Source organism: Apodemus sylvaticus, chromosome 8 (genome assembly GCF_947179515.1).
Source record: "Apodemus sylvaticus chromosome 8, mApoSyl1.1, whole genome shotgun sequence".
Lineage (NCBI taxonomy): Eukaryota > Metazoa > Chordata > Mammalia > Rodentia > Muridae > Apodemus > Apodemus sylvaticus.
The window spans coordinates 64594482-64738660 of NC_067479.1; the positions used below are offsets into that span (position 1 = coordinate 64594482).

Here is a 144179-nt window from a genome sequence, read left to right on the forward strand (position 1 = left end):
CACCTCCATAATAACCTTAGATTGGCAACCTGCTAACACTCAAGTCGGGGAAGAACTGCCATGATTCAACTGGAAAATGATCTCAGTAACTGTAAAAGGTGCAGTGATCAAGGGAGTATGCTATATCAGCAGACTCATTTGATTTCCTTCAAACATGGTTTTGGTTTAGCCTCCCTCCCCACCATCGGAACTGACCTAATATGGAGGAGGAAATTTCTTTCTCTAGACTAAAGGTGGCCTGCTATGTGGGCCTGATGACCTTGCTGGCTGGTGCCAGTCTAGCTGTGACTATCAGCAAAGCTAGTCTACCTTTCTTCACATTTTTAGTGCCCTGCTTTCTTTCTTCCCTTCTTTCTTTTCACTAGCAACTGCTGATTCTTAACTCATACTGGACTCATACTATTCCACAATACACAGGACATTATTATGGCCTGTTTCAGATAGGCAGGACTCACACACACCTGAGAGGCCATGGTAAACAATGTGACTAATTCACTGAAAATTATGCACTAACATGGAAAGAAAAACGTCAGAGCTGTGAAAACAACTTTTGTATTGTCATTGAACTGATTAGGATCATCTTGAGGTCAGAAGTCTTAAGCAGTAAACACAAACCTTGGAAACTATTCCTATCACCCTCAATTTAAGGGATTATTTTTTTCTTCTCTTTACAGTATTTTCTGATTTTCAACGTATATATATATATATATATATATATATATATATATATATATAATACTGCAAATTCTTTGAAGACAGGGACCACACTTCATATATTAATTTCTACCAGCCCTAGGCATAACTAGCCTGCAGCATATACTGGTTGTTATTTAATCAGTTATAGTCTTACTAATAAATTCATGCCTCTACTATGGTTCATTCCCATAGAACAGTATGCGACTATTTATTGTTAATAAGTTAAAAAACGTTCAGAGGCTTTTTTTGTTTTTGAAATATTAGGAAAAGCCCAAACAACAAAGCCTGATTTTAAAAAAAGTGGCACAAGCATGTCACTACAGATGCCCAGCAGGCCAGAATTTCAGCATAGAGAAAATCCGGAAATGCAGGGCCAGTGGGAGAGGCCTTACAAATACCTAGTCTTAAAAGGTCTCAGTGTTCCAAATTCAACTCATATTTCAGGCAGTGAGTCTTGCAGTTTCCTAACTACACTTAAGAACAATTCTCTGGACTTGCAGGTGCAGCTTGAAGACTTCAGGTAAATGTGACGGGCTGAGAATGTTTTCCGACACAATACTGGCAAAGACTGTGAGGCGGGTTTCCCGGGAACCTATCTATTTTCTGGGTCACCTGCGCAACGTGGTCATCCCTTTTCACTTTTCAAACGAGGGCAGTGGAGAAAGATTTGGAAAGCTCCTTTCATTTCTTAATTTATTCTAGTGCCTTAACACGATTTGAAGAGGGAACTAGGTTGGAGAGGACAGTCTACATTGAGTTCCGCTTCGTGTTTGCAGGGTTGGGTGAGGCACTCCAGGGCTGGCTTCCTTTTCGGTGGATCCTCTCTGACCGGCTACAGCGGGAGACGAAAGACTGGCCGGGATTAATACCAGGTCATAAACAACCTCTCACTTCCCCTCCCCCCCGGGCCGCCCCAAGGCCGGGCCTGCCGCCGCGTGAGCCTGTGCGGGCCCGTGTTCTTCGTCAGTTCACCCTTCTCGGACCAGCATTCTCAATCACGACGCAGAGCCCTCACCCTCAGGTTGGGGGCGGCTTCCACTTCCCTTCTCCCGACCCTGTCACCGTGCACAGCCAAAAGGCCGGCCGCCCTGACACACACGCCTACAGCCACTGCCGCCCTACGCGCGCCGACGCAGTCCCCGCCCCAATCCGCGGTGCTTCCGCGGCCTGTCCCCGCCCCTTCCCGGAGCCCGCCTCCCAGCTGCGGGCCTCGGGCCGCCCGCCGCCCCTTGCGCTGACTCTAGCGTGCATCCGCTGCCCCGCCTCCGCGCGTGCTCAATAACTGTCCTCTCAGTCGGCCTGCAGGCTTCCCCCGCCCCTGAGCTGTTTGAATATGCTAATGAGGCTGTAAGGACCAGCCAATAGGGCAGTGGGTCTGTGGATCACATGACCCGAGTACGTGTCAGGGGTGGAGCCTACGTAGCCCCTGCCCGAGTTAAAACCGGAGTGTGAGAGAGAAAAGCGCTTCAGTAGCGAGAGGGGCTGAGAAAGTGGTGACACCGCTGGGGTGCGGAGGGAGTCTCTCAAACTTCTCTCAACAGCCCCAGGGCCAATCTCCCCTCAGCCCACTCCCCTCTTCGCCAGATCCCTGGTCCCCACTCCCTGCACTGGGGGTGGGGTGGGGAACTGGGCCCGTCTCCCGCGGGGACACACACAGGGTCCGGGAGTGGGGACGGGACCCCCAGGCCAGGGGGGGGTACGGACGGACAGACGGCCGCGCGGCCGCCCCAGCGGGCAGGCAGGCCGGAGGCGGGGGTACGGCCGGGAGGACCTGGGCTGGGGAGTTTCCTCTCAACTATCGGGGGAGAAACTCCCCATAGCCGGTGTTTTCCTCCCGGGGGCCGCGTTCCCCGCCCCGCGTATCGGCGGTTCCCACCGCCACCGCCACCGGTGCCTCCACCTCTGCCATCTCTTCACCACCTCGGGCCCCGGTGTCCCCGGCCAGCACTATGCCCATCTTACTGTTCCTGATAGACACGTCTGCCTCTATGAACCAGCGCAGCCATCTGGGCACCACCTACCTGGACACGGCCAAAGGCGCGGTAGAGACCTTCATGAAGGTACCGACTGACCGAGCCCCGGGGGCGACCCGGACCCGGTGGCCCGCGGGGGGCAGGGCGGGGGGCATCGGGTTTACTGCGGGCTCCGCGGGCGCGGGGACCCCTCCCCCACCGCGCGGGCGGGCGGGCGGGCGCTGGGAGCGGGCTCTCTGCTGGGCCTGGCCCATGTGGGGCTGCTGTGGGTGCGGGGGGCGGCGGAGGGACGGCCCTGCGTGTGCGGTACTGTGGGGGCGACCAGCGACCCTTGTGCGACTGGTAACCTCGCCTCTGTGCTTCCCTCTCTCTTGCCCGTCCCCACCCTGGCTCGCAGCTCCGTGCCCGGGACCCTGCCAGCAGAGGAGACAGGTATATGCTGGTCACTTTCGAAGAGCCGCCCTATGCTATCAAGGTAACAGCCCTCGCCCTCCCCCTCCCTTCCTGCTCCTTCCTAGCTCGCCCTCCCCGCCCCCTCTTCATTATGTTCCCCTCCCCCACTGCTGCTCCCGCCTCCAGGTCCCTTCCCCGGGGCCTCCCACCCCTCCCCAGCTCGGGAGCGCCAGCGCGGTGGCAGTTTCTGGCCCACCGCCGTCCCCTCCGGGTCCTGCTCGGCCTGGCGGCGGAGGCGCTACGATCAACATGGCCGACATTTCCCCTCCGCGGCGTGAGCGGCAGCAATGAACTGTGGGGGATATTTATTCAAGTTAGCCCGAGTGACAGCGGGGCCCAGCCTTGCCTAGCCCGGGTTTGCATTAAAAGGGAATCAGCCAAGCTGGCAGGGAATCCAGGAGGGGGGCTTCGAGACTTGGTCATCACAGAGTGGAACTAGGAAAGCCACCGATCGGTGGGACGGCTGTGGTCAACTTAAGAAGTCCTGCTGCCATCTGCCTTCCACTAGCACTGTCGCAACACCCACCCCTTGCACACAATTTGGAGGATGTTATGTTAGCAAATTTCCTAGTGAAGTTATTAAAGTATTAAAACGTTTGTTACTTAACAAAAGGTGTAGGGCAAGCAGGTTCATTCTTGGCCTCCTTTGGAAGAGTTTCCTCACCAGAGACAACAGTTATAACACATTCCCCAAGCCCTATCAAGCAAAAGTGAAGTAAAATATACAAACCCGAAATGGAACACCTACTTGGTGGACATCCTGTTATAATCAGTGTCCATATGTGTACATGACTTCAAATGATTAAAAAAAAATTTACATCTTTTTTTCAGGCTGGATGGAAAGAAAACCATGCAACGTTTATGAATGAACTGAAAAACCTTCAGGCAGAAGGACTTACGACTCTTGGCCAATCCCTAAGGACAGCTTTTGATTTGTTAAATTTAAATAGATTAGTAACTGGCATAGACAACTATGGGCAGGTAGGTTGAATACTAAGGTAGAAAAGAGTTGTTTTTATTTTTGTGTACAAAACCACAATCCAGTCCAAAAGTATGTAACATGGAATGCAAGTATAAAACATTCAATGTTGAAAAACAGTGCACACAGTTCAAAACACCGAAGGTGTGTGGTCCTATAGTCCCCCATTCCCCCTTTGAATGTGTTTGCATTCAGAATTCAAATCTGAATTCTTGGTTAGAAAGTTGACACAAATTTGGTTTCAGTCCCCCAAAGTTCATAAGAAAGACATAAAAGGGAAGATATCCTGTCTCAGTATACCTGTCTGAAATTTCATGTAGGCACATATACAACTGCTGAATGGGTCACAGCCATTAGTTGTTTGTATATTATAAAGATACTGGAAGAAATGATTGTTAGGCAAGGATTTAGCTTCACCTAGATTATATACTCAGAAAGGCAAGAGTTTTTAGTAGCATGCAGTAACTGGTTGACTACAATCAGCATGAAGCTTGAAATACATGGCAAACTCAGAGTTCCTAAAGTTTAAAAATTCCAAACCCTTGGGAAGATGTTTTCTGGAAAACATGAAAGCTTGCCTGTCTTCCTGAAGCTCCCCCAAATTCCTTATTTCATCTGTGAGAATGTGACAAGAGCTTTAAGTCACAACAGTCATTGACCACAATGTTGATAACTTTTATGATATTGTTATCCTAGAAATACAAGATGCCAAAGAATATGCAGTGGTATACACAAAGAATATTATCACACCCAAGGATTTCAGTATGCAAAGCACTATCACTATAATGCTATATTTAGGAATATATGTTATACACTTTTCCCAAGTTCCATAATACACAGTTCTCATGAATTTTGAACATTTTAAGGAAAGTTTCCTGTGACTTTAAGCTATATGCCTCAATTGGGGATAATTCTTAAACATCTTTAGAAATGGTTGAATTTAGTTCTTACAGCATTTAAAATCTGCATTACAAATCAGACTTCTCTGAAAATCATTTCCATCATTTAAGTAGGTAACTATCTTAACACTTTTTTGTTGTTTTATATCATAACTGCCACTTGTTGGTCAGTTTTTGTAACAGTGGTTTTTTCCCTCCCTTTGTTATATGTAGTGCTATTGTCTTTTATCATTTAAAATTTTAATCCAAGCTTGACTGAATCCAAAGACTTTGAAACTTGCTATATAGTTCCTTTATTTCATTGTCAGATTGTGTGTTGTAGAACTATTAATTTCCTCTTTTTCTGTGTCATATTTCATAAGAGGGAAGGACATTTGGATACATCTACCTTACATTTTAAAACGTGGCATAAAGTCCTTTAGGAGAATTGTTTACCTCGGTGAGATCGAGGGCATTTGTATACTTGTTCTTGTAGGAAGTTTAAGGCTGGAGGGAGAACTGTGCTTTATCACTCTGACCAATAGAAAGAAAGACCTGGAGATGGTGATGTTCTTCCTAGCCAGATAGCAAGGAAGGGTGATGCCTCCTACTTATTTCAGTGCATCAGCTAGGATTGAAGAAGTGGTAGTAATGCTTTTTGCTTTTATCCTGAACTTCTATACAATGAAACTAGCATTAAAATAATTTAAGAAGCTAAAATTTCTAAATAAATAGAAATTTTTGAGTAAAGTTGACATAGAAGAAAACATGCTTCTGGATTTATTTCATCATAGAACCATTTTTTATTTAAATATTTGGTATTTCCTATTTTTACAAAGGTTAGAATTTTGGATGATTGAAAATATTTAATACTAGATATTGTTTGGATATTTGGAAAAGAACTTGTGCGGTGGGTTTATTCTATAACCTTAGTATTTTTTTATATAAGCATTTCATGCCCTTTTTCATAGACATGCAGACACAGGTGATTTCATATAATCAATTGCAAGAACAGATTTCTGTAATGCATTTATTAACTTAGTACTCTTTTTAAAAAAAAATATTTATTTTCTGTATTTGAGTGCTCTGTTGCATGTACACTTGCATGCCAGAAGAGAGTATCAAATCCCTTTATTAGATGGTCATGAGCCACCATGTGGGTGCTGGAAACTGAACTCAGGACCTCTGGACAAACAGCCAGTGTTCCATAACTGCTGAGCCGTCTCTCTGGCTCCCGTCTTACTTCGTATACTTAATTAGGATCCTCGGAATTGTAAGGTTAAAAATAGCTGAGTAAAAGGGATTCCTGAATAGTTTTCTCAAACACCTTAAATAGTCCCTAACAATTGTTCTACCTATATAGAAGTCCTTTTAAATACTTGTAATTAGTGCCATTTGCTGGTATTTGCTATGATACCTATAGCCATAGATCAGTGTTAGCCTCTAGTAAGTAATCCCTTCCCTAAAGCAATACATGTTAGCAGCTTCTGATGATGTTGAGTCTGAAAATATGCTCAAGTTGATAAGATTAAGAATGCAAACAGATTGAACAGTTTTATTACATAAATTGTTGTTTCTGTGATTTTTTTTTTTTAAGATTTATGTATATGAGTGCACCATTGCTCTCTTCAGACACACCAGAAGAGGGCATCTTTTGCCTTAGATTATCAACAAGTTTCTTACTTATTAAGCTATTGATATTACATTATATATATATATATATATATATATATATTAAGGTATAGATAACCCTTTCAAGTGGAAATAGATTATTATGCTTGCATGTATACTGTCTTTACTACTGAAATGTAACCTGAAATAATAGTGAAGAGTTAATTTTTGTGTGGTATTGAGTAGAAACCTACAACCTTGTACTGTTAGGCAAAGATTCTACCACAGAGCTATACTGTTTCCTATTTTAAAAAAAAGTAAGCCCTTAATTTAACAAAATAAGTTTTGTTTTAAAAATTCAATGACATTTGTGTGTGGTGAGGGATAGTATGCCATTGTGCATATGTGAAGTAAGGGGATAACCTGTGGCACTTGGTTTTGTTTTTTCCATGCTTGTCCTAGGCTCAAGCACAGGTCTAAGGTTTGGTGGTGGGTACCTTTTTCTGCTGAGTCATCTTGCTATCCCCGAATTCCTTTTTTTTTTTAAAAGATGTTCAAAACAAAATTTCCTACCTTCTTCATTTCGAAGTATACAGTTCTATGGTTCGAGGTATACTTAGTGTTGTGTAAGCAATGCCTAGAACTTTTTCATCTTACAAAATTAAAATTTATTAATAACCTTCATTGCTTATACTCTCTTCCGGATCCTTTTTCTATTTTGTGTGGTTTTGTTTTTGTATTTGCTAGACTACTGTGTATACCTCTTATAAGTATTATCACATAAATATAGTTGGACCCTACATCTATAGGTTTGCTAATCCAGACAACCACAGATTAGAAATATCCGAACAAACCCTGCATCTGTACTGAACATGCTTCCGTGGTGCTATTCACTAAATACAGCTCTTTACATAGCAGTAAGATTGCATTAGGTTTTTAAAATAACATAGAAATGATGTAAAAAGTACATAAGATATGTGTAGGTTATAGATAAGTATCCTATTTTATATAAAGTACTTGAGAATCTGAATTTTGATATCTTTGCGGAAGATTAGAAACCAGCTGTTTGTGGATGCTCATGGTATAAGAGTGTTTGTCTTATTATGACTAAGAATTATGTGCCCAATCTTTAAGGTTCATCCACACTGTAGATCCACACTGTAGCCAAAAATATAGAATTTTTGTCAGAATTTTGTTGACTGTTAGGAATAATACTGTAATTAATGTACATAGGTAACTATCTCTTTAAGACTTTGCTTTCAGTTCTTTTGAATATACACATTGAAAGAGAACAGTAAATCTAGCCAGGAGTGGTAGTACATAGCTTTAATCCTAGTACTCAAGAGGTATTATCTGTGAGTTTGAGGCCAGCCTGGTCTACAGAGCAAGTTACAGGTCAGCCAGGGCTCTTACATGCAGAAACTCTGTCTTAAAAAACCCAAAAGAGAGGGCTGGAGAGATGGTTCAGAGGTTAAGAGTACTGACTGCTCTTCCAAAGGTCCTGAGTTCAAATCCCAGCAACCACATGGTGGTTTACAACCATCTGTAATGAGATCTGATGCCCTCTTCTGGTGTGTCTGAAGACAGCTACAGTTTACTTACATATAAAAAATAAATAAATCTTTAAAAAAAAAACAAAAGAGGAGAAAAAGAATAGTAAGTCTTAATTTTTTGAGATCTTCATACTTTTCCATAGTAATTGCACCATTTTACACTTGTCACTATGTACACAAACGGTTACTCTGTCTGGATCTTGCTGACCCACCCAAACTCCAGTAGCCTTGCTTAGCCATCTTTTTTTTTTTTCCTCTGTTTGGTTTTTTTGAGACGGGGTTTCTCTGTGTAGCCCTGGCTGTCCTGGAACTCAGAAATCCGCCTGTCTCTGCCTCCCACGTGCTGGGATTAAAGGTGTGGGCCACCACCTCCTGGCTTTCCTTAGCCATCTTAATGGATGTGAGAAGATGCTATTGTTTTGATTTGCATTTTTGATCATTATCTTGAGCATCTTTTCATGTGCTGGTTAGCCGCTTTAGATACAGTCTTTAGAGATGTATTTAAAGTTATGTTAAACACATATTCGACACAAACATATGAGTTTTTGTTTTGTTTTTGTGTTCAAAATATTGGGTGTTGAATTATGCTCACACACCCTATACAAATACTCTGCCAGTGAGTTACATTCCTGCTCGTTGGGATTTTGTTTTTGTTTTTTATGTTTTGGTTATTAACTCCTTTATCAGATAACTCACATATCTGTCATTGTGTAGGTTATGCTTTTACATTGTTGATTGTATCCTTTTCTGTATAGAACTTGCTTTTTATGTAGTTGAGTTTATTAACTTTCCCTGTGTTTTCATGTCTATAAAGATTTGGTTACTCTAGCATTATTGAAGCATTCCTTTTATAGTTTTAGAACACATTTAGGCCTTTTATCTATTTTGAGCTGATTTTTATATACAGCGTACATAAAAGATCCAACTTTTCTTTTGTATGTGGCTGTCCAGTTTCTTTAGCACTATTGGGTAGTCTTGGCAAGTCTTTTTCAAAAGCATTTTTAAATACTAATGAGAGAGAACTTTACGCCTAATGTGTTGTTTTCATAGAAGAACAATGACTGGCAATAGAATGCCCAATCTTGACTTTGTTATTAAGTCACTGTGTAAGACTAAGCGATGACATTGTTACCCTGTTTCTGCTGCTTATTCTGAACAAGCAGCTATGGATTCATCGTACCCATGTTGTTAAAGAATGAATGAGAGGCTTAAATCTGATACAGGTCTAAAATGTCTATGGGGTGTTTAGGGACAACACCAACTTTAAAAATATGCAGTAAAATGGGCTTGGTAGCACAAGCCAGACTTAAATTCCAGCAGAGGTGAGAAGGCTAGTCCGGTCTGCCCAGTGAGACACACTGTCCTAGAAGCAAGAACAAAACCCAAAGTAAAGATGTGCAATAGTTCACCTCTAGTTTCCTGTTTTGTTTTGTTTTCCTTTGTTTGGAATTAAAATTATGAAAATCTAGTTAGCTTTAATGTTGGGTTCTATTATTACATGGTTTGAAACCTAATAGCATGCTGAGATTTTTTTCCCTTGAATTTTCTAGTTCATCCTAGAAAAGCAGGTGTGAGAGAAAAACTAATATAACTTTTGTCAAAGTTGTCTAAATGGTAGTTGGTTACTTTGAGATTGTATTTTTAAAGAAATACATTGAATGGACACTGGGTTAAGTATTGGGAAGACATTTTAACAGCAGTATATTGAATAAAAACTGGGTATGAGTTTAGCTGTTTTCTACAGGTCTGATTTATAAAGAGATTTTTAGGAGATATGTTTTCTTCCCCAAAAACTTGTTATAGTATTTTTTTAATACTATAAGTCTGTTTTTTAAACACTCAAAAAAATTGCATGAATTTGGAATTTCAGAAGAAAAATGACAAAATGGTACCCAAAGAACATCATTTGTGTTTTAAATGTCTTCAATGTCTTAAATACAAGAGGCAAGAAATTATATACAAATGAGGCTTCTACTGATCCAGTGTGTTGAGTTGCTGTAAGGTAATTTATGGTCAGAAACTACTAAAAATTGTTTAGTCTTGTTTATGTTATAGATTCTTTAAAAAATTGTGCCATTATTATTGCCATCGTTTATAATTTGAAATTTAAAATTACTTTTCAGCCATGATAATCTGACATTTATGGCTAAAATGATTTAATAGGTTTTTCTTTTAATTTTAGGTGTTTTCTTTAGATGACAAACGCTCATACAATGATCCCATTTCTTTCATTTTTAAAAACTGACTTCCTTATATGAGCTATTTTTCTTAACTGAATTTATGTAATTATGCATGTTTTACTGATTATAAACCTAATACAGAAGAATTTTTGGTTTTGTTTTGCTTTTCTTTGTTACTATAACTTTTAAAATTACATTTACCTATTCATTGGGGAACAACCTTTGGAGGTTAGAGAGAAAATTTGCAGGAGTCAGTTTTATTCTTCTACCATGAAGTCCCAATTGATTGAACTCAATTCAGTTGGCTTGCTAGCGTGTATATGCTGAGTCATCTTCCCTCCCCCACTCCCCATTTTGGAGTCAAAGTCTTAATTATCTCAGGCTGGCCATAATTCACTGTGCAGCCAAGGATGATCTTGAACTTCCTTAACGAAAGAATTACTTCTCTCCTACATGTTTGCTCGTGCCTGTATATGTGTATGTGTACAGCATTTGTGCCTGGTACCTTGGCTTTGGTTCCTCTAGAAGTGAAGGACAGTTGTACATCCATGGGCCTCTTAACTACTGATTCATCTCAGCCCTGCCCTTGAACTCTTTATCCTCCTGCCTCCACCTCCTGAGCGCTGTATTCCGTCATGAAGGTTTGTGGTCCCGGGGATTGAACACAAGCTTTTTGCATGCTAGGAAAGCCCTCTACTAAGCTATATCCTCCACCTCTGCTTTGTTTCTTTATATTTTCTATTCGAAGTTTTTTTAATGAAGGTTACTGAATTTTTATATACTCGGGCAGAATTATGGGGACTTTTCATTTTTGTGGTTTATCTTAAATTTGTAGAAGGAAAGGCCCTGAAAAGTAAAAATGCTTATTACCATTTTTGAAACATTGGAACATTTCAAAAGATCACAATTGATTTGAAATAGTCATATATCTTATAGTAACTGGTAATTTAAAGTATTATTTAAAAGAGTAAAAATATAACAGCAGGTTTTCTGTATTTTTGTTTTTATGTCTGTAAATAATACAGTGTGAAGTCTTAAGAATTCCTGTTTGAAAATAGCATTTCATTTAGCTGTTTCATTTAACCTTTTGTGTTACATTTCATCTAAATATTACTTGTTACCTTATTAATTAGCTTCAATTAAATTTCCTCTAGTTTGGAAAAAAGGATATGGATAAATAAAGGTCAGTTGATAGGATATTTTGACATTTTAAGGACAAGGCTATATTAATATAAATTTTACAATTTTGTATGTGTGGTGTGTATGTGTGTTTATCTTCTGAGCCATCTGCCTAGCACCAAGGTCAAGGTTTATTTTATATATATATATATATATATATATATGGTTTTTATTTCCACATTTTAACACTTTACTTTCCGATTTAGGTAGTTAATATATGGCTAATAACTTGTCAGTTAATTAGCTGATCTTTGCGTGTGAGCCAGACAGTAATAGGGCTTTCAATAGTAACTTCTGTGGAAGCTTTGTAGTTAGGTAACTTTTTGTCTAAGATGGTTTTGAAAATACTTAAGCCTCTTGTCTTGAGTCAGAAAAATGTGACTAAAGGCTTGCCTATGTATATCTACCACACTGGGGAGTCCCTGGCAGGTCTTGTAGCCTCAAGTCTTATCTGTCTACCAGGAAAATTTAATAGAAGAACTCACCATAGATGACTGCTGTGAATGTAGAGTAATGTGCAACCTACTTTATTACTGTAAAATAATCTATTTTGTAAATTTTCTTTTGGATTTTAAAAACTGAAATAATGGGAATGGGAAGCTAGGTTTGCGTTAATCCTGCTTTTATCTCTAGAACCTTGTGGCAATACAGAAAACCAAAACCAAAAATAAACCACACATTTCCACCTTCCCTTGTAAAGCTTATGTTTTGACTAGTACTTTAATCTCTCTGATCTTGAAATTTCTCATCCACAAAGTAATGAAAGTACCAATCTTGAAAGGTTTGTAAGGATTAGAAATAATGTTTGTTAATCAACCTAGCAAAATACCTGGCATATGGTAGGAACTAGTTGATAAGGATCATTATCATTGTTAAGGAAAACATTTAGCAGGATAAAAGCTTTCTGTTGAAACTGACCTTACCTAGAATCCCTGTATACTGTTTGCCCCCACCACAGGAAGCTGTCCATTACTTCTGCTGAAGTCATAGATTTTGCTGTAGGGAACATGTTTCTTGGTTGTAATTTTTAGTCTCTTTGAGTTATAAAAATATATTTTAAAAATTTTACTGAAGTCTTTCACAAAATTTATCTTTTCAAAAAGTTCCATACCAACAGACATGCAAACAAAACACACTTGTGAATTTCAAAATAAGAAAGATCTTCATTTGAGGAATCTCGCGTCAGTCTTTTTCTGGGATTGTATATTTTAGAATTCATGTTGGTGATGGTTAGCTTGGGTAGATTAGAAAGAAGACAGCTTTGGTCAGGGAGTTCAAGGGTAATATCCCCTTTTTTTTAGCTTTGTGGAGAAAGAACTATTAAGAGCATAAATGTATGCTTTTTTCATATGAAATTTGATTACTTATATATTGAGATACTGTTATGTGGAAAAGACTTCTTAATTTGGTCAGCTTAATAACTTCATAACAAAACAATTTTTTTTTCTAATCCTTATACACTTTAATGTGTACCTTTAAAAACTATGGAATCTTTCCTGTCTGATTTGCCCAAATATAGTATGTGCTTAACAAGGATCTTAGAAGGGCTATATTTTCTATAAAATTTGATGACTAGTTTCAATTATGTGAGCAAAGATTGTGATATTTGTTAGCTAATACAGTTTGATTGATGAATGACAAAACCCATGTTGGTTTGTTAAAACATTTTCTTAGTCTTAGAGCTGTTGAACCTTGTTAGATTTTAGAAAACATAAAATATTCCTAGGTGTATTTTGGAACTTCAAGACTAAAAACTCCATTAAAAAAAAAAAGGTTTAAAAAGCTTTGAAACTAACCTTGTCTTTCCTAGTTAAGATTTACTCTTAAGCCCTAGCATATGAGAAATAATACCTATGTTGTGAATTTTTTCCTTCCAAAATGTAAAGCTTTAGTATTGATTTTTGTGATCTGTAACTTATTGACTAGTTTCTTATTTTATATATATATATATATATATATATATATATATATAGAGAGAGAGAGAGAGAGAGAGAGAGAGAGCGCTATTGTAGGATTCCATGTTCTTATTTTTAAATTTTTATTTTAAAAAGTAAAAATTATTTTATGTGTATAGGTGTTTGGGGTGTGTGTGTTTGCATTACATGTGTCCCTGGTGCCTTTGTTGGCCAGAAGAGTGTTGAGTTCCCTGAAATGAGTTATGGCTGTCAGCCTCCATGTGGGTTCTGGGAGTTAACCAAGGTCCACTGAAAGATTGGCCAGTTCTCCTAATTGTGAGTTGTCTCTCCAGACTCCTGTGTTTTTGTTTTTAAAGACAGTAATGTGTGTAAATTTATTCTTTAGAGGGACTGATTGTGGCATGGATGTTTTAAAGAGAAGTAACCAGAATCTTCCTATTTTGACATATAATCAACAAGGTCTGCTTGTTAGAGTATTTAAAATTGAATTTGACTGCTGAGTTCAAGAAGTGTTTTATGAAGCTGGAGATAGATAGATAGATAGATAGATAGATAGATAGATAGATAGATAGATAGATAGATAGAGTGTGTGTGTGTGTGTGTGTGTGTGTGTGTGTGTCTGAGTCTGATGAGAGCACTGTCCTTTCAGAGGACCTGGTCAGTTCCCTGCACCTACATGGCAGCTCACGGCCATCTGTATGTAACTTTAGTCTTAGGGTATCTGGTACCAGGCACACATGTGGTATACAGAAGTATGTGCAGGCAAAACACTCATAAACACAGAGTGAACTGAAAGTTAGAAAGAAACAAACAACTGGCCAGGCTCTTACCAAGGTAGTGTATGACTTTGATTGAGAGAACCCAAGGAGATCATTAAACTTGACAGGCTAGACAGATCTGGGTGAGGCAAATTGAATTTTGTCCTATCTTCATTTACCTGACTTTAAAAATATGTTTATATCTTTGCATTTATTTTACTTTTCTGTCATCAAACATGTTGCTGAATTAATTTTCCCACATTAATTTTACTAGTCTCTGTAATAAAATTGATAGATTAGGGTTTTGTTTTTTTTCCCATACTACTAGTATTTCTTCAGTAGGATTATCCTCATATCTTCCCTCATATCTTCATTTCTCTTCCTGCACTAATATAAGTTCTGTTTGCCTGCTACTACCTTTCAGGAATTGCCACAACCAATTTTTTAATCTTTTTTCAAACTTTAGAATACAATTTAAATGTCAAACCTGAATTCTTTTTAAATTATTACATTAGACTTACCATTTGTTCCTTAAATTAACTTTTCACAAAGTCAAGAATTAGTAACTCTTTTTTTGTTTTGTTTTGTTTTGTTTTTTTGAGACAGGGTTTCTCTATGTAGCCTTGGCTGTCCTGGAACTCATTCTGTAGACCAGGTTGGCCTCGAACTCAGAAATCCACCTGCCTCTGCCTCCCAAGTGCTGGGATTACAGGCATGTGTCACCATGCCTGGCTTAGTAGTTGTTATTATTATTATTATTATTATTATTATTATTATTATTAAATTCTTTTATTTATTTACATTCCAAAAGTTGCCCCCTTCCTACCCCTCAGGTGTTCTTTCCCTTTCCCACAGAGGGTGCTGCCCCACCCAGCGACCCACCCCCACATCACCCTTACTAGCTAGCTTCCCTCTTCCCTGAGGCATCAAGTTTCCACAGGATTAAGCGCCTCCTCTCTCATTCTGAGACAGCTTCTTAGGTTGTTGAGGCTACCCCTGATAACATTATGTGGGCTCAAAGCTGCTACCTCAGGGGTTCCACAGTTACATAATTGACAGACTTGAAATATGTTCTACAAAACCACTGAAAAACCCCATTTTTATTTGAAGGAATGTTTTTATAAAGCTTGAAAAGTTTTACTTTTAGAGTTTGTAGAAATGAGAGGTTTGGCTACTGAAGGCCTTAGTAGGAAGGCATAAGTAGATTTAAACTGGGCTCTTGGAATGAGTAGGAATTGAATAGGTTTTACACAAGGAATATAACAAGTATTTTACTAGAGAGAAACAAAACTTAGGTGGAAATGGACATTTCCAATATGTGACTTCTTGAGATCTGAACTTTTTAGGGTTGAGGTTCTGACTTTCCCATGTAACTGGTATAAGAAGCTGTGTAGTGAAATGGTTCCCAAAATGTGTTCTGTCTAATGTGAAGAGGAACGCTGGTGATTGTTTCCATTCTGTAGGGATCTTGAGACATTTTAATGCTCTTGTATATTTAGAGTCAGTCTCTCTCTCTCTCTGTGTGTGTGTGTGTGTGTGTGTGTGTGTATGTTTCTCTTTCTCAGTTTTTCTTCATGTCTGTCTGCATGTGTATGAAATTTGGGGTGTGGCTGTGGAGACCAGAGGTCAGTGTCATTCCTGGGTTGCATCTCCAGCTTATTTGTTTGGAACAGTCTCCCAGTACTCTCCGCGCTCACCTATTCCACTGGATTATCTGCCCAGATGGCTCAAGGGATCATCTTATTTTTGTCTCCTCAGTGTTGGAATTACAGGTGTGAACACTACTTACTAGCTTTTTTAATGTACTTACAAGAACTCTGCAAAGGTGTAGTGTTCTAACCAACAAGATTTCACTTTTTAGAACTATTTTTTCCTTTGGTATCAATTTGAGAAACATGTGCTACTTACAAGTTTTCATGACTTGATCAAAATGCTTAACCTAGCAGATTTCCCTCTTATGATGATTAGATTCTAATCATAGTACTGTAATTGTAAATTTTGTTCAGTAGATAGTATAAATATGACAGGAATTGAGAGTAGTATATTAAAAAGGGAAGACAACTGCAGATAATATATGCATATAACCTTTTACCTTACTATTCGAGGCGTGGTCTGTGGACATTATTATCTCTCAGACTTGTTGAAAACATTGAATGAACAACTATACTTTACCAAGATCTCCAAGTGATATTTATAATCATTAAACTTTGTCATATGCTGTTATATGTCACATCTAATAAACTTCAGTTTTTGCTGCTGTCTTTGAATTTTCCTCCTTTTTTGAGATGGAGATCTTACTATGTTGCTAGGCTAGCCTTGAATTCAGTCTCTTGAGTTTTGGAGACTGTATGTATATGCTATGTGTAAGCATCTTCAGTTTCAGACAAGTTTTACCTCCTTTAAATTTCTGCATTTTATCTTCCTGTTTATTCTTCATTGTATGCGTGTGGGGTATGCACATGTGCATGTGTGGAAGGCCATTGGTTATTGTTAGGTGTTCCCTAATTTTTTGAGACATGGTTTCATTGAAGCTGGAGCACAATGATTCAGCTAGTGAATTCAATGACTACCTCAAGTGAACGCTTAAGAGCTTTAGAAGTCTGGCCAGTGAGTTTTAAAGATTTGCTTGTCTTCAGTCCCAACTGTCCTGGCTGGGTTTATAACTGCATCATTGTGTCTGGGATTTTATTTGGGTACTGAGATCGTTATATCTTAGAGCTAAGCACAATTGGTATATTCTAAAAAGTGTGTTTTAAAATGTACAACAGATAATAATATTATGTAAATTTTACTAACAGCAGAGATTGGGTTAGTGAGCTGGCATAGTGGGTCATAAAAAGGTATTTGACAGCCGGGCAGTGGCGGCGCATGCCTGTAATCCCAGCACTCTGGGAGGCAGAGGCAGGTGGATTTCTGAGTTCGAGGCCAGCCTGGTCTACAGAGTAAGTTCCAGGACAGCCAGGGCTATACAGAGAAACCCTGTCTCGAAAAAACCAAATCCAAAAAAACCAAAAAAAAAAAAAAAAAAAAAGGTATTTGACTACTGAGCCTGACAAACTGAGTTTGATTCTCAGGACCCACATGGTAGAAAAGAACAGACTTCCCTGCAAGTTGTCTTCCAACCTCCACACATACCTATGACATTTGAGTATACACATACACAAGTTAAGTGCAATAAAAATGTTTTAAAAAAAATGAGAAGGGAGATGGTATACATTCCAGAGGGATTGTGGACATTCTTTTCTCAGAATTGGTTTTGTTAGTAAAGGTTAAGCCAGAATTTAAGCCTTGATATCCTTTTGTTTTGTTTTGACTTTAGGGAAGAAACCCCTTTTTCTTGGAGCCAGCAATAATTATTACAATCACTGATGGGAGCAAGTTGACTACTACTAGTGGTGTCCAGGATGAGGTAAGTCATGTGAGGTGTGTCACATGGATCATATAGATGAAATTGAGACCTATTTATGTATGTGTGTAATAGGGTATTGGATACTTTGTAGTACATTTACTCTTTAGTAATTGGTGTAGTTTATAATAACTCATCTCCGGGGTCCTCTATCTTTGTTCATAGCAGTTGTTATTATAATATATTCTTGAATAGAAATCCTTTCTGTGCAGAATTTGTAAGCATATTTCCTGCTTCCATTAAAAACATCAGTTGATAGTGAGGACACTGTCTATACAATAGTAAAATTCTTATTTTCAGGTTTAAAAAACCAAAAAAGCAGAATTCTAATGATTTTCTTATTTTAGCTAATTATGATAGCTTTTAATTACAGACAGAACGACTGAAGTGAATAGACTTCTAACAAGGAAATGTTCATTTTAACCTCAGAGAGGTTTCAGTGTATAATCAGTAGACCTGAGAACTTGGGCACTTTGGTGAGTCAACAATGGCGGGACAGTGGGAAGGAATAAGCTGCTGGCTTCATGTGGCCATTAAGTGAAGAGACAGGAAGAGACTACAGTCAGATGACACTTTGAAGAGTCTGCTCCCAGTGACCTAACTTTCTCCGACTAGACCCCATCTCCCAATGTAGCCAGCATCTCCCAGAGCTTGGGACCAACACTTAATACAAAGGCCTTTCATAGACATTTCATCCTGAATCATGTCAGTCATGGTTTTTAGTAGAGTTCAGACAGGAACACAACACCAAAAGTTCATTAAAACTAGAAAGAGTAAAGATTTTTCAACAATTATGTTTTCTCCTAAGTCATATGTAGTATAAATAATTCAGAGCCAATGTTATTTGCTCTGTTAGTGAGTTATGTATGCTGTAGTATGATGAATCCATTTGATTAAAGAAAGCAAGTTTTAATAGTGTTTTTACTGTATTTGAACTGTTGGTAAATTTTTTTTTCTTAACATGCTAATATACAGGTGATCTTTTAAAGACTCATTACTGTTTTCATTTGTTCTTAGTTTCTATGATTAGAGTTTGAAATGGCAAAGGTACAGATTTAGAATTAAAATTATAATTTAATCAAAGATTTGGAATTCATTTTCATTCCTGTGACACTGTTGAATATAAATTATGTGGAGTCAGAGCATGTGGGTTTTATTGTTAATTCAAGTACTTTTAGCAGTGAACTTTCTACCAGTTGACCTAATTTTCCTAAAGCTGTACCTTATCAATGAAATACTGACAATAATTCTTGCTTTCCTTCATAGGGTTGTTGAAATGTGTAAAATAATGAATGTGAAAATGTAAGGTGGGCTATAAAGACAAAGTAGTGCATTGTGTCGTTCCATCATTAGATAATAGAACCAGTGCAGAACATGGATTACCTAATTTGACTTAAGGGGGAAATGCTAGAATTGATTTGTTTCAGCAGTTAATATTTAAAAGATTTTAGGAATAATTATTAAGGTAGCACTGAAAAAAATGTAGCCTACTTGATTGATATAGCCTTCTTGAAAGTGAAATTTGATGGTTGCTGGACTTTCTTAGACTTGGATGATGTGTATAGTCACTTATGGTCCTGACACTCATAGGAGTAGACAAGATACTATGTCTATAATCAGTTAGTCACAAGCAATAGCAGTGTTACTTAGCTTGAAGTTAGAAACTGTCAAATTGATTTTTCTTTCTTAACCATACTAATTTTAGTATTTGTATTCATGTTCATTTTATAGAAATTCCATGTCTTTTGATAGTTGTTTTTTTACCTTAATGATTTTGATATTATTTCTGTTTTCTCTTATAAAATATGCCTACCTGTAAGGTTATCCATTCAAGGCACTTTTTCTCATGTCTTTTGTAAAAATGCCTTCAGTGATGAAGTTCATTCCAATATATCTGGATCTGATTTATTTATAAAATCTGTTTATAGGACTTCTAGCTTCAAAATTTCTTGAAATGTACATAGGGGTTAGAATTGGTGAACTTGCTTTCAGATTTCTTCCTTAGGAAACATATTAGAGAAATGTTACTATATTTTTATATTTTATTATTAAATTGCAAATAAGATTGAGAAGATTTTCCTGTGGGCAGAGATCTCAACCTTTCTGTTTTTTTTTTTTTTTTTAATCTGTGAAATATTTAACATAGTTCTAAGAAGAGAATTTACATTAAAAATATTACAGATATTGATATATTGAATCTGATAGGAGGCTTAAAATTGATTCCTTTTGTTGCTTCTTACCTAAAGCAGAAAGTTGATTTATTTTTAAGGCAAACATTTTTGATTATAAAGTTGGCGCATAGATAGGCCTGTGAGTTATTTTCGTATGAGGAAAGTTCTACACGTTTCTTTCTCTCTCTACAGCTCCAGGTGGGGCCTGGGCTAGCGCTCTAGCATTGTACTGCATCACACTCCTCCCTCTCCCTTTCCTCCTCCCTCTCCCCTCTGCAGCTCTCCTCCCCCATCCTTTCCCTCCCCCCTTCTCTTCCTCCTCTCTCCTTTCTCTCTCTCGTGGAGGTGTGTATGTGCATTTATATTCATGCTCCATAGACGATCAGATTGTTTTTTCTACTAGGGGATATCAGTTTTGCCTTTATGTCTTATTATGTTTATCTTTGCCAAAACTGAATTCTCTTTTTGTATTTTTAATGAGTAAATGTGTGATTAATTTTCATTTAAGGAATTTTACGGAATATTGTGTATGTAATTTTTGGTGGTTTATGACTGCTATTTTTTTTAATAGACTCTAGCACTGGCCTCATACTCCGATCCTTTTGCCTCTACCTCCCAAGTAGTTAGATTACAGGCATGCAACACCACATTTGGCCAGCAGTGATTACTGTGATTAACCTATTTCCATTTGTATGTTTCACTCTCATGATACTTTTTGCATGAGCAGTATGATATCTACTGTGGTAAACATATCTGTTCTGTTAATACAGAATGAGTGCCTCTGCTGCTTTCACATAAACCATTGCATATCATATATGAAGTTCATTTAGTCTTATCTTACAGTTTACAGCTAAGGAAAATGAGATTAAAAAAAAACCAAAATGATTTGCTTGGGTTATGGTTTTTGTCGTTGCCAAATCTATATTAGAATTAATCTAAATTATAATATTATACCAGCCTAATGGTGCTCTCCCCTCTCCTATATCTATCCAACACCTCTTTGATTTTGTTGTTGAGTGTGTTTATATTTACCTTCTATATATATGTTTCTGTATGTGCAGGTATGTATGTAATTCAGAAATCGGTGCGGGATATCTTTCTCTATTGTTCACTAACCTTATTATTAGGGACAGGGTTTCTTCCTGAGCTTGTAGCTCACTAACTGAGCAAGATGGTCAGCAAATCTCAGGAATGCTTCTGTCTCCACCTCTCTCCCTTTGGTGCTAGATTTGCAGGTACTCACTGTACCCAGCTTTTTACGTGGATGCAGGGAATCTGAGCTCAAGTCCTTGTGCTTGTGGGACAAGTACTTGGCACATAGCCTAATTTACCTTCTTTTTGAATTATATTTCCATTTTAGGTTTCTATGCCAGTGCGATATAGATAATTCAGTTCTTAATTTGTTTGATCTCTCGTGACTAACTACTGAGCTAAGCATTTCTAGGCAATGAGTATGTAACAGGATACATTTTTGGTGTTCTGTTTCATGACAGTCAGTGTTTAAGTCATGTTTTTCGAGTGAGAAATGGTGATTTCTAAGTATGCATAAGTACTGAAAGGGTAAACTCATTCCATCTCATAAACACTGCTTCCTCTTAAGCAATAGGCAAATTCTTTGTAACATATACAATCTAGTTTGGGCTAAAGATCTTAGGATAATCAGGGACTATGTATGACTTACTAATTTGTGAAATTTATAAAGGCCCAGTATTCAATTATTTTGCATGTAGAAAAGTAGTTGAAATATTTAAAGCCATATTAAACCTTGGCCTGAGTATCTTCAGGCCCAATTTTTTTTTTCAAACAGTGTGTTTGTCAGAGGGATAATCAAACTGCTCTGCACTCTGCACTTAGCACACTGCAGTCTGCACTCTGTGCACTTAGTGTTAAGTTAGGAGAGAAGACTGTTTTGTACTGTGGATGAAAATCTTGAGCTAGATGTGATCATTTTACATTAATTAAATGAAACTTACAGAACTTGAGTTATTGAGGTGACATGAGTATTGTCTTAGACTTTTGGTGACTGTTTAGATTGGAAGTTTAAGTATATTGTTTTGGCCTGTTTGTGTGTGTATGTTTTGTAACCATTTAGTAAAACTGATAGTCTTCAGTATTTTCACTTATGGGCAATGGGCTATTTATAGATTTGAATTCTGAAATACAAAGGACACTGTTTCTCTTGATTCCACAGTTCTTATTTTATGGTATTGATAACTATTCCTGTGGCCAGATACTTATAATGCTAACTATATCAGCATTCTTGGTGTCTCAGATGTTTTGATAAAATTACCAAATTATAATTGCGTTGTTTTATTTACTTAAGTTTTTGAGACAGTGTCTCCCTTTGAAGCCAAAGACAAGTTTTACCTTGAACGTATAGAGCCTAGGCTGGCTTCAAATTTAGGGCAGCTCTTCTCAGTCTCCGCTTCCGTGAACTGAAGTGAAAGAGAGCCATCACCGTGCTTTGCTGTAAACTTGTTTCTTTTTATTTTTTACAAAGATCCTCTGGAGTCCAGAGCTGCAGTGGGAATGTGTTCTGAACTGCTTTCAGAAGTATATTACCAAGTACCTTGTTCAGTAAGGTAGCAGAAAAAGTCCTGCTGAAACACTTCACCATAGTGAAACCATCATTTGTCTGATTTTCAAAGGTGCTAACACTAGTATTCTATTTCAAATATTGATATTTCTATGTACAGATGAATCTGTTGGCATTTTTGTATTATGATTGCTTTTGATTGTAATGTTTTTGAGAAGGTATTTGTTGTCAAAATTAACTGTTGGTTCTGCAATACTAACTAGATTTTAAGAACAAGCTGGACAACTACTTTTTTTTTTTTAAGATTTATTTGTTTATTTATGCAGTATATAGTATTCTGCCTGCATGTATGCCTACAAGGCAGAAGAGGGTATGATTATACTGTCACTGTTTTCAGATACACCAGAAGAGGGCATCAGATCCTATTATAGATGATTGTGAGCCACCATGTGGTTGCTGGGAATTGAATTCAGTACTTCTGGAAGAGCAGACAGTGCTCCTAACCACTGAGCCCATCTCTCCAGCCCCTAACAACTACTTTTATAACTTTCTGGAGAGATGTTCACTTAAGACACTTGTATAGAAGAGTGTCAGCTGTCTCAGCTTATGCGTTCAGTTGCTTTTATTCTGATTGATCAGTTCTGAAAGTTGGTACCAAAAGCCATCCAGCTTTGAGTTACTGAATTTGATACCAGCAATTTGTTTTGTTCTGGATCATTCTATGCACTACACATTGAAAATAGTTTTACTTTATCTGCCAGTGGTATATCATTATACATTTGCCTTCTTAATGATTCAAAAGTAATATAGATTATCTTGTCTGAAGTGATTGAAAAACTGTCTTACCTCCCCAAAATATTCTTATTCACTGAAATCACAAAATGTTTTGTCAAAGGTTATTATAACTGTTTTATAGATAAAGATTTAAAAATACATTTAGAGTGGGTTCCCCACTCTCTGGGATGCTTAGAACAGATAACATTCTTTGTTTTAAAAAAAGAATGAAAGAAATCTTGAGGAATTTCCTGGTGTGATAGGTTTCTGAGTTTTGTGTTATTCTGTATGCAGTAGCCTCTTCATATTGGCATTATTGGAATCTCGTAACTCTTAAGGAGTCATATCTTTTTTGTGATGAAATATTTAGACTTATACTTTGTATGTTACCTCTACCAAGTCAGTTTTGTAAGAACACCTGAAAGGATTTGTTGGATATAGATCATTTATATTTTGTTTTTCTATCTATATTTTTTCCTCCATTTTCTTTATTCCTGGATTTACCACTCTTGGTGTGGTTTAGAAATGTTTGTATAGTTAATAGTTTCTTAAAAATGTATACTTACAAAGTTTGACATAATTTCTTACAGTGCATATTCAGCAGTTCAGGTCTATATTATTAATACTGAAAATAGTAAACTATTTTCAATAAGTAATAAGAATAACCCCCTAAGAGAAGCTTCTAGACAAACAGAATAATTAAAAAGAATGCTTCTTAGCCTAATGAAAGTGGTATGGCAGCAGTAACCTAAAATTTTGTGGTAAGGTACATCAAAATAGTTTTTATTTAGAGGATGTGCTGTGTTTGTCTTGTCAGGAAGGTCTCATTTGGAGACATCTCTATCACAGCTTGTCACCTTTCATACATACACTGCTGTGCTACTTACAATGTTAGCTTGTACATAGCTGTATTAGAACCACCAAGTAAGCTTATGAAATATACAGGCCTAGGGTCTTACTGTGGGTCTGTTACTTTAGGCTGGAAATGGAGAAGTCTGTATTTTTTAAACATGTTTCAGTTGATTTTGATGAGATAAAAACAGTCTATTGCAAAACACAAAATAATTGTAGATACTTCTTTCCACATAAAAGCATGTAAAAAATACCTAAATAAACAGAATACATGTTTTTAACTTAAGCTAGCATAGATACAAGTAATTCTTGATCTTTTCAGTTGTCATACTTGGGATTCTGTGCAAGATTTGGAATTCTGCTTATGTGAATATAACGGTATTGTTTTTCTAATCTGTTAATATGGTTTAGAATAGATTATTAGATAGTCTTAAAACACTGACTTCTTGTCAGTGTAAAGTTACTGCTTACAGTGTGCTGTTCCAGTTGAAGGTAGAGAGGTGAGCTGCCTGGAAGAGGTGACTGACTGATTAATGTTGTCTGCCTTTGTTTTCCCTGCCTTAGAGTGTGATTACATCCAAAGGATATTAAAATTCTACTATTTTTACAATGCTGTAATTACTGGTTTTTGAATGGCTTTGTAACTAGCATCATTTAAAAAACATGATCTATGACCCTGATGGTACACTATTTATCAAAAATTGATGACAATTAATGATCAACTTTCTGAAGTTGCTACTTGATTACCTCCCAGAATGGATTCTGCAAATCTGAGCTTTAAATGTGCTTTAGTTTAACATTTTCTTCCTGTGATATGTTTGGCTGTCTACTAGAACTGTAGCATTCACTGTACTTATTGGTCTCTCTATATTCTAGCTACTTCAGGAGCAAAGATAGATGTAAATAAGACTCTTACTTAGAAAACATACTATTTTGGAAGTAGGCAACAAAGTTAGCATTTGTAGTATAGTGAGAAGTATCATGGCAGAAATAAAATGAAGTTTTTCAGAGATTATAAACAAAGGAACTTTAAATTTTGAGTAAGGTATTGAGTTGCGATGTTCCAAGAGAAAATAGTATGCCAAATTATAAATACATGGATACCATTTAATAGGTGATTACAAATTAGAAAATATCAGATCCATAAAATATATATAGAATGCAGATGACAGTGCTCTAAGAATATAGCATTTTATTATGCTAACATTGGCAGGCGAAGGTGCTAAGTTTGGAGTTGACCAGTCACATTAAATTTGCATTTTTTAGCAAAATTGTCCAGCCAGCTGGATGAGTAAAAATGGAATAAAGACTAAAGGTGGGCACTGTATAGAAGAATGAGTAAGCAACACGTGACAACTCAAGAAAAATAATTGTGCCAAAATTATGCCTGTGTTTGACAGGCTGGTAGAAACTGGAAGAGAGTTCATAGTATCTGAGGCAGGTTTTTCAAAGATATGCTAGGTAGAGGGAAAAGGGATATTTTATAGTATAATGCACCTAGAATCTTGGCCTTATAGATAAATTTCTTAAAGTAATATCTAAGCATTGTGTTTGTGTGCATGCACACTTTACTGGGGAGAAATCCATAGATTTGTCTTATCTGTGTGGGTTTTATTTATTTATTTATTTATTATTTTTATTTTCATTTTTTTGTTGTTGTTGTCTTAGTTAGGGTTTTACTGCTGTGAACAGACTCCATGACCAATGCAAGTCTTATAAAGGACAGCATTTTATTGGGGCTGGCTTACAGGTTTAGAGGTTCAGTCCATTATCATTAATGCGGGAACATGGCAGTATCCAGGCAAGCATGGTGCTGGAGGAGCTGAGAGTTCTACATCTTCTGAAGGCTGCTAGGAGAAGACTGGTTTCTATCTAGGCAGGTAGGAGGATGATATTAAAACCCATGCCTACAGTGACACACTTCCTCCAACAAGGCCACACCTCCTAATAGTGCCACTCCCTGGGCCAAGCATATTCAAACCATCACATTTGGTGACAGTGTTCTGGAATGTAAGTCTAGGCTACTCTGAAACTCTCCTGCCTTAGTTGACCCAGTGGTTGGATCTCAAGTGTGCATTGTTATTACCCAACTTAATAGCTTTAAATCATATTTTCAAGCAAATTAAATAATGGTTTAGTATTGTTTCTAGGCTTCCATCTTGTGTGTGTGTGTGTAGGTAGTAATATTGTTGCCTGGAATGTGGAGGATATAAAAAAGTAGAAATAAGGAAAATAGCATCCTTATCCTAAAAACAATTATTTTGTTAAGGAATAAAAGTGTAACTTGTAAAACAATTACCTCAGTCAGTAAAGGGCTGAGGACCTGAGTTGTTCTCCTATGAAAATGCTGAGTGTAGAGACAAAAGGATCTCTGAGGTTCCCTAGCCAACTAGTCTAGCCTAGTAGGTAGACTCCGGATCAGTAAGGGGTAGACAGATAATCCTTTAGCTTTCATGTGTGTACACTGAAAAAAATAATTACCTCAAACCTTTACAGATGTCACTATATAAGCCTTCAATTTTGTTATTCTTCTGCTTTATCTGCCTAAGCTGTGAATACTGCTACATATACCCAGAGTAGTCACGGTCATCCCAAGCTGTCCAGTTATACCCGTCCCATGCAGTCACCGATTTGGCTTATTGTTTGTATTTTGCTTTTAAAAATTAAGTAATTTTCAGACAGGGTCACATTGTGTTTCCTTGTCTGGTAAACTGCCTATATGACCAGGCTAACCTCTCAGAGATCTGCCTGTTTCTGCCTCCCAGGTACTAGAATTAAATGTATATCACACCATATCCAGCCCCATTGTTTTTTTTATTTTTAAGAATATAATAATGTTGATATTTAAATTTGCTTATTTAAAGCAGCTCTTAGTATTGCCATTCAAAAAATGTTAGAACCAGAATATTCTTTCTGTTTCCCTTTCATCTTCTTTGCGTGAGTGTGTGTGTGTGTGTGTGTGTGTGTGTGTGTGTATGTGTATGTGTATGTGTGTGTGTTGTATCAGTATGTGTATCTATACCCAAGTCAGTTTTCTGCTACATGTACTCTGTTTTGGTTATTTTTCTGACTTCCTGAGTCAGATTATAATCTGAGAAAATAAAAGTGTCAGTGTTTGAATTCTTGATGGCCATGCTAATGTAAGCATTAGTCTCCTAGTTACTAATAAATATATTGATTATATCTACTTAGCTTTCTTTCCACTATTTGAAAATTAATTTCCACTTTGGTCCTTTTCAGGTGTAATACAGTAGATTTAAGTTTTCTAGATTTGTATATTAGAAATAAACTTGATGAGGTGACTGGAATAGTTAAAACTTTGTCCTTTATACCAAAGCAAGGCTACATTTTGATCTAGACAAGGCTGTTTTGGTATATTTTTCCCCACACACTCTTTTCAGATTGAATTATTGATTCCCCCTCCCCCCCTTGTTTTGTTTGTTGTGGTTTTGATGTTTTTTTTCCTTGCAGCTAAAGGAGCAGCCCAGTGGTTTTCAAGAAGTGCCAAAGTGCACTGACTGTCTCATGATGACTGGTGCCTCAGGGAGGGTCATGATTCCTGGATACAGGATCGACCTGATCCTGGATGTCACTTCAAGCAGTCATATCGTGGGGAAAGCCTTGTCTAATGGCTAGCCTTCCTCAAAAGTCTGATGCTAGTCATCTCGGAAGGCCTCAGAGAAAGCCTTAAAGGTGAGCAGAGTAGAGTGTAGTTCTCTCTGGGGACTGTGCCTTTTTGTTCGAGAATCTGATTCAACATAGAATGATAACCCTAACCTGATTATTCAGGTCAAATTGGTAAATTAACCCGAAGCTTAAAAATTTGTTGTTGATGATGATCAGACCCCAATTTTTGAGTTACTAGAGACTATCTTTGGAGCTTAACAGCCAATATAGGGAGGAATTTGGTATTTCCCAAACTCTTCAGAGCTTTAGCTTAATATGTGTTCTCTTAAAAGGACATATCCTTTCTATTATAGTTAAATGATACCTTGATGTCAAAATTTCATTCTGTTGTTAGCTACAAATAGAATTATAAAACTTAGTTCACGAATGAATATCAGGCAGTTAACCTTCAGAGGTTGCTTAGGACAAATTTACATTTGACCTTTTTCTATCATAATGTTTTTTGTTTTGTGGGGTTTTTTTTGGTTTGTTTGTTTTGCTTTTTTTGTTTTTGTTTTATTATTGGGCATGGTGGTGCATACCCAAGCATTGGGGAGGGAGGAGGATTATCAGTTTGGCTACACTATATAGTATGATCTTGTCTTGAAAGAAAAATGAAAAGCAAAACTCACAGTAGTTATGAAGCAGTTCCTATCATATTACATTGAACTTGAAGAATATTAGTACTGCCTCCTTGATCAGCATCTTTCCTCACCCTTATGATTCTTAAGAGATGCTTTAATCTTTTTAGTTTTGATTTTAGATTACTTTCTCTATAATGTGAAGCACTTAAAGAACACAGTAATTCACTAATAACCTCAGTTTCTGAATTTAAGTTAACTGAGAGATCTTGAGACCTACTAATTTCTTTTTATTGAATTACTTTTTACTTGGTAATAAGTTATATGGGGCATGTACCATTCCAATTATATATATATATATCAGGACTTACAGTGTAGCTCAGTGTAACATGCTTATAGATAGGTAAGAGACCCTGGATTTAATATCCATCATTTGGGAGAAAAATCATATGTTCTTAATCTCTGTGTGTATATGTTCTGAAATTTGTTTTCTATATTATATGAACTGTGATATATACCAGAGATTTGTGTTCTATTTTGCTTTTTGTTACTTGGATGAAACACTTACTGATACCAACTTTGGGAGTTTATTTCATATTATAAGTTATGTGCATCATTGAAAGCCAGGGCAGGAGTTCAAGACAGGAACCTGGAGGCCAGAATTGAAGCAGAGATTACAGAGGACTGCAGTTCACTGGTTCAATTCCCTTGACTTGCCTCCCTTGGCTTACCTAGCTATTTGCCCTCTGCATGGCAGGCCTGCCTGCCCAGGGATGAGAATGCCAATATTTGGCCTGGGTCCTGCCACATCAATTAACAGTCAAGAAACTGCCTCTTAGATGTGCCCACAGAACAGTCTGATGGAGGCAGTTCCTCAAATGAGGTTCCTTTTTCCTGCTGTGTCAAGCAGTAATTAAGAATAGCTTTCATAGTTTAGAAACTTTTTGATTAAAGGACTAAATAGTGCCCCTAGGGCCTGCATGGAGGCAAGAGTACTCATTCTTGAAAGTTGTCCTCTGACCGTCATACATGGACTGTGACACACACATGTGCATATATATGTATATACACAAACAAAATGTATAATTAAATGTAAATGTAAAAATAAATGGATAACAGACATTTTCAACCCACATGGTCTTTATTAGAATTACTGAATTCTGCTGTTGTAGAAAAGAAGCACTCAATATATTAAGGAGTAAGTACTAATGTGTTCAGTACAGTTTTGTTTTAGAGATAGATTGGGCTGCAGTAGACTTTGGACCATAATTTGAGGAACCCTGAAATATCCTCTGTTTTGTATTCCACTGCTATAGACCATGGGGTTGTGTTATGGTATTAGATGGTTTCCACATCAGCTTTGGAATTGTCTTTATCCACACTATCACCATTTAATGCAGTGAGCAGAATAACACTAGTAGTCAGAATGTACTCAGGTTTTATTGCATAAGTAACTGTAGAACTGCGCTTTAGTTTAGGTACTAGGTTTTGAAGAAGTGAATCTTTATGTACTGGACTTGTGAGCTTCTAATAGGTCATTTCAGTTTGAGAGCTAATATTAAGTTAAAAAATGTTATTCTTTTACAGTCTTTCCAGGCATTGCCCTTTGCAAACCCTCCTACCCCCATTTCTATTATTTCTGGATAGTAGAATTTTGAATTGAACTTTTCTTTTTGTATTAAATGCCTTTTCTTTTCTGCTGGGCACAGTGGCATATGCTTATAATCCCACGACCTTGGAGGTAGAAACAGACAGGGAAATCTCTGTGAGGTTGAGGCTAACCTGGTCTGAGCTCCAAGCATGCTTGCTGTGACTATACTGATACTCTTCTTTCTTTCCCTTCCACTACTCTGTCCCTACTATTTCCTTTTTTTCTTTATTTTTTTTCTAAGTCTGTAACACACAAATGCAATTTTATGGTATATTAGATTAGGCATACATTTGGATTGCATGTGGCGTTTGCTTCCTTCAACAGAACAAAAGTTAAACACATTCCATTGTTTTCTAATTCCCCTTTTTCTTACCACCTGTCTTTGTTGTTTGGGGGAATTTTCTTTAATTGTCTTACTAAACTATCTGACTTTGATGAAGGGCTGTGTGTGTGTGTGTGTGTGTGGTGTATGCATGTGTGCATTTTTTTAATGTGTGTACCTATGTGAACATGTATGTGGTGGCTAGAGGTTGATGTTCAAGCATCTTCCTCTCATTCCATTTTATTTTTGGAGACAGGGCCTCTAATGGAATCTGGAGCTATAATTCTAAGAACTTCTTGTCCAGAAAAAGACAGGAACTGTCTACCTAGCAGTGGAATATAGGTCTGTGTTGTGGCTGTGCTTGACATTTTCCTGGGGCTCAGAGGATCTCAGGTCCTCATGCTTGCATGGCAAGCACTTTACCAGCTGCGCCATTTCCTTCGCTCTGTGTATGTGCCTATTTGAGGTAAAATTTTCATAATAGAACTAATCATTTTGAAGTGAACAATATTCTTTGGAATTTTGGTATATTAATATTAAATTTGTATACATACACATTTTTCTGTGTAGTGCTGGGTATTGAACTCTGGGCCTCACATGACTTCTGTAGCAAGCTCTACAACTGAACTACAATCCAGGGCCATTCCCCCATTTCTTCTTTTTTTATGTTTGGAACCAGTGAAATATATAAATCCTAGGATAAGCTAATAACTTCACATACAACCAGATAATTTTAGTTTGGATGTTCCTGCCTTTAGATTTGCTATTCTTAGAAATAATTAAGAAAAGATCTAAAGATTGAGATTATTGGAAAGCAAAACCTTAGAGAATCAATGTTGAGGGTCTTTGCTCATGATTGATAATATGAAATCCAGAAAGCAGAAGACCCAACAGAAGGGAGGTGTCTATTGGGAAGGAGGGAAACTGAAATAAATCTTTAAGAACTGAGTACAACTTACTTCTTGTCTTCTGATTTGTTTTGGGTAAAAGACCTAACTAAGATAGTATTGTATTTGAGGAAAAAACTAAGAAATGCTGAAGACATTAAATTCTCTTTTGAAAAATTTCTATCTTTATTATCTAAGCAAACCTGAGAATCTAGGACTGGAGATAATAGCTTTCTATTTAGAGAGTTACATAAGCATTTACATTAGTTTTATAAGGACGTATAAGTTCTTGCCCTTCGTATAGCAGCATAATGCCTTATTTGCTTTTTGAGACAAGGTCACATGTAGCCTACATTGGATCTCCTGCCTCTACTTTTCAAGTGTTGGGATTCAGGTGTGTACCACTTACTACCATGTAGGGTTGGTTTCTTTTTGAATGTGTATTTTCTCCAGTGAACAAATTGACAAATTAGCAAGCCTCTAGTTCAGAGGTTCTCAAACTGGGGCTATTTATCAGATATCCTGCATATCAGATATTTATATTATAATCATAATCATAATTATATTATAATCAAAATTAGAGTTATGAAGTAGCAACAAAGTAATTATGGTTGGGGGTCACCACAATATGAGGAACTGTATTAAAGGGTCACAGCATTAGGAAAGTTGAGAGGCATTGCTCTATAGTTCAATCTTGGCAGATTTTTTTTAAATTGGTTTACTGGTCTAATTAGAAAACAGTAACAACGAAAACAGAGACTTGTATTTTAAAGATAGGTCTAATTGGGTGATAGTCCCCAAAGTAGAGTGCCTTGTTCCATGCTCTGCTGGTCTCCAGTGCTGCTCTTTGGTGAATAGTTGATGACAAGTGGGCTTATTTTACAAAACATGCTGCAACCAACTTTTGACTTTCAAGAAAAGCTGAAGACTTGGATAGTGAGAGGCTTTCTTATTTATATGAAGGTTATACCAGACTTAAACAGGACAGCTTATATCAGCATTCATCAAGTAGAATTTACAATTCAACCAATATCTGTATGGGTTACATTGAGATATTGGGGATTGGAGGATTGATTAGTAGAAGTGGGAAGGAGAGCTTGATCAGACTCAAGGATCTGGAATCAAAGGAATAATGAAGAAATTATACTTTAAAAACTTGAATGTTTCTTTGTTTTCTTGTGTAATGTTCAAATGTTCAAAGCTTACATTTTTGCCCCAGGCTTAGAATTAGGTCAGGTTTCTCATGCTTAACAAACGACTATACTCCTGGGTTTAGGGGTAATTCTTGCTAATGTGTTAGTGGCAGTATGTCATAACTCCTTCCCACCCCCCATTGTAAATAGACAGAATTAGGGTTTTTTTAATCTAAAAGAGAAAATAGATTTTATATTCATATTTATATCTGCTTCATATTTAAGTTATTTAAAATGCACTGTTCAAAGTGTTGTTAAAAATCAAGTTTTGAATCGTGGCTCTGCATCTAATTAGAGATCAAAATGTATTCTCTCTTGTTACAAGGTTTAGTGTTCTTTAGAATGAGTATAATGACATCTTAAGGTTACTTTGATTTTTAGAAGTTCCCACTATCATTGAACAAAGACAAGACATTTAAATCTTAACGGGTGTAAAAGTTGTCTTTTGAGGTAATCTTTGTGCCTTCAGAGGACTGGGTTAAGTGGCATGTAGCAGTTTATTTAGTCAGAAGAAATGCCTGGGTAAGGTACCATGGTCTGCATTATTTAAAACCCAGAGAACATAGGGTTCTGTTTTTCTAAGTCATGAAAATTTCCAACTTTTCCAGATTGCTTTATCTAGCGTAGGGGCTTTAAATTTGAATTTAAACTTGGAATCAGGATTGTTAAATCTTACAAGAGAGTTTACTGATGTTCTGATTGGGAATTCAGCTGGGGAAGGAATGCTTTTTAGTATTTTGTTATTCTCATCCATTATTAGCACTTATTTCCCATATTTTCAGCATCTTTAATTTCTCAGCAGTGTTTATAGTAGTCAGTGTGTGAGCTTGGCATACCTGTGAATTAGTGTTTTACAAGACTAGTACGTATACCTGTGTTCGGTTACACCAGGCCAATGCATACTGTTCCTAGAATAGATGGTAACTTAGTGGTACTTCCGCTGAATATTTGCTTTAGAGTAATATCTCAAAATGATGACAATTATAAATTCTGTTTTAAGTTTATGATTTTTAACAGAACTATTTTGCTGAGCTTTATTGGAGAGGTGGTAATAAAAGTAAATTTCTCTTCCTATTCTGGTTCCTTTCCACAGAGGTTTAGATTTGCATTTCCAGTTGTTTATTCTAAAAAGTAGGTTAAAAACTTTTATATTGTCGAAATTTTCAAGTAGGTATAACTGTTTTAGCAACTATGAAGAATTTGTGTAATCAAAAAATTTTCAAGCTAGACTTTAAAATTTAAACATTATTTTGATTCACAGAAAATGAGAAACCGATATCCTAAGTGAGGTAACCCAGTCACAAAAGAATACACATGGAATGCAATCTCTGATAAGTGGATATTAATTAGCCCAGAAGCTCTGAATACCCAAGGCACAATTAGCATAACAAATGACTCCCATGAAGAAGTAAGGAGAGGGTCCTGATCCTGCAAAAGCTTGATCTAGCATTGTAGGGGAGTACCAGGACAGAGAAAAAGGAGGGAGGTGATTGGAGAATGGGTGGAGAGAAGAAGGCTTATGGGACATATGGGGAGGGGGGAACTGGGAAAGGGGAAATCATTTGGAATGTAAACAAAGAATATAGAAAAGGAAAAAAAAAGAAAATCAGAAACTAAAACAAGGCTAATGGTACTTGGAACATTGACAAAAAAGGGGATTGTAGTATGAAGTAGAAAAGTTAAGGCCTCATTGTACAAGGAGCTTGAACCATGCTAAGTAATGATGTAGCTCAGTGTTTGAGAGCCTGCCTAGCAGGAACAAGACAGGCAAATGTCATTCAGAATTTTGTGCAGTGGTGGGGGAAGAAGATAAGACAAGTAAGTGTTGAAAGTCCAGGTAGGCACTGCTGTTAATTTTAGCAATTTGCTCAAGGAGGTGGTATGGTAGTAAAAGAGATGACAAACCCCACAATTTGAAGAAATATTTAGGAAGTTAAATTAGTAAAATTCACTGTCATAAATTGTATTTAAGGCTTAAGGGGCAGGAAAATGGCTTCTAAAGAACTGTGTAGATGCTATAATGATACCATTCATTTCCTGGCCTAGCGAATGTTGGAAGAAGAGAAATCATGACTTTAGAATGCTTAGGTTTTTGAGGTATCTTGGAATCATTTAAGAATGAATATCAGGTAGAGAATTTGGTATTCAGAGAAGAGAATTTGGCTGGGCATAGTCAAGTTAGATATTATCTAAATTTAGATAGTAATTCAACCTGTGAGTATGTGGGTTTGGGCCAAGTAAAAACTAGCAAGGGCCCATGATTAAGCCTTACAGTTCTTCAACATTTTGAAACTTTGATATTTGGGATTGAGGCTAGAAGACAGGAGCAGCCAGAGAAGAAGAGGGAAGCCATGGGAATCTCTCTAAATTTGATGATGCCTGTAGTTTTCAATTGATACATAACATATCATTTTGAAACTTACTAGCTTAAGCTAATTTATTATTTCTTTGGAGTATGTGGCTGAGGTACTTGGTCTCTCTCCTGGAGCTTCTTTGTCTCTATCATTCAGCAATCTGGTTCAAGTTTCTTTTCATGGCTTGCATTTTCCACAAGGGAAAAATAAGCCTCTCAAGACTTGTAAGACTTAGTTCAGCATATTTGGGTTATGCTGTAGCAACTCAGGAAGAATGGATAAGAATTAGTGCCATTTGGGTCAGTGGAGTGGGTGGACAGGCAGATACATAGATGAAGACAAGTACCTATTATTTATTTATATTTTCTTTAAGCTTGAGCTGAACTGGACTGCTAGTTTCCATGCATGTTAAGCTTTTTTTTGTCCCTTTACTAAAATTGTACCCATTTATTTGTAAGCCACTAGCTGAAGTCTACTTGTGGGTTGTGGTAAGTATTTGTTTTTATTGTTATCTCTCCTTTCTCTATCCCCTCTTCCTTTTTCTGCCCCTGTTCCTCACTTGTGTCTCTTTTCCTTCTTGGCTTCCTTTCTTTTCTCTGTGTCTCTGCTTCTTTTGGAGGGAGGGTCACTCCATAACCCAGGCTGATCTCAAAATGATGGTAACCTTCTTTAGTCCTTTGCCCGGGTTATAGGTTTGAGCAGCTATGCCAGGCTTAAAGGAATTCTTAAAGACTCCAATCTCTTCTCTTTTGCTCTCTCCTATCTGTTCTAAAGTTTAGTTTTCAATCTTAACGTGTGTGTGTGTGTGTGTGTGTGTGTGTGTGTGTGTGTGTGTTTGTCGGGGGCTGTTGTTCCTCCTCTGTCTTAAACTCTCTTTACTCTTAATCAACTCCCCAGTCTCAGCCTCCATGCAGTTGTAAGTTTTAGCAAAGCTTTTCAATTCTTTACTCTTGCCTGGGATGCCTTTCTTTATTTCCCCTAGATAATTATTCTTCTGTACTATTGCACATGCTACAGTTATTTACTTATGTGATCTTGAAGGTAAAAAATTATAATGTGTAATATGTTACATTTCATTAAATAACCTGAGGTACAACTTGATTTATAATCTCTATTCTGTTCTAAAAAAGATAACAATTAGACCTAATTACATCTTTGATACTCTGCCAGGCCTATGGGTGCTATGCCACTGCAAAAACTACAAAAAGTATGGCTTCCTTCGTTAGGTAAAAAATTACAACACATGATAAATGGTCAAATTCTTTGTATCCCTCAGTAACGAAAGAATTTAAGAGGTTGTATTCTGAGTGGTTTTAAAAGGAATTACTTCCAATAGAAGTACATTTTCATTGTGAGTGCTAAACAGGATAAAATAGGTGCCATGATATCTACACAGGGAATATTTTCTCTACCCTATCTGTGTTCCAGGAGTTGGGCAACTTTTGTAGCTCATTACTTTATCCTCTGTGTCTGGGTACATAAAAGTGCTATTTGGAGAGCGAGGTATGTACACAGGGTAGAGTTACTTGTGTATTTCTGGAGTTGGGACTACTTGGTTTCTTGAGCTATCACATTGTTACTCATTTTCTTCAGTTTCATTTTGCAGATGTTATGGGGAGAACAAAAAGAATCAGATTGTCTTCTCTTCCCTCAGTAAACTAGTAAGATAGGCAGCCAGGTAAACAGGTGGGAAGTACTGTTCTGAAAGGACATATACTTGCATTACTTTAATAATAGAGCTGGTTAGCAGAGTATGCCAGAGAAGTGTAGTGTCCCTAGTGTTAGTGCACAGCGGTGTGTTTTTAGCTGGGAACCATTTAGATTACAACCAAGAGATGTATGTCTACCTAGATGCCATAATTAGAGATTGCTAGAAAACAATTTACCTTTTATTGTTTTCTGGCTTCTGTTTATTTCTTACATTCTGCAATTTAAAATGTAGATAATGTGTAAAAATAATGGTTATTTGGGATTTTATACATTTTCCGTAGAAACTGAAACAGCTAAAAATATCTTCACCATATGGCAGCTTACAACCATCTAGAACTCTAGTTGCAGAAAATCTGACATCTTCTGACCTGCAGGCACATACACAGTGCACATACTTTTATATGTAAATAAAACACTCTTGTACACTAATATAAAATAAATCTTAAAATAATCAAATCAATTTAAAAAGTATTATCTCTACCTTTGCTTATTTGGCTTTTAGTATTATGTATTTAGTTTTATGTATATATAATGTCCCACAAACAAACAGACAGACAAACAGACTTTAGTTCAATTTTAGCAAGGTAACAGACAAATAGGATCTGAGCCATTATCAAATAAGATCCTCAAGAATGGGAGATAAGTCAGTAAAGTGCTTCCTATGTAAGCATGAGGACCTGCGTTTTGGAATAGCAGCAAGTCTGTAACCTCAGGCTTTGGTTACTTTTTCCATAACTGACTAGCCAGTTAATCTGAGCAAAACTTTGTCTCCATGTTCAGCAAGAGACTGACTAATGAAGCTGTGAGGCATTGATTTCTGGCCTGGCAAACCACACACAATTGATAATCAAATAGGCTATTGCACTTTAATAAAGACAAGGTTTGAGCATGTGATATGATAAGTTGTCATCATGCCATTTGTTCTGAACAATGTTTGAAAAGTTTAGTTTTTATAAGAACTCAAGGAGTCCCGGGCAAAGGATAATGCCACCAAGGGGAAGAAGGAAGGGAGATTTCCTCATTACTTCAGAATTTACTTTTCTATTGGCCACCAAAACCATTTGGATTGATTTCGTTACTTGTTTACAGTAACAATATAGAACATCCCAGTTAAAATACCCAAGTTAAGCTGTGTAGGTATAAATAGTAATTTCTTTATGTATTTGTTCATTAGACTGGCACTTTGACAAGTATTGTATTGTAAAGGCCAGTAATAAGGTTATGGGAAAAGTATCTGTTACTAAGTCATGTGATTTCTCCAATTTTCAAAGTTCACAGTCCATTTAGACATTTTAAATTTAATTGCATATCAGGGATTGTTTGAGGGCATTCTACAAGCAGATGGCTGAACATGTAATCTCATACTACATTTTATCTTTCTCTGAAGGGTAGTAATGATAATATTTTTACCCCATTTACTTGTTATAAATATTATATGTAAATCTTGTAAAATAGTGCTTAAAGTGCCATTATTCTCATCCATTTTTAATCATTGTTACTACCCATGTTTTGAGAATTAGAAGGGGAAAGAAAGGGAAAAAACACTGCTGCTCTTTCCTGTTTGCTGCAAGGGCGACTGGGAAGAGAAGATCAGAGTACAGCAGTGATCCTAAAGTGCTCAGAAGAGGATTGTAGACACAGTAGGTGGTTTATAATCACTAGGTTGATTCAGAAATTATGCACATATTTCAATAGTTATTTTATGAAGTATGAAGTTTCAGGCTTTTTTTCATTTGATAAAGTTAGGCCTTTTAATAGTAATCTTTTAATATTTGTGTTTTTAGAAAGAGTGTGTGTATGTATGTGTGTGTATGTGTTCTTTGAATAATAGTTAGGTTTTATAATGCACTGTTAAAGGTCATAGAACCAAAAACCAGACTAACCTGGAATTTAATTGTTTCCTTATTTACTCTGTGTATCTTCCAACAAACTACTAAACTGCTTCTATATTTTAAATCTTTAAGTCAGGATTATACTGGTCATTGTCTTGTGATTTATGGCTTAAGTGAATATTATGTGTATGGTTTAGAACAATGTATAGCATTTAATGGTCTCTACTGCAAAGGTAGCATTATTATTCATGGCTATTTATTGCTAGGGCCTCACTCATATAAAGTAGGTATGCATTTTACCATTGAGTTATGTCTCTAGCTTGGTGGCTGGGGTTTGCTTTGTTTTGTTTTTTGAGGTAGGTTCTCACTATGTAGCTCTAACTGCCCTGAGATAATTAACTTTGAATATTCTTGTACTAAAATTTTTAAAGATTAGATAATATCTCTTATAAAAATATTTTTATTAAATATTCAAAAATAAAAATCCTGCTAAATACCATGAAAGCTTGCTGGTACTATAATTTACAGTTTTCTTTCTGTTAGCTTACTTTTAAGTACATCTATGAAAGAAAGTCCTAAGTTATTATGACTCCCTTCCTCACACACCAAGCTTTCTTAGTGCTGGAACCATATTTTACTATTCATCTTTAAATCACCTAAACCTAAATTTTCATTTGGCAGCTGTATGTTTCAGGGTAGGTTAGTACATTTGTACATTTTTTTTTTATAGATTTATTTATTTTTATGTGAGTACACTATAGCTGTCTTCCGACACACCAGAAGAAGCCATCAGATCTCATTACAGATGGTTGTGAGCCACCATGTGGTTGCTGGGAATTGAACTCAGGACCTTTGGAAGAACAGTCAGTGCTCTTAACTGCTGGGCCATCTCTCCAGCCCCCTTACACATAGTTTTAGGTAGACGATCAAATAGAAATATTTTAGGATCTTAATAGATGTATGACCTTGGGATTAGATATCTAATCTACCTTCTGTTTCTTTGAAGCACATGTGAAGTTTTGTCTTTTGTTTTGTATAAAGTAATCACATTATTTTTTAAAAATCTGGATAACTAAACCCTTTGTTGGCTTCTACACTTACCTCAGTATGTTGCAGTATTTCCAAGTATTTTGGATAAGAATAAGGAATATAAATATTTTTGCCATATTTACTTAGTTGTATTATTTTGTTTGTGTACTTTAGCACATGGACGAAATTCCTGGACATATGTGTGCATTCTTTATTTGCTTACATAATGTCATTTTTGTGCCTCTTGTCCAGTTTTCTTTGTCCTTCATTACATGCATATGCTAGGTATACAGGAAATGACACTTGTTTGCATTACTCTTATATAGAGATGTTGTTTTATTCAATTTATTTAATTTTGCATTTTGCCTTTACGTTTTTTGACTGAAGAATACACTTAATTACATGTATAGTCGTCTAATATAGAAAAGAGGCCATGTTCAGATTAGTTAGGTCATGGTATTTCTAAAAATTAACCAAGTGTTTCTTTTATACAGTAGTATATTATAAAAGGTACTATTTCGAGATCTCTTCATGTTGGATCTTTGAGATTTAGATTACTTTTTTAACTGTGGAATAAATGACCAGTAGATTAGTTTGTTTATTAGCTATATGTGGATTTTCAATTTTCATGTTTCAGGTAATATCATTGTATGAGAGTTTGTGATAATTGGACCTAGGATCTCATGAATGCTAAATACTGCTTATATATTCTCAGACTCTGTGTCTAAACTTTTTGTGAAGGAAGAGAGTGCCTCTAGGCGGTGGCGGCATTCTGTGGTCTGCTGTCTTCAACACTGCCAAATGACATCCGCATCCTCCAGATGGTCACATATTTACCAATTCACCAGCAGTGTGGGGTATTCTCACTGCTTTGTAGTCCTACTACCTACACTCATTTTGTGGGTATAAAATAGCATTCCTTGATATTTGAATTTGTATTATCTGGTAACTTGATCCTCTTTCCACATGTTGCAGGCCACATGAAATTTTTCATGTGTATTTTTCCAGTTTTAAATTTTAGAATGTATCCATTTATATTTCATATTTTTATGATGATCAGTTTTGTGTTTTTCTTGACTTATGTACAGTTGTTTTTAATTCTCAAACTTATGAAGGTTATGATAACTATGTTAACTAATGATAACTAATGTTAACTAGGACTTTAGCTATTTTAGGTTGAATAATGCAGTCTTCTCAGATTTTTTTTTTTTTTTACCTGTTCTTGCTTGCCAGCCATTCCTCTTCTTCACTTTACTCAAACATTCTTATCTCCCGGGAGATGAAAAGTTGATAATATTAAGGGAAGATAATAAATAAGAAATGCAGCAATACATGAATTTTAGAAAGGGACAGTTTTATAAAATTGAAATAATCATGTTTTAAAATACTTGAAAATATTCTCAAGAGCCTCCCCCCCCTTTTTTTCTTATTTAGAAGTATCGTTTAGACTGTGCAGCCAGAGACCGATTGTTTAATGTTGTCATTGCTGCAGGAATTTATCATTACATGAGTTGCGCATGTGAGGTTCCAGCAGAGCCTCTGAATGCTTGAGGTGGTTCTGTGCCTCTTTTAAGAGCACTAAAATAACAACTGAAAACCTCTTCAGCCAGTCTCTTTGATGAGTGCATTTAAAAGTAAATTTGTTTATATACTTCTTACTTATATGCTTTGTGTGAAATCTCACACCAAGATTTCTGAAATTAAATTGGGGTCTTTTGTCAATTCTACCTTGATTTAAAACTCAAGTTTCTTTACTCACTTAACAATCCCTTAATTTTTTTTTTTATTTCTATTCTAGGAAGTATGCTTCTTGTGATATTGTGCTTATTTAAAGTCTTGTACTAGTAGACTGTACTTTTAAGACTATACTAGGGATAATGATCAGTCAAGGTTTTTGTTTGTCTTAAGATTTGTTCTTTTAATTTAAAAAAAAAATGTTTTTGTTTATATGGATGTTTTGCCCGAATGTAACTCTGTGTTTTTTGTACTTGACTGTACATGCCTAGTGACCTTGAAAGTCAGAAGGATCCATGAAACTTGAGTTACAAGCAGCTGTGAATTTGTGGTTGCTGGGAATCAAATCTGAATTTGGTGTTCAGAAAGAGCTACCAGTGCTTTTAAACTTTGTGCTATCTCTCTAGTCCCTTAAGATTTATTTATTTATTTTTTTTATGGAAGTGTGGGGTATATAGTGGTATATGCCCAAAGAGGCCAGAGGTGTTGGGTTCCCTGAGACTGGAATTAGAAGTAGTTGTATGATATGAAATATGGGTCCTCTGCCAGAGTAATACATACATGCTTGTAACTGTCGAGCCATTCATAGTAATAAAAATTTGGTCTTTCAACTTAAGATCTTTATAGTAAAATAGTATGTGTTATTAGATATATTTGAAGCTTTTACTTGTGAAACTTGTTTTTTGATGTGATAAGAGTGTGGTTTTGTTGTGTTTTAAAAGTTGCTTTAAAAAGTAGTATGTGTGGCTGGAGAAATGGCTCATAGGTTAAAGTTAATTCTTCCAGAGAACTGAGGTTGGATTCCCAGCACCATGAGACAGATCACAGCTATCTGTAACTCCAGTTCTAGAGGATCTGATGCCTTTCCAGGCTTTGATGGGTACCAGGCACACGTGTGGTATACAGACAATACATATAGGCAAAATACCCCATATATATATATATATATATATATATATATATATATATATATATATATATACACACAATAAAATAATCTTTGTGAAAAACTTACTTATTTTTCCCCATTATTTTCAGCTCCATTTACCTCTTAATTCGCCATTGCCTGGAAGTGAATTGACCAAGGAACCTTTTCGTTGGGATCAGAGACTATTTGCTTTAGTACTTCGGTTGCCTGGCACCATGTCAGTAGAATCAGAACAGTTGACAGGTGTGCCTTTGGATGATTCTGCTATCACACCAATGTGTGAAGTGACAGGAGGTAAATTTTTTGCTAAAAGTAACTCAGGCTTAAAACAGTTTATATGAATGTGCTAAATGAATGTTTCACAATTTGCATGTTTATGTTTGTCAAACAGCATTGACATACCTGTAGTTTGAAAATTGCATGTGTTAATGATGGGATGTAGTCTTGATAAGTCAATAGTTAAACTGTTGGATTTTGTGAATGTTAGTTTTTTTTATACCTGTGTAACAAATGGTGGTATTTGAAGTTGTTAGACTAATTTTCCTGTCTACAAAGATCACTAGTGATTTAGCTGGCGTGGCGTGGTGACGTACACCTTTAATCCTAACACTGAGAAGGCAGAAATAATACGAAATAAAATTGTCAAAGATTTTTACAGAAATTAGAAAAATGAATTAATAAATCATTTTACAAAAATTACCATTAATCTGAAAGTATCTGAAGAGAAAAAGCAACTTTTTTTATACTTTACAAACTGAGCCTTAGTCTGTATAATGTTCCTCCTATGATTATTGTTTAGGTCAAATCTCATCCCTTGTAATGTTTGATAATTTCTACCGAAGCATAAAAATCTGTAGAATGGGTCATTTTAACTGGGAAAATGAAGTATCTGTAGTATTGCATACCTTCAAGTCAAGAGGTTGGCTTATTCGCAGCTATTTAGAGAGACACGCATGCATGCATGCACAATAGGCCACACTCAGTTGAACAGACCTAGGGTCACCACTAGTACCTGAGTAGAACAGTAGAGAGCCAGAATTTCTGAGTTGGAACAAAGTTAAATTAATCTAAAAAAATCTAGAAGCAAGCTTTCATAAAATGCCTGTTTGTTTTAAGTAGGATGTGTGTTGGATGCTTTTAATTTGCTTTCATCCCCAAAGCATTTTCTGGTATGTATTAGTGACTGGAGCCCTGTAGCTCATTTCTTTAACTCAGGGCAAATGGAGCATCTGGGAATCACCCTTGTTACTCCTGTGCATCAGAGTACCTCTTCCTGGTTTCTTACTGGTCCTGCTGCTGCTTCCCTTTTCCACTGTACAATACTGTCTCATTGAAAAGCTGATCTGTAAGAAACAGAAGGCTGATCTCAAGGCTTATAAAATGGCAAATAAACCATACTTATTAAGGCCTGGAAGACACTTAATCAATATTATGTCCTTTCTTGTCTCTATCAGTCTTCCATATGTAAGATAATAGCAATGCTTTCACATGTATCCATCCATATGTTTTCTTCTCTGTGATTCTTTCTCTTTCCAGATCTTCTTGTGGATAATTCTGTTTTTCAGGTTCCTAATTCAAGTGTCACCACCTCAGAAGAAACATACCAAAATATACTCATTCTCAACCTCATTACTACCATCTATATATTAAAATAAATGCAAACAATTAAAAATCTGTGGTATCTGCAAGGAGACCAGTTGAATAACTATCTCCTCTGCACTTGTACTCATTCGCTCTCTTTTGTTAAGCAAGAATAAGAGATTTGGGGAGTTACTGATAGATGTGTGCATGCATGTCTGTTAAAGATATCGGCTAACAGTTGGAGATAGTAGTGCCTCATAAAAGGTGGATATATACTTGATATTTTTTCCCTTTGTGATTTGCTCAACTTAGGGTTTCTATGCTCCATTTACCTTACCTATACTTAGAAGAAGAAAATTGTTTCCTCACCTACAATGAGTTTGTTGGTTGGAAACAATAATTTTTGTTTATTCTTCTTTAAAATTGGGAAATATCAATCACTTAATTTCTATTAATATTATTATTTAAAAAAAAAACCAAAAGCCCTGTTGTAGTCCTTATGGGAGTTCGATGTTTTGCAACTAACTAGTTTGCTTCATTCTCTTTCTCTCAGGCCGGTCATACTCTGTATGTTCTCCAAGAATGCTTAATCAGTGTCTGGAATCCTTGGTGCAGAAAGTACAAAGTGGGGTGGTAATCAACTTTGAAAAGGCAGGACCAGATCCTCCTCCTCCTGAAGGTATTGTATTGTCCTTACAGATATTATGAGTTTGATTTATGAATTATTGATCTTCCCCACCCCGTATTGTCTGTTGTTTGTGTGTTGGTCCAAGCATTTGGGAGGTAGATCTCTGAACTTGAGGCCAGCAAGACAGGCAGGGCTGCATAGAGATCCCGGCTCAAAACTAAAATTTAAAGATTAAAAAGGCCAGTTGTCATGGTTATACAATTGCTATTGGTACAGAAGAGGAAGATATAGGAATATTACATTCAAAATGAGCAGATTTTTACCAGCTAGTGAGTTGCAGTCTGTCTAATAACCAGTCATGGCATTCTTCTATTTAAGCATAAAAGGAAAGCCCATAATCCACAAGCCCCAGGGTTTTCATTGTTGAGTAATAATGGATGTGTTTTAATTTTGTCTTCCCCCTAATGTATTTTCTTTGTCCTAACCTGTTTGCTATAGATGTGCAGCCAGATATATCAAGACCTTTTGGATCTCAGCCTTGGCATAGCTGTCACAAGCTCATATATGTCAGACCAAATCCTAAAACTGGGGTTCCTATAGGCCATTGGCCTGTTCCAGAGTCTTTTTGGCCAGATCAGAATTCTCCAACACTAGTAAGTACCAGAGTAGCCATGACCAGTTCCTATCACCACTTAGATGATAGTGATCATCTAGATGATGGAGCTCCTTGGTTTGGAGAGGAGGTCCTGCTTTGCAGCTCAGGCTTTGTTGAGCTAACTTTGTGGCACAAGCTGGCTTGAAGGGAGAAGTGATATTAAGTCTAGTTGTTACTTAAAGCTGTGGCTCATTTACAGAAATTAGTCAAATATATAATGTGCTTATCATAATAAGCCATTATTTGCTTTTACATATGGTCTTATGAAGCAACAGAAAAAAGAGGTATCTCGTTTTCCTTGGAATTTAATACTAGGTTACCTTTGTGTTACTTTGGATACTGAACTATAAATGCAGGAAGATTTCTTAATTTGGATTTTAAATGTAATGTAGCATGAGGGTTTATCTTGGGGTACAAATTGAAATTTAAATGAATGTATAGAATGGTAGTGATAGTTTGTATTTCAGTAAACTACTATTTGTATTTCAGTTTCTACCCCACCTTAGATCATTTAGTTCCCAAATAAAAGACACAAATATTTATGTTTATAATAAGCCTTAAAGCAATAGATATCAGCTCTCTGTGCTATTTTGTCTAGTTTCCTGTAACCCCGGGATAGCTCCTGCTCCAACAAGCTGGCCCTCATGGCCATGCGCTCATGATCCATCTACTCCATGGCAACTTCTTTCTTCCTCCTCTCTTGACTTTTCTCTTTGTAACTTAGACCCCAAGCCTGGGAACCTTCTGCCCAGCCCAGGCTGTAGGCATTTTTATTAACCAATCATGGATAATTTGGGGGTGGGGCAAGTTACACACAACAAAAGCTGGTCTGCAGGAGGATCTACTTGTCTTGGAGTAACAAGCAGCAGCAGACTAACTGCCCCTACAAGTTTCCCTGTAGTCTTTCAGGTCGTACTATTAGAAATTCATGCTCATTTGTGCGCCTTTAGAAGAACTTTAGTTAATAGTGTTGCAGCTTGGAAGTTGAGCTTGTGGGCATTTTTCTCATTTTACCTACATGAATTATTTTTATGAATATTGATGGTTGAGTGACCATGGTACGTTATCAGTATTCTTTATAGTAGAATACATTTAAACAAAATCATATCTATTCAGACTTGTTTAATCTATTATTTCTGATTAATTTTTTTGTAGCATCTAGGGCATGGCACTTAATATTACTCTTAGAAGTAGGTTCTAGGGGTTGGAGAGATGGTGCTCTTTGAAAAGTTCTGAGTTCAATTTCCATCAACCACATGGTGGCTCATAACCATCTGTAATGGGATTCAATGCCTTTTTAAAAAACGATTAAGTCTGATTTTCATGATAAGTTTTAATTTGAGATATGAACTTCAAGTTTATGTCTATTAATAGGGTCTTTCTCCATCCTAAGAGGAGTAGTACATGAAAGTAAAAGTTTAAAGTTTCATTGTATTACCTTGTTTATTCTTTTTTTCCCCTTTTCCTGATTAAATGGATGTAATTTTTTGTTTTGCGCTTATAAACAAGCTTTCCATTTCTTTGGTGATACTTCGTTTTTCCTAAAATTTTTTAAAATTCTTCTCATTTTTATGAAGTATCATTGTTGATTATTCATACCATTGTATTGACATTGATACTAACAGTATCTATGGTATTTCATGGAAAGCAAGAAAAATATGGAAATAAAAAAAGAACAATAGGAGACATAGCTGGACTGCTGCTAAGTAAACGGAGCTAGAATACCGTTGGAAACCAACCTGCTTGCCATTTTAGATGCGACGTTTAGGGATGTGAGCTGTTCTTTTTTCCGTTCAGAGTGCATTGGAAGTCAATTTTAAAGAATCACCACTTTAGGAAAGTAACTTGGTGTAAATTAGGAGGAGGCAAGTTGGAAGAACAGGTAGGCTACCTGCAGGGCTAGTAATGTTCATTTAAGAGATACTAAAATGGTTTTCCTAAAATGATGGACGAGAGTGATCATAAGAAAGAGTACTGGATAGAACTCTTTAAAATTTGTTAATTCCAGGCTATTAGCAGGGTGATGACATTTCTACAAACTCTAATTTTCAAATAAGTATTGCTATTGAAGTTAAAAAGTGATTTTCTATTAACTGTGAGCCTCGTGATCATGGCTCTTGTCTTCCAAAATTGTTTGCAGACTTAAATAGGAATACATTTAAGAATTTTCTTTACCTAAATATAGAAGATTTTCCTCTCAGAAAAGGAAAAAAAGAAAAATTTAAGACTGGCCTGAAAGATGATAAACAAACTATTAAAATATTTTAAACGCTCATTTAAAGTTAAAATATTTGGGTGAAATATTTTTACACACACACACACACACAGACACACACACTCACACATTCCAAATATATTTAAACAAAATGTTGCTAGGCAAGAATATATTTATCATCTTGACATTACCAGTCTATGGCCAGATTCTCAGACATAACATATTGTAGAGCACAGTTTACTAACTGTATGGAAGGCAGGGCACTGGTAATGTCAGGAAATGGGACCTTAACTGCTTGCTGTGCTTTGAGTCTATATATTGGGACGGGGTACTAGAAAAGTCTCCCAGAGTTTGGTTCCTAGCAACTCACTCATTCTCAAAAAGATTTTAGTTTTAAAAGGGGAAATAATGAAGTCAGTAAAACACAGGGGCAGGAAAGATGACGACCTATTAGTGCGACTGTACATGGGTAACATGGGTAGAGCATGGAGTCTCTATGACATGAGTGAGGAATGCCTTAGAGACCAAAGCAGTGAGGCTTTTATTTGAAATTAAAGGTGTGAACCCCTCCTGCCTTGTGATTGGCTGCTACTTTTAGTGCTTACATTTAAGTAGGGGAACTACATGAAATGACAATAGGATTATTGGAATAGAGTAACTAGTAGGAATACTAGTTAATAGTCTTAATTTGAGAAACAGCGAAAATCTGAGTTAAAATGGTAAGAAAGATTAGTTGCTGAAATTGGGGATTTAATATTGTCAGAAAGAAGGTGGCAGCAGCCAGTACTGAGCATGTGTCCCATTTATGTGTTCTAGCTAAGTGCCTTAGAATTGCACTGGTTTCATGTAAATCTTTGACAGCTAAAATGGTGAGGTCATTAGAAGAGTTGGTTTGGAGACAAATTAGATAGTGTATGTGAAACTGTGTAAGGGTCAGATTATATCCAGTAGGCAGCTGTAAACATAAGATAAATGAGATAGTTTGGATCCTCAAAGTGTTGTGCTTTTATGACTCTAGGACAGAAATCTTCAATAAAATGTTAGGTACCTTAGGATTATACCAGAGGAATAACCAGCCAGAGGAATCCATTGGGAAATAGAGGAAGAAAGCTAACTTATAAATAAGGTTTATGTCTTTTATTAGATATGCATTAAGTAGTCATATTTCTTTATATCCATAATTTTTAAAGTATCTGAATATTACTATGCAGAAATTAATAAAGGAATGTGATTGCTTGGAAGTTACTACTCTGTATAAGTAATTGCCACAAATGAGGGCTAGTGGGCTTTTGTACATTTCCTTCTTAGAGATCAAAATAATAAATTCCTTTTAATTCTAAATTAGTAGAATGCTTTATATTCTAAATTTTGCATTTAACTAATTAATAATTTGATTTTAGATTTTTATTTTAATGGATTTTGTTTTTTTTCTTTTTCTTGATAATATTACATAACTTAAACATCTGTTTTTCCAGTTTAATGGTATTTCTAGGAAACCAAACTTACTAAAAAGACTGAGGAAGTAAGCTTTGGTAGGAGAAAGGTACTTAAGATGTGTTGATTTCTGGTATTTTGTATAAATAGTAATAAGATTTTCCCCTCTAGCCACCTCGTACATCTCATCCTATAGTGAAGTTTTCCTGCACAGACTGTGAGCCAATGGTTATTGACAAATTGCCTTTTGACAAATATGAGTTGGAACCTTCACCACTGACTCAGTTTATTCTAGAAAGGAAATCTCCTCAAACATGTTGGCAGGTAAGCTAAAAAACTGTAGTGAAGAAAACATTTAGGTGAGATGTTTCTGACAGAGCTAAACTCGGGACTAGAGAGATGGTCATTTGGTAATTGTTTGCTGTAAGAGCACACAAACCTGATAATCCAAATTTTGGATACCTAGCACCTGTGTAAAAAGCTAGGTACAACAGCCTATCTCTGTGTTGGGAAGGATATAGGAGGACCCTGGGATTTATTGGCTGGATAGTCTGGCTGAAACGGTGAACTCTAGGTTCAATAAGAGACTGTTAACAAAACAAAAACAAAACGGAGAAAGAACAATTGAGGAAGACACTCAGTGTCAACTTCTGACTTCCACACATACCTGCATATACACACAAGCTAAATGGAATCTGTGGTTTCCATATCATTCACTGCAGGTTTATTGAATATGAATTTTAACCTTCATTTTCAACAGGTGTATGTGAGCAATAGTGCAAAGTATAATGAGCTTGGCCATCCCTTTGGTTACTTGAAAGCTAGTACAGCACTGACCTGTGTCAACTTATTTGTGATGCCTTACAATTACCCAGTTCTCCTCCCTCTCTTAGGTAAGTCATTCTTGCCATGCGCTCTTATAGAAAGCTAAGAAATAGACCTATGTTATCTCTAAAACTTAATGAGAATGCTAAACCAACTCTAAAATCTGTATGTTTTACAAATAGGTGCTACTATATTTAAATTTTAAAATTAAATATTTTAACTTTGTACAAGTAAGATTTCTTACTTAGTGATACTTTCTGGGGTAGACTTTCTATTTAATGCATAAAAGATGCTCTATTCATAAAAATGTGAATATATGTTCTAAGAGTTTATCTAACTCTTCATTTGGAAAATAGTTTTGTGTGAGTGTGTTTGGAAGCAACTGATCATTCTTAGGCATTGTTTTTAAGGAGCCATTCACTCAGTAGTTATTCAGTGTTTAAATTTATGTGGTAGCATGTGTTTATGTGATCCTGTTATTTAATATTATTATTAATTATTATAGTAATATTATATTACTAATATATTAATTATTAATTATTAATAATATGATTATTATTAATATTATTATGTTATTATGTGATATGTGCCATGGTGCATGTTTGGTGGTTAAAGGATCACTTGTGAGAGTTGTCCTTGCCTTCTACTGTGTGGTAATCCTGAGACTGAGCTTGGGTCCAGGTCGGCAGACTTGGCATACACCTTTGCCTGTTTAGTCATAGCCAGCTGCGCTGTGGGTCTCTTCCTGGGCCTGGGGCTTGCTGCTAGCTGGCTGTGAGCCCTGGAGGTCTAGTCCTCTCTTTTGCTCTGGGATTATAGGCATGTATCACCATACCTAATTTTTTTCATTGTTGCCAGTAATTCAACTCTGGTCCTTATGTTCACAACAGCAAACGTTTTCATCAAATATGAGAAAGCAAGCTCAGAGTTGTTTTAGGTTCAAGCTGAAGGTTGTTTTTGAGCAGTACTGAGAAACATTCCTTCTACAACCCATCAGATTAAAAAGTTGTGAAGATTTTAGTAGTTAATATAGAAAGGAACTATTGTATATTGTACATGATTTTTCCAGTAAGACAGAAGATTTTTCCTTGTGTATTTTCTGATGCTACTTCATTAATGTTTTTAATGGTTTTTAGGCCATAATTAGCAGCCCTTTACCTTTAAAAGTTACAAACAAAAACTGCTAGAGCCAAGCTTACTACTCTTAATTTTGTTAAGATTTTCTGTTAAGTGTCTCAGCAGTAACAAAGTAGACTTGAGATAGGAACTTTGACTAGAGTTAAGAACAATGAGTGATGCTACTCTGTTGTTGACTGTTCTAGATGACTTGTTCAAAGTGCACAAAGCAAAACCAACTCTGAAATGGAGACAGTCATTTGAAAGTTATTTGAAGACAATGCCTCCCTACTATCTTGGGGTAAGAATAATATTGTTAAAATAGATCTTGACACATAGCTTATTGCCAATATTATAACCTTTTTACTCATTCCTATAAATAACATGAAAATTAAATGTACAGATAATATATGAGTGTAATTATGGATTTTAGTGGTTTGTAGAATAATAGTGGTTGTGAGAATATGTGAATATTTTGTATCTTCAAGGCCAGGTACTCTCATAAGCATGATGTGTGTATTAATGGTGTTAAATCTTTAAGGTCTCTGTGTGAGGTAGAAATGACTTGTTTCTGCCATAAAGATAAAGTCAGGAACTCAAAGTAAGTGGTCATTTCTAATTCTAATTTCTACTTTTGATGCAAGAATTTTATACCTCTGTCTAGAACTAATCTTTATAAGTGCTCCCTATATCATTAGAAGATTAATAGCTTGATTTTCTGGTTGTAAAAGTTAATTCTCTTTGAAAGTCTATCTAGCACAGGGTTCTTGTCATGTTAGAGTAAGAAGGAAGGAGCTCATAGATATGTTGACTCCGTTATCTTTAGCAACTTTTAAGACTTATCCAGAGCTTCATGAGTATTACATAAATCTGAGCTCTGGGTTTGATTCCAGGAGTCAGCAGAGCTTAGGTACTTTCCATGCCATTGAGGGTTTTTCTGTCTTTTGTGTCTTTTGGTAATATTTTACTGTATAAAGTGACTCTGAATTAGTCTCTCCTGAAGATTTTTACTGTTATATATGTGTTTTAAACTTTTTACTGTGCTTGTTCTCCTGTGTTGTCCTGCACTCTCATTTATAGCTTTTTCACTATGTTATTGGGGAGGGGGGCTTATGGCCCATGTGTTTGTCTGAGCTTTTCCTGTCAGCTAAGGTCCCTGAGCTTTTGAGCCTTGTAAATTTCATGAGCAATTTATATAAGTGCTGATGATACATAAAAGTTCAGTTAATGATGATAATAGTGTGAATCAAAAATCTTCTGAATGTTTACTATATGTTAGATGCTTTTTATAAGTGTGTTCCATGTATTAATTCACGTAATTCCATAAAAACTTGTTAAAGATAGATGTCCTTTCCTCCTTCTAAAAGTAAGAGCAAACTCAGGACAAGTTGTATTACTAGCTCAGATTGTGTGTCCAGCCCCTTACCCAATGCAGTGCTCAGACTGGCCCCACAGTGTGTCTTCTGTCTTCCAAATGGTATTGAGCATTTCAGGACTTCATTCTTAATGCCCTGGATTATTACTCTTCTAATTCATATTAATTACCTTAAGTCGCTTTTCATGGCAGTAATTACACATTTTACTAAAATATAAATAATATTACTGTATTGTATATTGTATTCCTTTTAAAGCAAAGAATGCAAGTTGGGGTGAAAAGTTTTTAAAAGTTACTGTATAGAACATTTTTCAACAAACTTGATATTGAATGCTGTTTTTTTTTTTTTTCTATAGCCCCTGAAGAAAGCTGTTAGAATGATGGGCGCACCTAATCTGATAGCAGACAGTATGGAATATGGACTCAGTTATAGTGTCATTTCATACCTCAAAAAATTGAGTCAGCAGGTAATGTCAGAAACTGAAAATGAACATTAAGGATTTGACTGCTAGCTAACATTTTTTAATAGTCTAAAAGCTACCTAGTTCTTGATGACTCTCCTTATTACTGAGGTACTCGGGTCAAACTCAGGGTTTCTCATGTGGTAGGCAGTTGGCCACCAAGTTAATATCCTAATCAGCCCTTTCATTTTGAGGCAAGTTAATCCACATAAGACTTGAATTTGCCAGCGCTTCTTCCTCAGTCTTGAGTAGCTAGGATTATAAGTGTGCTACAATCCTAACTAACAGACCACAAACAAGATCTTCTTGATTCTACATTTTTATCATTTCTCATTTACGCATATGGCTTAACTTCCTGCATATGATTAGTGTTGTTTCCTTAGGGGAAAAATACCATTCTATTTTGCTTTGTGTTTTAAAACCTATATGTATTTTCTTTTAAACCTGGAAGCTTCTTTGGAACTGTTTGTGAAACCATGGGATTTTTACCATTATGGCTATAAGTTCTATTAAGATACAGTGAATATCAAGCAGTAGGCACTTTACTTCCATCCAAATTGTGAATGTCTTAAGTTCTCCAGTACTGTAGACATCTCTCTGAAATTTAGAAGGAATCAGAATATGGCTAAAGTGTATGTCTGGTTTGCCAAAACTTTGAGTGCATGCAGTTCTCTGCTAATCATGCTTTCAAACAGTTTGTCTCATTTCTTGTTGCTTCTGAATTGGGAATGTTTTCTTTTATGAAACATACGTCATAGTTCATGTGTGATGGGTATTAATTAATAAAATAACTTGAATGTTTGTCCTGCTGCAAAAGTTGAGTTGTAATTATTTTAACTGATAGAGTATTGTTATAAGGTATGTTTGGTTTACCTACAACTAATGTAAACTATGATAACTTGATTTTAAGTTTTTAAATTCAATAAATAACTTATGGAGGAGCATAGTCACTAGCATCTGATTTATAAACTTGTAGATTGTATTGAAATGATTTTTATTTCTTTTCACTTTAGGCCAAAATTGAATCTGATAGAGTCATCGGATCTGTAGGCAAAAAAGTAGTGCAGGAAACTGGAATTAAAGTCCGAAGCCGATCACATGGGTTGTCAATGGCTCATAGGAAAGGTTTTCAAGTGCTGCAGGGTATTTCGGAAGATGTCCCCCACAGGCTGCTAGACCTTAATATGAAGGAGTACACTGGGTTCCAGGTTGCTTTACTAAATAAGGTAACAGTTTAACATTGCTTTAGTTGTGCTGTACTCTGTCATAGAGTAAGTTATAGTTTATATCAACTAACAATTTGTCCAGGCTTCAAAAAGCCCATTTCTATATGGCTGTAGAATGATACTTATTATATTACCACCAAACCTTTGAGTTTTAGAGTTAAAACAGAAATTGTATATGGTATGTGAATGAATGAGTTGATTGATAGTGAAAACAAAGGTTTAAAGATTGCTTCAAGTTACAGAGCTGATACTAGAATTCACTTACACTAAAGACCTTAACATGCTTTGTAACTCGTTATTAAAATTATTTTCTTTTCAACAACCTCTCTGTAGACAATAGAATAGCTGAGCTGATTATGACACTTATATGGAAATAAAAAGGGTCTGGAATAGCAGAACAAGTTTTGGAAAAGGAATAAAGTTTGGACAACTTCAGCCATGTGATTTAGAACTGAAAAACTGCTGTAATTATGGCAAAATGTCTGTGTGTTGTTAGAAGAGAGGTAGAATGGAATAGGGCAGGCTCTCACACACAGTCATTTAACAGGTTCCATGATAATCAAAGTGGGAAAAGCCCCTTAAAAGTAGCTACAACAGTGGATATCCCTACACAACATAATTACCTCATATTATTTGAAATAATCATAGGAATCAAACCTTAAACATACAGAAAAAAAAGTCTTCATAGTGTTTAAAGCTAATGAAGATTTTTATAGTATAACACAAATCCAAAAAGAGCACAAACCCAAAAAGTTGGTAAATTGAACCTTTTTAAAATTTAGTATCTGCAGTGAGCTGATGTAACTTGAGATGTAGTTGGATGGTAGACTGATTACCTAATATCTGAGAGTCCATGGTTTCACTCTCAGTACTATATATATTAAAAAAAAGAAGAAGAAAAGAAAACCAAAGTAACAAACAGGTCAGAGAAGCACAGAACTTGTGATAGAAGACTGGTATCAAGATAATTGTCATCCAGTCTGTGAAAGTGCTTTAAGCTAGACATGATAATGTCAGCCATCTGTAAACTCACATACTTGCTCTTGAGGCCACATGCTCAGATAGCAGGTGGTGGTCAGACACTTCCAGAGTTTAAAGAAGGGCTTTTGTTAGCTAATTTGCTTCCCTTACCCAGAACATACTGAAAGATTTTAAAATTTATAGTTTGATTTATTTTGTTGAGCTTACCATAAAATATCTTTTGGCCCTAAAATGTTGTAGTTAATATTATATTGTGTGTCTTTGTTTTCTTTTGCTCTTTCAAAGCTGCTTAGTTAGCTTAGATAGTTTATATTTCATTTCTGGGCCTATGCTTCAGGCTAAAGAGATTTTATTCTTCAATGTGTTTGTGTAGGATTTGAAGCCTCAGACCTTTAGAAATGCTTATGATATACCAAGACGGAATCTTCTGGATCATTTAACAAGAATGAGATCTAACCTTTTAAAGAGCACCCGCAAATTTCTTAAAGGCCAAGATGAAGGTTAGAGTATGATTTTAAATATTATTTGTTTTTAAAGTAACTTTTCTTTATAATTTGTAAGGAGATGTTATTATACATTATACAGGCTTACAGTATTCTCATTGTTAATTCAAACAAGTGATGTAAAAGAAACATTTACTCAGATATACATTCACATAATTAAAAATGTTTTAAAAGGGTAATTCATCCCTTATTTTCTACCTTCCTTCTTCCTATCACTATTAACCACAGATGTTCTTCCCAATTTATTCATACTTAAGGCACATGAACATCTTCAGTCATTTTCTTGGGCTATGTTAGCATGTGATAGTTTGACTCTGGGTGACCATTTCTTAGCATATTCTGCTACTTCTTTGTTTCTATGGTATCTGTTATAACTCACATCATGAACTCTTGCTATGACTAAAGCCTTCCCACCACTTACATGTGTATATTCATGTGCTAGTTTCACTCTACTATTTTTTTTACAAATTCTACTTTATTTTGCCTAGAAGATACAATTGGTACTTAGAATTTTACTTTTGAAGGATTAAAAGCTGTTGCATTATACGTGCTCTTCACTAACTTCCAGTATGTAATGAAATGGGGATGATATTCATATATGGGATAGCTAGAGTGCTTATTAGTGATGGTAACTTTTGTTGATGATATATTCTCTCTGAAAAGATCAAGTGCACAGTGTACCTATAGCACAAATGGGGAATTACCAGGAATACCTCAAGCAAGTACCTTCTCCATTGAGAGAACTTGATCCTGATCAGCCTCGAAGGTTGCATACATTTGGCAATCCCTTTAAACTGGATAAAAAGGTAACTCTGAAATGTTCTATGATATAATTTGTTGGGTAACTATTATCTATTTAGCTTAAGTTATTTTGGGGGAAGAATATCTCATTAAAGTATTAATATTAAAGTATTTAATTTATCAATTAAAGAATTGAAGTTAGTTGTACTACTTAAAAGTTGGGTAGAGGGCCTTGGGTTAAGTGGGGGGCTTAGTGGGTTAAGTGCTTGCCATGCAAGAAACCAAGTTCAAATCCCCACAACCTATATAAAAAGCCACACACAGTAACACTCATTTGTAGTTCCTGTACTCCTCTGTCGAGTTGGGAGTTAGTTGACTGTACTCCTCTGAGTTGGGAGTTAGTTGACTCCCAGAAGCTAATGAGCCAGCTAGCCTAGCATGCACAGTGGCGAGTAAGAGACCCTGTCTTAGACAAGGGAGAAGGTAAAGACCTCAACTTCTCCTATGCATAGCATGGCACGCCCATATCCACACTTAACAAGAATATACCCTTCCACCCCCATACACAGATAAACTGCATGGAAATTCAAGAAAATGGCATTTTCATTTTTAGTATAGAGTAGAAAGGTAGATAGATACCAGAGGCTAAGAGAAGGATGAAGGAGGGAAAGATGAGGATTAAAGGGTACTAAGTTCCAGCTTCAGGAATAAATTTCAGTGAGCTCCTGACAACATTGTTATCCTACTTTATAATAGTGTGTTATATATTTCAAAGTTGCTAAAAGAACATATTTCCAACGCCCTTACCCCATCAAAGTTGGTATGTCTTAGTCATGTTAATTACACTGAATCTTTTTTTTTTTGAAGATTTTTTTTTCTAACTTACATGTGTATGTGAGCCTGTAAGGTATTCTCCACATGTGTAGGGGAGCATTGGTGGCTAGAAGATGTTCTGGGTTACCTACAACTGCATTTATAAGTGTTTGTAAATTGTCATGTGGGTGCTGGAAACAGAATCTGGATTAAGAACAGTAAGTGCTCTTAGCTTCTGAGCCCATAATTAAATCTTTTAATTTTTTTTAATATGCATGTGTGTGTATGTGTACGTACACACTTAATGCCATGGTACACATGCGAGAATCAGAGGGCATATTTTTGTTGAGTCAGTTTTCTGGTTCTCTCCCACCTTTCTTGTGATCTAGGCTTTGAACTCAGGTCAGCCAAAGCACCCTCAGCAGCTATTCCTCCTTGCCTGCCCTTGATTTAACTCTACACAGTATGCATAGATCAAACTGTCACATTGTATACCATAAATGTGTTGTTATTCATCAGTTAAAATAAATGGTGGCCATTAAAATATAAAAATTATTTATAAATCCAAGAACATTTTATGTCTGTTAATAGGGTATGATGATAGATGAAGCAGATGAGTTTGTGGCTGGACCTCAGAATAAACACAAGCGGCCTGGAGAGCCAAGCATGCAAGGGATCCCGAAAAGGCGCAGGTGTGCCTCTCCACTCTTAAGAGGCCGACGGCAGAGCCCTGCTGTGAACAGTCACATCGGAGGGAAAGGACCACCTGTACCCATGACGCAAGCACAGCCAGGTCTTATTAAACCCCTTCCTCTGCATAAAGGTAGCACTTTGGGGCTTTTAAATACTACTTGCTATTCTGGGGTTCTTAAGGGAAGAAATTTTTATAATAGAAACAAAAAGATTGTTCAGCAGAGCCCAGTGAGTATTTATTGTGAATTGGTATGTAGTAGCTTGGATGTCTTGTTGATGAACATTTTATAAATTCATACTTTGCCATATTCTAAAATGACGTTAGCAAAATTTCAAGTATTTCAAAAATGGTTGCAGAAGGAATATTGTTACTACCAGCTAAAATAAACATTTTTTTCTGTTCAGTAAAGCCCAACAGCTAACTATTAAATGCTTATACTATGCTACAGATGTGAGCAAGGCTGTAGTCTTTTCTGTCTATAGTAGGTAAGGAAAGAAAGCCATTTAATCAATTCCAAGTGTGATAAGTGTTAGAGAGTGTATTCTAGAAATATTTGAAAGGATGAATGTCTGTGGGAATTAAAACTTTTCCTGTGGTAAAGGCTAAAGAAAGTATGCATAGAAATACATAAAGAGAAAGATATTCAGACCTGAAAGACTTCTATTACAGCATTGATATTGAGCATATTTAGTAAGAAGAGAATGGAAAGACAGTCAGAATTCAAATCGGGTGGCCTTCGAACCTTTAATAGATTCTGTATTTTATTCCAAGGACAGTGAGAAACCATTGAATGGTTCAAAAGAGGTGGTAACCTGGTTAGTTAGCATTTTCTGTATGGGGTAGAATTTTATGAATGGGAATATAGGCAACTTAATAAGTCAATGTTTTTATTAATTATACATAGTGACCTCATTGGTTTATATAACATCTTAAATGGAGAGAAATCCAATATCGTACTATTTGATAGAATTGTACAGTACTCTTCTCTTAAATATATTTGACTCTTCTACCCTGTCCTGTATTGAATATCAGTGTGATCAAGCCTCTAGATCTAGTAATTGCATGGGAAATAAAAGAGACAGAAAAACAGATTAAATATCAAAAGAGGGGTACAGTCAGAAAATTCAGATCATAGGGAACCCTAGGACAAAAAACAATCTGTTGTGTTATTTTCGTTATTGAAAAACATAACAAAAAGAGATATGGAGAAAAGTTTTAGAGAGTCAAAGGACCAGATAGGATGCATGGACCTCACTTGGACCCAGAATAAAATAAGATTAAGTCTTCAAAAACAAAATGTATAAAATAACTGAAGGGTGTCAATGCTGACTGGATAGTTGATGTTACACTGCAATTGTTGCGTGTCCATAGGCCCTAATTAGTAAATGCAGATGATTTGACTTGACAGTGTATCTTGAGAAACAGTAGGCAGGTTGAGAAAAGCAGTAAGTGTGAGTTTACTTTAATTGTGTGCTGACAGTTTCAAAAGCTTTAGAAACAGACCATGCAAATTAGAAACTGCTTTTGTTCTCTGGCTATTTTACTACTACCAATACTTTTTTTGTGGAGTAATGGACAGAAAGCTTTTTTAAAAAGAATGAGAAAGAAAGAAGGATAGAGATGTATATGAAAAACCAGTTTTGAGTTACACTGTAAAGGGCAGGGAGGCTAGTGAGTAATCCATGAGGATGGAAATGGGTTTCCTTGAGAGTGTTTAAATGCTGACATTGTGACCTAGAGAGGTTGAAATAAAGATGGCAGAGGCCATTATCTCCACCAAGAAGGCAAGAGGAAATGGCCCAGCTTGCTAATGAAAGAAGGCTGTTCTGTGAACAAAATGGGTGTGGGTACAAATTCATTAGAAATAAGGGAGTAGAGGAGTCCTCACCCAGAACTTTGCTTCTCCCGTAAATAGAAAGTAGGTGTACTGCTGAGATAGAGAGGATAATTGGAAAAGTTAGAGCTGGGAAGAGAATGAAGAATATGGATTATCTGGGAAAGGGAGGAGGCACGTAGTAGGCTTGCTAAGCAGTGGAAGATCCAAACCTAGGTGGTAATTGGGACCACTCTGGTAGATCTGCCTCCTGTTTTTCCAGCTCTTGTCACCAATTAAATGTCTGCAGTTAACAGTGTAAACTGGCTATTGAGTCTGGTGTTTTACTTCATAGATAGCATAGTGTGGAGTGTTAGAACTAGATCATTGGAACATTGGTAAAAGTGACCTAGCGTGAGATTATGCCTCATAAAGAAGAAAGTGGATATATTGCATGAGTCTGATTATTAGAAGGAAGTGGAGGAGTTTCTAGACTGAAAGTTTAACTGTTTTAAAGACAAGGAATTGGTATATTGCAAAAGGATACACCTCATCTATGAGTTTTAGATGGGAAAGGTGAAGTGGGAGTGTTAAGTTCTTTGAAGTCAGATCTTTGGTCGATGATGCTCTGCATAGACATTGGTACCACAGAACTTAATCAAATTGGAGCATGCATGAGGAGTACTTGGGGTCCTCGTTTAACTGCTTATTATCATGCAAGTCAGGACTGGGGGACAAAGGACACATTTGAGAGACTCCCGAGGCTAATTCCTTTTAAGAACCTCTTAGAATGTTAGGAGGGGTTTAAGAATGTCCAGTGAACGAGATGACAGTGCATGTGCACTGAACTCAGTATGAAGATGATGATGAAGGGATTAGATTTGCTCAAAAGTGCAGAAGGTTTTTGCTTTTTTCTTTAAAGAATTAAATATGAGAGATTTTAAAAATACATTTAAGAAGTGGAAGAGTCAGAGACTATCTCATTTTACCCATGAAAAAGCAATTTCTGTTCCACTTTTGAAAATAGGATAGCGTGGTGTTCATTAAAGCAGAAATTACTGTGATTTTTGGTCTTAAATGTAGACAAAGGCTGAGAAACAGTTGTGGAGAATAATCAGTAAAGAAGTATTTGCAAACCATGGCATAGAATTTAGAAAGCATTGATGGCGAGAGATGGAAGACGTAGAAAACAGGTCTTTACATTGAGATATAGAACAGAAGGGGTTAGTTGGTGTTCTGGAGACTGGTGAACTATCAAACTTAGGGGTCATGTCTAAGAATCTTATATTTATTGATAAGCTTACACTTTTGGGTCTACTGGTCTAATGAGCCAAAGTGGGTGGTACCATATTACTTTGCATGACTAGAGACTCAAAGAATAGATAGAAAACAGTGTGCTCTGAAATGTAATATGCCCTATTTGGTGTTTCTTGCAGAATCTTGAGCAATAATCGTCATTCTGTCTAAAGAATAATAGGTTTATAAAAATAGAAGTAGGTTTAAGATGAGGTAGGTAGGACTCTTAAGCCAAAAATGTCAATGGCAATTTTAGTGGTGTATATACTGAAAACTTGTTTAATAACTTTGTTAAAATAAGGTAGAAAACAGGCTAAAATTGGCTGTTTTAAATATGTCTTAAGTTTAAAACTTAGTTATTTGTAGTAATTGTGTTATTTTAGCATTTTTATTCTGTACTTTAATACCATATCTCACTTTTTGTTCCATTTTTTTGGTCTCATTTCAGAAGCCACTAATGATTCTATAGTAGACGATGTGGTTGAAAATCATGTTGCTGACCAGCTTTCATCAGACATGACACCAAATGCTATGGATACTGAATTTTTAACATCTCCAGCCAATCTTTTGGAACCATCAACCAATCATACAGAGGCCCTTGGTCATGAACATTTAGGAAACAATGACCTCACTGTTGGTGGGTTTTTAGAAAATCATGAGGAGCCAAGAAATAAAGAACAAAATGCTGAAGAGAATATACCAGCATCTTCACTTAACAAAGGAAAGAAATTGATGCATTGTAGAAGCCATGAAGAGGTCAACACTGAACTAAAAGCACAAATAATGAAAGAGATCCGAAAGCCAGGAAGAAGTATGTATAATTAGAGACAAAAGTTGTTAATTTTTTGTCTTCAATTAGGCAAAACCAAGTCAAATTCAGTAAAAGTATACATATTATTCTAGATTACTCATGAAGTAATATCTGGACTCTTTAAGGTTTAATTTCATATTCACTGGAAAACACTAAATAATCTTGGTACTCAGGGTGCTCCCATAATGGGACTGCAGAAAGTCTTATTTAGAGATGCAGTACATGTGGTGCATGTAGCTGCTATGTACAGGGACCCAGAATTGGGTCCGTCCTAGGAGTTGAAATTTTAGAACAGCTAATCCAAACAGATAGGGTGAATAATACTACATGGCTTGGTTTTGGGTTGACAGTAGTATTGGCATCCATTCGAACAGAACTGACACTGCTGTGGTGGTGTAATAAGAAAGTGGAAGGTCCTTGAGCAAAAAAAGTGCCTGGAAGTTGTTTTTTTTTTTTTTTTTTTGATACATACTTTTCCTTTCCTTTTCTTTCTTTTCTTTCTTTCTTTCTTTTCTTTCTTTCTTTTCTTTTCTTTCTTTCTTTCTTTCTTTCTTTCTTTCTTTCTTTCTTTCTTTCTTTCTTTCTTTCTTTCTTTCTTTCTTTCTTTAAGATTTATTTTATTTATATGAGTACACTGTAGCTGTCTTTAGACAAATGAGAAGAGTTCATCAGATCACATTACAGATGGTTGTGAACCATCATGTGGTTGCTGGGAGTTGAACTTAGGACCTCTGGAAGAGCAGTCAGTGCTCTTAACCGCTGAGCCATCTCTCCAGCTTGATATAAACTTTCATGTACATACATGTTAACAATGGTTTGTAAAAGCTTTGAAGAGTGATAATATTTTTATGTAAAATATTTTTTGTCTTGAGTATAAAGCCAGTTAATTGTTTTTCTTCTTCTTCTTTTTTTTTTTTAAAGAATATGAAAGAATCTTCACTTTACTGAAGCATGTGCAAGGCAGTTTACAAACAAGGCTAATATTTTTACAAAATGTCATTAAGGAAGCATCCAGGTAAAGAAGCTTGTTTGTTTCTAAATAATAATGAAGTAGTTTTTGGTTTGCATATATGATATTTGAATTGTGTGTGTTAGGCTGTGGGTTTGATTTGATTTGATTCATTGAAATGTGTGGAACTTTTTTTCTTCTATTTTTTCCTCTTTTAAGTAATTTCACTGTTATTTGCTGAAGTAGGCACATAAATCCTTGAGAAATTATGGACCTTTTCCCTGGTAAATTTTTATATTCTTTTAAAATTCTTGATTAATTTCTCCATTGCTTTTTGGTAGTGTTGTAAATCTTTAATTTTTTTCACCTTTCTGCATTGATATTTTGAGTGATTAGAAATAACTTGGAAAGGTAATATTTGAATTCAGTCCATTTTTACATGAGAGAAGACAAGAAAATAAAGGGGATTGGTCCAGTATTCAAAGATGATATGTCTTCTTCTGTGGAGTGAGTCAGTATTATACAATGTGGCAATGAAGCCAACGAATTAGTAAGCATAGTTGTACATACAAGCTTTCAGATATTTACAGTTTTTTCTTTCAGGACCTAAGTTTTAATATTATAACAAAATAGTATATGATTATAATTATATGATCGTCCAAGTGTAAGCATAGCTGCCCACACCTTCTGTGTCTTCCTTAGATCAGTAGTTCTCAACCTCTAGGTCATGACAATTCTGTGGGAATGGAGAACAACCCTTTCGTACCTAAGAACATTAGAAAACACATATTTTACATTATTCATAACAGTAGCAAAACTACAATTATGATAGCAATGAAAATAATTTTATGGTTGGGATAAGGACAGCATAAGGAACTGTATTAAAGGGCCACAGCCCTAGGAAGGCTGAGAACCACTGCTTTAGATAGAAAGGATTTTTAGTTTGTTTTGTGTGGTGTTTCTTTTTGGAGTGACTTGGGCATGGTCTACTTGGAATGCTGAAGATATAAGGCTATATGTTTTCATATAAGTTGAAATATTTAAGTTCTTCTTTTAATGAAAAGTCTATTCTTTTGTTCAGTTTAAAGCATGCCTTGAATTTTTAGTGTTCATTTTTGACACAGCATCTTCCCAAATAGCCCAGGCTAGCCTTGATCTAGCTACCCTGCCTTAGTCTTTCAAATGCTGGATTTATAGGCACATGCCTATAATTCCCACATACCCTTCCTACATAGCCCAGGCTAGCCTTAATCTAGTTTCTTCTGCCTTAGTCTTCCAAATGCTGGAATTATAGGCATGTGCCCACATGTTAATGCATCTTGGATGTAGTTGTGTTCTTTGTGCCTGACTTTCTGCCACCTTTGCTGTAGAATTTACATTACTTTACAAGTAAGAAAGTATTAGGAATAGAATGTCCAGAAATATTCCAAAAAGCATAAGTGATATTTAGGAGGAATAACAATTCTTCCCTTGTTCCTAAGACAAAATGAGTTCTTCTAAGGAAAAACTGTAACTCAGTTCTGGTTTGAACAGTAATTTACAAATTTTTCATTAGATTTGTACAGGTTTGTGTGTTTGGCACACATGTGGAGGTCAGGGCAATTTTTAGAAGTCTGTCTCTCCTTCCATATGAGTTAAGAGGACATTAGGGTTGGTCAAGGTTGGCTATAGCCTCATTATCTTCTGAGTTATTTTGCTAGTCCCCAACAGATTTTTTTTAATGTTCCTTTTTTGAGACTATAATATAATGGTATCATGACATCATTTCCCTCTTCCCTTTTCTCTTCAGAACTCTTCATATATACCAACCTTGCTTGGATTTCTTTCGAATCCATGTTATATGTATGTGTGTGTTTATGTTAAATATATTCCTAAATAACTATTATCTACTTGGTTTTATAATGTTACCTGAAAACATAAACACAGACACAGACAGACAAACAGACACACACAGTTATGTTTTCAGGGTGTACCTGAAACTGTTAGGAAGACTATTTCTGCTACTCTCAGCACATGTTTAGTTATCCACTAGTTCTTTGTTGGGGCTGATACCTCCTGAGTCTCCATCTACTTTAGCCTGTGTCTATTAGTACTGTCCCTTGTCAGCTCATGTTTATGTAGTTGCCAACAGATTTTATGTGCTGGTTTTAATTGTTTATTTATGTTACAGATGTTGCCCTGCCTCTTTTCCCCCTACCACAGTTCTTCCATCCCCCGCCCCTTTGGTTTTCTTTTTCATTCTACTTTAAAGCAAATGACTCTCCCAAAGCCAGTTTTTCTCTTTGAAACATGCTTGTATATACTGTCCATTAATAGGTAATTAAGAATGCTCTTATTTCTCTTACACAGGTTTAAGAAACGAATGCTAATAGAACAACTGGAGAACTTCTTGGATGAAATTCATCGAAGAGCCAATCAGATCAACCATATTAATAGCAATTAAAAGAAAATAGAATGCGGCCACTTATTTCATTATCTTCTCCAAATACAAAGTAAATACAAGACTGTTGTAATCTTGTATTCATTCTTTGACATGCATTGTTGGCTATTTGAAATACTAAAAACATTCTACAGTTCCTTTCCATCATTTTACAGTGACCTTTTCATTTTAGCTTATTTTTGTAAAGTGAAAAGTATCACTAAATTTTTTTCTCCTTTTTTTCTTTTTATTTTAACAAACTAAAACTATTCTTCAAATCCTCTGCTTGTCATTGGCTCTTGCGTGTCAGTTTTCCTCAGGTTATATTTTCTTAAACCAACCTTTAAAATTGTCAGCTCTGTTAAGGTTGAACTTTGCCAAAAAAAAAAAAAAAAAAAAAAAAAAAAAAAAAAATTAAAAACAAGTTACTTTGTAATTTTGGGGGAAAAAAGCACATACATTAAAACTAGGTAATGTTTTGTATATACAGTTATTTTGGATATATTATTGTAAGTTGTACAAATGTATTTTGAAGAATATTTAAGAAAAGCACTTTTGTTATTCCATCAATAAATGCTCTATTTTACTCTCGTGTGGTTTAGGAAATAATCACATTTAAAGTAACTACTTAAAAACATTCTAAAACAATGGAATTTTAAAGGCCTTGCTTTTTAGCATTAAAAAATACACAACTTAATATTTGTTAAACTAATGTAATTATGTGTTACATAGCCTGCATTGTCTTTCTAACTATATGTTCTTGGCTTTTGTTGGCGATGCCAATACTCCACTCTTGCCTGGATAATGGTAATACCTTCATCTGTGGCAGATAGACAGATGGGGAGTTTTTAAAAAAACAATTTTAAAAGTAGATGAATTGAGGCATTATTGGTTACTTAACACCTTTCAATCTTTCTTACAGGATTTAGATGGCACTCAAGTCTAGCTAATAGTTAGGGTGTGGTAGCTTTAGGGTATATCATATTTGGAAATGCCTAGTATGCTGTAATTTGGTCCCATGCCATGCTTACATGAGTTTATAATATGATGATTCAGAGAGAGTCTCTTGGTTCTGCTCTCTGATTCTCATACTTATTTAGAAGCTAACTGGAGAGGAAATCAGCTTAAGATGACTATATTCATTTTCTTTCCCCCTTATTTGCACAAGATGAGGCTATCTGGCACTTCCATTCTCCATCCTCACAGGGCCGCACATCTTTGTTAAGGATGTGACCTTGTGTCCTGACTCATGCACATATTCATAGATCACTGCTGTGCCTTTTAGTGGTTTGGAGGGGAACCAGTAGAAAAGGTTAGAATTTTTAGATTTGGAATAATCGGGGTGAAAAAAAACTTTTAAATTATTTTTTTAATTGAATTATTTTTAGATTAATAATATTTGGAAATCACATACCCTTAAAAATAATTGTAAATATTTATGAAGGAAAGCATACATAGAGAAAACATTCTTGAGGTCTGCTATTTTAGTCAAGGGGATTTGAAACTCTTCCAATACTGAAGACAAACCCTGTAAAGAAAAAGAAACATTTAATATGACTTTTGGTATTTTCAAAAAACATTTCATTAAACATTTCTTACCTCTTCAAAATTCCTGGAAGTAAATGAAGATATAATTTAGAGATGGAATTGTTCAAATAATTGCCTGTAATCACACTGCTCAATTCAGCAGAAACTATACAAAATCCAGATTAACTTTGTGGTTGTGAATTATGTGTATTAAGAGTGAGATCAGTGGGAACACTGGAGCCATTTAGATAGAAATTATATTAAGCCAGCACATGGGGGGCTGTCTTTGGAAGGCTCTTCATGTCATAGGCGAGGTGGAATGATGCTCAGATGTCTCTGCCTTTACTGCAATTTCCAAAATGAAGCCCCAAGGAGTGTAAAGTAACAGGATCTTCTGTGTCTGTGCTCTCCCCCTTTCCCTTCCCCCCTTCTCCCTCCCCCTTCTCTCTGTTCCTTTCTCTGTCTGGCATAATATTCTTTACATTCTAATACTAAAACTTAGTCCGAAAATTTGCAGCCTATCAAAACTAAAGCTTAAGATTCCATCCACCTCAGTCTTTTGCTTTTCAAAAAAAAAAAAAAAAAAAATGGTGGGCAAGTTAGTTAAACTAATGAAGTTTCTACAGAATCCTTGTTAGCAAAGGCAAGGGAAGATATACTTGGGGGTGGGTATTTTATTCTTTGAGATAATGGAATAATGCTGTGCTGGACAAGTACTCCCTAAAAGGTTAATGTTAGAGTTTTTTGATAATTTTTCTTAATGGTCCCCTATGTGTGTCCCATTTGTTAATTGATTCATTATATCAGTAGAAGTCTGGTAAGCTTTTAACAGTGAAGGCTGAGACTGTTTTTAAGGTTATTTTTATTTTAAGTGTTTTGCTTACATGAATGTAAGTGCACTACATGCGTGCCTGGTGCTTGTAGAAGCCCAAAGAGAAGAGGGTGTGAGATCCCCTGGAGCTGGAGTTAATAGACTCTAGGAGTTTCCATGTGGGTGCTGGGAACCAAGCCTGGGTTTTTTACAAGTGAAGCAAATTCTCTTAAGCACGGCCAGCCATCTTTTAGCCCCAGCTGAAGGAAGAGCTTAAGAGATTTAAAATTCCCTTCAGTAATGTGATCAGAAAATCATCCACTTTGCCTTGGGTAATGTGAATAACCACCGTCCAGAAAAGAAAAGTCACAGGGACAGGAACTTAGATTTGTGGTAATTTAGGGAAAGTGGTTTTTGGTTAGACCTGCATTTTCATTCTGATACCAGAGCAGTAAAAATTATATTATTGAAAGTGTGGTGTGACTTTTCTAGTCTAACAGCTTTACATGGTATTTATACAGTTGAATTTCAAGAATCTGTTATTTGTCTTCTAAATGTCCCCTCTACTGGATATGAGCTTTAGGAAGTGGCCCTTCTGTTCAAGGTTAGTCCTCCTTCTTTGTTTGAGAGTTTAATTTAAAACTTGCTTTTTGTTCTTATAATTTTTTTAACATACTCTCTGCTGTCTGTTCTTAGTGATCAGTGCTGTTTTGTCTAGTCACAGTCACTGTGGGGTCAGAGTAATTATGGTGAAATAAATACTAAGTGGACATTGTTATGAATTCCCTCCCAAATAATCCCCAAGTAGATAAATTTCTAGGGAATGATTACCTACATCCTTTTGTCACGAAATGTTCTTTTGATTTCCAGCACAAATATGACAGTATACAAATGATTCTCAGATAAAATGATGTTGACAGTATTTTCTTTTAACAATCTGTGTTAAACTATGCTAATTTTTATTCTAACTTTCTATATTCTTTCCACAAATAAAAGTGATGCCTGATGTTTAGTTAAAGTAGGTCCACCTTGGCTTGATTTTTATTAATCTTGTTCCATACTGCTGTTTTAAACACTACTGAGAATTGCCAACAACTCTTTACTGAGAATCTCTTCCTTTTGAGGCCAATAATTGTTACAGGGATACTGAGGAAAGAAAAGAATTCAAGGATTATTTTCAATATTGCTGAATTAGTAGAGACATCTGTTTCTTCTATTGTGCTAGCTAGGCTAACCTGTGTCTGCCATATTTTCATTGAGATACTGTTGCATTGTGTGCAAAAGTACTAGGAATACTAAGGTACTGGCTTTTCAGAAAGACAGCAAACAGTATAGAAGTTTGTGCATCACTAAAATACTAGAGTCTGGGTCTCTTTGATCATATTGGCCTGAAGAAATCATCTTTTCTAAAATAATAGGGCAGTAGCAAGAAAAGCAAGATTTGATTGAAGTATGTTTTCATGACTTTTTAAGTCTTTCTACTGAACTAAAAAGATTCAGCATTAGCTACAAATAATGCAAAAGTAAGACATGGAGAAATTTCCTTTGTTCTATAAAATAAGTCTCCTTTATTTGAGATTATAATAGATAAATAAATTACTTGAGAGATGGACATAAATGTCTGAATCTAGGTTTTTTTTTTTGTTTTTTTTTTTTGGTTTTTTTTTTTTGTTTTTTGTTTTAAGTCAGTACCTGTGCTATGTTCTCTCAGAAGAAAGATGAAGGGTCGATCTGCTTTAAAAGCAGGGGTTCGAGACCTCCTCAGCAGCAGCACAGCTGTGAGAAAAAACAGGCCCTGTCAGCTTTGAAACGTCTATGCAGATATAGATAACATAGGTGCAGACCTCGATTTGTCTTTAAGGAATCAACAGCATCTTACTGACATTCTACCATGTAGTATTATGGGAGTGCAAATTGGGAAATTAAAGAGGAAAGATAATACTTATCTTCCTGTGTCTTTTTTTTTTTTAAATAGTATTCCATAACATAGCTCCTTCTTTGAAGGTGGGATACTGTATGATTCCATCCCTTGTTGATGGGGCAATAATGCTTGTTAAAAATTAGTATCATTGGTTTTCATAAGACTTTGTTTTCTCTCATTTCTTTCTTTAAAAATGCTACATCACACCCGGGCTTGGGCTTAAGTGGTATGGTTTATAACTGAAGAGTCACTGGGCAGACATAACAAGGGTAGATGTTGGTTAGCTAAGTGCAAAAATGTACCTGTGGCTGCAGATGACCTGGTACCCTCCTCTGAAAGTTCCATCTTGGCCTTGTGGGTTACTTCAGAAACATAAAAGCCATCTTGGCCTAATTCACAAATGACAAAAATGGAAAGTGATTTGATTACATTTTTTGTGCACATAGTGTATGTGTTTGAAGACTCTTGAGTAAAACTTAAGGTGTATTCAGTGCTACAAGTATACAGGGAGTAATTGTACAGAAAATTGCCAAGCTTTATTCTACAACTCAAAGGCTTTACTCACTAATTTAGTAAGACCTCCTGCAAATAGTAGAGACTGAATCTCATTAATTTTAAATATTAATATTAAAATCTTTAGCCTATATTTCCAAAACTTAGGTAAGGCATTAGGTTCCCAAGGATGTGTGTTACAAAGTATTACCCAGGAATAATTTTAATGAGCTTTTGAGAAAGTTCCCCAACAGGCTTGTTGGGCTGCAGTTTTTAGGAAGACACTGATAAGTCATGGGTTGGTATTATGAGGATAATCCAGCATTAAAGTGCCTACTGTTCTATTACTACATTCTGTGGAGCTGGTTGTGCTGGTTAGTTAGCTCACCTTAAGGGCTGGAACCTGCAGAGAAATGTGAGGTTACAGTTAGATGTGTGTGCTGACAGTTTCAAAGAGACAAGCTTAGCAAATAAGAATGAGAGAACTTGGAAAGCTTGACAGATTTCTGTCATTGAACAGGTCTCCACAGATGAAATGGCATGTGTTGCAATGTGTTCAGCATGTAGAACTAAGATTTGAAACTGTTCAGCCCTTCTGTTTCAGAGGGATTGCTAAGTCATCTGATATCACACATACACCATCTGAACTGAGAATATGCAGGTTTGACCCGGAGCCCATTTCTACCCAACCCCCAATTAAAGAAACTGCCCTGTAGCCAGCTGTAGCACACCATCAGAGAGACCTGCATATATAAGCAGCCATTTTGATATATTTTAGGGAGATGGCCCCTGACAGTCATGTAGGACTAAAATCTAGCCTAGGACACTGAAACAATGGAATACCAGGAGATGGTTGTCCCACTTTACCCTGGCAGTAGAGGATGGGCAAGAGCCAGGAAGAAGACATTCACTTGGTACTAGGAGAGAATCAGATTATCAGTGGTCTTTCCCTGCTTGTCTTTGAGAAAAGAAACAAGATTCTCTGTTAATGATTAGCCCCTTCTAGCCCATTGAGCAAAGAGTGCCAAAATTAAAAAGGATTTTATAAAGAGCATGTTTGCCAGTCAGTTTTACTGTCTGAACGTTTCCTTATGGGTAAATGAGTGCAGCTTCACTTTGAAACTCTTGTCAGCTAACATACAGCAAATCCTGCATCTGGAAGTGAGCCTGACCAGTACAAATGCTTCTTCAGTAGGCTAGATTGGGCTGTTGCAGTGTCTTTGTAAGGCATGTGAATTGCTCAAGTATCCTCCCCACCCCCTTCTAAGAATGGTCCAATAATTGTCTGCTTATACTTAACCAGTATGACACCAACTGTCACATCTCAGAAAGTTTTATCTTTGGTAAGGCTTGACATTTTTGTAGACTAGCCTGTGTTCTTCCTTTATTTTGTACTCTGACTGTAGTTGACCTATTTTTGTTTTGTGACTATTGAAATGTTATGTCACTAATGAAATAACCAGAAGAAGGTGGCGGGGGGGGGGGGGGTATCCCAGTCTTTGCTTTTCTGTTTGCATTGTAAAAGGTTATGCAACCTGTTTCCCAAAATTTGCACTCAGAATCCTTTATAGATGCTGTTCTGTAGACAGCCTGGAGATGCAGGTTAATGGATCCCATGTTGTATCTAGGAAACTGTTGGAGCTGCTGATTTGCTAATGTTTGCTATGAGTGGCTCCAGCAGGACTGCAGTATATAGCTCTCAACCCTGAAGCCATTTCCACCTCCCTTTAACCTCAGTTTACTAACTGAACTTTCTGGAAGGCACGTCATAGTCAATTATAAACATCTGTGTCTATATTACATGTTTGTGTCACTTTATATGGGTTACCCTTCCCCCCTTAGACTGTTAGCTGGAGCAAGTAGGAATTATGGCATGTTCACTTAACTACCGTGCCCAACTTTCAGAACAGTGCTTGGTATGTGGGTGTGTCAAATAAATGGTTGAGGTGTACATCCAAAGGGTGAAGCACATGAGGTTCTTTAAGCAAGGATTTAATTCCCATCTCTGGCTGGTAGATGCTATCATTCTTTTATATACTGTTGGCCACACATTTGTAAATCATCTGCATTTGAGCCTCAGCTCATCAGGACATCAGTTGCCTCTTTGTCTCTTTGACAGTGATTTCCTTTGGAAAGGCTTAGTTGCTTATCCTCTTCATCTTTTCACTTAGCTGAGAAAAGAAGAGTGTGTGTGTGATATATCATTTCAGCTAGCCCAGTGTATAGAAAGGGTTAAGAGGAAGCTTAGATGGCTCTCAAACTAGCTGGAGTTGGTTGCTTTCTCCACCATTCTCTACTTCTTACATCTTTCTGTGCAGTGTTGGCTTATTGTCCCTCAAGTTAATTTATGCACTCTAGACAGCTGGCTTATTCATGTAGCATATTCTGTGGTTAGAAATCAAAGCTGACTGCCACTTAGGAAAACAAAGACTAAGAGATAGTCCAAGAACACCTGAAATGCAGGCACAAGTTTATGTCAAAGCTTACTGGTGATCCTTAAGGAAGGTGATTACCCAGAACAGGTACCTACCTGTTCTCTTCAGTGAGAGGGAGATGGGAACAATTCACTAACTGTATTCTGTAGGAATAAGAGGATTGGGAGGGAGGGAGAGCTTCATGTGGGCTCAGTTGAGCTGTGAAATACTGACTTCTTAAAATTATGCCAAGAAGGAGCAGACATGCTTTGTAGCTGGGGAAGGTGAATTGTGATTCTGGCTTTGGAACTGAATTGGAAGGTTTTGTTAGGTTTTCTCAATAGTGCAAAGCTTGGTAACCCCTTGTTCATTGAAGAGAGGGTGGCTCTGTTTATTGATCATTTCTCTAATTAAAAAAATACAAAAAACCTATGCAAATAGGGATGGTGAGATGGCTCAGCAGGTAATGTAGCTTGCCTCACAAATCTGATGACCTTAGTTCAATCCTTGGAATCCATCTAAAAGTGGAAGGAGGAACTGACTTCCCAAGAGTTCCTCTAACCTCCACATGTGTGCTGTGTTCATGTACCCCCGATTCCAGCATGCACACACAATAAATACATTTTTAAACCAATAAATTGTGTCATACAATTGGTGAGATGAGTGGTGGCCCTCCACTTTAGGAACGATGACACTGTTCAATGGTCTTGTTTCTAGAGTAGGCAGATGTCTACTTGAATATAGGCATGAGTGCACTTGCCATTGGAAAGAATTAGTTGGCAAGCCATCTATAAAAAATATTAATTTTAGCTATCACCAATCCCATGATGTTTGTCCCAGTGACTCAACTTCACTACTGTAGCAAGAAAACAGCCATAGGTTATTTTTAATAAATGTAGGAAGCTGCTTATCTAATAAAAGCAAGTGACAGGTCATAATTTGTTGATTTCTATATTATTGGAGCAAAATAGTGGGAAAAGATCATTAGGCTATATCAATAAGCATGAATGCAAGCTCCACATTTAGCACATGACTGAATTATTAAGGAAGCCAGATCTGTGAGCCTATGATGTTGGTTTGAGCAAACATAAGTAAATGAATTGCATTGTATGTGAATTATGTAGGTATTCATAAGTCTCGGTGATAAGTTGGGGTGATGCTCAGTTGGTAGTGTTCTTGCAGTACAAGCATGAGCACTCAAGTTTAATTCCTTAAATCCATGTAAAAAGCCAAAGGACAGGGTCATGCTTATAGTTTGAGCACTTGGTGGGTAGAGTAAGGGAGAAAGGCAGGGACGTTCCATATCCTGATGCCTCAGACAGTGTAACCCAATACCAGTGAGAGATTCTGTCTCAAAAACAGTGGGTCAATAGATATTTTTGCTTATAGTGTTTTTGCAAGATACAGACAAAGACCACTTCTGTTTAAGGACACAAGATTGACCTTTGAGTATGTTTTTCTCAGATTCTGGGGGTTGGGAAGTTAGGTAAGGAATTACAAAGGAAGAACAGTAAAACATTAAATACAATGGCATGGACAAGAGGGCCAAGAATAGCTCTAAAGTTGCTTCTCCCCCTCCCCCCCATTCTATAACTGGCTACTGAATTCAGCACCCTCATATTTTTTATTTGGATGACTAAAAGAGTAATAGAATTTCCATTAGCCACAGGGATACCATAGCTGAACTCTGAAGCCTTGAGAAGATATAATTGCCTGTTAAAAACAGAATGTGGCAACTTCCCCTGCTCCTTCCCTACTTCTGATAGTTTTGCTGTTTGTTCCACTGTTATTTTCCTGCAGTGTCCTTTTTCATGCCTGTCAATAAGGAAAATTTCCAACTAAGTCACCATTATTACCTTGTGTCTAATTGTATACCAAGCATTGTGGACACTGCCAAAACGTGGCTATTGTCTTACCTATCTCTGTACATTTAGACAATAAGTAAAGAAGTGCTAAATAATTTTCTTTAGAGGGGGAGTGATGTTGGAAATGGAACCCAGGACTTTCTGCATACTTGGCAAGCATTCTACCATGAAGTCCCACAGCCCCACGATAGCAAATTGTTAATGCTCTGATTAGCTACTCCCTGTTATGCTTTATTTAATAAGTAACTTGTGGTTGTTCTGTTTGCTCACATCTAAAGCACAAGCCAGGACTTGAAGTTCAAACTCCTGTTATTTTCTGTGATAAAGAGGGAAGATTCTGACCAAAGTTTTAGTACCATATGTTCCAGTGGTTTGTTGTTTAAAATGGTAACTTAGAAGTTCATCAAGTAAAGGCAGTCTCAAGACCAGCAAGAATGCCTGCTGCAGTGTTTTGTCACTGCAAAACACTTAGTTGGAAATTTTCCTTATTGACAGGCATGCTTTGACACTGCAGGAAAAGAACAGTAGAACAAGGTGTCCTAACTTGGCAGCACTTGAGCCAGTGGTTCCCTCAAGGAATCCCCAAAGCAGATGTTAGCATTCCTTTTCTTTTTGGTGTATGATGGAAGCTCAGATCACAGGCACACATGGCTCCCATAGTAGCATGTTAACTATGGAAAATAATGGAGCATGGATGCCAGGAAAACTGCATCTTAGGGCAGGGTTGTGAAAGTATGGGGAATCTGAGGAGTGGGACGGAGAGGTGTGTGTTTAGTTCATTACAAAAGGCAGGAGGTGTTAAAGGCAACCAGGAAAGAAAAGGATAGAAATGGGATGGCCATGATGCTGGCCTGACAGCAGAGGGCATAATGAAGGTCCTGGTCATGGCAGAGGGAAGACTCTGGATTGCATTCTGTGGCCACATGACCCACTGTGAAGAGCTTTCCAAAAACCATGCTCAAGGAGCACCCCTTACCCACCAATTCTAATCAATATGTGACTGTTATCAGAAGCTCCACATTCTTACACAAAGCTAGCCCCTTTATTCTTTTATGCTGTGTTTTCTGTCAAAAACTTCACGAAGCAATAAGGATCCCTTAATCAGAGTATGGCAGAACTCCCAAACACAACAACCTGCAAAGATGGGAAGAATTGAATAATTATTACCTGAAATTCCTTTCAAGTTAGCTTTGAGTGGGTCAAAAAGATCAGTGATACCCCACGATCTTAAAATGTTTTTTAAGTCAAACTGATTTTGGATCCTAAACCTGCAAAACAGTAGAAAATGATCAGTTGCCATTTAGAATTCACACTCTTCTCATACATACCACATGAAGTATAAGGTTCTAACAAGGTCAGTGCACACTGGACCCCCTCTCCACTGTCTTTTTCATTGTTCCTTTCCTTGAATCATACCTGGGATGAACCTGACCCCTCTGAGCTTTTCCCCTAGCTTTGACCATACTACTCATTTGGGACGGCCCTGTTTCCCTGATTGTCTTTAAATAACTCTCCATTCCTCAGCTGTTACCTTCCTACTCAGCTATTTTCTAACTTTTTCAAAATGGTTCTAGAGATAGTTCCAGGACCTCCTACATGCTAGAGAAATATTCTATTGAGCTTCACCCCCAGCCCCATGACTCCTGGTTCTTAAAGCCCAATTTGTATAGTTGTACTCAAGGTGCACAGAGAAGTCTTCTTCCTATTGATATTCTTTATGATACCATAAATGACCTAGAAGTGACCTCAGCTCATTTTTATTAATAGTAATAAATATAAATTAACTAAAATGAGTAGTGTTGACACTCTTAGACACTATGATAAGAGTTTCATAGAAGTCACTTCATTTTCATATAATGGCTATTTTATCTCTTATTCAGTAGATGGAAAATTCAAAGCATAAAGTAAGAAACCTGCCCAAGATGAGCTAATGAGTATGTGATACACCTCATTTCAAATCTGGGCTTTGGGAATGTGGAGCCAGCCCAGCCAGCATCAGTATCTCTTGGATCCTCACATTTGGGTAGAATCTCACACATAGTGGATGTCAATAAATATCTATAGTACCTTGTATAGCATCTTGTGTAGCTTTCTCTACTGTGTAACACATTTTCATGTTTGCTGTGTGCAGTATGTGCCTTTGATATGCAGCAGAGAAGGAAGTCAGCCTTCGTTTGCCTTGTAAACAACTGAGAGCAGAAAGAATCAGCACACCAACATGTCCCAAGGACAAAGCACTTTGCATTTGCCATCCAAGAAGCAAGCCTTCAAAGAGGATGCTACTGCTATTTGTCTTTGAAAATTAAAAAAAAAGATATAATTTAATTGTCTTTTGTATAATCCATGAATAACTTTAGAAAAAAAAGGTATGTTGACATTTTTCAAAATATTTGGCTCACTTATGAAATTGTCTTAAGTATATAGAAAACATCCTTTTCAAAAAACATAAATGCTAAATGTAATGATTAGTGTATGGACCTAGCTTTTTATTCTGATTCCTCTCACCAGGAACTTCTTACTTTACAGACTCAGTGGCAAGCTACTCTACCCTATATTCTTATTGCCTTTGAGAAATAAGCGTGATGGCAGTAAAATGTAAAGAAGGTTGTGATAATTAAATGCAAGTTCTTGTAGTGTTCAGCACAATGCTTGGTGTAGGCTGTGCACTTAGCATTGTGTTTTGACTGTGGTTTCTCAGTAATATTAAGAAAGTTAAAATCTGTTTGAAGCTGATGATGTGCATGATAAGCTAAACAATACCCTGTTTTAGTGCAGTAAAAGTGACTTGTGGGGTGTGATTTCATGTCCTGCACTGCTGTGGAATCAGAACTAAAATGAGACAGCACAGTAACTCAAGGAAACAACCAGAAAGCTGCCTGCCCTTTCTAGAAACTATCAAGGGCATCATAAGAAAAAGCCATAGTCCATATGAATTCTAAACTACATAGTAGTGCTTGACTCCAAACTGAATCCAGCATCATATAAATCTTGCCATGACCAAGCAGAACTTATTGCAAGAATATAAGATGTGTTCTAAATGGTAAAAAGATGACACATTTGTTAACAAAGTAAGGGATTAAGATCATGTGGTAATATCAACAGATGCAGAGAAGGCTTTGACAACATCTTGTATCTTTTCATGATTAAGAAAACAACAGGACTTGGAAGTATGTTCAGTGATAGAGCACTTGCCTAGCTTGCTTGAACCTCACTTTTGAAAACAACAAAAACCACTGCCCAACCAAAAAGCCCCAAAGGCATCAAATACTCAGCCAATTTGGGATATGAGATAACTCTTTCATGATGATGAAGAAAGCCTACAACCCCACACCTTGAATATTTTCAAGTTTTCTATCTAAGATCAAGAACAAGACAAGGATGACCACTCTTATCACTTCTATTTGACCTTGTGCAGGAGGGTAGGAAAGACAAAGGAAAAAAATCCATATCAGAAAGGAAGTAATGGCTAGGGATAGAGCTGAGTGGTACAGCACTTACCTACCATGCAAGGACCTCTGAATTCAATTCCCAGCACCATGAAAAAAATTGTAAAATAAAATAGTTTTTTTTAAAAAGGAAAGAAGTGTGTAGAAAATATTGAACACTTAAAAAACCCTGTTAGAGCTCATTTGAGATATGCTATCATATAAAAAACATTGGCATTTCTAATATGATGGGAAGATGAAATTCAGAAAATAATTTCATTTCTAACTCACCAGAAGTTAGCCAAATCCTTAGAAATAAATTCAGCTTTAAGTATAACATGAACATCTAGAAGCACAAAACACTGTCAAAGAAACAGTGAGCTGAATGGAGGACACTCAAAGATGAAAGCCCTCCCTGGCTCACACACACACACACACACACACACACACAAGACATGGACATGCCTGGGTCTAACACCAACCTGCTTGTTTTGGAGAGAAACTGGTAAGCTGACCTTATAGTTCATAAGTGAGACAGTCTTTCAGAAGAAGAGACCAAAGTTAGACTTACTTCCTGATTTCTAGACTGACTAGAGTTGTAAGAGCCAGGAAGACACAACTCTACAAGAATACTGGAATCTATGCCTATGGAATCAAACTGAGAGTTAGAAATAAAGCCATGCATTTAGCAATCAATTTTGAGAGTGATGTGATGTCAAGAAAATATGATGGAGGAAAAAATGATTCTTGAGGTAAATGTTATAGGACACTGGGCCAATCCCCACATCCAAACACATGAAGACTTGGCTTCTGCTTATACCAAATTTGGCTGACTCTCAAATAACACCGGCTTCATCTGCATAGGTCCACTGAACTTAGATTTTCTTCCTTTGAAATTTTGCAACAATTTGAAAACCTCACAGGTACAGCCTATGAAGTTTTTCTAGGCTATGCAACCAGGAAAAATAGCACTAAAGGTAGCCACATCAAACGTATGGTCTAACTTGTCATTCGCTGCCAGAAGCTATGCACAAACCTGTTAGAGCAAGTCAGGCCTCACATAGGCTTAGAAACGGCCACACGGGGCACCTTTCACTCTTGAAAGCATGAGCAGGTGCAAGGATGTGTGCAGTTCTAACTGCATAAGATTAACACCAGTGTATAACACTGCTGTGATCACTCTACAGCTGCTTCTGCTACACATCCACAGGTCCCCTACTGTGCTACACTCATCATCTCTGTGAACGTGGCATGGCCTCCTGTGGGCTTCATTTATTTTTAGCCATACATAATACATATCACCCACAAAATACATATCGTAGAACTACTTGCTATTGGGATCAGAGCAGTCAAGAGCAGGCTAGTAGTAGTTTTGTGGGAGTAAAAGTTACATGTAGGTGGCCTACAGTAAGGGAGGTTGGTGTCTCCTGGCACTCAAGTTGTCAAGGTTACAGTAATTCACAGTGGATCAAAAATCCAAAGTGTGAAACCTACAAAACTTGTGAAAAATAGGCATAGATCTTTGAGAGACAGTTTGAGTAGACAATTATGTGACAGTCTTCTTTAGATTGGCTGCATAAATGAGACCAGAACAATGATGATATCAATGGACCTCTTAACAGGGTAAGGGGAAGTTTCCACTGGGTCACACCCCTATATAAAGAACTACAGGAATGCTAGGTGATGGTGGCAGATGCCTTTAATCCCAGCACTCAGGAAGCAGAAGTAGCCAGATATCTGTTAGTTCAAGACCAGCCTGGTCTACAAAAAGAATGAGTTCCAGGAAAGCCAGGACTACACAGAGAAAACCTTTCTGGAAAAAGAAAAGAAAACAAAAACATGAACTACAAGCAGTTGATGGCTGCTATATGTAACAATTATAGCAATTCAAGGAGGAGCACAGGAGACACTCGAGAGGGTGGCTGGAAGGACCTGGACTGGGGTGTTATTCCATAGCAATTAAAAACATATTTAAAGAGAATGCCTAAATAAAAAATAGAATATCCACACACTAGAATATTATTTAGTCATTAAAAAGAGATGAAATATTAAAACTTTGTGCTCAGTGGGAAAAAAGACCAATAAAAAGGCTACCATTGTATTGGTTGATTTGCATGAAAAATCCCTAAGAGATAATCCAGAGAGAGAGAGAGAGAGAGAGAGAGAGAGAGAGAAATAATGGTTGCCTAGCACTAAGTAGTGATGGCCGATGAATGTATGTTTCTTTTTAAGTTAATAAACATCTTTTTTGTTTTTTGGTTTTGTTTTGTTTTTTTTTTTTTTTTTTTGAGACAGGGTTTCTCAGTGTTACAAGCCCTGGCTGTCCTGGACTCAATTTGTAGACCAAGCTAGCCTCAAATTCACAGAGATCCACCTGCCTCTGCACCACCATGGTTACCACCGTGGTAAACATCTTTAGGATTTGGAGTTGGGGGTATAGCTCAGCTGATAAAATGCTTGTCTAGTGTGCAGCAAGCTGTGAGTTTGATTCCCAGAACTATATAAATCAAAGGCCCTAGTGCACACCTATGGGCCCAATTACTCGAGATCCAGAGGCAGGAGGATCAGAGAGTTCAAGGTTATCCTTGCTATGTGAAACACTTTCTTAAACAAAAAGAATCAAAATTATTATTTATGACTACAGAATTTTGTAAATATGTGCCATCTATCTATCTATCTATCTATCTACCTAGACATATGCCACCTTACCCAGTGCAATGTGCACCTTAAAAGTAACTTTTATATGAACTATATCATATATATACATATATATGTATATATATATATACATATATATATACACATGTGTGTGTGTGTGTGTGCGCGTGTGCATGTGTGTTTTACTTCTCAGGGTTTTTAATAGTCAAATACAGAGATCTGGTTCACGTCAACCCCTTCACTGTCAAGCCAGCTTTTCCGCCCTCTCCTGGTCTGTGATGACCAGGTACCTGCTGCAGCGAACCTTGAGCTTCACATTACCCTTGTTCTTCTTGATCTTGCCAGGTTTGCCATCCTTCCACCGGCCTGTGAGCAGAAAGCCCTTGATTTCCTCAGTTTTCCGAGGCATGGTGATGGACACTCAGCTTGGATGACTATGCTCAAAACACCCAGAGGAGAGAATGAAAGAGAACGGGGAGAAAAAGCTATGTCCCATATTATAAAAAGAAAGGGAGGAAGTATCCTTGAGAAACTGTTGCACTTCATGATAACCAGCAGCCTCTTCAAGGAGGAGCAAGACTCACTTTGGATGTGTGAGTTACATAGTTGGGATATTACTTGAGTGTTTCCGGAAAGGTTCTTGTGCTGGAAACTTGGTTCCCTGGGTGAGTTGGTGGAGCCTTTGGGAAGCTGGGCCTAATAGAAGGTACTCTGGACAGCCCTTGGGAGGTAAAAACATAGTTCTGCTGTTGGTTCTCATGAGAGTGGGTCTCTAGGCAAAGGAGAAAGGCAGACCCTAAATCTCTGTCATATCCCTTCTTGCCCTGTGACTGCTTCTGCCATTTGCAATGCCATCATCAGTGTCCTGACATAGAGCAGAGAGTCTTTCAGAACTCTGAGCTAAATAAAATGTGTGTGTGTGTGTGTGTGTGTGTGTAATAAACTGAAAAGCAAACTGATTTATATCTGGATTTATACCTTAGACCATGGAAGACACAGCCAGGGTTTTGTTTGTTTTTTTAGACAGGGTCTCATTATGCAGCATTGAGCTGTTCTATATTTCTAAATAGACTGCTTTCTAACTTCAAACATTGTTTTTCCAACCAATACCATGCAGGCTAGTACAATATCATATCTAATTTTGTGAATGTTCTCAGCTTTCTTCTGTCTCTACCCAGAAGCAAGCATTTTATTCATCGAGTATATTACTTGACAGTATTAGTCTTCTCTGTGGAGTATGGCTATGATTGCAGCATTATGGATACAAATGTCCAAGAAACACCCATTCTTGATGATTTAACAGGTTAAATGTTCTTAGTGAAAGCTAACTATCTTTATACATTTAATTCTATAAATAAATAATTACTCTAGAAGATGGCTTCATAGTTGACCTCAGAATGCTGCTTGGTGACGTTCAAACTCAAGCTCACCCACTAGGCTTGTCCCAAGTAACATGTAACACTGCATTGTCTCTACTCTGGGCTCTCATCCACCAAGCTCTGCATGAGAAGCACAGAGCATGGAAAGTGAGTAATTTGAGAGAGCTAGAGGTAAGTTCTTACTCAAAAGCTGGTTGTGTAGTGGGATGCCGTAGCCCCACTTTTAATCCTGTCATTAAAAGCAGAGATAGGAGGATCTCTGTGAGTTTGAGGCCAGCCTAGTCTACATAGAAGTTACAGGCTAGCCAGGGCTATATAGTGAGACTCTGTCTAAAAAGCAAACAAGCCAGTGAACGAACAAACTCCTGATTGCATCTACTGTGGTTCAAGCTCTATGTTTAAATCCAAACCTAAAGCAGTATTAGCATTTCAGTTTATTCCTTAAAGCAGTGGTTCTCAACCTTCCTAATGCTGTGACCCTTTAACACAGTTCTTCATGTTGTGGTGACCTCCAACCATAAAATTATTTTTGTTGCTACTTCAAAACTGTAATTTTGCTACTGTTATGAATCATAACATAAAGATCTGTTATGCGATCCTCAAGTAGTTAGGACACACAAATTTGAAAAACACTGCCTAATGAGTTTATATCTTAGCTTTTTTTTTCTCTTTGGTCTTGTCTGGAGTGACTCTGTGTGTGTGTGTGTGTGTGTGTGTGTGTGTGTGTGTGTGTGTGTTTGTGCATCTGCATAATGTTTGTTTTGCTTATGAAATAAATGGCTTCATTTTCCTAAAAATAAAGTCTTAGAGTTTCCATCTTTGTTAGGGTTTCCATTGCTGTGAAGAGAAACCATGACCATGGCAGCTCTTATAAAGGACAACATTTAATTGGAGATGGCTTTCTCATCCAGAGGTTCAGTCCATTATCATCATGGCAGGAATCATGGCAGTGTCCAGGCAGGTGTTGCCCTGGAGGAGCTAAGAGTTCTACATCTTCATCCAAAGGTATCCAGGAGCAGACTGTCTCCCAGGCAGCTAGGAAGAGGGTCTAAAAAGCCCACACCCACAGTGACACACTTCCTCCAACAAGGCCATACCTAGTCCAACAAAGCCACATCTACTAATAGTGCCACTCCCTGGGCCAAGCATATTCAAACCACCACAGTCTTGTATTCCTCAGAACAAGGTTGTTTAGGTCATTGCTGAAGGCCTCAGATCTTCTTTCTTTCTCTTCCTTTTCCTCCTCTTCTTCTACCTCCTCTTCCCCTTCTGTCCTGTGGTTTTTGGGGTCACTGCTGAGGGTTTGGGAGAACATCAGTGTGACATTCTCCTCTCTCTGTGGAGTTGAGCATTTCCTTGGAGTCTTCATTACATCAGCTATTCCAGGTCAAGCTATTCATCTTCATATGAGATAGCAAGTTCTTCACTTGCATTACACTTTCCATACAGACTTCAAGAACCCCCTTCCCTCCTGTACTAATTATACCCAAGAACAACTAGACTGGAGGTTTTGGTAGGGACTGACCATTTGGCTTTGAGAGATGGGGTTTTGTCTTGGGTTTGAGTTCACCTTTGGCATGATCTCATTTTAGACCTAGGTCCTGTCTCCTTGTCTCACTGTGGTAGTAGGCTTTTTAGACCCTTCTTTCTAGCTGCCTAGGAGACAGTCTGCTACTGTTTTTATTCTAGGAGATGGGCTTATTTTTTAACTGCCTGAGGGAACACTACCAAGGCCTTTGCCTTTATTCACTGGGATCCCTGGCCTTGGAGTATAACCAACGCCTCAAGTGGACAGGTAGGTAAAGAATTCATATGCTGCAGATGAGCGCCTGGGTCTCAACACTATGCCCTTAGTGCTATCTACAAAACTATGCTGATTCCAAATTGCCAGACAAGCTCATTATCTGAAAAAGTTTAGGCAGAACCATTCTGTAAACAATGAATTTTACTAACACCTTTGCTTTGGAAAACAAGATCTAGTGCTGTCATTAGATTGTTTTTTAAATTCATATTTATACCTATTAAATTTTCTTCAGCAGAGGAACCTCTCCACTTAGGACAAATGTATCTTCAACACAGATACACAAAGTTTTGAATTTACTAGCTAATAGGGACAGGGTTTTACGAAATTGCTCAGGCTAGTCAGAATCACACTGCAGCCCAGGCTGGCTTTGTATTCGCTATCATCCTGATTATCTTTACTTACAGCTGTACCACCCTGGAAGTTTTGCATTTTTGTGTCTTCATTTGACTTCCGACTAGAATTACGTATAAGACTTCTCAGTTACAGAAGCCATCTTGTCTCTTTGGCTTGGTGGGAATGACAGCTGTACACATAAGGGTTCCTCCTTGAATTTCTTCATCCCATCATGACATTGCCGCTAGAGCAAGGGGGTAGGGACTTGAGAGCCAAGAACAGTTCATCTTGGGAAGACCCAGGAACTCAACTGTGTATGTGTCATGATCTACTCTTTAGTGATTTTTGAATTGACTCAAACTCTGGGGAACCTCTCCCTGGTTAAAGCTCATCTCACAAGGTAGCCCAGTGGAAGGATGGACCTTGAGTCTGACCACCTGGCTCTAAGTGCAAACCCCACTGGCTGATATGGTAATTGTTCTACAAGGAAGATGTCGCCACTCACCTGGGGAGAAACACATCCATCCTGACTCTCTTCAGCCTTGTGGTCCAGAGGTGGATGACTCTGGCTGTGAGGTGTGGTTCGATGTGGTCCAGAGGAGTGCCCCTGTCTCGGGGAAGCACCAGCAGCAAACTGGCCACCCTTCCCAGGTACAACAGCTCTAGAACATCTACCTCATGGCCTGCAGCATCCTGGAACTGGCCTAGGGGTTCAGTAGGTTAGGAATTAGCTCTGTCCTAGGAGCCAGGGAAACACAACAATGCTACAACTTTGAGGAAACAGACTTACAAGACAGCAACAGTAAAACAGGGTGTCCTCCTCAGTCTCAGGAAGCCATCTGAGACTGGGAACTGTTGGGTGACACGGCTGCTTTAGTGTTCCCAAAGCTCTCTGAGATCTCCCACATAGCCTTACTCAAGGATCCACAGCTGCCTGGCCTGCTGGGAGCAGTGTCTTAGGGAGCCATCCAGTCTGAGCTAATTAGGGTTCAGGTTCTTTGTGTTACATTTTATTTTTCAAGATAAGCCTTTAAATCTACATTTCATATGAAAAATGCCCAACTCTTGAAATCCTCTACAGACCCAACAAGACACATTCTGGCTGAATTTGACTTGAAGATAGATCGTTTCTGTCTTAGTATGGGCAGCTGGAGGTCTGTGGGCAAAGACAAGTCTAGATCACCAGGTTGTGTGGTTATAGAAGGATATGATGGGACAAGTGACAAATAGCAGCAGAACACACTGAGCTGGAAAAGGGTTGGTGCTGTGGGAGGAATGTAGAAAGGTGGAGACCAGTTTTAGGTGAATCCACTGCATGTTGTAGCTCATACTTAGTACAGAGTCTGCCTGGCATCTATAGTACACATGGGGTTACCAGGCATCTCCTGGAACTGGGAACCTCCCCTGCTGATTGGGACAAATAATGATAGGCAAGAGGGCCTTATGGAGCAGTGGCAGTTCAGGACCAGGGGTGCTTTAGTCTGGAGACCTTCTTAGCCCTTATTTGGTTCTGGCTGGGTGTTGTGTCAGGAAACTGTCTTCTAGGAGAGGTATTTGGTCCAAGTATTTTTGATTCCACATGAACATGTTCTTACTCAGTGTGGAGGCCAATACCAGCATTGTGTCCTCAGCATCCAGATGGATATACCATACAAGGCTGTTCTATAAGCCTCCTGCTACCTTGAGTCTACCCACAGCCCAGAGAATGGACCTCTATAGAAACATGTCTCCATCCAATCTTGTAAAACAGAGCCCACCTCCCCTCTCTTGCCCATGTTGCTGCGTTTCCTCCAACTTTATAAATTTGGAGAGGAGGAGAACTTACCATAGCTGACCTCTGCCACCTGGTGCATTGCTGGGACTTGAAGTACAAGACCATGAGCGCGTGTGAAAGGCAGGGACTTCAAGGTCACAGAGGAGAATCTCTTCTGCCAGGTACTTTGGAAGGTCATGGTGCTCATGATGGACAGCTGAGTAGACAGGGCACTGGCCCGTCCCCACGGGCTACCTGGGCCTTCACCTATAGACAGAAGAGTGTCTCTCCAGCTTCATGTTATTTTTAGTTTATTACAAAAGCTTTAATTCCTTATGCTGCTAAGGGACCCACAGTGGCCATGCTAACTGGCTTTTAATTTATTGTCATGGAAATGCAAAATAAGAACGCAGGTTTCAGATTGGGTCCCTAATGACTGAGCTCCTGCTCTGGGGCAATGAGTCACCTTATAATTTGAATTATAGCTTTCTTGTTAGCATGCACTCAGTGTGGCTTCCCTCCCTATTTCTACTAGTGCCCAGGATGGTCCCTGGTTATGTTGAGTCATTTCCCAGAGATCATTATGCATTGTCTCCCCGGGCAGATGCTTGCATGGATGAGGCTCTTTGACTAGAGAAGACTGCACTGTCACCCCAGCTTGGGACTTGTTAATTGCTGAGCTGCATCCCTCTCCATACCTTTGTGGAAATAACTATGATCAGAACACACCTAGGGGAGTACTGTGGTTAAAATTTCATGTAAGAACAGGAAGAAGCAAGCAGATCGTTCCTATAGAGACAGCTTCTGCCCCAGACCTTCAAGTATTTAATAAATATACTTTGCGATAGGTTCTGCCTAAATGCTTGAAGACATCTCCACAACTTTTGGTTGTCATTTTTCAATTTCCCAGATGTGAGAAGTGAGGCTTGGGGAAGTTGGTCACATACCACTCTCTACCCAGTCATCTAACAAAAGAGCCTTGCAGCTGAATCTAAGCAGATATGTTCCATACTCATGCCTCTGGGGCCGAGAAAGGCCGAGTCTTTCTTTTTCTTATACACCAGGCTGGGAGTTGAGAATACCTATCTTGGATTTCTGAGTGGATCCTTTGACATCTCAAGGAGGATATAGGGAATCACTCCTTAATTAAAAAATATTTTAACTATGTGTCTGTGTGTTGCTGTGTGTGGGTGCATGCACATGAAAGCTGGTAACCGTAGGTGCCGGAGGCAAGCATCAGCTACTCCAGAATTGGGGCTAAAGGCAGTTGTGTGCTACCTGAGCCATTCCCTTTAACAGCTGAACCATTTCTCTGACCCCAAGGATCAGTCCTTTAAAAGTCAATTGCCAAAGCTAGCGTAGAACACTTGAAAACATTGAGTGAGTACAGCCTTCAATCCACATACATCGAAGCTATTCAGTTTTTAGCAACTCTGGATCTTGACCACTCTCCATTTGTCTGAGTCTTCTGTGTGTTTACCAAGAACAGAGCAGCCAAACTACTGGATCAGAATGGGACCCTGGCTTTGTGACCTATGGGCAAGTAGGAAACTCAACCCTGGTGTTTCAGTTCCTCCATCTATAAAATGGAAACAGCACCCGTGTTCTAGGAGCAATGGGCAAGTGAAATGGGATCAGAGATTCCAAATGGCACTAAATAAATAAATAAATAAATAAAGACTGGCAGGTGTTAGCCACTTCTGCCCATTTTGTAACAACCATAGCCCGTGGTGGCTGCCACTCATGATGACATTATGCACAGCAAGCTTCCAACATAACCAAAGGGAACATATTGAATATAACTTGTCTCTTTGGTGTGTGTCTTTCTTTAACCCATCTTTCCCAGAAACTACTTTTCCTGGCCCCTGCTGCATTTTGCTGTCACATGGAGTTAGTGAAAAATGGCTTGGGGACAGTGACATGGGACAAATCCTGCCGGATATATCCATGGGTGGTAGGCACAGCACCTTTCTGTGTGCCTGTGTGCTCAAGTATAGGTGTGTATCTGCATGTACATGTATGCTTGTGCTAAGGTGTAAGGAGGGAGGGACAGAGGGCACAGAACATGCATGCATTCAAGGGTAAGTCTGCCATCTCAGCATCTGCTGTATTTCAGGGCACCCTGAACCTCACCATGGCTTCTGACAAATGATGGCTGGCACTATTTCTTTGAGCCTTGCTGAGGAGGGTGGTTTTCCTTTACCTGTGCTCTGTCTGGACGTGACCTTGGAGGCCTCCATGGTGGTGCTGTTAGGCTCACTGAGGTCAGCTGGCTCCAGACTGCTGTTGGCCCACCAGGAGACCTGCTGCACAAAGCAGGGAGACAGGGATGTTCCGGTTTGCATGAACAGGGTGCAGGCCAGCTCCATCCTGGTGTCTTGACTAGAGTTGTGCAGTGTGGTATAAACAGTGTGCAGGAATTCTCTCACTCTTGGATCTGTGAGAAAGGAATGTTTGTACGGGCTGTCTCAGAAGGTGTGTCTACACAAAAGTTCCTCACTGGAGATGGCAGAGCCACCCTAGTCAAACTCCACCTCACCCCACAACTCAAAACATGCTAGATCACAAACAAATTTAGCTGGAAGAGTCTGCCAGTGCCTTGGAAATGGCAAAGCTGTACTTTGACTTCCTGATTCAGGGACACTGCTGAGTTCTGGATAAGAGTCTAGACCTGGGGATGTGGCAGGTCCAGTGTGACACAGTGGAATTTCTAACAGGAAGTCAGAGGAGTCCTGTGCAGTATGGTAACAAGGATGACCAGTGGTTGAGGAGCTGCTATCCTAGTTAGAATTCAGTGCTCTGATAAAGACCAAAAGCAACTTGGGTGGAAAGGGTTTATGTTGCCTTATAGTTTATAGTCTACTACCAAGAGAAGTCAGGGCAGAAACTCAAGGCAGGAACCTAGAGGCAGGAACTGAAGCAGAAATCATGGAAGGACTGGCTTGTCCTGTGTCTTGCTCAGCCTGCTTTCTTACACATCCTAGGACTACCTGCCCAGTGGCAGCACGCACAGTGGGTGGGTCCTCTCACATCGGTCACTAATGAAGGAAATGCCCCACAGATTTGCCTACAGGCCATTCTGAAGCAGGCATTTTCTCAACTAAGACTCCTCTTCCCAGATCAGTCTATCAGGTGTCAGAGAGCTACCATGTCAACATGTCGCATCTGAGGCCTCACATCCAGGGTTTTACTGCACCAACCCCAGATTCTCTTAAGCTACTTGTCTCAGGTGTTTCACCACATCAAAGAGAAAAGCAACAATACAGCTTGAGACAGGTGTTCTCAGAGTCAGAAATATTGACTATGGGCTAGAAGTGGATTTTTGAGCCTGATTTGTCTCTGCCCATCTGCACACAGAGAAGAGCCCTTATGTGTGTTCTAGAATGTGCAGTGTTAGAATAAATTCTTAAAGCTTCATGGTGTCTACAAACATTGCACCGGACACGCCACAGTCTAGGTTACAATGCATGCTCTCAGTGACGCTTTGAAGTAAGGGCTATGGTCCTCCTCCTACAGGGAGGAGGCAAACGCGGAGCAGGCTGAGGGGCGGGCTCAATCGTCATATGCTTAGCATTGTCACCATGTTGGAGGTAGAGCTGCATCCTCATTCTGTTGCTCACAGGGTTGAGAAGACCCTGCTTGGGAGAGCTTTGTTCTCCAGATGAACGGGAACTGTAGAGCACATGGATTTGGTGGTGGTGGTGGTGGTGGGGAGTTGGAGGCAATATTTACTGCATTCTAGAGCATCAGTTTTCAACCTGTGACCCTTTAATACAGTTCTTCATGCTATGGTGACCCCTGACTAGAAAATTATTTTTCTTGCTACTTCATAATTGTAATTTTGCTACTGTTAGGAAATCATAATATAAATATCTGTGTTTTCCAGAGTCTTAGGTGACCCCTGGGAAAGGGTCACTTAACCCTCAAAGGGGTTGAGAACTGCTGTTCTAAAGCTGTCCAGAGGGGCAGAGGTGAATGGCCCAAGAATGGGGACAAGGCTCTCCAAGAGGAAGCTGTCACTGCTGTTTTCTGTTCAGCCTCCTGCTGCCCGAGGAAAAAGGGTGGTCTTAACAGGGTACTGAGAGAAGAAAGGAGGAAGAAGAAATAAACCCACAGTGGCTAAATGAAAATCCTGTTAGCTCATCTGATAGGTGATTTTTAGGCTGATGGTTCTGGGTTCTGGAAGGTTCTGGACTCTGCCAAGTTTTAGACTCTGGACGGCTCTGAACTTTGGAAGGTTCCTATCCAAAAAACTTCAAACTATGAGACCTTTCTTCTGAACACAGATATTTTAATTTTCAAGAACCCTGGGAGGGGTGAGTGGGGGTGCTCCCCAGCAGGTGTGGTTGGGCTGGGAGGCTGAAGCTGCCTCTGAGAGAGAGATGGGGGTAGGGGGTACTTATGAATGTATACATCTGCTTCCTGGCCATAGTGGGGCTTAGGAGGTCTGGAGAAAGCACAGGATTTGGAATCAACAATCTGGAACTTGAACCCTGGGCCAGCTGAGTTTTGCTGAGCCATTTACCTCTTGCATTAGTCAGTGGGACTCAAATGGTGTGGACATAAAAGAAAACACAGTATGCCTTACAAAGTAGAATTCTTTTCTTGGGTTGAGACCACCTTCCTTTCTGGGGCCTATGTGCTATAATGTTTTCATTAATTTACCTATAAGGATAATGAAAATGCTTAGAAATTGAAGCAACTGGAAATTATGTGTTCCTCATGGACACAAGACCCAGAGAACCCAAGCTGGATCTGACATTGAAGCCTGCTCCTTGAGGACCAGCTTTCAGAGTACTAGAAGTTGCTATGCAAGTTTCCAAGGGAAGAGAGCAGCCAGTAAGTAGTCCTACCCAGTAGAACCACAAAAATCACCAATATGGCACAAAACTCCCAAGGGTGCAGTAGTGGCACTTGTATCTTGCCAGTAACCAACAGCTCTCCAATTGAACTTAAGACCCACTCAACAACCATTCTTGGCATGGGAAGCCTAGCCAACTGCTGGGGGATAGTGAGACCATGGATCTTAGAGGAGAGCCTACAACCAGCACTTTATTAAACCAGCATAATTCCTAAATGCATTCCAGATAGCTATCCTTCATATCCATGGGGAAGAGCAGCTCTCAACCCTCATCAAAGACACTTCCCTTTGAGATACATTGGAGGCCATTTGCAGGACACACCGACTGGTCAAAGTGCAGTGCACAAGTGATTCTATGGTCCCCAGATCCAAGTGATAACAACTGCAGCACATAAGGCTTACAGAACATCGTGGGAGAAGAGGCTGAAAGATTGCAAGAGCTAGAGGACCAAGAAATCTATTGTGAGATTGTGTCTTCTACAAATGACAGGGAGTTTTTACCCATGAAATCTTAGCAATATGACAGCCTAAACAAGACCAGAAACAAGTACCACACTAAGAGATACACTAACAGACAGGAAAGCTCAGGGGGCCTTGACCCTAGACAAAGAACTACAGGCAACTAAGGAGTACTGAGAAAGGAAGGCAGAGCCTTCCCCAAGGAGGCGCCTCTCCCTAATTGGTTATCCAATACCAAGTGGCCAAGCCCTGACATCATACATGTACAAAGAGCATTAATGTACTGAACAGGTTACATTTATATATTTAGGTATATATACGTGTGTGTGTGTGTGTGTGTGTGTGTGTGTGTGTGTGTGTATGTGTGTGAAACAATAACAGAAACCATGATTTCAAGAAGAAGCAAGGGGCAGAGGGTACACATGGGAAGGATTTGAGGGAAGAAAGGGAAGAGAGAAAATGATGAAATTTAAAATAAAGAATATATTAAAAGTTTAAGTTATATGTACATCTGTGCACATTAGTGCAATGTCCATGGAGGCTAGAAGTTGGTATTGGATTTCCTAGAGTTGGAGTTACAAGTGTTTGTGAGCTGTCTGACATTGGTGCTGAGAACCAAATTTGCTCCTAACCGCTATGCTAAGGACATCTTTATAGCACTGTGTTACCTTTTCAAAGAAAGGCTGGTTAGCGGCACTGCTGTATAATTTTAAGCAGGCACAGTGCAACTGAAATGGAGAGCACTATAAACAGGACTCTCAGAAAGACCTGCTCCTGGTATTACTGTCTGATGGCGTCTCCATACAATGGCAAAGCAGTGTGCGGCTCAGAAACTTAGGGGGGTCATTGTCCTGCATAGAATTCCTGTCAACTGGACAACATCTAATGGGATTTGTGGAAGCCCTGATCCTGTCTTCATACAAGATCAACCAGTTAACCAGATACCACGATGGGATCTTCTCTCAGAACTGATCCTCTCTTCCATGTCCCACCGAGACCCTTCATCCTGACTTGTGTGAGACTCTGTTGGAGGCAGAAGTGTCTGCCTTTTCTGTATTAATCACATTTCTTCTTCCTGACCAGCTCAGATGTACTGTCTTCCAGGGAGCTTCTGACCTGCTCGGAGGAATCAAAGGACCATGCTGCATTCACCCCCTTGTCTGTATGGCTCCCCTAGACAAACTTGCTGCCTTCAGAGTGCTCCTCGTGTACATAAGACAATTTCCTGACCACCCATGGTCTATTTTGCAAGAGCACCACAACATTTGTGAATCAGTGACTCTAAGGGAGCCTGTGGACATCTATGCTGCTGTGGTACAATTGCTGAGAACGACTGAGTTCTAAAACTATCTTTGGTTTCAGTTGTCACTAGAGAGAATAAACCTGTACTGGTTGGTTTTTTGTGTCAACTTGACACAGGCTGTAGTTATCACAGAAAAAGAAGCTTCAGTTGAGGAAATGCCTCCATTAGATCCAGTTGTAAGGCATTTTCTCAATTAGTGACCAAGCAGGGAGGGCCCCTTGTGGGTGGTACCATCCCTGGGCTGGTAGTCTTGAGTTCTATAAGAAAGTGAGCTGAGCAAGCCAGGGGAAGCAAGCTAGTAAGGAAAATCCCTCTATGGCCTCTGCATCAGCTCCTGCCTCCTGATCTGCTTGAGTTTCAGTCTTGACTTCCTTTGGTGATGAACAACAATGTGAAAGTGTAAGCTGAATAAACCCTTTCCTCCCCAATTTGCTTCTTGGTCACGATGTTTTGTGCAAGAATAGAAACCCTGACTAAGACAAAAACTTAACGGTTGTCCAGCTGGACAGTAAGACTTGTTTTAGCAGTGGTCAGGGTATGCATTGAGGAGGACAGGCAATTCAGGGGGCACCTGGTACTAGACACATTGAGTGCCAACCTTGATTTGCTAACTCAAGAGTCCACCCCTGGAGGAAGCTGTGGCTGGGTTGAGTTGGCATTATTTCTTGTGCCTTCTGACAAACCTTATTTTATCCAAAGACTATTCCTGTCAGTTTTAGTGACGTTTATTGTTTTGTTTGTTTTGAGATGGGGGTTCTTGCTACCTAACAGACTAGGTTGGAACTAAGCAATCCTGCTTCAGCCATCATCACTAAGTTTTGTATTGACATCTAATTCTGAGATTGAGAAGGGAAAGCTGTGTTCACCTTAGCCTCTGTTTGCTCAGGTATTGATGCATCAGGAGTGTAGGTTAATGCAGCTGAGCTGTGCTCTAAAGTGTTTGCATTTAAGTCCCGCCCTGCCCTCATTGACTATGTGACTCCCTGCAAGTTGTCTCCATCCTCTGCCAAATAGGGGTGTCAATGAAATCACCAACTTCAAAAGGGTTGGTGAGGCAATAGTGAAGGTTTAGAAGGTGTTCCATACCTCTCCCAGCCACATCAAGCATTCTAAAAGGGGCAGTGACTCAAAACTGTGGTATTGCCATGAAGCTAGACAAACAGCCATGGTAACAGTCTGAGTGCTTCCCACATGGCCATGCCTCTGTCCCTGTGCATGCTGGGTGGGATCTGAGCTCCCCACGGAGAGCATCTGAGCAGGCTGGAGCAGGGGTGAGAGGAAGTGGGAGAGAGAAGCCTCTTACCTTGCACAGTATATCCTAGGGCCCCTGCCAGCTGCCAGCCAGTGTTGCCCCTGGCTCCAAACTGCAGGATCTCCAGGGAGAGGGACACACTGGCAGGTGAGATGACGAAGTTTGTTCCGTTTCTCTCTGCTGCTGCACTCCGGTAGAGGTGGAGGGCAAACTCAGTCTTCAGCAGCCACAGGCCTTCACTGAGGGTGCTGCCTCCTCCTGCTGAGAAGCAGCAGGGGAGAAGAAAGAGGGCGACCTGCAGGAGAGGCAGCATGGAGACCGGACACCTGTAGTTCAGAGGGAGGAGATGCAGAAAGAGGATGCTGCTGACAGGGATGAGAGCAAGGCTCATTGCCTGGGAGCTGGGGCACCTGACCGCGGATGGCCCAAAGGACAGCCTCCTTACACTTTCTTGCCTACCCACCATGATCTTACCTGTCTAGGCTGCTGGGCTTGGCTGAGACCCTTTTGAAAACTCAACACTGTGCTGGAAGATCTGCTCTTTTTACTGCATGTGTGGCCTTGGAAAAGTCCTGGCTATAGCAAAACAAGTCATTATGTTAGGAAAAGAAATGTCAAAAGTGCATCCTATGGTTTCTTAGTACTTAACCTACTTATAGCTGGGCCATGTTTCTCATGAGTCATTTTAATATTAATCATACTCAAAGTTCATCTTTTATGCTAAAAAGCTTGTATATTCTTGGTGGTTATTCTCACAACCATACTAGAGATCGTAACTATATACGATATATATAGTGAAGGGGGCTGAGCTCTAGAGAACTCAGTGACTCACTGGTATGGGGAGAGTTACAGAACTATGACAGATCCTGGCCTTTAAGAATAATAGTACACAAGCTGGGCAGTGGTGGTGCACGCCTTTAATCCCAGCACTTGGGAGGCAGAGACAGGCAGATTTCTGAGTTCAAGGCCAGCCTGGTCTACAAGAGTGAGTTCCAAGACAAAAACAAAACAAAACAAACAAATGAACAAAAAAGAATAGTACACAAAATATCAAGAATGTATATGTATGTTCAAAGAGTGATGCATGGGATAACTGGGCCTGGAATAGTAGATTCCACGCTACATAGTAGATTATTACACAGAGAGTAGAACAATAATAATAAAAAATGTCCCTCCTCAGAACTGTGTCCTCCCAGGAAGAGGGGCTACCATAAGGAAGAAATGTCAGAGGGAGCAAGAAGAGCAGAGCAGAGCCCTTTCATCGGCTGTGCCAACAATGGACAGCAGCAATCTTCAGCTGTGGAACCAGACTAGGTTGATGGGAGAGGGATGTCCAGTCCAAAGCACTTCCTAGACAAGCTTATAAGCAAGGCCCCGGGCTCAGTGGAATTCACTTTAAATAAAGATCTAAAAGAAAAAGGCCACGTTTCCCAGCTCTTCCCTTCAGGGCTGCACACAAATGCACATGACCTAGTAACCCATGAAGTGGGAATTTGTATGGGTATGCCTGTCTAGAGAGAAAGCAGGCTTTAGTCTAAGGTCATTGGTGGATGCTTCAAGTCCTGCTTTGAGAGCTAGTGCCATTTCTACCAGCTGCCAGAACAAGAACGCTAGCAACCCTTAGCAAATAGACTTTGATTCCTAGACTCCTGGTGACCCAGGTCCTGCCATGACTACCAGGGATGAGTAGTATACTCACCGACTCTTTAAGCAAATGGCAGTTTCTTTGTTTGATTCTGTTCTTGTGCCTGGAGCATCAACATGCTGCCCTTTTTAAAGGAGTGGAGAAGAATGTACTCTGAATCACAAGACATCCCAGGAAGGAAGCTGGCAATTGCCGTCTCCACCGGCGATGTCTCTACCACTCTGTCCAAATTCCTGGAGTGTGGAAGTTCTGCAAGGAGCCAGGAGAAGCAACTCAGCTCTAGGCAGCAAAGCCCAGATGAGAGCAGAGTATGCCTTGGGGACTGAGCCAGCCATGCCCATCAAGCCTTCTAAGGCTTGTGACCTGGTTGTACCAGCAAGGAACCCTCCATCTAGCCCTTTATGACTTTGAAGAATTCCGAGATAACTCTGGGTTTTGCTGGGTGCCAGGTACCTAATGCCTCTCCCCTCCTCCTGGAAACAAAACAATAGATCAGTCTTTGAGTGTGACCTGAAACTTTCAGCAAGTGCAATGTTGAAAAAGAAAAAAAAAAAAAAAGCAAGCAGTACAGTCTGGTTCAATCAGGTTAGAGTAAGACAGCTGGCCTCACATGTTATTAACAAAATCGAATGTACCTGCTATCTAATGTGAGCCCTAGAACAGTCCTCAGATACAGCACAATAAGCCTACTAGAATAATTTAAGAGAGATCCCGTGGGGGTCCATTTAACTTGACAAGTACTCACACCCCTATAATCAGTGGGCAATTCACTTTAAAGTTTAATCGTAGATATTCAATTCAAGGGTATTTTGGGTCTTAGGATAGTTACAGTTCTGTGGCTGTTTCATATGAAATCTCTTCAAATCTTGAATTTTGATGTAAATTCACCATTCTGTGTCTTGGATTCTAAGCCACAGTATGGCAGGAGAAAGAAAAGTATTTAACTCCTGTTAGAGTACCCAGGGAAAGCTTCCCATCCGTTTGTTCATGCATCCAAGAATGAGCTCCTCCTGATTGCCTGCTGGGTGCCAAGGCTCGGGGCCAGGTCGGGGATGAAGCATTGAATCAGCAACATGGGCTTCACTCTCGCTGGACTCTGCCTTTCTCTTTGAATGTGGAATTTAGATGTTCACACTGACAGTGTTAAACAGAAAGCTGTAGTAAATCCAAGGGCTGTCTTGTGCGGATCTCAAGGTTCTTAAAGGTGGGCTTACTTTAGCAAAAGTCAATTGATTAAGTAATTGCCAATAGTAGTATGGAGAGATGCCTGAAAAATGACTTCTGAAATTGGGCAATCTGGCTGTGTCACTTCTGTGAACATGATTTCCTAACTTTATGAATGCACAATTCTAAACTTCTTTTGAAAACATTTTCATGAAACAATGCCAGGGAAGCTTAAAATGCTAGAGATATTTCCCACATGGATTAAATATTTTAATATGTGGATGAATAAAATATGAATAGCAACTGATGTTGCTTTGGGGTACTCAGCAGAAGGTGGTATGCCATCATGGTCTCTGACTAGTTATAGCATGTTGGCTTCCATCTTTCCAGGATGGATATTGGTTATTTGTAGCCATAAAAACAAGCAAAGTGAACATTATTGAGCATATCCTCTGTGTTCTGCAAACTGTTAGATACTTTCCATTCACAGCTGCACACTGTGTGAATCCCCATGCCAATGCCATGAACAACATATTATTCCCATTTCACAGAGGGGAAAATTAAGACAGAAGAACTCAAGATTCTGTTGAGGATTGAACCTATATTCCCGGCTTTCACTCTCAGGTTTACATTATTTCCCACAGCCTCAGTGGTGTCTGTTGAGGGACCAAGACATTGGGTCTTTTGAACTCCTCATGAGATTCTAAGACTTCATAAGTCTATGCAGACTCTATGGACTGGTGACATGCTTTTAGCCTGCTTTCATTTCTCAGGGCTGCTCTGCTGAAGCACCTCTAGACAGACAAAGTGCAGTGCTTTTAGATTATGATGCATCTCTTCATTCCTTCTGCTCACTCTGCTGACACCTCCTTCAGATCCCTCTCTCTCCCTTTGGGACTCTCTAGTTCTGAGCTTATTCCCAACTAAGGACTTTCCAGCAAGCACAAGTAGCTGGAAGACACAAGCCATTTCCACCTTCTGAGTTCACCAGAGTCCTTGCCAGCTGCCTAGATGGGACCCTCTCATTGTCCTATCCCATCTTGAAACCCAGAATCAGTCCACACTGTCTCAGGGGAAACTTGTTCCTTGACAGGCCACTGAAGGTAGTTGACAAAGAGAATAAGCTAACTCCAGATGTTCAAACCCCAACACAGAAATAAAAACAATATGAAGCCCCAAAGTAATGGTCCCTATTGAAAATTATTTGGAAGAACTCTCAGATACAAAATTAAAAATAACAATAACTATTGTCAAACACTCAAAGACAAAAACCAAGTGAAGAATGAAACAAGATGTCCAATCTAAGACATTGAAAACAGTTTGAATTTTAAGAAAACTCAAATTGAAATTATTCTGGAAATGAAAAACTCAATAAGCCAATTAAAAACAAACCTCAGCAACAGAATGACCTTGAGAAGAGAACTGGGGAGAGAAACCTAGCAGAGGAGTTCGATAGCTCAGTAAAGATTGATGAGATAAAAGCATATGAATGGAACATGGGACGGTTTGGGGAACCATGAAAAGACACAAGCTCTGCTTTATGCTCATAAAGCAGGAAAGGAAACCCTAGCAGAGACAGGAAATATCTTCAGGAATATTGTAGAAGAAAAATATCCAGAACTGGAAAGAGAAATGCCGTTCATCTAGAAAGAGGCCTTTAGAATGTGGAACAAACAAGGGCAGAAAGGAAATTCTCCATGACGTATTACAACTAAAACATTAAAAACAGAATAACAAAGGGGTATTGAAATTTGCAAGAGAGAAAGGTCAAGTTATGTAGAAGACCAGCACTGGGTTGCCTGGCAGAAACCATTTAAGCCAAAAGGACCTGGAAAGCTGGGCTCTTAGTGCTGGAAGACCAGAACTGTCAATCCAGATTAGCATACACAGTACATCTATCTATTAGCACTGAAGGAGAAATAAAAATATCCCATGATAAAGACAGATTATAGGGCTTTATGAATACTAAACCATCTCTACAGAGTATATGAGAAGGAACACTTCAATCTGAAGAGAAGAACAAATTCACCCAGAAGGTCAAATAATATCAGAACAGGTAACCAAAAGAGATCTAAGTAAATGTAAAAAATAAAGTCAATAAAATGACAGGAATTACTACACATATTTCAATAATATATCTGAAAATTAATTGTGTCAATTTCCCAGTAAAGACACAGGCTGGTAGGTTGGATTATAAAATAAGTTCCAGTTTTTGTTGTTGTTGCTTCTAAGGGAAAAAACCCCTCACCACCAGGGGAGCCATCACTTTCTGGTTAAAGTATGAAAAATGGTATTCCAAGCAAATGGAACTGAGAAAAAGCATAGTTATTCTAATATCTGACAAAATATATTTCAAATCAAAAAGTCAGAAGAGATAAGAAGGGATTTGTTAAGAGAAAAAAATCACCAACAGGATATTATAATCCAAAATATATATGCACAAAGCATGGAGGGAGCCTAATTTTATAAATGAAACACTGTTTGATATAAAACTGTAGATTGATGCCAACACATTGATAGTGGGTGATGTCCACGCCCTCCTACACTCACCAACTGATCATTTGGGAGGGAAAAAAAAACCCAAATAGAAAAACTTTGGAGCTAAATGACATTATAAATTAAATGTGTATAACAGACATAGACAGATCATTCCATACAAATATTAAAGAATACGCAGTCTTCTCGGCAGCCCATGGGGTATCCCCAAAATCTATTACCCATTAGGACACAAAGCAAGTCTCAATAAATATAGGCGAACAGAACCTGCAGCCAAGCTGACCACAGTGGAATAAGGCTGGATACCAACAGCAAGAGAAAGCACAGGAACTTATGGAAAGAAAAACAACATAAAACTGAGTCAAAAGGGAAGTGAAGGAGGCAAAATGCTAAATCCCTGTAAAACTGAAGAAAAGTGTAAATACAATTCACATTTATAGGACATGCCGAAGGCATTCCTGAGACATTAGAGTGCTAAGTGCCTATATTAAAATTTTTGAGTTGTTAATCTCAGATTAACAACTAATGATATTCCTGAAAGACTTAGAAAAACAAAGATCAAACATTATTCGGGAAAAGTAGACACAGAACAATAATCAAAGTATGGGCTGAAATCAGAAACATAGAACCAAATAAACAACAAAAGGAACCAATGAAATAAAGAGTTGTTCTTTTGAAAAGATTAACAAGAGTGACAAACCTTTATTTAAGTAAACAAAAAGAAACGAGAAAGACTCTAATGTAATAGAATTAACAATGAAGTGAGAGATATCCCAACAGACACAGGAAATTCAGTGAGTTAGAAGGACATCCTTTTAAAAAATCTCTATTTACCAAGCTGGAAAACCTAAAAACAAAACAAAACAAAACAAAACAAAAACAGGTGAGTTTCTAGATAAATCTAACATACCAAATGCTAAATAAAGATGAAATAAATGAATTTAATAGACTTGTAATATGGCAGTGAGGTAGCAGCGTAACTAAAAGTCTCTCCATAAAATAACCAGGGCAAGATGGATTTAGCACAGAATCTTATCAGACCTTTCAAATAAAAATACCAATACTATTGTAAGTATCACACAAATTAAAAAGCATTGTACATTTCCAAATTCTTCTTATGAGCCCCTATGATACTTATGCCAAAAACTAAACAAAGACTGAACAAAAATCCTTAAAATTAGCAATTAAAAATTGGGATCTCATGAAACTAAAAAGCTTCTTACAGTAAAAGGCATCGCCATTCAAGTGAAGAGGTAGCCCACAAAATGGGGAAAAAATCTTCACCAGCTATACATCTGACAGATGGTTAGTATCTAGAATATAAAGAACTATAGAACTAAACATCAAAGAACAAACAACCCAGTTAAAAACTGGGGTATGAAACTAAACAGAGAGTTCTCAGAAGATGAAATATAAATGGCTGAGAAATGCTTTAAAAATATTCAGTCTCCTCAGGGAAATGCAAATTAAAACTATTTTGAAATTTCATGTCACCACAGTTAGAATGGCTAAGGTCAACAAACCAAATCACATGATGACAGATGCGGGTGTGGATGTGTGGAACAGAAAATACTTAGTTGCTGCTGGTAAGAGTGCAAACTGGTGCAATCACAGTGGAAATCAGCATTCAGGAGCCTCAAAAGTCTAGAAGTGTATCTTCCACACAATTTAGCTCTAGCACTCTTGAATGTTGTGTGGTCTGGCTTTATGTCAGTTGGACTAAGCTGGAGTTATCAGAGAGGAAGGGGCCTAAATTGAGAAAATGCCTCCATCAGAACTGGTTGTAGGCAAGTCTTTAGGGCATTGACTTAATTAGTGATTAATGGGGGAGGGAGCAGCCCATTGTGGGTGGGGCCACCCCTGCAGGTGGTCTTGGACTGTATAGGAAATTACCCTGAGAAAACCATGAGGAGAAAGCCAGTTAAGGAGCATTCCTCCTCTATGGACTCTGCATCAGTTCCTGCTTCAGGTTCATGCTCTGCTTGAGTTTCTGTCTTGACTTCCTGCAATGATGAGGAGTATTATAGAAGTGAGCCAAATACCAATCCCCCAGGGGCTTTAATTAAGTCCTGCTCTACAAGATGAAACCAACACCTGGCTCCATTATCTGACTAAGGATCACCTCCTAAGTTATTCTGCTAAAGAGATATTTATATTTATCTCTAACATAAACTCTAACAATAAACAGTATTAAAATAGATCCTAATAACATCATTATACCCATAGATTAATGAGTTTCCCAACCTTCTTCAGAGTAGCTTCCATTTGCCATAGGTGGTAATTAATGCAGAGTCTCTCAACTGACCAAAGGCTCAGAGAATGAGAGTGAAGAAAATGTAGCCCTAAATGGAACACCTACACTTCACCTCCTTCACTTCGACTTTCAAGGATCATTGTGACAGAGGAGGTGAAAAGAATGTAAGAGCTAAAGGTGTAGGATGACCACAAGGAAACATTGTCTTCTGGACATAGCAGGGAAGCTGCACATCTGGACTCACAGCAATTTATGACAGAATGCACAACACCTGGTACAGGCCAAGACAGAGGAACTCCAGCATGGAGAAGGAGAAGTGAGAGTCATGAAGTCCCACCCCTAACTAAGGAGCTATTAGCAATTGATTGCTACCTGGGGGGTGGGGATGACAGTCAGTTTTCTCTAAGAGTGTAGCACCTGGTAAGTCATATCCCAGTGGAAGGCCAAGAGTACTTGGGCAGCACAAATTAGACTTGATATATTAAAAAAAAAATCCATACTTCTTTTTTTTTAAATCTATTTCTTTATTTACATGCAAATGTTGCTCTCCTCGCTCCTCTCCTGTCCCTCCCTAACCAAATCCCTCTCCACCCACCTCCCCTATTCCTCAGAGAAGGTGCCTCTCTTGGACATCCCCCCACCATGGTGTGTCAAATCTCTGCAGGATTAGGCTCATCCTCTCCCACTGAGGCAGGACAAGGCAGCCCTCTGCTACATCTGTGCTGGAGGCCTCTGACCAGCCTCGTTGGTTAGTAGCTCAGTCTCTGAGAGCTCCTAGGGGTCCAGGATCGTAGACTCTGTTGCTCTTCTTTAGGGTTCCCATCCCTTTCAGGGCCTTTGATCCTTCCCCCAACTCTTCCATAAGGGTCCCTTTGTCTAATGTTTTGCTTTGGGTACCTTTGGGTCACTTTCTGGGTAGAGCCTCTCAGAGAACAGTTATGCTAGGCTCCTGTCTGTAAGCATAATGGAATATCATTAATAGTGTCAAGGCTTGGTGCTTGCCCGTTGGATGGCTCTCAAGTTGGCTAGTTATTGGTTGACCATTCCTTCAGTCTCTGCTCTGTCTTTGCCCCTACATTTCTTTTAGACAGAACACATTTTGGGTCAAAAGTTTTGTGGGTGGTTTAGTGTCCTTATTCCTCCACTGGGGACCCTGCCTATCTCCTCAGATTCCATGTCCCCACTGTTAGGCATCTCGGCTCAGGTTGCCTGGATTGACTTCTGTGAGCCTCCCCTATTCCAGGTTTCAGGGACTACCTAGAGATTTTCCCCCTCCCCCAGCAGCTGCAGATTTCCATTCACTCTCCTAGCCTTCTGAGTCTCTCTTCTGTCTCTTCCTACACCTTTCCGACCTTAAAAAAAAGGGGGGAAAGGAGCCTGGAATGGCAGGAGCATGAATCTCAGAGGAATTAGGGAAGGGAAGTGTTAAATATAATCAAAACATTCTATAGACTTCTCCAAGAGGTAATAAAACATATATTAAAAAAGAATGGCATAAACATTTTATAATGATTCACTTTCCACTGGCTAATTTCTTATAGGCATAAGTATATAATTTTCAAACCTGGAGTTCTACTATTCAAATTAATATGATGAATAGAAGCATGCTGTTTAAACTCAGGTAGACCATGCAGATGTTTGCTCATTGTTGTGTATTGTTGACTTGCCTGGGTTTGTGTGGGGACAGTCCTTATTTGTAGCTCTACCCTTCAGGAGTTCATGATAGGAAGAAAGCACACTAGCTGTCTGAGATATGCCCTCACCAAAGAAAGAAGACCTAGGGCCAGGATGAGTGGGAGCATAATACGAGGGAACATGATACCACGGAGTTAAAGGAAAACTGTATGTTTGGGCGTCGGCCTATCTTTCTAGATGAAAGGATGGAAGGAACCATCTTGGGGTTTTCTGCTGACAGTGCTGACTATTACAATATGGCCTTACAATTCTTCGAAGTTATCCAGTGCACAGGGTTCAGACAACATCCTTCTGATGCCTGCCAGCATCATTGATTGGATAATGCACTTGACTGCCTTTTACTGACTATAGATCCAGAGGTAAGTAAGTCTGTGATCTTCCCGGATCTTCAGTTACCTCTTCAGCACATGAATTCATAACTTATAGGAACCACCTCTCACTCTAAAGATGCATGAGTCAGCCTCTCTGCACCACCCAGCATGGAACTGGCTACGAGTGGATGGCCAAAAGGATCAGAGTCTGAGGATCATGTCCTCTTGTGCCACTCTCTGTTGCAATAACAAAATACCTAAGGAAATCAATGTATAAGGAAAAAAGGTTTATATTGGCTCACAGTTCCATAGACCCCAGTCCATGGTCAGTTAACACCACTGGTTTAACTGGGTGGTGTGAATATTATGTTGGAAGTACATAGTTGATCAACCTTCTCATGTAATGGCATCAAAAGGGACAGACAGACAGACAGACACACACACACAGAAGAGAGAGAGAGAGAGAGAGAGAGAGAGAGAGAGAGAGAGAGAGAGAACTTAATGTTTCCTTCAAAGGCAGTCACCCAATGACCTAACTTTTTCAAATAAAAATTTCTTAAACTTTCTACTTCTCAGTAACACCAATGACTGGAGACCAAGCCTTTGACACACCAGTCTTTGGGAGACATTTTAGATTCAAACTATTGCGTGTGCCTTAGTTAGGGTTTTACTGAGCAGACACCATGGCCAAGGTAACTTTTTTTTTTTTTTTTTTTTTTTTTTTTTTTTTTTTTTTGGTTTTGGAGACAGGGTTTCTCTGTGTAGCCCTGGCTGTCCTGGAACTCACTTTGTAGACCAGGCTGGCCTCGGACTCAGAAATCCGCCTGCCTCTGCCTCTCAAGTGCTGGGATTACAGGCGTGTGCCACCATGCCCGGCTCACCAAGGTAACTCTTATAAGGACAACATTTAATTGGTTCAGTCCATTATCATTGAGGTGGGAACATGGCAGCATCCAGGCAGGCAGGCTGCAGTAGGAGACGTGAGTTCTACATCTTTGTCTGAATGCTGCTAGCAGAAGACTGACTTCCAGGCAGCTAGTATGAGGGTCATAAAGCGTACACCCAGTGACACACCTACTCCAACAGGGCCAAGCATATTCAAACTACCACAGGTATTCAGGTGGCTCTCAAGAAGAGAGCCTAGAAAATGTTACTTTTATTAAATATTTTTTACATTATTTAAAATAGAGGCTTCTATTTATGAATTCATAACTAGTTTTTCTGTTTAGATACAATCTTTCTATGAACCCCAGGCTCGCCTTAATGCTGTGATCCCCCTGCATCTGCAGGTGTTCAGTTTCAGAGGCTAAGTTTTGTCAAGCCACTCAATACTGCTATCTTGGGAGTCAAGAGACATTGGTTCCTCTTCTTGTTGCTCTGACCAAATAAATCATCAACAAGAAGCAATTTAAGGCAAGAAGAGCTGACTTTGGATTTATAGTTTGAGGGTACAGTCTGTCATGGTAACAGCTGAGAGACGTGGCTGGTCCCATGGGGTTCCTCATCAGAGGGTAGAAAACAGATAGGAAGTGGCACCAGGCTATCAAATCCAAGATCTGCCCCGAGTGACGCCCCTCCTCTGGCAATGCCTCACTCCCTAAAGGCTCTACAGCCTTTCAAATAGGAGCCACTAGCTGGGGATCCAGGATGCAAACACATAAGTCCATGAGGGAAAGAGTCACATTCAAATCACAACTCTAGGAGTGATCTAATCTTCCTCAGTTCATGCCAGTCAGCCCGGCCCTGACCAAGCCTCTTCCCCTCTTGGTTTACTTAGTTGCCCCTGAGTAATATGCACTTTTCTATGGATTCATTTAACTTTGCATACACGATTTTATATACTTCACTAAGGCTCCGACTGTCCTCTGGCGAACACTGTGTTCTTAGACCTATCGGGCACCAAGGGTTACATTCCATTCCACCCTTGTAGCTCTTGGCAGCCCTCTTCACAGTGTGCAAATAGCACAGTGGCTTCATCTGCTCCCACAGTGTGGCTCTCAGTGCACACAGTCCCTGCACGTCTCACCTGGGCTGTACTCCATCCCTAGAATGATGGCAGAGAGGACCAGTTTGGGAAAATAGTATGCATGTCTTTGGAACATGGTCCACCTGGAGCTACAGAGCATCTGCCTTTATATATTACCTTTTATATCTACATCCCACATCCCGACCAACATGTACCTAGTCCATGGTCAGTTAACACCACTGCCTTTGCGTGGTGAGCATATTATGTTGGAAGTACATAGTTAAGTACTTCTCTTTTATTTTTCTGGTACACTTGATACAGAATGGTATTTCACTGGGTTAATGTGGTCATTTGGGTGACCACCAGTGACTTGGAGGATTTCATAGTATATTTGCTTTTCTGTTTCCTCCCCTACAGTTACCTACTCATATCCTTTATGTGGTTTTTTTCTATATTATGGGATTTTATTTTTAAAACCTTTATTGTATTTATTATGTGTGTGTGCACATATGCATGTGTGTTAGACATATTATGAGACATGTGTGGAAGTCAGCAGACAGCTAGAGTCGCTTTTCTTCTGCCAACATGTGGAGCCTGGGATTCACCTGGAGTCATTAGGTCTTTACCTGATGACCCATCACTCCATCCGCCATAATTAGAATTTGAAAAAAATTATTTGAAAATTTCATACAGTGTATTAAGGTCATATTCATGCTCCTATTCCTCCTACTGCTTCCTCCAAGATGCACCCCACCTCCCCACCCAATGAGACACTGAAAATCTAAAACTGTGAAACCAATGATACCTGGCTCAGGACACTTGGGGGGTGGGGCCCAGGGAGTCAAGGTTCCCATGGTTCAGGGTCCTGGGATTCCTTTCTGCAAAATCTGGAGGCCCGTGCTGAGGGACTGCCTCACAGCCTGTGGTTTGCAGGCGGAGTCACCACAGTGAGGTGCCACAGATTATATTTGTGGCTGCATTAGTGGCTTCCAAAATGCCCCCATGTGCTGATACAGCCCATCAACTTTTAGCTTATGCCGTATTTCTGATGTTGGCATAGAACAGGTGTCTATCCTTTGAATGGGCAGCCAAGTAGTGGTCAGCGATGGGGAAAGCACGCTTACAACTTTACTTTTGAGAGAAATGATTTCACAAGTAAACAGATGTTTTTGGTGGAAAACAGTCACCAGTTTTAAGCACAAGTATGCTTTGTAAAATTCGTATATAAAATATAGGATAAGAAACCTTTATGAACTTCATTGTGTGTATCACAGGCTAATGGGTTTTCCTTGGTACCTTCTCTGTGTGTTAAAGTATATTTAGATTTCTCACACCTTAGGCTTGTCCTGCTAGAAGCAGGCTTCTGCCTTCTTCCCGCGAGCATCCCGTTGAAAAGAACACTACAAAGATAATGATACAAAGAGCACAGGGTGATGAGCATACCGGAAACTGCACATTTGGGTTCAGATTTTCTGACAGTGCTTCAGGAGGCTAGGAAGGCTCTTGTTCACAGCTCTATTCTTCATTCTGAGAAGAAAGGCTGGCCTGTAGAAACCCTTCAATACATAACTTGTTGATTGATTGGAGGAGTGACTGTTAGTCATCTGTCACTATAATAAATATCTGAGCTAGCTAATCAGACTGATGGATAAAAGGCTTGTTTTCTTCACAGCTTTAGAGTTTTAGTCTATCATGGCTGTATTGCTTTTGGGACTGTGGAGAGGTAGGCCACCATAGTCAGAGCATGTGGTAGCACAAGGCCACTCACCTGACAGCCAGAAGGGAATGTAACAGAGGAAGAGCTTGCAGGTCAATGACCTAAAGGCCTCCCCCTACCTCTGGGACCCTACCTCTGACAGCTTTCACTGCTATGCTCCAGTCCAATCTGGGGCCAAGTCTTTAGCACACAAACACTGGGACACATTTCTGATCCAAACTCAAGAAAGATGGGGAAATGAAAGTGTTTTGTTTTTGTTTTCTGAGGTAGGGTCCCATGTAGCCAAGGCTGACTTTGAACTCACCGTATACTCAATGCTGGTCTTGAACTCCTGATTTTCCTTCCTCAGCTTCTCAAGTTTCTGAGTTTACAGGAATGCAAGGAGACTGAACGTGTTAGTGCTTGGTCACCCCATCCTCCATAGCAGGGAGTTTATAGCACTAGGTGCATTTTACTTTTTACTTTAAGCCCTTTTCAGATGAGAAAAGAGAAGGCATTTGAGCTACTGTGCATCTGAGGATGAACATACTTTAGAAGCTTGGCTCTCAGATACTCAGATGGGGTCAGAGTGAAGTGGGTTCTCCTGGGTCTTCTCGGGTTCCAGAGGGTGGGAGTGACCACTCTGCTAGGTGGTCAGTGTATGATAACTGCCCACAAGTCAGCCAGAGGCAGTTCTTATTCCAGACTTGAACCCTGGATTCTGAAACTGGCTTCCCTTCTTTTATCTCCAAGGCCTGAGGTTTATCCAAATATGGGATGGGATGGGAAGGGTTTATAGGGTTTGGGGGACTAAAATTCAAAGTTTTCAGAATCCCTGTGCCATGGTTTCGTACTTTAGGGGTTAACAGGAGCAACAGTCACGGACCTGTCAGCAGTTATTTTCCTGATGAAGCCTAGGTGAGTGGAGCCGGAGCCCAGGCCAGGTTTCCCACTGGTCTCCAGGGTGAGTCAGTGAGCCAGTTACCATAGCTGCCACAAGGCTGCTGACTGAGTCATCTGGACCACAGTTCTTTAATGTGCTGAGCTCCAGTCTCACAGTCTGAGAAACACGAATGGAATGGTGACAGCAAAGCACACTGTAACTGGCGACTTTGATAAACACATTTCGCTTGCCTCTGATTGAGAGGCACCATGCGAAGTCTTTCAGAAGTCCTCATTTAACACTTACCAGTTACAATCTTCTGTCATCTGGGTTACGTTCCCCACGGTCATTGCAGAAATAATTTACTAGCACATAAAGATGAGGACCCTTCCATCCCTCTCATGCAATGATACTTCTTGGTTATCTTACTTTTCCTTTTCAAGAAGGAATTGGTGCAGGTGAGTTGAAGGGGAAGGCCCAAGACAGATGTGTGTGCAAGGCAACGTCCCTGTGCTCTGGCATTGACTCTGGCCAGTGGGGAATGGGTGGTATGGGTGCAGGAGGAACTAAAGTATATAAGCCCAGGAAGACTAGCATAGGGACAGGAGGGGATGGGAGGGAGGAAAGGGAAGAGGGGGGGAGGAGAGCTCCACCAATGTGGCTCTGGGAAAGCCATCATCTCCACTGAGGTATTTTCTGCTGAGGCCTTTTGGGGAGAGGAAAGAGCACCCACAGGCCTGTAGGTTGGCCTTCATCTATGAGCTCTAGGGAAGTTCATTAAACTGATTGGTTCCCCTCAGAGTGAACCTGGGTGGAATCTTGCCTCTGTTTGTCCCTGGGACCTTAGGAGAAGGATTAGTTGTTGCTTAAATCTCCCCCTGGGAAGGAATTTTGGCAGTCCCCCTACATTCTCTGTGGAAATTTTATTGGTCTAGGAGGGAGAAAGAATAGAGGGAACATGTTGGAGAATTAGGAAAGCCAGTAGTACAAGCCAAGTCCTCAAGGCCGGTGGCACACTCAAGACCCAAGGATAGCCAGAGTTTTCAGTTCAAGTCCCAAGGCAGGAAAAGACCAACTCTCAGCTTCAGGTAGGCAGACATTCCCTCTTATTCAGCTTCTTGTTCCACAGAGCTTGAGTGATCACACCAGCTCTCTCCACATGGTGGGGGGGGGCATCTGCTTTCCACCATGGACCAGTTCCAATCTCCATCTCATCCTGAGCACCTTCAAAAGCACACAAGGATAATGCTGTTCAAAGAGTACATGAAGGGCCTCAGGACATGACAAAAGGAAACACACATGTAGGGTTGGGTTGCACACATCATACTCCCTTGAGGAGAGTACTGTTTCTCATCTCAAAGACTTAGAATTTCTATGGGAAAGGTAGGCCCAATATTAGTTAACAGTACAAAATTATTATTTACTTCTTTATATATTTTGAATTTATTTAAAAATATTGTCTCTCAAGTGTGGATTTTCACCTGAGGCACTTGGGCAAGTACAGAATATTGGGGGGAAAAGTCAAGGTATTGCCTGTCCCATTGAGTTGGACATGAGGGAGACAGACACACATCATCATTCTAACTGCAGGGCCCCAGTCAGAAAAGAACAGTGCACGTAGGGCAGCAGGATAGTATGAGGTCCTTTCTAGGACTTCTAGCAAAAGTGACTTAAATGGGAAGGGATGGTCCTGTTTCTTCCCTGGGAAGAGCACCCTGTCACAGAGTATGAGCCATGGCATTTTCACACTGTGTGTGAGATGAATCTGGGTAAATGGGCTGGGAAATAGCGCCACAGTCACAAGATTGTATATAGCAAAAGCTGGCATGAAACTATTTGTGGTGCTCAGCAGGGACAGAAGCAAGGGTTATAGGAACCCCAAGACACAGTGTTTGATTCTGCCTAGGAGGTAAGGGTCAGTCACCACCTGGAAGTTTATAGGAAGGCTGGAGTGGGTGAGGTATGGAGGGGGAGGGACAGGAGACCTCACATATCCTCAAGGGTATGCATACTTATGGGCTCATCAATTTTGACTGGTATAGTTGCAAAACTCCCCTATTACCTGACATAACCCACACAGGGTTGGATCCTGTACCTAGGTGTTTATCACAGGTCCCAGATGTTGGGCTTACTGTGGTGGGCAACACTTGGTCCATACTGGCCTGTTAGTTTTCTACTCTTTAGCAGTTTTCAACCCCTAGACCCATGCGTGGGGTGGGGGTGGCGTCACATATAAAATGTCCTGTATATCAGATATTTGCATTATGATTTATAACAATAGAATATAATTATGAAGTAGCAATGAGATAATTTTATGGTTGTGGGACACTACAACACAAGGGACTATATTAAAGGATTGCAGCACTAGGAAGGTTGAGGGCCACTGCTTTAAACAAAAGCTGAGGAGCTTTGAGGCTGGATATGGATGCAAAGCCCTGGTTAGAGCTGAGCCCAGCGACAAGCTCTTTGGCTGGCATAGGCCCCTTTTTAACCCCAGTTATTGAGCTCTGCAGAATTTTTCCAGATTGTCCTCTCAAAATAATCCCTTGTATTTTGATATTAAGTAGACTTGCATTATTTCTACCCACAATTGTAATATGCCTTTAAGTCCAGTTCCCAATCCATCGGCTCAGACAATGGCTAGGGATCCGGGCTTTAGCAGCCAGTGAGGTCTGGTTGTTCCCAAGGTGTAATGCAGGCATGACCAGGCTGATATGGGGGATAGACAGATAAGCAAAAAGAAGGCACGCTGGGCCTGATCCTGACGTAGTGCCCACCCTTCAGTGAGTGTGTGAATTTGAGTGCGTGACAACATTACAAGATCTGCTCATCATGAATTCTTGCTGGTGAGGAGGTGATGTCTTCTTCTTCCTTGGGACTTGAGAAGGAAGCTAGATCATCACACATTCTGGGTGCATTTTACAGCTAATTAATTTCTGCATGAAGATTTTAGTTTTTCTCCCTGCCATGAATGAAGTCCACATGATCTCCAATCTGTTTCTATGGTTTCCTTCCTCTGTTCAGATACATTAATCGGCCTGTCAGTTTATTATGGATTTTGGTGCCTTTCTTTCCCTTCAAATCTGAGTCCACATTAATTTAGTCTTCATTTCAACAGTGTTTAAAAATAGAACAAAACTGTTTTGACTAGCACACAATCAAGCGCTAGATGGTGAAGGACTGTCTCCCGGCAGTCTACACCTCCGCTGCTGCCTTTCTCTTGTCATCTCTGAGACATGACTGTGTTCCCCTGCTTCAGAGCAAGGTGAGGCAGCTGCAGTTTTCTCAGTGATACTCCAGGTCAGGCAATCACCTCTGCCAAGCTCAAGGCAGCTGCACTCCCAAGGGTGAGCCCAGTGGACGCGGCCTTCTGGAGGAGAGAAGAGCCTCATCCAAAGATGCTGGGGTGGCCACTCACAGTCTCCAAAGAGGCCACGCCCTCAATCCAGCTGCTGCTGCAGCATCCCCTGCAGTGCTGCTGGCTGAAGTTCTTGTTTGCTCAGGACACAGTGTGCTTCAGAGGGTAAATACATGAGCCTTGGTGCCAGGCCTGGGACAGGCTACTGCTCTCTCTTAGTGGCTGAGACAGCTGGAGCTACCTTCTTCCTGACTTCTCCAAACCTCCCAATTGCTTACCTATAAGATTAAGGGAACAAAGGTCTACCATTGCTGGGAGGTTCAGGGGAGATGACATACAGGTACACACCAGTGCCTCTACCGACAATAGCTTCTGCTGTCTTTCATACCTTTTGGTAACATTTGGGTCTTGAATGTCACCCAGACATCCAGAGTGAACCTACCAGTAGGTGGTATAATTTTTTAGGAGATGGCGCCCTCTAAGAGGTATGTAGGTCATTTAGAGTTTGTCCCTAAAGAGACCATGGCCTCTTGCCCCCATTTTCCTGCTCTTTGGCTTCCAAGCTGTGAGGGGAGGTGCTTGTTCTACTATGTGGCTGCTGTTACTGCCACCCTGCACTCTAAAGGGAGGCCTGAAGGTGATGGAGGATGTCCCCTGACACCCTGTCCTCCAGCAGAGCACAGGCTGGAACCTCTAAAGCCATGGATCAAAGGAGTTCTTTCTTTCTATTGGTTGTTTATTTTAGAAAGTTTTGATACTGATCAAAAGCCAGAATCTATCATTGATGACATGCTAAAGCTACCACTCATCACTGGTGACATGTTAAAGCCAGTTCCTGCCACTAGTGACATGCTAAAGCCAGCACCTGCCACTGGTGACACCCACTCTGAGCCTAGAGTTGTGCTGCTTGTTGGCCCACACATCCCCATGTCTTTTGGTTGTTTTGAGACAAAAAAAACCAAAGGCTCAGGTGGTCTTCAAACTCACGATTCTCCTGCCTCAGCCTCCAAAGTGCTGGGGTTTGGCCTGGCTGATCTATTGTTTTTCAAAAAGCATACCTACTACATGCTGGCTACTTTGTTAGACACTTTTTCTGTACACTCTTCAGTTTTATTTCCATAGCTACCTTGCAAGAAGGCACTCCTACCTCTCTGAAGCAAAGGGGGTCTCCGAGGCTCAGCAGTTGAGACCAGGTCATCAAGGATGGGGTCAGACCTTGTTCTGGTCTCTGATTTTTGTTTTTCTTACATTTTTGAAGAATGAAAACCTCATTGCTCTCAACTTTATAGCCTCTGTGTTGTGGGCAGGAACGCTCTGTAGCTGCCTAACATAACTGCAGGGTGGCAGCTCAAGCAACAGGAACATGTCTCCCTCTCCTGGACGCTGGAATCCCAGACCTCAGCGTTGGCAGGATATGTGTGTTCTCAGTGTACTTTGTTCAGTTTGCAAATGGTGTCTTTCCCTTCTGTCCTCATATGGTCATTTCTCTACAAGTGCCCAGTCTCTTCCAGTAAGACTCCAGTCATTGGATTTGACTATCCGAATGCCCTCTTTTTAGGCTCTCTAAAAGCTCTCTCTCCTCATGAGGTTACATTCTGAGGTACTGGGCATTAATTAGGGCTTCAGTAGACACATTGGTATACCAAAGAGAGCTGGTTATAAATACATCCACGATCACTGTCACTGTGATTTGTCATATTTGATGATGTCATAAGAGTCTGTTTCTCATCACAGTTGGGTAGGCTATAAAGAAAAAGATCTGTGTGTGAACTTGACATGGGCCCAATGTGACTCTTGAGGTATTGAAAGAGGTCATATGCTGATAGACTGATGGAATAGCAGGGAGGAGATATGCTAATGGTTGTATTAATTATTTATAGTCTGTATACACATATGGTTGCACATATATGTATAGAATTTATATTAGTATACATAGGTAATAAGTTATGCATATTTGTATCTAGAGAGTAAACACTGACAAAAGTGTGCATTTTGAATACATACATACAGTGTGAGTGTGTGTGTGGTATGTCTTTAGTAATGTAGTGGCTCTTGCATGTATTATATTTTATATATGCTTATATATATGAGCACACAGTGTACACATGTATACAGTCTATTTGTGGTAGCACCTACAGTGATTACCACACATTCCTTGGGCTGCGGGGATGTCTTCCTTTCTGATCATAACTCATCATTACTGTCTCGAGATGGTTTTGCCTCATTTCCAGCTGCATGCACTACAGCCTCCTTAGAGCTTCAAGCCACCGAGTTTACCTCATTTTGCAGTAATGACAGCCCCCAGGAAATGCACAGATTGGATTAGCACACAGTGCTGTTAGTTCAGCCCCCCAGGGAGCCACAGCTGTGACTCACAGCTGTGAAAAGCTGCTTCAGCCCCACTCGCTTTCCTTAAATCAGCAATGACCTAAACAAATGAACCGGATGCCCAGGGAATTCAGCTGGAGTCGGTGCTCTGGCAACTGGAGGCACACAGGACTTAAATGAAAATTTAATAGCTGCCAACAGCTGAAGTTGCAAGCCAGAATTTATGGATTTGTCGAGTGTAGTCCTCCAGAGCTCAAATTCCTCCCAGAAACTGCCAAACCGTTTAAATGGAAACGTGGTAGCGATTCCAGGCTCCCTAACTTTCTCATGTCATTGAAATGTGTGCATCTGCTTCTCATGTAGCGTTCTCAAGGCAAACCAGCTCAGTGCAGTACATTTTTAGAGCTCCTAACAGGAGTGAGATGCAGCGCAGGATTCCTAAGGAATTCATAAACCAGCAAAGAAGTCGGTATGCTTCCAGCAGCCTGTGACAGGCACGGAGGAAGCTGCAAGGAAGTATGAGGGAAGCAGATGGGAAGGAGAGATGAAGTCTGATGTGTGTGTAGGGAGCCATCAGTGAGACACTTCTCCCCAGAGAGAATATGGGCCCTGGGTCTTCTCAGACTTTATTGCTTCCTTTGCTTGGATTATATAGGGTGTCGGGGGCGAGCACATCCCCTACTGCTGTATTTGAGAGCGATGGTAGTGCCAGTGAGGAGAGGAAGACCTTGTGAAGTAAGGTTCTGCAAGGTGGAAAAGGAAAAGAAGCTGAGATGAGGCACAGCAGGATGTCGGTCTTCTCAGAGGATAGAGACCTACTGTGCTGAGCACAGTATAGGCAGAGCCCAGTGCTGTGAAACAAACCCTGTTGATAGACAGTCCTCACAGCAACACACTGGCAAATGGTGAGTGGGGAAGAGGAACAGGACTCATTTCAGATGTGAACACTATTAGTTTGCCAAAGGGCACTTTGGCAATTTTTTGACTGTTATTGATTACTTTCATTTACTTTCTGCTTTTTGGAAGCTTTAAAATAGTTTAGAGTTTATCTATCTATCTATCTATCTATCTATCATCTATTATTTATTATTTGTCTGTCTATCTATCTATCTATCTATCAATCATTTATTACAAATCTTCTCTTACTGATTGTGGCTCTTATTTGTTGGACAACATTTTAATGATCTTAAAATGTTGCACTTAAAGCAGGCAGTGGTTCAGCACTCAGGAGGCAGAGGCAGGTTAATGTCTGTGAGTTTGAAGCCTGCCTGGTCTGTTCTGTGAAGCATGTTCTGGGGCAGGTAAGGCTACATAGAGAAACCCTGTCTCCAAAAACCAAGACCAAAACCAAAACTAAAACCAAAACCAAAACCAAAACCAAAACTAAAACCAGCAAAATGAAACAAAACAAAAAGCTGTATTTATACTGAAAGCACTCTCCAGGCTAAAGCAGGAGGATTTGGGGTCAAGGTTGGACTGTGCTATATAGTGAGCTTGAGGCCAGACTGGGCTCCACAGTGGGAACCCACAGTCTTTTAAAAACTGGATTTAGCTGTTGGTGAATTGATCACCAAAAAAAAATAGCTAAAAATAAATGTATCCCATCTCCTGTATACATTTCATAAAACTTCCGATTGTATGTGAAGCCTTCTTTACATCATATGTTGTTACTAGGTTCAATTAAAAATGACTTATTTTTATTTGTGCATGTCTGTGTGAGTGTATGTCACATGTATGCTGCTCCCTGAGGAGGCCAGAAGAGGGTGTTGGAGCTGGGTGAGTGGCCTCATATGAGTGCTAGGAAAATAACTGTGATTCTGTGTTCTCTTATTCTGTGTATCTCTCTAGTTGAAATTATGGTCAATTGTGAATTTACTGGAGCTTCCAGTGCCCAAACTGGAGGATCCTTGGTGACTCAAGACAGGTGACACTTTAAGAGGTAATGCCTCTTCTAACAACCTCACTGGAGACTCCAACTCCTGATACAGACACAAGGTTGTTCAAGCCTTTAGTCTCCATCTCTCTAGATTATTATTTGCTTCACTGCAACCTATTTGCAGGATCCCTTCTTCCCACCACACCTCCCATTCCCTGAGGGCCCCACCTCTGGGTGTGGACAGGATCCCCTTAGCTCTTTCCTGAAGCATCTCTAACCTGAAGCCTCTCTCAGCCTTTTCTGAGAGCCTATCTCTCTCCTCCTCTTCTATTCACAAACCTGCAGAAACACTTTCTACCAGGTAGCCCAGAGCCACCATACATTCCTAAGTTCCAGTGAATTTAATAGAAACCAAAGAAGGGGATGCTTACTCAACAAAGGCATGACCAGATGTCAACACCTAATGTCAGATGCTTGGACACTAGTGCAAACGCTCAAACACGCAGAGTCAAGACGGTACACCATACCAGGGCCCAGTGACCAGTCAAGGCGGTACGCCATACCAGGGCCCAGTGACCAGTAAAGATGGTATACCATACCAGGGCCCAGTGACCAGTAAAGATGGTATACCATACCAGGGCCCAGTGACCAGTCAAGACGGTATGCCATACCAGGGCCTGGTGACCAGTCAAGGCGGTACACCATACCAGGGCCCAGTGACCAGTCAAGACGGTACGCCATACTAGGGCCCAGTGACCAGTCAAGGCGGTACGCCATACCAGGGCCCAGTGACCAGTCAAGACGGTACACCATACCAGGGCTCAGTAGTGACCAGTCAAGATGGTATGCCGTACCAGGGCCCAGTGACTCTGAGGAGTGCGATGTAGCTGAAGTACAAGACAAGGACTTCAGAGCAGCAACTGCGAATATTCTCGAGGACTTTAACAGAGTATGAATAAATACATTAACAAAGTCTGTGAAAATACAAACAGTTTGGTGAAGTAATGGGGACAGTTAACTGAGTGAACGTAGAGATAAAAATCACCAAAGAATACCCAAACACAGATACAACTGGAAATGAAAACTTTAGGTAGTCAAACAAAACCTCAGACATGATCTTCACCACAACAGGTTAAGACATGGAAGAGAACATCTGAGGCATTGAAGAAAAGATGTGTGCTGATTAGATTTATGTCAACTTGACATAAACTAAAGTCATCTGAGGGGAAGGAACTTCGATTACGAAAATGCCTCTCCCTGAATATAGAGGCCCTTGGTCCTGAGAAAGTTCAATGACCCATTATAGAGGAATGCCAGGACAGGGAAGCAGGAGTGGGTGGGTTGGTGAGCAGGGGGAGCGGGAAATGGGATAGGGTGTTTTCAGAGGGGAAACAAGAAAAGGAGATAACATCTGGAATGTAAATAAAGAAAATATCTAATAAGAAAGAAAGTAAGAAAGAAAGAAAGAAAGAAAGAAAGAAAGAAAGAAAGAAAGAAAATGCCTCCTCTGCTCCTAGAGGTATTGCATGTATGACTTCTCTGTGTCAGTAGGTGGCAGAGAAGAAAGAGGCCATGTCTACACTCCGTGTTCTGACCTTTGAACCTCTGAATGACCAGTAGCCTAACATTCTCGGAAGAAAACAAGCCTGTGTTGATCACTAGACCAGCACCAGGGACCAGTCCTGCATCAGGAAAACCCAGATGGGCTTCCAGGAAAGGGAGCAAGCCAGAGACACGAGTGTGGGAGAGCTGGGCCCGCCACTTGTCTGCCATGTGGCAGGATGGGCAAAGGACAGATGTCCTTCCCTGACACTTGCTCCTTGCCACCAGCTGCAGGTGGGGGAGCTGACCCTGGGTGATAAGACCAGGAGAGCTGGTCCTGCCCCTCATCAGCTACAGCACTTGGGAGTGCAGGCCCTGAATCTCAGCTGGGCAGTGCAGCAGAGCTGGCCCTGGATGTGGGAGTTGCACATGAGCAGGCCCCAATGGCATGAGTGTGGCCTGCCCTGCCTTTTGTCTGCTGGGCAGTGGCATGGAGGAGGGAGTGACATCCTCTTCTCCACTCTTATCTTTTGCCATCTCTGTCAGGCAGGAGAGCTGGTCCTGGGGTCATGAGAGTGGGAGAACTGACTCTGTTCCTCACCCCTTGTAACACTCCAGAGAGTGGGCCTGGCACCTTGCGTGGGCAACAGGCTTCCTTGTGGCCCTGGTTGAAAGGGGTGCTGGTGAGCTAGCCCTGAGGACATGAAAGCAGGAACGCCCAGAGTGTGACCAACCCATATACCTCCCAGACCCAGATCCAAGGTTTGAATTGACCCATCTCAACATCGACCTGATCGATGAACTGTGGGAGTACATGAGATGGCTGGTTCTACAGATCCCAAACTACAGGATCTCCATACACAGAGCAATACAGGATATCCAAGAGGAGTCCTGGTGAGGTTCCAGTATTGACAGAGTAGCAGAAGCCAGAGGCAGCATACCAAACTAATCATTCATTGCAATGAGAATTCACAAGCAAAGAAGTGTGAGACATGAAGTGACACACTATAGTTTCCACAATTAGATTTTTTTCTCTATTTGAAAAAAAAGTTGCTAGGGTGGAGAGGGGGTATGAGGGGAGAGGAAGATGAGTGAGACTGGCTGCATGGTGTGAAATTCACAAAGAACCAATAAATAGGAAAAAATGCTTCCATAATCAAGGTATAGGCAAGCCTGTAGGCCATTTTCTTAATTAGTGATTGATGGAGAAGGGCCTAGCCCATTGTGGGTGGTGTCATCCCTGGACTGATGGTTCTATAATAAGGCCAAACAAGCTATGAAGAGCAAGCCAATAAACAGAATCCTTTCTTGGCCTCTGCATTAGCTCCTGCCTCCAGGTTCCTGCCCTGTTTGAATTTTTTGTTCTGACTTCCTTCAATGATGCACAGTGGTGTGAAATTATAAGCCAAATAAACCTTTTCATCTCTAATTTCTCTGGTTATGATAGTTCGTCATAGCAATAGTAACCCTAACTCAAACAAGATACCTCAGCAAAGAAAATGTTAATGATATATATATATCTTCAGGCACAGAACACCCAGGAAATCTGGGATACTATGAAAAGATCAAACCAAGACTAAGAGGAATCAAGGAAGAAGAAGAAGAAACAAAGGTCAAAGGCACCGAAAATATTTTTTTTTTAATTTTTAATTTTATTAGATATTTTCTTTATTTACATTTCAAATGATATTCCCTTTTCTCATTACCCCTCCGAAAACTCCCTATCCCATCCCCCTCCCCCTGCTTACAAAACCCCCTCCTACTTTCTTTTTTTTTTATTGTTATTTTTTTTATTCGATATAATTTATTTACATTTCAAATTATTTCCCCTTTTCTAGCACCCCCCCCACTCCCCGAAAGTCCCGTAAGCCCCCTTCTCTTCCCCTGTCCTCCCTCCCACCCCTTCCCAGTTCCCCGTTCTGGTTTTGCCAAATACTGTTTCACTGAGTCTTTCCAGAACCAGGGACCACTCCTGCTTTCTTCTTGTATCTCATTTGATGTGTGGATTATGTTTTGGGTATTCCGGCTTTCTAGGTTAATAACCACTTATTAGTGAGTGCATACCATGATTCACCTTTTGAGTCTGGGTTACCTCACTTAGTATGATGTTCTCTAGCTCCATCCATTTGCCTAAGAATTTCATGAATTCATTGTTTCTAATGGCTGAATAGTACTCCATTGTGTAGATATACCACATTTTTTGCATCCACTCTTCTGTTGAGGGATACCTGGGTTCTTTCCAGCATCTGGCAATTATAAATAGGGCTGCTATGAACATAGTAGAGCATGTATCCTTATTACATGGTGGGGAATCCTCTGGGTATATGCCCAGAAGCAGGATCTTCTGGAAGTGAGGTACCCAGTTTTCGGAGGAACCGCCAGACTGCTTTCCAGAGTGGTTGTACCAATTTGCAACCCCACCAGCAGTGGAGGAGTGTTCCTCTTTCTCCGCACCCTCTCCAACACCTGCTGTCTCCTGAATTTTTAATCTTAGCCATTCTGACTGGTGTAAGATGAAATCTTAGGGTTGTTTTGATTTGCATTTCCCTAATGACTAATGAAGTTGAGCATTTTTTAAGATGCTTCTCCGCCATCCGAAGTTCTTCAGGTGAGAATTCTTTGTTTAACTCTGTACCCCATTTTTTAATAGGGTTGTTCGGTTTTCTGGAGTCTAACTTCTTGAGTTCTTTATATATATTGGATATTAGCCCTCTATCTGATGTAGGATTGGTGAAGATCTTTTCCCAATTTGTTGGTTGCCGATCTGTCCTCTTGATGGTGTCCTTTGCCTTACAGAAACTCTGTAACCTTATGAGGTCCCATTTGTCAATTCTTGCTCTTAGAGCATACGCTATTGGTGTTCTGTTCATAAACTTTCTCCCTGTACCGATGTCCTCAAGGGTCTTCCCCAGTTTCTTTTCTATTAGCTTCAGAGTGTCTGGCTTTATGTGGAGGTCCTTGATCCATTTGGATTTGAGCTTAGTACAAGGAGACAAGGATGGATCAATTCTCATTCTTCTGCATGCTGACCTCCAGTTGAACCAGCACCATTTGTTGAAAAGGCTATCTTTTTTCCATTGGATGTTTTCAGCCTCTTTGTCGAGGATCAAGTGGCCATAGGTGTGTGGGTTCATTTCTGGATCTTCAATCCTGTTCCATTGATCCTCCTGCCTGTCACTGTACCAATACCATGCAGTTTTTAACACTATTGCTCTGTAGTATTGCTTGAGGTCAGGGATACTGATTCCCCCAGATTTTCTTTTGTTGCTGAGAATAGTTTTAGCTATCCTGGGTTTTTTGTTGTTCCAGATGAATTTGATAATTGCTCTTTCTAACTCTGTGAAGAATTGAGTTGGGATTTTGATGGGTATTGCATTGAATCTGTATAGTGCTTTAGGCAAAATGGCCATTTTAACTATATTGATTCTACCGATCCATGAGCATGGGAGGTTTTCCCATTTTTTTTTCTTTTCTTTCCTTTTTTTTTTATTATTTGATATAATTTATTTACATTTCCAATGATTTCCCCTTTTCTAGCCCCCCCCCACTCCCCGAAAGTCCCGCAAGCCCCCTTCTCTTCCCCTGTCTTCCCACCCATCCCCTCCCACTTCCCCGTTCTGGTTTTGCTGAATACTGTTTCACTGAGTCTTTCCAGAACCAGGGGACACTCCTCCTTTCTTCTTGTATCTCATTTGATGTGTGGATTATGTTTTGGGTATTCCAGTTTTCTAGGTTAATATCCACTTATTAGTGAGTGCATACCATGATTCACCTTTTGAGTCTGGGTTACCTCACTTAGTATGATATTCTCTAGCTCCATCCATTTGCCTAAGAATTTCATGAATTCATTGTTTCTAATGGCTGAATAGTACTCCATTGTGTAGATATACCACATTTTTTGCATCCACTCTTCTGTTGAGGGATACCTGGGTTCTTTCCAGCATCTGGCAATTACAAATAGGGCTGCTATGAACATAGTAGAACATGTATCCTTATTACATGGTGGGGAGTCTTCTGGGTATATGCCCAGGAGTGGTATAGCAGGATCTTCTGGAAGTGAGGTGCCCAGTTTTCGGAGGAACTGCCAGACTGCTTTCCAGAGTGGTTGTACCAATTTGCAACCCCACCAGCAGTGGAGGAGTGTTCCTCTTTCTCCACACCCTCTCCAACACCTGCTGTCTCCTGAATTTTTAATCTTAGCCATTCTGACTGGTGTAAGATGAAATCTTAGGGTTGTTTTGATTTGCATTTCCCTAATGACTAATGAAGTTGAGCATTTTTTAAGATGCTTCTCCGCCATCCGAAGTTCTTCAGGTGAGAATTCTTTGTTTAACTCTGTACCCCATTTTTTAATAGGGTTGTTTGGTTTTCTGGAGTCTAACTTCTTGAGTTCTTTATATATATTGGATATTAGCCCTCTATCTGATGTAGGATTGGTGAAGATCTTTTCCCAATTTGTTGGTTGCCGATTTGTCCTCTTGATGGTGTCCTTTGCCTTACAGAGACTTTGTAATTTTATGAGGTCCCATTTGTCAATTCTTGCTCTTAGAGCATACGCTATTGGTGTTCTGTTCATAAACTTTCTCCCTGTACCGATGTCCTCAAGGGTCTTCCCCAGTTTCTTTTCTATTAGCTTCAGAGTGTCTGGCTTTATGTGGAGGTCCTTGATCCATTTGGATTTGAGCTTAGTACAAGGAGACAAGGATGGATCAATTCTCATTCTTCTGCATGCTGACCTCCAGTTGAACCAGCACCATTTGTTGAAAAGGCTATCTTTTTTCCATTGGATGTTTTCAGCCTCTTTGTCGAGGATCAAGTGGCCATAGGTGTGTGGGTTCATTTCTGGATCTTCAATCCTGTTCCATTCATCCTCCTGTCTGTCACTGTACCAATACCATGCAGTTTTTAACGCTATTGCTCTGTAGTATTGCTTGAAGTCAGGGATACTGATTCCCCCAGATTTTCTTTTGTTGCTGAGAATAGTTTTAGCTATCCTGGGTTTTTTGTTGTTCCAGATGAATTTGATAATTGCTCTTTCTAACTCTGTGAAGAATTGAGTTGGGATTTTGATGGGTATTGCATTGAATCTGTATAGTGCTTTAGGCAAAATGGCCATTTTAACTATATTGATTCTACCGATCCATGAGCATGGGAGGTTTTCCCATTTTTTGAGGTCTTCTTCCATTTCCTTCTTCAGAGTATTGAAGTTCTTGTCATACAGATCTTTCACATGTTTGGTAAGAGTCACCCCAAGATACTTTATAATGTTTGAGGCTATTGTGAAGGGGGTCATTTCCCTAATTTCTTTCTCAGCCTGCTTATCCTTTGAGTATAGGAAGGCCACTGATTTGCTTGAGTTGATTTTATAACCTGCCACTTTGCTGAAGTTGTTTATCAGCTGTAGGAGCTCTCTAGTGGAGTTCTTTGGGTCACTTAGGTAGACGATCATGTCGTCTGCAAATAATGATAGTTTGACTTCTTCCTTTCCAATTTGTATCCCTTTGACCTCCTTATGTTGTCGAATTGCCCGAGCTAGTACCTCAAGTACAATATTGAAAAGATAAGGAGAAAGGGGGCAGCCTTGTCTGGTCCCTGATTTCAGTGGGATTGCTTCAAGTTTCTCTCCATTTAGTTTGATGCTGGCTACCGGTTTGCTGTATATTGCTTTTACTATGTTTAGGTATGGGCCTTGAATTCCTGTTCTCTCCAAGACTTTAAGCATGAAAGGATGCTGAATTTTGTCAAATGCTTTTTCAGCATCCAATGAAATGACCATGTGGTTTTGTTCTTTGAGTTTGTTTATGTAGTGGATTGTATTGATGGATTTCCGTATATTGAACCAACCCTGCATTCCCGGGATAAAGCCTACTTGATCATGGTGGATGATCGTTTTGATGTGTTCTTGGATTCGGTTGGCAAGAATTTTATTGAGTATTTTTGCATCGATGTTCATAAGGGAAATTGGTCTGAAGTTCTCTTTCTTTGTTGGATCTTTGTGTGGCTTTGGTATCAGCGTAATTGTGGCTTCGTAGAAGGAATTGGGTAGTGTTCCTTCTGTTTCTATTTTGTGGAATAGTTTGAAGAGTATTGGTGTTAACTCTTCTTTGAAGGTCTGGTAGAATTCTGCACTGAAGCCATCTGGTCCTGTGCTTTTTTTGGTTGGAAGACTTTCTATGACTCCTTCTATTTCTTTAGGCATTATGGGACTGTTTAGATGGTCTAGTTGGTCCTGATTTAATTTTGGTATTTGGTATCTGTCAAGGAAATTGTCCATTTCCTCCAGATTCTCCAGTTGTGTTGAGTACAGGCTCTTGTAGTAGGATCTGATGATTTTTTGGATTTCCTCAGTTTCCGTTGTTATATCTCCCTTTTCATTTCTAAGTTTGTTAATTTGGATACTTTCTCTGTGCCCTTTGGTCAGTCTGGCTAAGGGTTTATCTATCTTGTTGATTTTCTCAAAGAACCAGCTCCTGGTTTTGTTAATTTTTTGTATGGTTCTCTTTGTTTCTACTTGATTGATTTCGGCCCTGAGTTTGATGATTTCCTGCCTTCTACTCCTCCTGGGCGAATTAGCTTCTTTTTGTTCTAGGACTTTCAGGTGTGTCATTAAGTTGGTAATGTATGCTCTCTCCATTTTCTTTTTGGAGGCACTCAGGGCTATGAGTTTTCCTCTTAGCACTGCTTTCATTGTGTCCCATAGATTTGGGTATGTTGTGTTTTCATTTTCATTGTGTTCTAAAAAGTCTTTAATTTCTTTCTTTATTTCTTCCTTGACCAAGGTATCATTGAGTAGAGTATTGTTCAGTTTCCACGTGTATGTGGGTTTTCTGTTGTTTCTGTTGCTATTGAAGACCACTTTTAGTCCATAGTGATCAGAAAGGAGGCATGGGATTAGTTCTATCTTCTTATATTTGTTGAGGTCTGTCTTGTGACCAATTATATGGTCGATTTTGGAGAAGGTACCATGAGGTGCTGAGAAAAAGGTATATCCTTTTGTTTTAGGATAGAATGTTCTATATATGTCTGTTAAATCTAATTGGTCCAAAGCTTCAATTAGTTTCATTGTGTCCCTGTTTAGTTCTTGTTTTCCTGATCGGTCCATTGAGGAAAGTGCAGTGTTGAAGTCACCCACAATTATTGTGTTAGGTGCAATGTGTGCTTTTAGTTTTAATAAAGTTTCTTTTACGAAAGAGGGTGCCCTTGAATTTGGGGCATAGATGTTCAGGATTGACAGTTCTTCTTTTTGTATTTTTCCTTTGACCAGCAAGAAGTGTCCCTCAGGGTCTCTTTTGATGACTTTGGGTTGAAAGTCAATTTTATCTGATATTAAAATGGCTACTCCAGCTTGTTTCCTGAGACCATTTGCCTGTAAAATTGTCTTCCAGCCTTTTACTCTAAGGTAGTGTTTGTCTTTGACCCTGAGGTGTGTTTCCTGTAAGCAGCAAAATGTAGGGTCCTGTTTACGTATCCATTCAGTTAGTCTGTGTCTTTTTATTGGGGCATTAAGTCCATTGATGTTAAGAGATATTAAGGAATAGTGATTGTTACTTCCTATCATTTTTGACGTTATTTTTTAAATTTGAATGCTTAACTTCTTTTGGGTTTGATGAAAGGTTACTATCTTGCTTTTTCCAGGGTGAAGTTTCCCTCCTTGTATTGGTGTTGTCCTCCTATTATCCTTTTTAGGGCCGGGTTTGTGGATAGATATTGGGTAAACTTGGTTTTGTCATGAAATATCTTAGTTTCTCCATCTATGGTGATTGAGAGTTTTGCTGGATATAGTAGTTTTGGTTGGCATTTGTGTTCTCTTAGAGTCTGCATGAGATCTGCCCAGGACCTTCTAGCCTTCATAGTCTCAGGTGAAAAGTCTGCTGTGATTCTGATAGGTCTTCCTTTATATGTTACTTGGCCTTTTTCTCTTACTGCCTTTAGTATTCTTTCTTTGTTTAGAACATTTGGTGTTTTGATTATTATGTGACGGGAAGTATTTCTGTTCTGGTCCAGTCTGTTTGGAGTTCTGTAGGCTTCTTGTATATTCATGGGCATCTCTCTCTTTAGGTTAGGGAAGTTTTCTTCCATAATTTTATTGAAGATATTTGCTGGCCCTTTAAGTTGTAAATCTTCACTCTCATCTATGCCTATAATCCTTAGGTTTGGTCTTCTCATTGTGTCCTGGATTTCCTGGATATTTTGGGTTACAAGCTTTTTGCATTTTGCATTTTCTTTAACTGTTGAGTCCATGGTTTCTATGGAATCTTCAGCATCTGAGATTCTTTCTTCTATCTCTTGTATTCTGTTGTTGATATTTGCATCTCTGTCCCCTGATTTCTTCCCAAGGCTTTCTATCTCCAAAGTTGTCTCCCTTTGAGTTTTCTTAGTTGTTTCTACTTCTGATTTTAGATCCTGGATGGTTTTGCTTAGCTCCTTCACTTGCATGTTTGTGTTTTCCTGTAATTCTTTAAGAGATTTTTCTGTTTCCTCTTTCATGAGCTCAGCCTGTTGACCAAAGTTCTCCTGTATTTCTTTAAGAGATTTTTGTGTTTCGTCTTTCATGACCTCAGCCTGTTGACTAAAGTTCTCCTGTATTTCTTTAAGTGTTTTTTGCATTTCCTCCTTGTTGGCTTTTGTATTCTCTTGGATTTCTTTCAATGATTTTTGTGTTTCCCTTGCAAGGGCTTCTAACTTTTGATCCATTTTCTCCTGAATTTCTTTAAGTGTGTCCTTCATGTGTTCCTGTACCAGCATCATGACCAGTGATTTTAAATCCAAATCTTGTTTTACTGGTGTGCTGGGGTATCCAGGACATGTTGGTAGAGGAGAATTGGGTTCAGATGTTGCCATATTGCCTTGATTTCTCTTAGTGACGTTCCTGCGTTTGCCTTTTGCCATCTAGTTCTCACTGGTGTTAGTTTGTCTTGTCAGTGCTGGACTCACCAGTGCAAGCTGCCCCTTCTCAGTTGGCCTCTGGTGCACAGCTTACCTCCTGCACTGCTTGTAGACAGGGTGCTGCTGCCCAGGCTGTTCAGATCCCAAAGCAGGCACCCGAAGGCTCCCGCTGGGGTCCGCTGGGTTCACTGGAGCACACTGACTTCTCCCAGCTGGCCGCCTGGAAACCCAGCTAGCCACTTGCAGGACTTGGAGATGTGGTGCTGCCGCTCAGGCTGATCTGGGCAGCAGAACTCCCAACCGGGTTGGTGCACACAAGGCTAGCCTAGCTGCTCAGGCCCTGAGTCTAGGCAAAAGCCTGGCAGGCCAATGTCGGTGCAAAGTTCCCCTCAGCTGTGGGTGTTAATTGGGTGTGTCAGGTGGCTAGGATGGTGGTGTGCGCGAGTTCCCAGAGAGTGCTGGGAGTGTCTGCTGGGCTAACAACCTCCTGGCTGGGTCAGCACACAGATGGCCCAACGAGCAGCCCAGGGCCTGACCGTCTGAGACCCCTGCTATGTCCGCCTTGGGCTATGCCTATTAGCTGGTTTGGTTTTGCCTGCTAGGTCTCTCTGGCTTCCCGTAGGCAAAATGGCGGTGGTGCGCAAACTGGCCCAGATAAACAACCTCCTGGCAGGGTCGGCACACAGATGGCCCACCAAGCAGCCCAGGGCCTGGGGGCAGTCCAGGGCCTGACCGTCTGAGACCCCTGCTATGTCCGCCTTGGGCTATGCCTGTTAGCTGGTTTGGTTTTGTCTGCTAGTCTCTCTGGCTTCCCGTAGGCAAAATGGCGGCGGTGCGCCCCGGCCTGGGGAAACAAGCTCCTGGCTGGGTCGGCACACAGATGGCCCACCGAGCAGCCCAGGACCTGGGGGCAGTCCAGGGCCTGACCGTCTGAGACCCCTGCTATGTCCGCCTTGGGCTATGCCTGTTAGCTGGTTTGGTTTTGTCTGCTAGTCTCTCTGGCTTCCCGTAGGCAAAATGGCGGCGGTGCGCCCCGGCCTGGGGAAACAAGCTCCTGGCTGGGTCGGCACACAGATGGCCCACCGAGCAGCCCAGGACCTGGGGGCAGTCCAGGGCCTGACCGTCTGAGACCCCTGCTATGTCTGCCTCGGACTATGCCTGTTAGCCGGTTTGGTTTTGCCTGCTAGGTCTCTCTGGCTTCCCGTAGGCAAAATGGTGGTGGTACGCAAACGGCCTGATAAACAACCTCCTGGCTGGGTCGGCACACAGATGGCCCACCGAGCAGTCCTGGGCCTGGGGGCAGTCCAGGGCCTGACCGTCTGAGACCCCTGCTATGTCCGCCTTGGGCTATGCCTGTTAGCCGGTTTGGTTTTGCCTGCTAGGTCTCCCTGGCTTCCCTTAGGCAAAATGGTGGTGGTGCGCGCACCGGCCCGGGAGGAAAAAAACCTCCTGGCCGGGTTTGCACCCCGGTGGACCCCCGATCAGCCCAGGGCCTGGATGCAGGCCAACGCCCGTCGGGCTTAGACCCCCGCGATGTTGGTCTCGGGTTATATTTGCGTACCTCAGTCTGATTTCTCTGGCGACCGAGAACCAATATGGAGCCCTCCTAACTGACTGGCAGGAGGCAGAGTTCTGATGTGGCTTCTGTGTGGTGAAAGGCACCGTAAATCCGCCGCTGCTTGCAGCCTGGCTGGCCAGCGATGGCCAGTGGTCTTGGGCGCCGGGTCTGCCTGGACCCTGTCCGCTTGGTTCCACTGCTGATGGCCCTTCCTCTGGACCAGCCGCTGCTGCTGCTGCTGCTGCTGCTGCTGCTGCTGCTGCTGCTGCTGCTGCCGCCGCCCTTCTTTCGGTTTTCCCATTTTTTGAGGTCTTCTTCCATTTCCTTCTTCAGAGTCTTGAAGTTCTTGTCATACAGATCTTTCACATGTTTGGTAAGAGTCACCCCAAGATACTTTATACTGTTTGTGGCTATTGTGAAGGGGGTCATTTCCCTAATTTCTTTCTCAGCCTGCTTATCCTTTGAGTATAGGAAGGCCACTGATTTGCTTGAGTTGATTTTATAACCTGCCACTTTGCTGAAGTTGTTTATCAGCTGTAGGAGCTCTCTAGTGGAGTTCTTTGGGTCACTTAGGTAGACTATCATGTCGTCTGCAAATAATGATAGGTTGACTTCCTCCTTTCCAATTTGTATCCCTTTGACCTCCTTATGTTGTCGAATTGCCCGAGCTAGTACCTCAAGTACAATATTGAAAAGATAAGGAGAAAGGGGGCAGCCTTGTCTGGTCCCTGATTTCAGTGGGGTTGCTTCAAGTTTCTCTCCATTTAGTTTGATGCTGGCTACCGGTTTGCTGTATATTGCTTTTACTATGTTTAGGTATGGGCCTTGAATTCCTGTTCTCTCCAAGACTTTAAGCATGAAAGGATGCTGAATTTTGTCAAATGCTTTTTCAGCATCCAATGAAATGACCATGTGGTTTTGTTCTTTGAGTTTGTTTATGTAGTGGATTGTATTGATGGATTTCCGTATATTGAACCAACCCTGCATTCCCAGGATAAAGCCTACTTGATCATGGTGGATGATCGTTTTGATGTGTTCTTGGATTCGGTTGGCAAGAATTTTATTGAGTATTTTTGCATCGATGTTCATAAGGGAAATTGGTCTGAAGTTCTCTTTCTTTGTTGGATCTTTGTGTGGCTTTGGTATCAGCGTAATTGTGGCTTCGTAGAAGGAATTGGGTAGTGTTCCTTCTGTTTCTATTTTGTGGAATAGTTTGAAGAGTATTGGTGTTAACTCTTCTTTGAAGGTCTGGTAGAATTCTGCACTGAAACCATCTGGTCCTGTGCTTTTTTTGGTTGGAAGACTTTCTATGACTCCTTCTATTTCTTTAGGCTTTATGGGACTGTTCAGATGGTCTAGTTGGTCCTGATTTAATTTTGGTATTTGGTATCTGTCAAGGAAATTGTCCATTTCCTCCAGATTCTCCAGTTGTGTTGAGTACAGGCTCTTGTAGTAGGATCTGATGATTTTTTGGATTTTCTCAGTTTCCGTTGTTATGTCTCCCTTTTCATTTCTAAGTTTGTTAATTTGGATACTTTCTCTGTGCCCTTTGGTCAGTCTGGCTAAGGGTTTATCTATCTTGTTGATTTTCTCAAAGAACCAGCTCCTGGTTTTGTTGATTTTTTGTATGGTTCTCTTTGTTTCTACTTGATTGATTTCGGCCCTGAGTTTGATGATTTCCTGCCTTCTACTCCTCCTGGGTGAAAAAGCTTCTTTTTGTTCTAGGGCTTTCAGGTGTGTCATTAAGTTGGTAATGTATGCTCTCTCCATTTTCTTTTTGGAGGCACTCAGGGCTATGAGTTTTCCTCTTAGCACTGCTTTCATTGTGTCCCATAGATTTGGGTATGTTGTGTTTTCATTTTCATTGTGTTCTAAAAAGTCTTTAATTTCTTTCTTTATTTCTTCCTTGACCAAGGTATCATTGAGTAGAGTATTGTTCAATTTCCACGTGTATGTGGGTTTTCTGTTGTTTCTGTTGCTATTGAAGACCACTTTTATTCCATAGTGATCAGATAGGAGGCATGGGATTAGTTCTATCTTCTTATATTTGTTGAGGTCTGTCTTGTGACCAATTATATGGTCGGTTTTGGAGAAGGTACCATGAGGTGCTGAAAAAAAGGTATATTCTTTTGTTTTAGGATAGAATGTTCTATATATATCAGTTAAATCTAATTGGTCCAAAGCTTCAATTAGTTTCATTGTGTCCTTGTTTAGTTTCTGTTTTCCTGATCGGTCCATTGAGGAAAGTGCAGTGTTGAAGTCACCCACAATTATTGTGTTAGGTGCAATGTGTGCTTTGAGTTTTAATAAAGTTTCTTTTATGAAAGAGGGTGCCCTTGCATTTGGAGCATAGATGTTCAGGATTGAGAGTTCTTCTTGTTGTATTTTTCCTTTGACCAGCAAGAAGTGTCCCTCAGAGTCTCTTTTGATGACTTTGGGTTGAAAGTCAATTTTATCTGATATTAAAATGGCTACTCCAGCTTGTTTCCTGAGACCATTTGCCTGTAAAATTGTCTTCCAGCCTTTTACTCTAAGGTAGTGTTTGTCTTTGACCCTGAGGTGTGTTTCCTGTAAGCAACAAAATGTAGGGTCCTGTTTACGTATCCAGTCAGTTAGTCTGTGTCTTTTTATTGGGGCATTGAGTCCATTGATGTTAAGAGATATTAAGGAATAGTGATTGTTTCTTCCTATCATTTTTGACGTTATTTTTTAAATTTGATTGCTTAACTTCTTTTGGGTTTGATGAAAGGTTACTATCTTGCTTTTTTCAGGGTGAAGTTTCCCTCCTTGTATTGGTGTTGTCCTCCTATTATCCTTTTTAGGGCTGGGTTTGTGGATAGATATTGGGTAAACTTGGTTTTGTCGTGAAATATCTTAGTTTCTCCATCTATGGTGATTGAGAGTTTTGCTGGATATAGTAGTTTTGGTTGGCATTTGTGTTCTCTTAGAGTCTGCATGAGATCTGCCCAGGACCTTCTAGCCTTCATAGTCTCAGGTGAAAAGTCTGCTGTGATTCTGATAGGTCTTCCTTTATATGTTACTTGGCCTTTTTCTCTTACTGCCTTTAGTATTCTTTCTTTGTTTAGAACATTTGGTGTTTTGATTATTATGTGACGGGAAGTATTTCTGTTCTGGTCCAGTCTGTTTGGAGTTCTGTAGGCTTCTTGTATATTCATGGGCATCTCTCTCTTTAGGTTAGGGAAGTTTTCTTCCATAATTTTATTGAAGATATTTGCTGGCCCTTTAAGTTGTAAATCTTCACTCTCATCTATGCCTATAATCCTTAGGTTTGGTCTTCTCATTGTGTCCTGGATTTCCTGGATATTTTGGGTTACAAGCTTTTTGCATTTTGCATTTTCTTTAACTGTTGAGTCCATGGTTTCTATGGAATCTTCAGCATCTGAGATTCTTTCTTCTATCTCTTGTATTCTGTTGTTGATATTTGCATCTCTGTCCCCTGATTTCTTCCCAAGGCTTTCTATCTCCAAAGTTGTCTCCTTTTGAGTTTACTTAGTTGTTTCTACTTCTGATTTTAGATCCTGGATGGTTTTGCTTAGCTCCTTCACTTGCTTGTTTGTGCTTTCCTGTAATTCTTTAAGAGATTTTTGTGTTTTTTCTTTCATGACCTCAGCCTGTTGACCAAAGTTCTCCTGTATTTCTTTAAGAGATTTTTGTGTTTCGTCTTTCATGACCTCAGCCTGTTGACCAAAGTTCTCCTGTATTTCTTTAAGTGTTTTTTGCATTTCCTCCTTGTTGGCTTTTGTATTCTCCTGGATTTCTTTCAATGATTTTTGTGTTTCCCTTGCAAGGGCTTCTAACTTTTGATCCATTTTCTCCTGAATGTCCTTCATGTGTTCCTGTACCAGCATCATGACCAGTGATTTTAAATCCAAATCTTGTTTTACTGGTGTGATGGGGTATCCAGGATATGTTGGTAGAGGAGAATTGGGTTCAGATGTTGCCATATTGCCTTGATTTCTGTTAGTGACGTTCCTGCGTTTGCCTTTTGCCATCTAGTTCTCATTGGTGTTAGTTTGTCTTGTCAGTGCTTGACTCACCAGTGCAAGCTGCACCTTCCCCGTTGGCCTCTGGTGCACAGCTTACACCCTGCACTGCCTGTAGACAGTGTGCTGCTGCCCAGGCTGTTCAGATCCCAAAGCAGGCCCCTGAAGGCTCCCGCTGGGGCCCGCAGGATTCATTGGAGCACACCGACTTCTACCAGCTGGCCGCCCGGAAGCCCCCACTAGCCTCTTGAGGGACCTGGAGATGTGGTGCGGCCACCCAGGCTGATCTGAAGCGGAGAGTGTTGACCTGAGGGCTTCTGCCTGAGGCCTTGCCCCAGATTGTGTCTGTGGACCAGATGGAGCCCGTGTGCACCCCCAGGGAGCTCCGAAGGTGTATGCTGCTGTGACCTCCCCTGTGTTCCGCTCACTCCGCTGGGCAGCCGATTTCCCCAACCGTGCTGGCGCACACTAGGTTAGCCTTGTCGCCCAGGCCCTGAGTCCAGGCAAAAGCCTGGGAGGCCAAGGTCCGAGCAAAGTTCCCCTAGAGCTATGACTGTTATTTGGGTCCGCCAGGTGACCCGGATGGCGGGCGTGTGCGTCCGCGCTCCCCGAAAGCACCGGGAGAGTCTGTTGTGCTAATAACCTCCTGGGCGGGTTGACACACAGATGGCCCACCAAGCCGCCCAGTTCTTGGGGTCAGTCCTGTGCCTTTTGGGGCCTAGACCCCCGTTTTGTTAGCCTCAGGCTACGCTTGTCAGCGTCTCTGCCCTCCCGAGCACTCTGGGTCCTGTAGGCAAAATGGCGGCCCGTGCGCCGGCCAGGGCAAAAAAACTCCTGGCTGGGTTGGCGCCCCGATGGCCACTCGAACAGCCCAGGGCCTGGGTGCAGGCCAACGCCCGTCAGGCTCAGACCCCTGCGGTGTTGGGCCTAGGATTATGTTTGTGTACCTCAGTCTGTCCGATCTCTGGAGCCCGGAATCAAGATGGAGGTGAGTCTCTCCTGACTGGCGGGAAGCCGAGTTCTGAAGTGGCTTCCGTGCAGCGAAAGGCTCCACAGAACCGCAGCTGCTTGCCGCCCGGCTGGTCAGCGAAGGTCAGTGGTCGTGGGCGCAGGGCCTAACTGGACCCTGTGTTGCCTTGGTTCCACCGCTCCCGAAAATATTTTTAAGAAAATCATAGAAGAAATTTCCCTAACCTAAAGAAGGTGATGGCTATATTAAGAAATTTTCCATGACACACAATCAAAACACTAAATGTACAGAACAAAGAAAGAATACTAAAAGCTGCAAGGGAAAAAGACCGAATAACGTGTAAAATCAGATCTATTAGAATAACATCTTACTTTTTAAACTCTAAAAGTCAGTAGGGCCTGGACAGATGTTCTGCAGACTATAAGAGATCACAGATGTGAGCCCAGACTACTATGTGCCCAGCAAAAATTTGAATCCCCTTAGATGGAGAAAGAACATCATTCTATGATAAGATTAAATTTAAGCAATACCTATTTACAAATCAAGTTCTGCAGACTGAACTAGAAAAAAATAGTGTAAAGAGGTTAACTACACCCAAGAAAACATAAATAATAGATAATCTAAGAACAATAAATTAAAACAATAACAGGAATCAATAAACTTGGCTCATTGGTAACTTCCAATATTAATGTTCTCAATGTCCCAATAAAAAGATACAAACTCATAGATTTTGAAACAGGATCCATCCTTCTGCTGAATCCAAAAAACATACCTTAATATCAAGGATAGACTTCTATTCAGGGTAAAAGAATGTAGTATTTCAAGCAAATGGACTTAAGAAGCAAGCTGGTGTGTATGCTTAATATGTAACAAAATAAACTTCAAACAAAAACTAATCAGGAGACATAGGGAAGGACACTGCATACTCATCAAAGGAAAAATTCACTGAGAGAATATTATACTGCTAAATATTTATGCACCAAACACAAGGGCACCTACATTCATAAAAGAAACACTATTACAGCTTAAGTCACATAGTGAACCTCATAATAGGAGACTTCTATACTTCCACTTTTGCCAGTATAGACAGGTCACCCAGACACAAACAGAACAGAGAAATGCTGGAGTAAAATAACATCATAAATCAAATGGACATAGCAGATATTTACAGAGCATTCCACCCAAACACTAATGAATGTACCTTCTTCTCATTAGCCCTTGGAACTTTCTCCAAAATTAACCATATACTCAGACACAAAGGAACTCTCAACAGATACAAGAAAATTGAAATAACTCCCTGCATTCAATCTGACAAACATGGATTAAAGCTTCACATCAATGATAACAGAAAGTATATAAACTCACGGAAATAGAACAACTCACTACTGAAGGAAAATAGGTCAAGATAGAAATGGAGATGGGAATTTAATTAATTCTAAATTAATTTAAAATACAATAAACTTGAAAACAACATAATCAAGCTATAGAACAAAATGAAAGTGGTCCTAAGAAGCAAGTTCATTTCATACCACTACATGTTAACATTAAAAAACTGAGCAATATCATATTATAAACTTAATAAGGTGGCTGGAGAGGTGGCTCAGCAGTTAAGAGCACTGACTGTTCTTTCTGAGGTCCTGAGTTCAATTCTCAGCAACCACATGGCGGCACACGACTAACTATAATGTAATCTGGCGTCCTCCTCTGTAAGCAGAACACTGTATACATAATAAATAAGTCTTTAAAAAAACTTAATAGTACAACTGAAAGATCTAGATCAACAATAAAAAAAAATAATAACCAAAAAGGAGTAGATGATAAGAAATAACAGAACTCAGGGCTGAAATCAATAAAATAGAAACAACAATAACAAAAAATACAAAGAATCAATGAAACAAAGAGTTGGCTCTTTAATTTTAGCCAAATTAAAAGATAGAAATTAATAAAATTTAGAGACATAAAGGGGGATATAGCAACACATAACAAGGAAAGCCAAAGAATCATAATGATATATTTTAAAAATGTGTATTTCATCAAACAGGAAAATCTAAAAGAAATGGATAAATTTCTGGATGTATATGACCTAAAAAAGTTAACTCAAGCTCAGATAAGCAATTTAAGCATACCTATTGTCCCTAGTGAAAGAGAATCGTTAATGAAACATCTCCCAAACAACAAAAGTCCAGGGTCAAATGAATTCAATGCAAAATCGTTCTAGACCTTCAAAGAAGAATGAACACCAATACCTCTCAAATTATTCCACAATATAGAAACTGAAGGACACCTAATTCTTATAAAGCTACCATTACTGGGCTGTTACTGGAAGGCCTGGAACTCACAGACTGGGCTCTGTATTGTCCTCCTGACAACTGCCTTGAATTCAGAGGTCCATTCATTCTGTATGCCATGGAATCATTGATAACAGTATGCCAAGACAATCTCAAGTCCCTGCCTGTAAGACCCTTACATTGAAAGAACAGAAAATACAGCCTAACTCCAGCCTTCTTTTTTTAAATTAATAATTGTTTTATTTAATTTAATTTAATTTTTAAAATTTTTAAATTTATTTTCTATATTCTTTGTTTACATTCTAGAAGCCTTCCCCTTTCCCAGTCCTCCCCCCACTTATGTTCCATAAGTCCTCTTCTCTCCATCCATTCTCCTGTCTTTACCCTTCCCTTTTCTCTGTCCTGGTACTCCCCTACAATGCTGGATCAAGCCTTTCCAGGATTAGGACCCTCTTCTTCCTTCTTCATGGGAATCATTTGATATGCTAATTGTATCTTCAGTATTCAGAGCTTCAGGGCTAATTAATATCCACTTATCAATGATTGCATTCCATGTGTATTCTTTTGGAATTGCGTTACCTCGCTTAGGATGATATTTTCCAGTTCTATCCATTTGCCTAAAAAATTCATGAATTCATTGTTTTTAATTGCTGAATAGTACTCCATTGTGTATATACCACATTTTCTGTATCCATTCCTCCATTGAGGGATATCTGGGTTCTTTCCAGCTTCTTGGCTATTATAAATAAGGCTGCTACGAACATAGTGGAGCATGTGTCCTTATTGCATGCTGGGGAATCCTCTGGGTATATGCCCAGGAGAGGTATAGTAGGGTCCTCCGGAAGTGTCATGCCCAGTTTTCTTAGGAACCACCAGACTGATTTCCAGAGTGGTTGTACCATCTTACAATCCCACCAGCAGTGAAGGAGTGTTCCTCTTTCTCCACATCCTCGCCAACACCTGCTGTCTCCTGAGTTTTTAACCTTAGCCATTCTGACTGGTGTGAGGTGAAATCTCAGGGTTGTTTTGATTTGCATTTCCCTACTGGCTAATGATGTTGAGCATTTCTTAAGGTGCTTCTCGGTCATCCAAATTTCTTCAGGTGAAAATTCTTTGTTTAGGTCTGTACCCCATTTTTTTAAATAGGGTTATTTGGTTCCCTGGGGTCTAACTTCTCGAGTTCTTTGTATATATTTGATATTAGCCCTCTATGGGATGTAGGGTTGGTGAAGATCTTTTCCCAATTTGTTGGTTGCTGTTTTGTCCTTTTGACAGTGTCCTTTGCCTTACAGAAACTTTGTAATTTTATGAGATCCCATTTGTCAATTCTTGATCTTAGAGCATAAGCTATTGGTGTTCTGTTCAGGAACTTTCCCCCTGTGCCTATGTCCTCAAGGGTTTTCCCCAGTTTATTTTCTATTAGTTTTAACTCCAGCCTTCTAAAGAGCCCCAAACACTTCATATTCCAGAGTCCGTTCTTTGTGCTCTTTGTTAGAAACTAGGTATATTCTTTTGCCTTAGGGTGAAATGTTCTATATATATCCGTTAAATCTAATTGGTCCAAAGCTTCAATTAGTTTCACTGTGTCCCTGTTTAGTTTCTGTTTTCCTGATCGGTCCATTGAGGAAAGTGCAGTGTTGAAGTCACCCACAATTATTGTGTTAGGTGCAATGTGTGCTTTGAGCTTTAGTAAAGTTTCTTTTATGAATGAGGGTGCCTTTGCATTTGGAGCATAGATGTTCAGGATTGAGAGTTCTTCTTGGTGTGTTTTTCCTTTGACCAGCAGGAAGTGTCTCTTTTGATGACTTTAGATTGAAAGTCAATTTTATCTGATATTAGAATGGCTACTCCGGCTTGTTTCCTGAGACCATTTGCTTGTAAAATTGTCTTCCAGGCTTTTACTCTAAGGTAGTGTTTGTCTTTGACACTGAGGTGTGTTTCCTGTAAGTAGCAAAATGTAGGGTCTTGATTACTTATGCCGTCTGTTAGTCTATGTCTTTTTATTGGGGAATTGAATATTCGCTTTTAGTGTGTAGGTAGGTATGAGTGTGTGTGTATGTGTGTATGTTAAGAGATGTTAATTGATGTTAAGAGATATTAAGGAATAGTGATTATTACTTCCTGTCATTTTTGATGTTATCTTTTATATTTTATTGGTTAACTTCTTTTGGGTTTGATGAAAGAAGTTGACTATCTTGCATTTTCCTGGGTGAAGTTTCCCTCCTTGTATGGGTGTTTTCCTCTTACTATCCTTTGTAGGGCTGGGTTTGTGGTAAGATATTGGGTAAACTTGGTTTTGTCATGAAATATCTTGGTTTCTCCATCTATGGGGATTGAGAGTTTTGCTGGGTATAGTAGTTTTGGCAGGCATTTGTGTTCTCTTAGAGTCTGTATGAGATCTGCCCAGGATCTTCTAGCTTTCATAGTCTCTGGTGAGAAGTCTGGTGTGATTCTGATAGGTCTTCCTTTATATGTTACTTGGCCTCTTTCTCTTTTCTGGTAGCAGAAGATTTAAGTGGTAAGGCCAGGGCATTATATGATCTTATCTGGTTACACCATTTTCCTAGTTTTAAATTGCTATCTTTTAATCTATGAGTTCATAAGCTTATAGTCTCATAAATACTTTCATGGAGAAAATGCAGCACTAAAAGTTATTCGCTTTTAGTGTGTAGGTAGGTATGAGTGTGTGTGTATGTGTGTATGTGTGTGTGCATGTGTGTGCCTGTGTGTGTATGCATGTGTGTGCATGTGTGTGTCTGCACATGCAAGTGTGTGTGCACATGTGTGTGTACATGTGTGTGTGTGTGAGCGCGCGCGCGTGCCTGTTGGCATGCTTGTATCTGTTAACAGAACCCAAAGGATAATTTTGGTGTTGTTCCTCAAGATTTATTCACTTTTTCAATAAAAAAATATTTATTTAAAAAAGAAAAAGAAACTAGGTAAAAGGTCACATTCCAGAGCCCGCCCTTTGTTTAGAGCTAGCAGAAAGGCCTTGAATAGGTGATCCTGGCCCCACAAGGTTACTGGAAATGAGCTAAGCTTGTCTTGCTTCTGTAAACTGCTTAGGCCATTACCCCTATCCAGGAGCTCATGCAGCTATAGATTCCAAGAAAATAGGAAACTAATTGGTCCACTGAACGCAGGCTCTGATAATTTAAACTGATTGGCCTAAAAACTATAGAGTGGTACAAATCGATTGACTCGCATTTCGAGGGCTCTCATGCTAAGGGATGATTGGTTTATGATTCACGGGCTTTGTTGTAAAATTTATAAAAGCCGTCACAATTCTGCTCTCGGGGGTTCACAGTCTTCTACCCCTGCGCAGTGTACGGCTGTGGAACCCAGAATTCTGGAATAAAGAAATCCTCATGTTATTGCATCAAGACCGTTTCTCGCGAGTGATTTGGGTGTTGCCTTCCGAGGCGTGGGGTGCTGGGGCGCCCTGGGTTTTTGGGGGTCTTACAACATCATTCTCTCTACTCTGTCAAATATGGGCTCATCTTAAGAAAACGTATATTCAATCTCAAGAAATTCTAACTATGCTTAGTTTTCAAATGAGATGTCTCTCATTTCCATTCTTGCTTCCTTCCTGTCACAAAGCAGTTTGAGTTTTAGTTAAGCACATGGTCTCCAGATCCTAATTATACATCCCAGTCTCTTTTGCAGCTATGTGTGGTGTATGGGATGTGAACCAAACGTAAAATGAGCAGTTTCTGGGATTTTATTTAAATTGGATATTTGTCCTGACTTGTCTCTTTCAGCTTTTCCCAGTTTGGGGACTCTCTGTAAGGAATACCTGTGAGGAATTCCTTATAGACCCGAGTTTGGTAAGCAATTTCATCTGTTCTTTACTTCACATAACAAGTGATTATGATAGTAAAATGTGCATCCTTCCTTCCTAGAAAGCACAGTAGATTTTTTCGGGGGGGGGGGGAGCTCGTGTGTTTGAACACTTGTTCACCATCCAGCATCTCTGTATTGAACAACTGAGGACCCACTTAAGAGGTGAAGCCTGTGGCTGGGGGCTTCATGCTTTACAGCGTGGCTCTACTTCCTTTCTTATGTGCTTCCCGAGTCACCAACGTGTGAGGTGAGGAGTCCCTGCTGCAACTCCTGTCTCTATGGAGCCTCCTGTCCATTCCTTCCCTTTTGTGACAGATTATACGCCCCGAGCTGTAAGACAAATAAACTGTTCCTTACTCTACAGTACCTTCCTAGGCTTGGTTTAGCTGCTCAGTGTTGGTAAGGCCTTGCCGTAGCTTTGCTCCTCTTGGCTTTTTCAATAGTTCTTAGGCAGCTGTAATGATTCCAGGCCTTGCATCTTCCTAACTATTCAAATGAAAAAAGGGGGAAAACATTTCTTTTAAAATAATAAGTAATAAAAGTATTTCCCTTTTGGCAAATTTTCTTGAGGTCTTTGGCCTCAAGTAGACATATTATTTGTCTATGCTATGGCTATAAATTGACTGGGGAAGTAGATTGTAAAAAGCAGGCTCTGCCTATAATACACAGGAAAACAGCAGGTAGCAGACAGGTGGTCAAGTGTGTGTTCCAAGAGTGTCATATGTTTCCCTACCAGAAAGTATGCCAGTAACATGAAATATTAAAAACCCATTCCCTGTATAACTACAAGGTCCATTACAAATATTCCCTTTGAATCATTATTGTCATGAGTTATTAGTCAGTATATAACTGTAGTGGCTGGCTATTCCTGGTTGTCAACTTGACTATATATGGAATGAACTACAATCTAGAATTGGAAGGCTCACCTATGATCCTAATCTGGAGGCTCAGAGATTTAAGTTTCTGACCTGGATCTTGGCATGGAGATCTTGAAGCATAGTGGCTATGAATTCCAAAAGATTAAAACAAGGAGATCTCCGATTACAAGGTCATCTGGGATTAAAGGCAAGGAGGCACACGCCTTTAATCTGGGCCACACCCTCTGCTGGAGACCTACAGCCTTTAATCTGGGTCACACCCTCTGCTGGAGACCTACAGCCTTTAATCTGGGCTACACCCTCTGCTGGAGATCTATATAAGGACATTGGAAGAAGGAAGACTTACTCACTCTTCCTTGCCTGCTTGCCTCATGGGGCTGAGCAACTGCTAGATCCTTGGACTTCCATCCACAGCTGCTGTTGACCATTGTTGGGGAGTTGGACTACAGGCTGTAAGTCATCGACAGATTCCCTAACTATATAGAGACTGCCCATACGTTCTGTGACTCTAGAGAACCCAGACTAATACAACAACTGACAAAAGAGAATATACTACTAGGTTTAATAAATAATGAAACAGGAATTCTGAGTGAAGAAAAACATGATTTTGTCAGCAATGTCTTTCTTAATATTACTAGATCCATCCACACTCAGCGTTTCCCACTTGGAAAGTCCTTGGGGCCACCTGTGGTCCATGGGCTTCAGCCTTATGATTACTGTCTATGAGGACCAGATGAGGTGACCTAGGTGTAAATCTTTCATAAGTTGTAAGGATTGGCGTGTGTCCAAGTGCTAGAATTGAGGAAAGCTTGACCTTTAGCTAAGACCGGTGAGCAGCAAATGCTGACAACAGCTCCTTCCTCTGGGATGTTTACAGCTCTGGGAGGTTACACTACTCACTTACAGAGGCCTAGAACTAAGACTGGTTAACTCCTCCCTATGTTGTGCATAATAGATACGCTGAGTTCCTCGGTTGCTCAGTAGGTGTCCTTCCTCCGTCAGAGTGAGCACAACCCATCTAATCCCAGCTTCTCTGAATGTGTGTCTTTATTCCTACATCACCACAGTCAGGTTTCTAGAACAAAGTTGCACAGGATGCCACATTAAGGAATGGGGTAGACAAAGAGGAGTGCGCAAACAATGAAGACTTCGTTCATGCAGGAGTGACAACTCAACGAAGACATTGAAGCTCTGGGTTCTCAGCAGTGGCTGGATGCCGATGGAGATAGGTTGAGGCTGGGTGTTGTAGCTTGGAGCTCTTGGGGGCGGCGAGATGCCAAGCAAGAGCAGACCTCCAATGAACAAGTCTGCTCAGAGCAGGTACCAGTGAGAGTGAGAGCAGCAGGAGGGGAGGTGTGCTGCCAAGGCAGGAGGCAAGACCACTCTCCCTCCTGAGCAAGGATGCTGAAGGGTACAAGGTTTGCAGAGATGCAGGCAGTCTCCATAGGACCAGTGGGCAAATAGATGAAAGGGAGGAGGACCACTCAGGACAGAACTCAGCATCCAGGAAGGAAGCGCAGCAGCCTGTCATCAAAGGTTCACACCAGAGGACTCCATTTCTTTGTTACAGGGAACTCTGGGAAATGATAGCTTGTGCCAAAGGTTGGGGGAGAAGGGATATGGTTTCACGCCCTGACTACCACCATGCTATGTGCTCCCTTTCCTCTTATCACCAAAACTTGCTATGTTGAAGAGTGAGACAAACAGGTTTGCTTACCAAGGAGGGGCAGCCATGCTACAGATTGGTGACATTGACCGACTTCCTGGGGGACCGACTATGTCTCCCCAGCATGTAATTGTTTAGTTTGGAAATGCCCTTGGCTTTCTTTACCTCTTTGTCTGAACACCGGAGAAGCAGATCCAGTGGGAGTGGGTGGGAATGCAGAATCCCTCTGCATTCTTGGTGCAGTGTGCTTTGTGGTTGTAGCACCTGTTACAGTTCTGTTGCAGTGGGAGTGAGGCCACGGTGGTAACCTGAGGTCCTCTAGGGTGAGGATTATTTATACCAGAGTCAGCAGAACCACAAAATAATGCTTCACTTGTAACCAGTGTGCTGGGCCTGCCCTTGGCAAGCTCAAAGCTGGCCAGTGTGTGTGTGTGTGTGTGTGTGTGTGCAAGACTGAAGAAAGGCAAATACGAGGTGCACTAGGGGGTCATTCCTGGGGACCACTCTAAAAAGTGAGGACAGGACTGCTGCTACAGCAGAGAATTAGACACATGGATATGGGAAGGCTACGTAGGGGATGGGGCACAAGACTGCATTTGAGGCCATACATCACCTGTTCAGGAATTCAATGGACACAAAAATTTCTAAAGACAGAATTCAGTGTTATGAGCACGGTTCATATTGGGTTACCTAAAAAGAGTGAGTCAGAATGACTTGGGCTGTTTCTTGTAAATTTCTTGGGGTGGGGTGGGGTGGAGGTGGCTGCAGAGGGGCTTATCTGAAATGAAAAAAATAAAGCCAAACAGCCTGAGGGAGTATTAGTAGTCATTTGAAGAGGTAACAGCCCTGGCCCTCCCTAGTGATGCCATTCTGAGATCAAGGGAATCTTTCTAGGCCTAGATGGATGTGGCAAGAAGATCAACAATCCCTAAAAACCCAAGACCATAGCTCTTAAGAATATTAAAGATGTAGAAAAGCTTGGGAGTACTGCAGAGGAATGCTGAGACATCAGGGAAGTGAGAGATTAAGGGAAGGGAGAGAAACTCGAGGGGGGTTCCCAAGGGAGGAACGATTCCTGCCTAGAGTTTTTGGACTCACCATAGGAATGGGACAAAGGTTGGGCTAACTTCTGTTGAGACTGGTTAGCGTTCTGTACTTGTCATTAGCTGAACCAATTAGGAAGTCATTCACTCTGCACTTGTTCTCCGGCTAACCAGGGAGGTCATTGTGCCCTGTTGATCTCCCCAGTTAGAGGAAGTGCAGCCTCCCCTGTGTGCAGTGTGTGCTCTGTTCCCTGCAGACTGTTGCTGTTGACAGCCTGGGCTTGCTGGCCTTCAACCTTGCAGTGCCTCACGGCCTCTGCTTTGTTCTCGCCTCGCTGAGGCTGTGCTACTCCATGTGCCACAGCTACATGGAGCTGTGGTTGCCTTACCTATCTCATGTGTGACTCCCTGTCTATGCAGGGTCTGGATGGGCTTTTTCCTGAAATAAGTGGGGACTTCTTCTTATCTATTCTTGCAGACTTTTTAGTCTGTTACAATCAGCTGTGTTAGAAGCTAGACCATGAGTCAGGGAAGCAGCGCCTGCTCTAGGTTCCCAGGGTACCACAAGCCAGCAGGCCTGCAGACGCTGACTGGCTTCCCAGCATCCTTCCTTCTCCTTCCAGGGAGGCCATCTCATACCAGCTGCAAATCCTCTTACCTTCCTCAGTGTTCCAGACTTCTCCTTTAACTCTAACCTTCCATTTATTTACATTTATTTTTGAGATTGCAATTTAATTGCAGTATTTCTCCCTTTCTTTCCCTCCTCCACACCCACCCTCCACATACCTCTTCCCACTCTCCTTCAAATTCATGGCTTCTTTCTTTCATTAATTGTTACTACACACACACATATGTATATATATATTATATATTTGTATATATATATACATATATATATATTCCTATATATAACCCATTGAGTTCTTATGGCATTACTTGTATGTATGTTTGCAGAGCTGACCATTCAGCACTAGACAACCAGTTGGCGAGCTCTTCCCTGGGGGTGACTCCTCTCCCTCTCCTGGCTTTCCTCAGTTGCCTTTAATCTTTTGTTAAGGGTGGAGGCCCCATGGGCTTTTCCCTGCGCAGTTTGGCATGTTCCTTGGTGTCATTTTTGTTCAGCTCATGTTTTGGTGATCATGTGGTGAGGCTTTACATGTTTACCTTCTGATGTCATTGGAGACACAATCTCACCGCAAACGCCCCCATCCTCTGGCTTTTACCATTTTCCTGTCCCCTCTTCCCCAATGTTCCTTGAGCCTTAGGTGAGGGCGTTTTGTAGATGTGTCCATTGGGACTGGGCTCCACAATTCTGCATTTTGATTGGTTGTAGTCTTGTGTAGTGGTCTCTGCCTGTTGTAAAGAGCAATATCCTTGAATAAAAAGTAAGGACTATACTTATATTTGAGTATAGGATAAATGTTCAGATTGTTGTTAGTGATTATGCTGGCTTAGTAAATTAGTGGTTGCAGATTCTTCTCCAATATCCACTAGCACTGAGTAATTGGTTAGTTTTCCAATACCAGGTTTCCCTCTTGTTGAGAGGGTCTTGAGTCCAATTAAATAGGTGTTGGTTACCACCAAGGTATGCGTGCCACTACTGCACCCTTGGGTTGTTATGGTGAGCTAGTCATTGTTGTTCTGATCTTCCTTTTAACATCTGTTTTCACATTAACAACTGCTATCAGCCTATAGTCCTTTCCTTCTTTAGTGAGATGGCTCTTCCTCACCCCTGGAGCCCCTGAAACTATTCTCCTAGTGGCAAACACCCCAGCTTGCTACCCCAAATTGAGATGCACAGTGAGTGTTTAGTTTCTACCAGTGCATCACTCACTCTAAGCCCTCAGGTACAGGAAGCGAGCATGTGCGCTAGGGAGCAATTTAAAAATAGATGTGTGTAAATCTTTGTAGCTGAATTTATTCATCTTAATAATAGATGATTGGGAAGCTGTTAGATGGATGGAAACGTCTTTGGGGAAACCTGCTACTCAGCAGAAAAGTTGATTTGGGCAAAACATGTTATAATGTTATATTAAAAAGATATCTCCACATCTTTCTCCCTCCTGCTCTATTTATTTAACTTAATTTAAAACATTGCTTGTTAGTACTAGGAAATGAACCTAGAGCCTGATTTATGCTAAACATTTTCTCTTCAACTAAGCTGCGTCCAGATGCCCACCTATTTCACAAGTGGGAACTGCTCAACACAGGTGTACAGCTTGGCCGGACGGTGTTGAAAACAGTGCACTGCACAATCAAGGGCTGCGGAACATGCTAGGAAGTATTGGAAGTATCAGAGATGTGTTCCCCAGTGATGGCCGATTGCCCCTGAGCCCTCGCCTTCCCCATGGGCTTCATCACCATGGCCTCTTGACAGTAGATAGAGCAGCCCTGGTGGCTCTTGCCCTGCTCCAGGCTCCCAACTTGTGGGCGCGGGGTAGGCGGTGGAGTTGCCTGTGTCTATAGAGATGCAAATCGAGTGGGCTCTTTTCTTGGCCAAGCTGCTTTAGGCTCTGGAAGCAGATTCTGTAGGAGCCTTGGGATCCCTCCTCCCTTGGCACTGACTTCATTTCTAAGGCTGAGCAGCTGTGCAGAGAATTGGTTCCTCTGCAGAGCTTTAAGGAGACTGTTTTTGTAATAGGACTTTCAAGGGAAGGCAGGAATGCCTTCTCATAAAAGCAATTGGATTCCATCTCTGCTCAGAAAGCACATCGGTTCCCCAGCAGGTATGCAAACTCAGATACTGCTTTTACCTTTCCAGCTGGGCATTTAAGGAAGGACAGGCCCCAGGTCTCTCCCCTCACAGGGCACCACAGAGCCTTCTTTCCCTGAAGATTCATTTCGAGGGAAACAGCTATTTTAGAGAAAATGTAAAAGACTCAAACTTTAGATGGAACTTAACTTAATATATATATATATATATATATATATATTTTATTAACCTCCATAGTTGTTCTTAGAACCAAAGCTCTTGCCCATATGGTGTTATTCCAGCCACAAAGCCACAAAGAGAGGCTTTCACACCAGTGAGGTCTAAGCTCTGCTGACATAGAAACCTGAGCACAGGAGTCCAAGCAGAGAGCTTTTCTCCTTCAAGGAAATGGTGGCTTGGGCAGTCCAGGGCTCTCTGGCTTCAGGCTCCTCCTTCCTCAGCATAGACTGCCTCCACCCTAATGGTGGAGGATTGCTCTTCCTCAGTCCTTGCCCCCAAGGTGCAGGCCAGAAAAATGACAG

At 39.8% G+C, this 144179-nt stretch overlaps 2 protein-coding genes and 1 pseudogene across 4 annotated transcripts; 2 read left to right on the forward strand and 1 right to left on the reverse strand.

The window, feature by feature from the left end:
* The first annotated feature begins 2151 nt into the window (after positions 1-2151).
* Positions 2152-66270, forward strand: Ints6 (integrator complex subunit 6). 3 transcript variants are annotated; one of them, XM_052191232.1, is made up of 18 exons: positions 2152-2756; positions 3067-3144; positions 3954-4103; positions 17496-17585; positions 41913-42096; positions 43937-44062; positions 44510-44664; positions 48487-48639; positions 49076-49208; positions 50463-50557; positions 51988-52098; positions 53106-53318; positions 54673-54799; positions 55466-55608; positions 56948-57179; positions 60608-60970; positions 61892-61985; positions 64269-66270. In XM_052191232.1, the coding sequence occupies exons 1-18, from the start codon at positions 2646-2648 to the stop codon at positions 64360-64362; spliced, it is 2652 nt and encodes an 883-aa protein (XP_052047192.1). In that variant the 5' UTR covers positions 2152-2645; the 3' UTR covers positions 64363-66270. The 3 variants fall into 3 exon arrangements, with proteins under 3 accessions (XP_052047192.1, XP_052047193.1, XP_052047194.1); XM_052191233.1 differs by having other exon boundaries at positions 56948-57149; XM_052191234.1 differs by lacking the exons at positions 2152-2756; positions 3067-3144; positions 3954-4103; positions 17496-17585 and adding an exon at positions 22309-22401.
* Serpine3 (serpin family E member 3) lies at positions 65823-92908 on the reverse strand. The gene is made up of 8 exons (XM_052191238.1): positions 92647-92908; positions 86924-87157; positions 84793-84987; positions 83473-83671; positions 74536-74636; positions 68900-68986; positions 68369-68452; positions 65823-65866 (listed from the first exon to the last, which is right to left on the reverse strand). The coding sequence occupies exons 1-8, from the start codon at positions 92906-92908 to the stop codon at positions 65823-65825; spliced, it is 1206 nt and encodes a 401-aa protein (XP_052047198.1).
* Positions 92909-115773: 22865 nt separating this feature from the next.
* Positions 115774-115896, forward strand: LOC127691752 (uncharacterized; annotated as a pseudogene).
* Positions 115897-144179: the final 28283 nt, after the last annotated feature.

What these genes read in the sequence shown, in the direction of transcription:
- Ints6 (XM_052191232.1), top strand. Translation starts at nt 2,646, where the DNA reads ATGCCCATCTTACTGTTCCTGATAGACACGTCTGCCTCTATGAACCAG. An exon ending in AGATCCTCCTCCTCCTGAAG is followed by an intron (nt 44,063 to 44,509) that starts GTATTGTATTGT and finishes TGTTTGCTATAG; the next exon opens with ATGTGCAGCCAGATATATCA. An exon ending in CTCCTCAAACATGTTGGCAG is followed by an intron (nt 48,640 to 49,075) that starts GTAAGCTAAAAA and finishes CATTTTCAACAG; the next exon opens with GTGTATGTGAGCAATAGTGC.
- Serpine3 (XM_052191238.1), bottom strand. Translation starts at nt 92,908, where the DNA reads ATGCTGCCTCTCCTGCAGGTCGCCCTCTTTCTTCTCCCCTGCTGCTTC. An exon ending in ATGGATGTGTTTCTCCCCAG is followed by an intron (nt 74,637 to 83,472) that starts GTGAGTGGCGAC and finishes ACTGTTTTGCAG; the next exon opens with GTTTAGGATCCAAAATCAGT. An exon ending in TCTGAGAGAACATAGCACAG is followed by an intron (nt 65,867 to 68,368) that starts GTACTGACTTAA and finishes TTTTCTTTACAG; the next exon opens with GGTTTGTCTTCAGTATTGGA.